The 136,658-nt window shown below is 47.1% G+C and overlaps 1 protein-coding gene across 4 annotated transcripts; it reads left to right on the forward strand.

Moving 5' to 3' along the window:
* Positions 1–14,132: 14,132 nt before the first annotated feature.
* tmem198ab (transmembrane protein 198ab) lies at positions 14,133–120,709 on the forward strand. Of its 4 annotated transcripts, none has more exons than XM_080199567.1 (8): positions 14,133–14,376; positions 42,676–42,853; positions 71,970–72,055; positions 103,257–103,499; positions 105,173–105,408; positions 108,246–108,821; positions 115,715–115,872; positions 119,350–120,709. In XM_080199567.1, the coding sequence occupies exons 5-8, from the start codon at positions 105,246–105,248 to the stop codon at positions 119,497–119,499; spliced, it is 1,047 nt and encodes a 348-aa protein (XP_080055693.1). In that variant the 5' UTR covers positions 14,133–14,376; positions 42,676–42,853; positions 71,970–72,055; positions 103,257–103,499; positions 105,173–105,245; the 3' UTR covers positions 119,500–120,709. The 4 variants fall into 4 exon arrangements, with proteins under 4 accessions (XP_080055693.1, XP_080055695.1, XP_080055696.1 ...); XM_080199569.1 differs by having other exon boundaries at positions 71,973–72,055; XM_080199568.1 differs by lacking the exon at positions 14,133–14,376 and adding an exon at positions 38,793–38,940.
* The last annotated feature ends 15,949 nt before the right edge of the window (positions 120,710–136,658 follow it).

Here is a 136,658-nt window from a genome sequence, read left to right on the forward strand (position 1 = left end):
GATTAGTTACTGGATAGGTTACTGGATAGGTTTATGGACGAAAAGGGATTGGTATAGGCTAGTGGGTCATTGTTTTTGTAACTGGTCGGCGCAACATCGTGGGCCGAAGGGCCTGTTCTGCGCTGTAATGTTCTATGTTCTATGTTCTAACATATCAAATTTCCTTTTTCTCCTGAGAAAGTGGAGGCGTTGGCAGGCTTTCTTAACTATAGTGTTGGCATGGGGGGTACCAGGACAGGTTGTTGGTGATCTGGATAACTGAAAAACTTGGAGCTCTCGACCATTTCTACTTCATTCTCATCAATGTAGACAGGGGCATGTTCTCCACTACGCTTCCTGAAGTTGCTTACTATCTCCTTCGTTTTGGTGCGTGCAAATTGGCTGTAAGTCATTATTTACTGGTGCCAATTTCCTTGTGCCATGTGCTACGTGGGTGTTTTTGTGGGAGTCAAGCTGACTCCTTCTGACTGGAGTCTTCAGAGAGACACAATGCCTTACATCAGCTGGGGCCTGGATCACGACCATTTCCTCGGCAGCTCAATAATTTAATAATTTCTGCTCACAAGAGATCAATATTTAGCTGCTGAGCTTTTAACAATTTATAACTCTCCTTCCCAGCTGCTGATTAGTCATTGCTGCTAAATACCTGGCAAATGTATACACAAGCCTCTGGCTAATGGAGGATATAAATAGAAGATGTGAAGGCGGTGTGAGCTTAATCTCACAGTTGAGTCACTTTCTCCCTTGTTCAAACCTAAAGTACACAGGCTGAAGAATAATTGGCAAAAGGACCAAAGAACAGGAGTTTTTTTTTCTTTTATTCAGTGAGTTGTGATCTGGAAGGTGCTGCCTGCAAGCAAATTCAATGGGAATTTTCAAAAGGGAATTGGGTCCCTGAAGGGAAAGTATTTGCAGAGCTCTGGAGAAAGAGCTGGACTAGTTAAATTGTCCTTTCAAAGTGTCGGCACAGGCCTGATTGGGTGCCATTGTGCTCCATCTTCCTCGGATTCCAACAGATACGTAATTCCCCATTGATTAGTGGAGCACAGTTGCTAGTTACATAGAGTATTTTCCTTTCGAAATAAGCTCCTGACCGTCACTAATATCACTTACTTCCCATCTCCACAACATCACACAATGCTGCCCCTGTCTCAGCTCATCGGCTGCTGGAACCCTCATCCATCCAGACTCAACTGTCCCAGCTCACTCCGGGCTGCTCACAGAATCCCAACAGTGCAGAAGGAGGCCATTCAGCCCGTTGAGTCTGTACTGACCACACCCCACTCCTGCCCTATTCCCGTAACCCCGCATACTTACACATGCAGTTTAGCATGGCCAATCAATCTAACCCACACATCTTTGGACTGTGAGTGGAAGCCGGAGCGCCCAGAGGAAACCCACGCAGACATGGGGAGAATGTGCAAACTCCCCACAGACAGTGACCCGAGGCCAGAATTGAACCCAGATCCTTGGCGCTGTGAGGCTTCAGAGCTAACCACTGTGCCACATTGCTCTTCCATGTTCCATTCTCTGTAAGCCTTAGTCTATCCAAAACCCATGTCTAACTGGTACCAATACCCATTCCCTCTGCTTGCTGACCTATAATTAGCTCCCAGTCTGATTTTTAGCTTCTCATACTTGTTTGCAAATCCCTCCATGGCCTCACCCCCTCCTTATTTCTGTAATCTCCCCACCCCACAGCTCTCCCCGGTCTCTGTACTCTAATTCTGGCCTCTTTTCTGATTTCAATCACTTCATCGTTGGTGACCATACCATTGGCTGCCTGGTCCCTGAGTGCTGGCATTCTCTCCCTAAACCTCTCCGCCTCACTAAGTCTCTGTCTTCTTTTAAGGCACTCTTAAAAACACAGCTCTTTGACCTGACTTCTGGCTATAGACCCTAATACCTCTGTCTGTGCCTGGGTGTCACAGTTGCCCCTGTGAGGCACCACAAAGCACTTATTGGGTGCCCCTCACTTTAGGAGGGATGTCATGGTCTTGGAGGGACTGTGGAGGAGATTTACAAGAATGGGGCCAGGAATGAGGGACTTCAGTTAATGCGGAGAGACTGTAGAAGCCAGGATTGCTAGAAACATACATATATGTATCATACATATATCAAAAATAGAGACAGAAGTAGGCCATTCGGCCCTTCCATAAGACCGTGAGACATAGGAGCAGAATTAGGCCACTTGGCCCATCGAGTCTGCTCCGCCATTCAATCATGGCTGATATTTTTCTCATCCTCATTCTCCCGCCTTTTCCCCATAATCCCTGTTCCCCTTATTAATCATGAACCTATCTATCTCTGTCTGTCCCTTCGAGCCTGCTCTGCCATTCATTATGATCATGGCTGATTATTCAACTCAACATCCTGATCCTGCCTTCCCCCCATATCCCTTGATCCATTTAGTCCCAAGAGCTATGCCCAATTTCACGGAATCATAGAATCCCTACAGTGCAGAAGAAGGCCATTCGGCCCATCAAGTCTGCACCGCTCACAATCCCAGTCAGGACCTATTCCCGTAACCCCACATATTTACCCTGCTAATCCTCCAGATACGACGGTCAATTTAGCATAGCCAATCCATCTAACCTGCACATCTTTGGACTGTGGGAGGAAACCGGAGCACCCGGAGGAAACCCATGCAGGCATGGAGAGAATGTGCAAACTCCACACAGACAGTGACCTGAGGCTGGAATTGAACTTGTGTCCCTGGCATTGTGAGGCATCGGTGTTAACCACTGTGCCACCATGCTGCCCATTTCTTCTTCAAATCGTATAACCTTTTGGCCTCAACTACGTTCTGTGGTGATGAATTCCACACATTCACCGCTCTCTGGGTGAAGAAATTTCTCCTCGCCTTAATTCTAAAAGTCTTACACCTTATCCTCAAACTATGATCCCTCGTTAAAACCAGCCTCCCATCCATTGACTCTGTCTACACATCCCGCTGCCTCGACAAAGCAGCCAGCATAATCAAGGACCCCACGCATCCCAGACATTCTCTCTTCCGCCTTCTTCCTTCGGGAAAAAGATATAAAAGTCTGGGGTCAGGTACCAACTGACTCAAGAACAGCTTCTTCCCTGCTGCTGTCGGATTTTAGAATGGATTTACCTCACATTAAGTTGATCTTTCTCTACACACTAGCTATGACTGTAACACTACATTCTGCACTCTCTCGTTTCATTCTCTATGAACGGTATGTTCTGCCTGTATAGCGCGCAAGAAACAATACTTTTCACCGTATGTTAATACATGTGACAATAATAAATCAAACCAAAAATGTTCTGGACTCCCCCACCATCAGGAACATTCTTTCTGAATCCACCCTGTCTAACTCTGTTCGAATTTTATTAGTCTCTCCTTAGAACAGAGAAGGTTAGGAAAGATTTAATAGAATTGTTCAAAATCCGGAAAAGATTTGATAGCGAAACTGTTTCCATTGAGATGGCCAGTCACAGGTAACCAAAGGATACAGGTTCATGATAATTAGCAAAAAGAATCAAAGGGAAATAGAGAGAAATATTTTTTATGCGGCAAATTATTGAGCTGAAAGGGCAGTGGAAGCAAATTCAATGCTGACTTTCAGATGAAAATTGCAAATATACTTGAAGTGGAAAATATTTGTATTGCTCTAAGGAAAGAGCGGGGGAGTGGATTAATTGGAAAGCTCTTTCAAAGAGTCTGCATGGGCACAATAGGCCGACCACCTTCTCTCTGTGTGATGAGATTCTCAAACCTTGAGCGAGGGAACACGGAGACATTTACAATTGTAAGGCATGGTGAGAAGGAGGATGTTTCCTCAGATAATCAAAATTAATACAATTCTGTTTGCAGGCTGGAATGTTCAAGAGGAGAGTGTAATGTGTATCAGCTGGGATGGCAGCGATGCAAGGACTATTAACCCTTCCCTTCCCTGGAGAAGGTGTTACATTTTCACAGGGTCATATTGAGAAGCTGCGTGTGTGTTAGTGTGTGTGTGTGTGTGTGTGTGTGTGTGTGCTTATGTGTGTGTGTGTGTGTGTGTGTGTGTGCTTATGTGTATGTGTGTGTGTGTGTGCGTCTGTGTGTGTGTGCGTCTGTGTATGTGTGAACACAATAAAAACAAGAACAAAGAACAGTACAGCACAGGAACAGGCCCTTCGGCCCTCCAAGCCTGCACCGATCATGTGTTCCTAACCAGACCATCCATTTGTATCCCTCTATTCCCAGTCTGTTCATGTGGCTATCTAGATAAGCCTTAAATGATCCTAGCGTGTCTGCCTCAACCACCTTGCTTGGTAGTGCATTCCAGGCCCCCACCAACGCTGCAATGAAGTTATTGTGAAAACCCCCCAGTCACCACACTTTAGGTGCACTGAGGGAGAATTTAGCATGGCCAATACACCTAACCAGTACATCATTCAGGCTGTGGGAGGAAACCAGGGCACCCGGAGGAAACCCATGCAGATTCAGCACAGACAGTGGCCCAAGTTGAGAATCGAACCCAGGATTCCTGGCGCTGTGAGGCAGCAGTGCGAACCATAATGCCACCATGCCACCCTTGTTCTTGTTTGTCTCTTGTTCTTGTTCTGGTCTCCTCCTTGAACACAGTAAGAAGTCTTACAACACCAGGTTAAAGTCCAACCAGTTTATTTGATAGTAAACCCACAAGCTTTCGGAAATGGTGTCCCTTCTTCAGGTGTGTGAGAACCTTCCACACACCTGACGAAGGAAAACCGCTTCCAAAAGCTTATGGGATTACAATCAAATAAACTGGTTGCACTTTAACCTGGTGTTGTGAGACTTCTTACTGTGTTTACCCCAGTCCAACGCCGGCATCTCCACATCAAGACTCCTTCTTGAAGCCAACTCCACAAAAATTCAGGCAAAACTCCTGAAAATGTAGCTAAGATGGACTGGAGACTGTGTCAATGGCCAAAATCCATCTCCCCCCAAAGACTTGCTGCCTTAACTCTCAAATGGTCAAAGTGCCAGGGGAGGAAAAAGAAAATATTTCAAAGATGCTCTGAAATTCTCCTTGAAATTCTCTACCGCAGCATTGACAGGAGAGACTGGGGAGAATTTGCAACCAACTGTTTAAAATGTCGACAACTCATCCATCAAGCTGCACCGTGCTTTGAGTCACAAAGCCTTCACGATGAGGCAGAGCAACAGCAGGGAAGGAATCAAATCCTGTAGCCCAGATCCCACTACCTGCTGGTATGCCCAGCTCCACGGATTCCGAGATCTGAGGGTCTAGAATTAGCCCAAGAGCTCATGTGAAGAAACAAGGCAGAAACTCGCGACCCTGAGTTGACACCGCCTTCGAATCGAGGGGTAGCTAACGGCAACAGAATTCCAAAGAATCACAACACTTTGGGTGAAAAAATATCACAGCTCAGTGACGAAGATTGATCCGTTGACTGAAAGTGTCCCCCCGACCCCTGTTCTCGATTCCCTTGGCAGGAAATCAACCTCTCAGTGTTCAGCCTGCCAACCCCCTTGTAACTTTCAATGTGATTGCCTCATTCTTCTTGACCCCAGAGAATAATAGCCCAATTTACGCAGCCTCTTATGGCAGGACAACCCACTCATCCCCCAGAAAAATTGAGTGAACCTTCACTGTAACCTCTCCAATACAAGTCTATCCCTCCTGAAGTGTGGAGACGGAAATCACGCACACTGTTTCCAATGTGGTCTCAGTAATAAGAACATAAGAACATCAGAAATAGGAGCAGGAGTAGGCCATCTAGCCCTTCGAGCCTGCCCCGCCATTCAATAAGATCATGGCTGATCTGTCGTGGCTCAGTTCCACTTTCCCGCCCTCTCCCCATAACCCTTAATCCCCTCGCTTATCAAAAACCCATCAACCCGCGTCTTAAAAATATTTAGCGAGGCAGCCTCCACCACTTCAACGGGCAGAGAATTCCAGAGATTCACCACCCTTTGAGTGAAGAAGTTCCTCCTCAACAACTGCAACTAGACTTGTTCAATCTGAAAAGGGGAAATAAGTGGAGAAGGCGATATTGGCCGAGGTTTTCCTGCCCTGCCTGCCAGTGGGACTTTCTGGTGACAGCTGCCCTCCCCCCACATCCCCGCCCCACTCCCCTACCCCCCAAACTCCCTGCCCTGCACTCCCTGTCCACTCCCTCACTGCCCACCCGCTCCCCTCTCCCTGCCCGTCCCTCTTTCCCACCCACCCCCACTCCCTGCCCGCCCCCCACTCTCCTTCCCATTCCCCGCCTGTCCCCCCAACCCCTGCCTGCCCCCCACTCCCTCTCCCATTCCCCGCCTGCCTGCCCAGTCCAATCCTCCTCTCCCCGCCCCCCACCCTCCTCACTTACCCCTATCCACACCCTTCCTGCCCCTTCCCTCCCCACTACCCCCCAACTCTCTTGTGCTCCCTCACTCTACTCCCCCATATCCCCACCCCACCCGAAAAGGCATATCCTCAGCAACAGAGAGTGCAAGGAAAACAAGACCCCGAGGACATCGGCGGGACTGGAAGATCCCACCACATTGCCAATGGCAGGAATCCTATGCCATCAGAAAGTAAGTCATGGTAGGTGGGGGGGGGGGTGGAGGGAGGAAATCTCGAACATTGAGAAGGCTGAAGGATATTGACTGGGGATATTGATTGGGGATATTGATTGGGAATATTGATTGGGGATATTGATTACAATGGGCTGTCTCTCAGTTTGAGGGACTCCTGAGATGCCAGGTTGGGAAATGAAGTGCCTCCATGTTGCTGTGACAGATTCCATGGTCACATTGTGGCTCATTCCCTCGTGTCCCATTTCCGGAGATTTATCCACGCTTTGTGTGGATTCAGATATCCAGGGTCTGCATGGTGCCATCATTCCATCCATCTGCATTGCTTCCTTTTGATTTGTTCAGGGGGTGTATGGATGTTGCTGGCTGAGCATTTATTACCCATCCCTAATCGCCTTTGAACTGAATGGCTCACTTGGCTATTTCAGACGGGGGTTAAGAGTCATTGCTATGGGTCTGGAGTTACATATAGGCTGGTATTTTACAACCTCGCCCACCCTGATTTTGGGGCAGGCAAGGTGGTAGAATTCCGACCGGAGGGTATATAGGTGGAGGAGAGGGGGCTATTGTGGTGGAGGGGGTAAATGGGTAGGAGGATTATTGAAGGGGAGGGGGTATATTGTGGGGAGGGGGCATATGAGTTGGGGGATTATTGTAGGGGGGGGGGATTGAGGTGGAGGGAGTATATGTGTAGGGGGGCTATTGTGGTAGAGGGGTTATATTGGTGGGGGAGAGGTATTGTGGGAGAGGGGATATATGGGTAGGGGAGGTGGTATTGTGGGGTAGGGATATTGTGGGAGAGGGGTTGTATGGGTGGGGGAGGGGGTATTGTGGGGAAGGGGGTGTATGTGTGGGGGAGGGGCATTGTGGGGAATGAGGTGTATGTGTGGGGGAGGGGGTATTGTGGGGGAGAGGTATTGTGGGAGAGGTGGGGTAAGTGTGGGAGAGGGGGTATTGTGGGGGAGGGGTATTATGGGGGAGGTGGTGTATGTGTGGGGGAGGGGTATTGTGGGGGAGGGGTATTGTCGGGGAGGGGTTATTGTGGGGGAGGGGGTATTGTGGGGGAGGGGTATTGTGGGAGAGGTGGTGTATGTGTGGGGGAGGGGTATTGTGGGGAAGGAGGTGTATGTGTGGGGGAGGGGGTATTGTGGGGGAGGGGTATTGTGGGAGAGGTGGTGTATGTGTGGGGGAGGGGTATTGTGGGAGAGGTGGTGTATGTGTGGGGGAGGGGTATTGTGGGGGAGGGGTATTGTCGGGGAGGGGTTATTGTGAGTGAGGGGATATAACTTTCAAAAGTTAATTGGGGGAGTCTGTGGGAAGGCAAAGGGACACCTGGTAAGTGGCAGCTTTCAAAGTGTGTTAACCAGGGTTCAGGGTAAACACATTCCCCTTAGAATGATGGGCAAGGCTGGCAGAAGTAGGGAACCCTGGATAACTCAGGATATTGAGACCCTGGTCAAGAAGAAGAAAAAGACACATGACATGCATAGGCGGTTAGAATCAAGTGAATCCCTTGAAGAGTATATCGGGTGTAGGCGTAGAGTTAACAGAGAAATCAGGAGGGCAAAAAGCAGACACGAGATTGTTTCGGCAGGCAAGGCAAAGGAAAATCCAAAGAGCTTCTACAAATACATAAAGGATGAAAGAGTAACAAGGGAGAGAGTAGGGCCTCTGAGGATCAACAAGGTTATCTATGTGCAGATCCACAAGGGATGAATAAGATCCTAAATGAATACTTTTCATCAGTATTTATTATTGCGAAAGGCATGGATGTTAGGGAACTTGGGGAAATAAATAGTGATATCTTGAGGAGTGTACATATTACAGAGAAAGACGTGTTAAGATTCTTAAAGCTCATCAAGGTAGATAAATCTCCGGGACCTGATGAATTGTATCCCAGGATGTTGTGGGAGGCTAGGGAGGAAAGTGCGGGTCCCCTAGCTGAGATATTTGAATCATTGATAGTCACAGGTGAGGTGCCTGAAGATTGGAGAGTGGCAAATGTTGTGCCTTTGTTTAAAAAGGGCTGCAGGGAAAAGCCTGAGAACGACAGGCCAGTGAGCGTCACGTCTGTGGTGGGTAAGTTGTTGGAAGGTATTTTGAGAGACAGGATCTACAGGCATTTAGAGACACAAGGACTGATTAGGGTCTGTAAGCATGGCTTGGTAAGTGGAAAATCATGTCTCGCAAATTTAATTGAGTTTTTTGAATGGGTAACCAAGAAGGTAGATGAGGGCAGTGGAGTAGATGTTGTTTACATGGACTTTAGCAAGGCCTTTGACAAGGTACCACATGGTAAGTTGTTGCATAAGGTTAAATCTCACAGGATCCAGGATGAGGTATCTAAATGGATACAAAATTTGCTCTTGACAGAGGGTGGTTGTAGAGAGTTATTTTTCAACTGGAGGCCTGTGACCAGCGGTGTGCCCCAGGGATCAGTGCTGGGTCGACTGTTATTTGTCATTTATATTAATGATTTGGATGAAAATATAGGAGACATTGTTAGTAATTTTGCAGGTGACACCAAGATGGGTGGCATAATGGATAATGAGGAAAGTTATCTCCAATTGCAACAGGATCTTAATCAATTGGGCCAGTGGGCTGACGAATGGCAGATGGAGTCTAATTTAGATAAATGCGAGGTGATGCATTTTGGTAGATTGAATCAGGGTAGGACTTACTCAGTTAATGGTAGGGCATTGGGGATACCCTATCATTTGTTACAGAACAAAGAGATCTAGGGGTACATGTCCATAACTCCTTGAAAGTGGAGTCACAGATGGACAGAGTGGTGAAGAAGGCATTCGGCATGCTTGGTTTCATTGGTCAGAACATTGAATACAGGAGTTGGGACGTCTTGTTGAAGTTGTACAAGACATTGGTAAGGCCACACTTGGAATACTGTGTACAGTTTTGGTCACCCTATTATAGAAAGGATATTATTAAACTAGGAAGAGTGCAGAAAAGATTTACTAGGATGCTACCTGGACTTGATGGTTTGAGTTATAAAGAGAGGTTGGATAGACTGGGACATTTTTCTCTGGAGCGTAGAAGGCTGAGGGGTGACCTTATAGAGATCTATAAAATAATGAGGGGCAGAGATCAGCTAGATAGTCAATATCTTTTCCTAAATGTGCCGGGGCATGGGGGGGTCTAAAACTAGAGGACATAGATTTAAGGTGAGAGGGGAGAGATACAAAAGTGTCCAGAGGGGCAAATTTTCACACAGAGGGTGGTGAGTGTCTGTAACAAGCTGCCAGAGGTAGTAGCAGAGACAGGTACAATTTTGTCTTTTAAAAAGTATGTAGATAGTTACATGGGTACGATGGGTATACAGGGATATGGGCCAAATACGGGCAATTGGGATTAGTTTAGGGATTTAAAGAAGAGGGCGGCATGGACAGGTTGGGCTGAAAGGCCTGTTTCCATGCTGTAAACCTCTATGATTCTATATGGGTGGGGGGGAGGGGGTAATGGTTAATACTGATGGGGGGGAAGTCGGCCAGAGCAGCAGACAGCACAGCCTGGGAGACACTGATTAAAAACACAAAGCGTTCTTTCTTCACAGAGTCAGCAAGGTTATTGAGGATAAGCGGACACTCCGCTAATGGCTGCTATTCACTGCTTTAATTACTGTGATCAGGAAACTGGGTCACAGAAGAAAACTACCTCAGATAGTCATTCCAGCACCATCTGTGACACAATTAGAAAGATTTGCGTTTATATAGCACCTTTACCTCCTCAGGGCTCTCCGAAACACTTTGCAGCCAATTAGGGGTAGTTTTGCTGCAGTGTAACCGAGCAGCCGTTGGGTGCACTGCAAACTCACACAAGAAAAAACGAGCAAAGAATTATTTCAGCAATTAAACTGTTGGGGTGGCACGGTGGCACGGTGGTTAGCACAGCTGCTTCACAGCTCCAGGGACCCGGGTTCAATTCCTGTTAGCAAGGTGGTTAGCACTGCTACTTCACAGCTCCAAGGACCCGGGTTCGATTCCCGTCTCAGGTCACTGTCTGTGTGGAGTTTGCACATTCTCCTCATGTCTGCGTGGGTTTCCTCCGGGTGCTCCGGTTTCCTCCCACAGTCCAAAGCTGTGTGGGTTAGGTTGATGCTAAAATTGCCTCTTAGTGTCATGGGATGCTTAGGTTAGAGGGATTAGCGGGTAAATGTTGGAGGGATATGGGGGCAGGGCCTGGGTGGGATTATGGTCGGTGCAGACTCGATGGGCCGAAGGGCCTCTTTCTCCACTGTAGGGTTCTATGATTCTATGAAAACAGCCCGATCCTTTACTCAGATAAATACATTAATAACAGCTGAAAACACAGAACTGGGATTGAGCCCAAGTAATCTTACCATTGGAGGAAATTATAGCATTAAGTCAATAGAGTGGTTAGCACTGCTGCCTCACAGTGCCAGGGACCTGAGCTTAATTCCGGTCTCAGGTCACCCTCTGTGCAGAGTCTGCGTGTTCTCCCCATGTCTGCATGGGTTTCCCCCCACAGTCCTGTACCGGTTAGGTTGATTGGCCATAGCAAATTAACCCTAGTGTCAGGCGGACTAGTTGGGGTAAATATATGGGGTTATGGGAATAGGATCTGGGTGGAATTGCGGTCGGTACAGACTCGATGGGTCGAATGGCTTCCTCCTACAGTACAGGGATTCTATGACTAGTAATCAGAGGTCCAGGCCACTTCTCTGGGGGCATGGGTTCAAATCCCAGCTGGTGGAATTTTAATTCGTTTAATAAATTCTGGAATATAAAGCTGGTTCCAGTGATGGTGACTATCGATTGTTGAGAAGTCCGATCTGGTTCACTAATGTCCTTTAGGGAAGGAAATCTGCCTACATGTGGTTCCAGATCCACAGTAATGTGGTTGGCTGTTAACTGCGGTCTGAAATGACCAAGTGAGACACTCAGTTCAAGGGTAGTTGGGGATGGACAATAAATACTGGCCCAGCCAGCGATGCCCACGTCCCGTGAATGAATAAATAGAATCTTTCCCAGTTCTTTGGCTTGACTCACTGAACTCTCTCACCTTCCTTTCTGTATCTTTTATCCTTTCGCAATCTTTTCTCCTCTTTCTCCGTCCCCAGCCACTACCACTCTCGCTCTAGCTCCCTCTCTCCAGACTAAAACTAACCTCGCAATAACAGGAACCCCCGCTCCCTCCCTCAAAAGCATACCGGGTGTAACAGCCAGACATCACAATCATACCCAACGCTGTTCCCCCCCCCGAAGTGGTTGGAGCAGTGACTGTAACCGAGTGTTCATATTTCTGTACTGAGCACTCTCACTGAATCCTGTTAATTATTCCAGAATATACACACACTGCTCAGACTCCAGTCCTGTGCTGTAAAACTAGCTTCTGTCTTCAGGCTCCATAAAGCAGAATTTAGATCCATTTGTCTTTAGGAGTTAAGGTTAAAACGGAATGTATTTTTAAGCCTTCACTGTGATGTGCCTGAGTGCATGGTGACTAATTGTTCACAGCTCAGGGAAGCAGCTGTCCCTGCCATCCCATCCCCCCACTCCCTGTGCCACCTCCCCCCCCCCACCAGCAGCCCCCTCCTGTCCCCACACCCCACCCCTCCCTGTTGCCCTGTCACCCCCATTTTCCCTGTCACCCCCATTTTCCCTCTCACCCCCATTTTCTCTGTCTTCCCCATTTCCCTCTTGCCCCATTCTGCCCATCTCCCTATTCCTCCTCGCCCTCACCTCCCCCCGTTGCCCCTGTTTCCTCCTTGTCCTGTTTTCCCATTCATATCACCTATTTCTCCCTCACCCCCATTTCCTTTTTGCCACGTGTCTCCCTGTCACCCCCATTTCCTTACTGCCCCATTTCCTTATTGCCCCACTTCCTTTATCCCCATTTCCTTATTGCCATGTCTCCCTGTCACCCCAATTCCCTATTACCCCATTTTCCCTGTTTCCCCATTGCCCCATTTCCTTATTGCTATGTCTTTCTGTCACCCTCATTTCTCCCTTGCCCTGTTTCTCCCTCACCCCCATTTCCCTGTCGCCCCAGTGTCCCACTGTACTGAGGGAGTGCTGCACTGTCAGAGGGTCAGTACCGAGGGAGTGCCGCACTGTCAAAGGGTCAGTACTGAGGGAGTGCCGCACTGTCAGAGGGTCAGTACTGTGGGAGTGCCACACTGTCAGAGGGTCAGTGCTGAGGGAGTGCTGCACTGTCAGAGGGTCAGTAGTGAGGGAGTGCCGCACTGTCAGAGGGTCAGTGCTGAGGGAGTGCTGCACTGTCAGAGGGTCAGTACTGAAGGAGTGCTGCACTGTCAGAAGGTCAGCACTGAGGGAGCGCTGCACTGTCAGAGGGTCAGTACTGAAGGAGTGCCACACTGTCAGAGGGTCAGTACTGAGGGAGCGCTGCACTGTCAGAGGGTCAGTACTGTGGGAGTGCCGCACTGTCAGAGGGTCAGTGCTGAGGGAGTGCCGCACTGTCAGAGGGTCAGTGCCGAGGGAGTGCTGCACTGTCAGAGGGTCAGTACTGAGGGAGTGCCGCACTGTCAGAGGGTCAGTGCTGAGGGAGTGCCGCACTATCAGAGGGTCAGTTCTGAGGGAGTGCTGTACTGTCAGAGGGTCAGTACTGAGTGGTTACATTACAGTGAGAAATCTCACAACACCAGGTTGAAATCCAACAAGTTTACTTGGTAGTATAGACCACTAGCGGCTAGTGGCTTGCGCTACCAAATAAATCTGTTGGACTTTAACCTGGTGTTGTGAGACTTCTTACTCCAGTCCAACGCCGGCATCTCCACATCAACGTTACATTACAACAGTAGTTGCTTTTCCGAAGTAAGTGCTTGGCTGTAAATACTTTGGCACATACAGGTGTTAGGAATCGTGCAATAGGAATGAAATGTCTTTGTTTAGCCGCCCACCCACCATTCCTTCGCTCTCTGTCCGACCAGATTGTGAGCCGGACTGACAGATAAAAAAGCTGGGAAATCACAGTGACATTGAAATGTGTGCACGTTGCCCCACCTGCCTTCATGGCCAGTGGGACAGAGATGTAAGTGTGATTGAAGTGCTGCCGGAGAGTGTTGATACTGTCAGCGCTGGAAGGGTTAACGCCTTGTCTCTGTGACAGCCTCGGCTGTGGAAGGGACCATTTAAACCATGGAAAGGGAGCTGAGTGAATTAGAAAAACAGAGCTGTGCTGCTGCTGGGGATAGGGTTTCCATGAAGCACATACACAGGGGCAGCTCTCCCCTCACCCTCTGACCTGGCTGCTGATAGCGGGGGTGGGAGATGTTACAGTGATGTGTGTGTGTGTGTGTGTGGAGGGGGGTTGGTGGTGTAGTATTTGCTAAGATTGTCAGACCTGGTGTGAAACTAGCTCAGGGGGAACTCCCCTCCCTCTCTCTCTGCTTCCCTCAGCTAGTTGGTAGGTTCTGAGAGAGTGAGGTAATGTTCCCAATATTTGGTCCAGTTGGGGTATTTTTTTGTGGTTGTGTTGTGGGCTGAGATTCTGGGCATAAAGAGGGAGGGGAGAGAGACAGAGAGGAGAAGCGGGGTGGGGGTGGGGCAGGAGGAGGGAGGGGGCACAGTGCCAAGTGAAGGTTGATGTTGCAGGAAGGGGGAGGGGATTAGGGTCTCCTGAGTATTTCTCTCTCTCTCTCTCTCTCTCACACACACACACACACACAGAGGCAAACAAAGCGCTTGGGCAGACGAGGAAGAATCGAGGGGAGAGGGCAAAAGCCCTCAAGCGGAGGGGCTGGAGAGAGGGGGAGCCTGGAGCGGAATGGACGCTTGACCAAGAGACACCACAGAGAGAGACACACATCTCCCATCCAGAAGGAGCCTGGAGTCTGAATGCTGGTGGGTATCTCTGTATAGCTCCTGTCTCAGTGTAATTGTGAGGGGGGTGGGGGTGGGGGGGATCTGTGAATGGCAAAGCCAGGGGAGTGTGAGGGGGAGGGGGATTTGTTGGGGGGGGGAAGTGGGAGGGGGATTTGTGGGGGGTGGGGGGACATGTGTAAATCTCTACTTTGTTTTAGCGCAGGAAAACACTGGGATGTCCCTGCTCCCCCGACAGAGAACCAGGGACATCCCAGTGTCCCGATGCTAAAACAAAGCTGATGTGAGAGATAGGGGGAGGGGGAGGGAGGGTGTCTGGGTGTGGGTGGGGGGTATGGGTTGTGGGGGGGGGGGTGGTGGTGTGGGGTTATCAGCCGCCGGGGATCCAGGCGGACAGTGAGGGTGGGTGACTTCTCCCTGCTGTCAATGTTATCCTCCCCACAGCTGCTCACAATGCTGCTGCCAGCTTTTGTTTCCAGCTGCTGGGAGGGTCACTGCCTGAAATGAGTGTGGGTGGGGAGGGAGGGGACACAGATAGAGAGATTGGGGGAGGGGGGGAAGGGGGCAGCAGCACGGGGGAGCGGGGGGGGAGCAGAGGCAGAGGCTCGGAGAGAGAATCCTCGCTCTCTGACAGCAGCAGCGGAAAAGGCAAAAACAAAGGGATGTTTGGTTCAAACAGCAGCGACACAAATAACCATCGAGGCTCCGTTACTGACTCTGTAATTCTGCCTCAAAAACGGCTCACACACACACACATACACACTGACACACACATACACACACATACTGACACACACATACTGACACACACATACACACTGACACACACACACACTGACACACACACACTGACACACACACACACTGACACACACAGACACACTGACACACACACACACTGACACACATACTGATACACTGACACACACACTGACACACACACACACACATTGACACACATACTGATACACTGACACACACACAGATACTGACACACACAGACACACTGACACACATACACACACACACCCTGACACACACACCCTGACACGCTGACACCCTGACACACATACACACCCTGACACACACACCCTGACATGCTGACACCCTGACACACACACACATACAGACACACACACTGACACACATACACACACACATTGACACACACATACACACACCCCGACACACACACCCCGACACACACACCCTGACACACACACCCTGACACGCTCACACACACACCCTGACACCCTGACACACATACACATACTGACACACACACATACACACACTGACACACATATACACACTGACACACACACACACTGACACACACACAGACACACACACACACATACACACTGACACACACAGACACACACACACTGATACACACACTGACATGCACATACACACTGACACACACACATACATACATACTGACACACATACACTGGCACACACTGACACACACACACATACACACTGACACACATACACTGGCACACACTGACACACACACACATACACACTGACACACATACACTGGCACACACTGACACACACACACACACTGACACACACACTGACATGCACATACACACTGACACAGACAGGCATACATACTGACACACACACAGACACACACACACACTGAAACACACACACAGACATACGCACACACTGACACACACACACGCACTGACACACACACTGACACACATACACACTGACACACACAACACTGAGACATACAGTCACACACTGACACACACACAGACACACATATACACATTGACACACACACATACTGATACACACATACACACACACTAACACATACAGTCACACACTGACACACAATCACACACTGACACACACACACTGACACACACACGGACATGCACCTTGACACACATACACTCACTGACACACATACTGATACACTCACTGACACACACACTGACACACTCTCTCTCTCACACACACACACACACTGACACACACACACGAAGCGGCAGTGCTCTCACTGCCAGTTCCTGGATTGTGGGAATCATCAATTTCTCACTCGGACAGCTTAAAGCAAGCTGAAAATGATGGAACCTCAGAGAGAGGGAGGGGGAGTGTGTACAGAGAGAAGGATGGAGAGATTCAAACAATGGCAATAATGGAGAAGGTTTTGTGTGTGAGGGTGTGTTGGCAGAGGTGTGTGTGGAGTTATGAATGTGTCAGTGTTTGGTGTTGTGTGTGTATGTGGGGGATTGTGTGTGTGTGTGTGTGTGTGTATGATGGGGGGTGGGAAACAGGAGGTTGCTGGAGATGTAAAGATGGGGGTTGTGTGGGGGCAGGGGAGTTTGAGAGGGTTTGGCAGTGTACGTGGATGTGTGGGCGGTGAGTGTGTGTGGGGGTGGTTTTGTGTGTGTGTGTGCATGTGTATGGGGGTGATGTTGTGTGTGTGTGTGTATGTGTGTGGGGGTGACGGTGTGTGTGTGTGCGTGTGTATGTGTGTGGGGGTGATGGTGTGTGTATGTGGGGGTGATGTGTCTGTGTGCGTGGGTAATGGTGTGTGTGTATGTGCGTGTGTGTGGGGGTGATGTTGTGTCTGTGTGTGTGTATGTGTGTGGGGGTAATGGTATGTGTGTGGGGGTGAGTGTGTGTGTGTGTGGGGGGGTGATATGGTGTGTGTGTGTGTGTGTGTGTGTGGGGGTGATGGTGTGTCTGTGTGTGTGTGTGTGTGTGTGGGGGGGTGATATGGTGTGTGTGTGTGTGTGTGTGTGGGGGTGATGGTGTGTCTGTGTGTGTGTGTGTGTGTGGGGGGGGTGATGGTGTGTCTGTGTGTGTGTGTGTGTGTGGGGGGGGGTGATGGTGTGTCTGTGTGTGTGTGTGTGTGTGTTGGGGGGGGTGAAAGAGAGAAAGGGAGGCTGAGGAGGATTCACACAGTGGATACACTTTGATTCCCTCATACCGGCCTCACCTGCTATTACTGGAGCTTTTGTGTCAAAAGCCATCCCTGTTCATATGTGTGCATTCAAAGCTCAGGAGCGAGACGGGAACCAAAAACACTGCCCTGTGAGAGAGAGAGGGCTGCCCTGTGAGAGAGAGAGCGCTGTCCTGTGAGAGAGAGAGTGCTGTCCTGTGAGTGAGAGAGGGCTGTCCTGTGAGAGAGAGAGGGCTGTCCTGTGAGGGAGAGAGGGCTGCCCTGTGAGTGAGAGAGCGCTGTCCTGTGAGAGAGAGAGCGCTGTCCTGTGAGAGAGAGAGCGCTGTCCTGTGAGAGAGAGAGCGCTGTCCTGTGAGAGAGAGAGCGCTGTCCTGTGAGAGAGAGAGCGCTGTCCTGTGAGAGAGAGAGCGCTGTCCTGTGAGAGAGAGAGCGCTGTCCTGTGAGAGAGAGAGCGCTGTCCTGTGAGAGAGAGAGCGCTGTCCTGTGAGAGAGAGAGCGCTGTCCTGTGAGAGAGAGAGGGCTGTCCTGTGAGGGAGAGAGGGCTGCCCTGTGAGTGAGAGAGCGCTGTCCTGTGAGAGAGAGAGCGCTGTCCTGTGAGAGAGAGAGCGCTGTCCTGTGAGAGAGAGAGGGCTGCCCTGTGAGTGAGAGAGCGCTGTCCTGTGAGAGAGAGAGCAATGTCCGGTGAGAGAGAGAGGGCTGCCCTGTGAGTGAGAGAGGGCTGCCCTGTGAGTGAGAGAGCGCTGCCCTGTGAGTGAGAGAGGGCTGTCCTGTGAGGGAGAGAGGGCTGCCCTGTGAGTGAGAGAGCGCTGTCCTGTGAGTGAGAGAGCGCTGTCCTGTGAGTGAGAGAGGGCTGCCCTGTGAGTGAGAGAGCGCTGTCCTGTGAGGGAGAGAGGACTGCCCTGTGAGTGAGAGAGTGCTGTCCTGTGAGGGAGAGAGGGCTGCCCTGTGAGAGAGAGAGGGCTGCCCTGTGAGAGAGAGAGGGCTGCCCTGTGAGAGAGAGAGGGCTGCCCTGTGAGAGAGAGAGGGCTGCCCTGTGAGTGAGAGAGGGCTGCCCTGTGAGTGAGAGAGGGCTGCCCTGTGAGAGAGAGGGCTGTCCTGTGAGTGAGGGAGGGCTGCCCTGTGAGGGAGAGAGCTGTCCTGTGAGTGAGGGAGGGCTGTCCTGTGAGGGAGAGAGCTGTCCTGTGAGTAAGAGGGCTGCCCTGTGAGTGAGAGAGGGCTGTCCTGTGAGGGAGAGAGGGCTGCCCTGTGAGTGAGAGAGGGCTGTCCTGTGAGAGAGAGAGGGCTGCCCTGTGAGTGAGAGAGGGCTGCCCTGTGAGAGAGAGAGAGCGCTGTCCTGTGAGAGAGAGAGCGCTGTCCTGTGAGAGAGAGAGCGCTGTCCTGTGAGAGAGAGAGCGCTGTCCTGTGAGAGAGAGAGGGCTGTCCTGTGAGAGAGAGAGGGCTGCCCTGTGAGTGAGAGAGCGCTGTCCTGTGAGGGAGAGAGCTGTCCTGTGAGTGAGAGGGCTGTCCTGTGAGAGAGAGGGCTGTCCTGTGAGTGAGAGAGGGCTGTCCTGTGAGTGAGAGAGGGCTGCCCTGTGAGTGAGAGAGCGCTGTCCTGTGAGTGAGAGAGGGCTGTCCTGTGAGGGAGAGAGGGCTGTCCTGTGAGGGAGAGAGGGCTGTCCTGTGAGGGAGAGAGGGCTGTCCTGTGAGGGAGAGAGGGCTGCCCTGTGAGTGAGAGAGGGCTGCCCTGTGAGTGAGAGAGGGCTGCCCTGTGAGTGAGAGAGGGCTGCCCTGTGAGTGAGAGAGGGCTGCCCTGTGAGTGAGAGAGGGCTGCCCTGTGAGTGAGAGAGGGCTGCCCTGTGAGTGAGAGAGGGCTGCCCTGTGAGTGAGAGAGGGCTGCCCTGTGAGTGAGAGAGGGCTGCCCTGTGAGGGAGAGAGCTGTCCTGTGAGTGAGGGAGGGCTGCCCTGTGAGGGAGAGAGCTGTCCTGTGAGTGAGGGAGGGCTGTCCTGTGAGGGAGAGAGCTGTCCTGTGAGGGAGAGAGCTGTCCTGTGAGAGAGAGGGCTGTCCTGTGAGAGAGAGAGTGCTGTCCTGTGAGAGAGAGAGGGCTGTCCTGTGAGTGAGAGAGCGCTGTCCTGTGAGTGAGAGAGGGCTGTCCTGTGAGAGAGAGGGCTGTCCTGTGAGAGACAGCACGCTGTCCTGTGAGAGAGAGAGGGCTGTCCTGTGAGGGAGCGAGCGCTGCCCTGTGAGGGAGAGCGCTGTCCTGTGAGAGAGAGAGAGGGCTGCCCTGTGAGAGAGAGAGGGCTGTCCTGTGAGTGAGGGGGCTGCCCTGTGAGTGAGGGGGCTGCCCTGTGAGTGAGAGAGGGCTGTTCTGTGAGTGAGGGGACTGTCCTGTGAGTGAGGGGGCTGCCCTGTGAGGGAGAGAGGGCTGTCCTGTGAGAGAGAGAGGGCTGTTCTGTGAGAGAGAGAGCGCTGTCCTGTGAGTGAGGGGGCTGCCCTGTGAGAGAGAGAGGGCTGCCCTGTGAGTGAGAGAGGGCTGTTCTGTGAGTGAGGGGACTGTCCTGTGAGTGAGGGGGCTGCCCTGTGAGAGAGAGAGGGCTGCCCTGTGAGAGAGAGAGGGCTGTCCTGTGAGTGAGGGGGCTGTCCTGTGAGTGAGGGGACTGTCCTGTGAGTGAGGGGGCTGTCCTGTGAGGGAGAGCGCTGTCCTGTGAGTGAGGGGGCAGACCGATGGCCCAGCCAGTGTGTACTGGTCATCCACGATCCAGTTGATCCTCCATATCAGCTCCTTGTTTTTTCTGTATAGCAGGAACCAGTACTTTTCACTTTGTTCTGATGGCTGTGACAATAATACGTCAAATCTTCTGGGTGATTTATTAAACTATAGCTCCATCTGCCTTTCGTTGGGGGTGGGGGGTGGTTGTGGGGGGAGAGACATAATCGATCCCATGGCCACTATATTGAAGAGGATCAGAGCAATTATTCCCAGTGTCCTGGGCAGTCCAGGAGAGATATCATATCCACATTCCCGTTCTTCTCCAATTTGATCCTACGATGCGTCTGAACCGCACTGGCTGAGTGAGGGGGCAGTTTGTCTGTGATGATTTTGAACCTCCATCTTTCTTTGTGTTCACACAATCCCGAATCAAAGCCGTGGGATCTTGCTCTCTCTTATTACGGTGCCCTTGCCCCGCTGACCTGCGAGTGAGAGAGCGCTCACTGCCTATGTATGTGGACATGACCAGCTGGTCCTTGAAGACAGAGATGAGGAGGGATTTCTTCTCTGAGACCATAAGACGCAGGAGTAGAATTAGGCCACTCGGCCCATCGAGTCTGCTCCACCATTCAATCATGACTAATATTTTTCTCATCCCCATTCTCCTGTCTTTTTCCCATAACCCCAATACCCTTATTAATCAAGAACCTATCTATCTCTGTCTTAAAGACACTCACTGACCCGGCCTCCACAGCCTTCTGCGCAAAGAGTTCCATAGATTCACCACTCTCTGTCTGAAGAAATTCTTCCTCATCTCTGTTTGAAAGGTTGTGCCCTCTAGTTCTCGTTTTTCCTACTCGTGGAAACATGTTCCCACGTCCACTCTATCCAGGCCTCATAGTATCCTGTAAGTTTCAATAAGATCCCCCCTCATCCTTCTAAACTCCAACGAGTACAGACCCAAAGTCCTCAACCGTTCCTTATATGACAAGCTCTTCCTTCCAAGAATCATCCTTGTGAACTTCCTCTGGACCCATTCCAAGGCCAGCACATCCTTCCTTGGATATGGGGCCCAAAACTCCTCAAAATATTCCAAATAGGGTCTGACCGCAACCTTACACAGCCTCAGAAGTCCATCCCTGCTCTTGTATTCCAGCCCCCTCAACATGAATGCTAACACTGCATTTGCCTTCCTAACTGCTGACCGAACCCGCACATTAACCTTAAGAGAATCTTGAACAATGATTCCCAAATCCTTTTGTGCTTCTGATTTCCTAAGCATTTTCCCATTTAGAAAATAGTCTGTGCCTCCATCTCTCCTTCCAAAGTGCAGAACCTCACACTTTTCCACATTGTATTCCATCTCCTTTGCCCACTCTCCTAACCTGTCCAAGTCCTTCTGCAGCCCCCCTGCTTCCTCAATACCACCTGTCCCTCTACATATCCTTGTATCATCTGCAAACTTAGCCTTCAGTTCCATCTTCCAAATCGTTAATGTATTTTGTGAAAAGTTGTGGTCCCAGTACTGACCCCTGAGGCACACCACTAGTCACCGGCTGCCATCCTGAGAAAGACCCCTTTATCCCTGCTCTCTGCCTTCTGCCAGTCAGCCAATCCATGCCAGGATCTTACCATTAACACCATGGACTCTTAACTTCTTTAACAGAGGCTGATTTGTGCTTCGAATTCTTTCCCTGAGGGAGCAGTTGGAGCTCTAGGTCAGTGAATTTATTCAAGACTGAGTTACACAGGCTTCTGATCGACAAAGGGAGTGAAGGATGATGGGGGACAGAGAAGAAAGTGGAGTTGGGGCCACAACCAGGCCTTGAATGACATTGACCACTTCCTACAGCTTGGCAGTCTACTGTCCACTAGTGCAGACACTGATAATGCAGTTCCACTATGCCTTCAGTGTGCCAGAGCAGCCTTCAGTCACCTGAGGAAGAAAGTGTTTGTCGACCGGCACTTCAGACCTGGTTGCACACTCGTGGTCCACAGAGCAGTGGTGATACTTGCCCTCTTCTATGGCTCAGGGGTGTGGACTGTGTATAGCAGACACCTCAAAACCTTGGGAAAGTACCATCAGCGCTCCCTCTGCAAGATCCCACAAATCCATTTTGATTTGATTTGATTTATTATTGTCACATGTATTAATATTCAGCGAAAAGTATTATTTCTTGCATACTGTACAGAAAGAAGCATACCATTCGTAGAGAAGGAAAGGAGAGAGTACAGAATGTAGTGTTACAGTCGTAGCTAGGGTGTAGAGAAAGATCAACCTAATGCAAGGTAAATCCATTCAAAAGTCTGACAGCAGCAGGGAAGAAGCTGATCTTGAGTCGGTTGGTACATGACCTCAGACTTTTATATCTTTTTCCTGACGGAAGAAGGTGGAAGAGAGAATGTCCAGGGTGTGTGGGGTCCTTAATTATGCTGGCTGCTTTGTCGATGCAACTGGAAGTGTAGACAGAGTCAATGGATGGGAGGCTGGATGGTGAATTGGGGTTTTGTAATTTCTTCGTCTTGAGTCAGAGCAGGAGCCATCCCCAAGCTGTGATACCAGCAGAAAGAATGCTTTCCATGGCAGGATGGGCATGCCAACGCCAGCCTTCCTGCTCAGGCTGACATTCCCAGCATCCAAACATTGACCACTCTCCATCAACTCCACTGAATGGGGCCACACGGTCCACATGCCTGACACAGGATTCCCCAAACACACACTCTCCTCAGAGCTCCGACAGAGCACTGAGTCTCAGGAGGGCAGAGGCTCATGGAAACCTTCCTGAAAACAATGCAACATTCCCACCAGCACCTGGGAATTCCTGGTCCAATCCGCCCAAAGTGAAGGAAGAGCGGATGGGAAGGAGTTGAGCAACACCAAGCGGGGCAGATAGAATGATACATCGCAGGAGAACATTCAACCTGGCCAGTAGAAGCCTTTCTCCTGATGTATAGATCGCCAGTAAGCAACTCCCCTCATACTCTGTGTGTGTTGAATTAATGTATTATTTATTATTGTCACAAGTCAGCTTACATTAACACTGCAATGAAGTTACTGTGAAAATCCCCTAGTCAACACCTGAGTAAAGTTGGGGGTAAGGCGATGGACATTGGAACTATTATGAAAGGCAAGTCTTGGCCTGATAATGTGGGAGCAGTCCCGTGTGGAATGGGCTCACTGATAAGATTATTACAGATGCAAATTACGAAATCATTTCAGGACCATTTGGATGTCGCAGTTCAGACACAATTACATTCATCACCAAGAGGACAGCTCAGTCAGGACACACGTATCAGCACAGCAGCTGTTCCAAACAGACGCCCAGTTTGGATTGGTTACAGGTGACTTTGGCAGCAAGAGCTGGGAGTTTGCCAGGTTTTAATGCCCCAAATCCCACCGCCTCCCCCCCACCCCCAGCTTCCCCCGCCCCCCCAGCTGCAGAGAGCCAGGGAACACCGCACGGACGGAGGAAATGGTGAACACGGCCCTGAGGACCTGCTCTGCCAGGCGGGCTGCATCCGATCCCAGTGTCAGTCAGGAGTTTCAGGTCAATTAGTTCATTGCTGCTGGTGGGATCTTGCTGTGTAACAAATGGCTGTCATTGTCCCTATATCACAGCTGTCAATGCACGGCAAGGAGTGCTTCTGTGGTGAGCTAGTGGCTGGGGATATGCTGATGTCATGAGAGGCGCTACATCAATGCAGCTGCTCTATCTGGAGGCTCCTGGGGAGTGGGGTGGTTTCCCTGACTCTGAGAGTGACAGAGGAGTGAATCCCTATTTTGAAATGCAGTGACAATGTGGTGGTGGAGGGGGGGGGGGGGAGGGGGTGAATTTTTGATTTGATTTGATTTATTATCGTCACACGTATTAACATACAGTGAAAAGTATTGTTTCTTGCGCGCTATACAGACAAAACATACCGTTCATAGAGAAGGAAAGGAGAGAGTGCAGAATGTAGTGTTGTTGGTGGGGTGTGAGGGGTGTTGTTTGTGGCCTGGCTGGGGGTGCAGAGGGTGTGATGTGTGGGGTGGGGTGTGGGGAAGGCTGTTGTTGAGGGGAGGGTGGGTGTTGGGGGGAGTAGGAAGGATGAGTGGGGGGGGGGGAGTCTCCTAACCCAGCGAGGGTGGTGAGAATTCCCCTGGAGACTTTCCCGTTTGAAAATCAGCTGCAAGGTTTATTGTCAATTGCCCCACCCACCAGAAACTGTCACCCACTGCTGGAATACATGGTGTGTTGGGCGGCGGGGGAGGTGGTTCTGGCTGGCCTGTGATGCTCACCATGAGTGAATAACCCAGTGTCAATTGCCGCTTCAGCCACTTAGAGAATAAGGGACTATCATTCATAGAATCCTGACAGGGCAGAAGAGGCCATTCAGCCCGTCGAGTCTGTACCAACTCTCTGATAGAGTATCTTACCCAAGCCCTCTCCCCCACCCAATCGCCGTAACGCCACACATTTACCACAGCTAATCCATCTTTGGAGCACTCGGAGGAAACCCACGCAGACACAGGGAGAATGTGCAAACTCCACACAGACAGTGACCCAAGGCCGGGATTGAACCCAGGTCCCTGGCGCTGTGAGGCAGCAGCGCTAACCACTGTGCCACCGTGCCGTCCATAATTAATAAGAATGGAATAAAAGCAATCAGTACTCAGAGGCTCTTGGTTATATTCCCAGCAAATTTCTGGAGCTAAAAAGCTTGCAAGACTGTGTCCTTCAGGCTAATTCACAAAACTCCCCAGGAGCCTCCGGATAGAGCAGGCTCCCATTGTGCTGTCTTCTGGCCTTGGCTGACAGTCTCAGAGACAGGATGCGTTGCTGCTGTTAGACCCAGCTTGGCTGTAAGGCTGAGGCAGTCAGTGCCATTCTGTGCCCTCTCTGACCCAGCCAGGAATGGGGCAGAGAGTCTGTTCTGGGAGGGGTGGGGGAAGGATGCGGAGCAGGGGGACAGATGAAGACTCTGCACTCGGACATCGCTGCCAACCTGATCCTCGCTGTTTTCCAGGCTGCCAGCAGCCAGCTCTCCTCCTTCCCCCATCATCACTCCTTCAGTGTATCTAATCACCCATTCATCCCTCCCTGCGGTGTTGGGGATGAGAACCAAGCCACCACCTTCCTTCCTTCACAACCCAACCAAACTCTCAAAGTCCTCGTGTGCCTGACAGACAGATGGACAAATTGCAATGGCCAAACAAGCCACACAGTTCAATGGGCAATGAGGAATGGGCAACAAATTCTGGCCCAGCCAACAATGCCCACCTCCCATATAAACATAACCAGATAGAGAGAGAGCTAGAGAGAGCCATAGAGAGAGAGAGAGCTAGATAGATAGATAGAGAGAGGGATAGACAGATAGAGAGAGATAAACAGATAGATAGATGGGTAGATAGATAACTGATCTGTTGAAGAATCATCATGTCAGCAAGTGCTGAACAATGATGATGGTAGAAATGAAACAAGTGATCAGAACACAGTTATAAACAATGATTAAGATTAAAACCTAATGTAAAATAATAAAAGGGTTCATTTCAATATACAAATAATTATCATATGTTGAAAAATGCAGACTGTAAGGTATATGCGTTTATATGTGCGCGTGGAGGGTGTGTGCACTGGGGTGTGAGTGAGGGTGTGTGCACAGGGGTGTGCGCGGGGGGTGGTGTGCACGGGGGGTGTGCGCGTTGGGGTGTGTGTGACAGTGTGCATAAGGGTGTGTGCGCAGGGGTGTGCATGCTGGGGTTTGTGTGATGGTGTGCGTAAGGGTGTGTGCGCAGGGGTGTGCATGCTGGGGTTTGTGTGATGGTGTGTGCACACAGGTGTGCACGCGGGGTGTGCGCACAGGGTGTGTGTGAAAGCGGGAAAGTGGAACTGATCCACTTCAGATCAGCCATGATCTTATTGAATGGCGGGGCAGGCTCGAAGGGCTAGATGGCCTACTCCTGCTCCTATTTCTTATGTTCTTATGTGTGCATTGTAAGGAATTACAGTGAATTACAACATTGCATTCACACACAATTTGGGCGGAATTTTACCGGCATGTCCACTCGAGGTGTGTACAATCCCAGCCGAGGCCAGCGGAGAATGCCGTTCTCTGAACGTCGCCCAATCCCCGGAATCAGGGCGGGGTGCCCATAAAATTCCGGCCTCTGTGACTAAGGGGAATCTTACGGAGTGCTGGGAGCTGGCAGTGCGACTGGGACAGCAGGGAGAGTTTTCCCTGTGTTTGAGGCTGGTGTTGTTTGAGGAATTCTCAAAGGGAAAGTAGTGTGAATGAGGAAGTGAAACGTTACCTTCAGTCAGAGGCCATTTCTCAGCCAGCCCAGTCACCCAGAGCGGTTGTGTTTTGACTGAGCTCCTTTTTAAAAAGTGGTGGAATGACAGCACAGAAACAGACCATTCGACCCAACCATTTGAGGCTGGTTCTAATACTCCAGAGCTGCCCCCTCCCATCCCGCTTCATCTTACCCTATCAGTATGTCCTTCTATCCCTTTCTCCCTCTGTGCTCCCCCTTGAGAAAGTTCATTAAAAAAATGGATAGTACAGTGGTTAGCACGGCGGCCTCACAGCGCCAGGGACCTGGGTTCGATTCCTGGCTTGGATCACTGTCTGTGTAAAGTTTGCACGTTCTCCCCGTGTCTACGTGGGTTTCCTCCAGGCGCTCCGGTTTCCTCCCGCAGTCCGAAAGACGTGCTGGTTAGGTGGATTGGCCATGTTTGTCCCTTAGTGTCAGGGGGACTAGCTAGGATAAATGCACGGGGGTTATGGGGATAGGGCATGGGTGGGTTTGAAGTCGGTGCAGATCTGATGAACCCAGTGGCCTCCTTCTGCTCTGGAGGATTCTACGATCTCCTTAAATAACCCTTTTCCTCAATCAATCCCTGTGGGAGAGAGCTCCACATTCTCATGACACGCAGTGTGACTGAGAGTAACCTCCAGTCCCTGAGGCCTTGGAGATGGGGAGTTGGTTGCGTAGCTTCCTTGCCCATCTCTCTGCTGGCCTCGAAAACCTATTGAATTCTGCGTTACCATTCACCACAACAAGGGTGGAACCCGTGACCTGAAGAAACGCCTTTTTAAAACGCTTCTTTTTAGTCTCTTGTCTCCAATGTGACGGTCTTCGCCAGACTGTTGGGAGGAATCGGCTCCCACTCTCTCTCTGGCTGCAAGAATCTGATGAGAAATGGCTTCGAGCAACCCACACACATCAGCTGTGCAAAATATCACAAAGTGCCTCGATGGGAGAATCAGTGTGACTGGAGCAGGATCGAGGGTAAAATGGGTTAACCCAGGATGACAGGTTCCATAGACTAGACTCACATTTCCCTCCAGTACAGAAGATTAAGAACTAACCTAATTGAGTGGTTTAAGATGATTAAAGGACTGAGAGGCGCAGTAGAGAGAAATTATTTCCTCTGGCTGCGGGAAGCCCAGAACAACCGAGAGGTGGGACGTTAAAATTCCAGCCATGATCTTCAGGGTGTCTCTGCCCGTTGAAGTGGTGGAGGCTACCTCGCTAAATATATTTAAGTCACGGGTAGATAGGTTTTTGACAGACAAGGGAATTAAGGGTTATGGGGAGAAAGCGGGAAAGTGGAACTGATCCACTTCAGATCAGCCATGATCTTATTGAATGGTGGGGCAGGCTCGAAGGGCTAGATGGCCCACTCCTGCTCCTATTTCTTATGTTCTTATGGGTGTTGTGTGGAAACATGTCTTTTCACTCAGGGGAGTGGGAATGTGGAACTCTCTCCCTTAAAGATCTGTAGAAGTTGGGCAAGAATTTGGAATCGTGGAATCCATACAGTGCAGAAGGAGGCCATTCGGCCCATCGGGCCTACACCAACGGCAAACCCACCCGGTTCCTATCCTCGTAATGTCACGTACTTTACCCTACTAATCCCCCTGACGCTAAGGAGCAATTTAGCACTGCCAATCCGCCTAACCTGTACGCCTTTGGACTCCGGGGTACCCGGAGGAAACCCACGCAGACATGGGGAGAATGTGCAGACTCTGTACAGACAGTCACCTGAGGCCAGAATTGAATCTGGGTCCCTGGCGCTGTGAGGCAGCAGTGCTAACCACTGTGCCGCCCCTAATACAATGTTAATTACAATTTAAAATGAGAAAAGCAAAATGCTGCGGATGCTGGAATCTGAAACAAAAACAGAAAATGCTACAAAATCTCAGCAGGTCTGACAGCCTCTGTGGAGAGAGAAATAGAGCCAGCATTTCGAATCTCCATCCTGAATTGAAACATTGGCTCTATTCTCTCTCCAAAGAATTTAAAATGCCTGTATTGAGATTGATAGCTCGTTATTGGGTAAGGGGGTGTTAAGGGGGTTATGGGATCAATGCAGGTTGAGGGCATTAGATGCAGGTCAGCCACAATCAAATTGAATGCAAAACAGGCTTGAGGGGCTGAATGGCCTCTTCCTGTTTGTATGTGCCTCTATAAGGCAAGGTTTGGTGAGGGAACTCCTCCAAGTTCATTCCCGTCCTGCCAGAGATGGTTAAAATGGAATTAGATAAAATGACAGAGATATGGACAAAGGGCAAAGAAGTAGGACTAACCCAAATACTGCTCAAAGAGCTAGCATAGCCTTGATGGACCGAATGGCCCCCTGTATTATTCACTGACTTAGGATTCCCTGGTCTGTAGTGGCCTTACTGTCTATGTCTGAAACTCTGATATTCTTTCCTCAAAGCCTCCTCTCTATGTTTTAAAACAATTAAAAATTATCTCCCCTTACCCCACCATCCAATTCCCTTTTCCCCTTTCCTCTCCCATTCCCCCATTCCTCCTCCCCTGTCCCTTCCCATCCCTTTCTTCCCCATTCCCATTCCTCGCTCCCCGATTCCACTCCCTCCTTCCCATTCCCACCCCCCTTTCCCCATTCCCACCTCTTCCCCTGCCCCTCCCCCATTCCCCTCCCACATTCCTCTCCTCTATCTATTCCCCTACCCACTCCCCCTTTGTCCAACTCCTACTCATCCCTTCCTCTCCCCATTTCTCCTCCCCACTTTCCCCATGCCCCTTCCCCATCCACATTCCCTTCCCATCTCCTAATCCCTTTCTCCTCCCCCTCCCCCACCCCCATTCTTCCTCCTCCATCCTCCCTCCCATTCCCCCTTCCCTCTCCTTCTCTCCTCCCCCATTCCCCATTCCCTCTCCCCATTCTGCCTCTCCCAATCCCTCCCTTCCATTCCACCTCCCCCAATTATCCCCTCCCCCTCCACCTCTCCCTCCTCCTCCCCTCACCCATTCCCCATTCCGTCCCCCTCTCCCCACTCTGCCTCTCCCCATTCCTCCCTCCCATTCCCCCCCTTCACCTCGGCCTCCCCTCCCCCATTCCTCCCTCCCATTCCCCCCCTTCACCTCGGCCTCCCCTCCCCCATTCCTCCCTCCCATTCCCCCCAGTTGAACTTTGCCCTGCTGAATCCACTGAAAGGTGCCAGTTGGAGGTTTGGTCACCTTGTCTATCGCTGTTGACACCGTTTTGTTATTTTGGGGGAATTGCTGCTGTTTTTCCCTCAGAATCCCAGGGGGCTGCTCCCTCGGGAATTCAACTTCCCTGTTTGTGATTGGTTGATGGTGTCAGTGCCTGTGACTGGCTGCCGCTCATCATTCTCATTAACCTGATGTTCTCCAGCTCCTGGAATAGAAACAAGCGGATTACCAAGCCGCCCTCATTCCAACCCAATCAGAATAATTACATTAGTACAGCATTAATAAACCTGCCACTTCATACGTGAGTCAATGTTAATTCGTACAGTTAATCCTCTCAAAACACACTCCTATTCTGTTATTCCTCATTTCTGCCCCTATGTCATAGAACAATAGAATCCCTACAGTGCAGATGGAGGCCATTCAGCCCATTGAGTCTGCACCAAATCTCTTACCCAGCCCTATCCCCATAACCCCACACATTTACCCTGCCAGTCCACCTGATACTATGGGGAAATATAGCATGACCAATCCACCTAACCCACACATCTTTGGACTGTGGGAGGAAACCGGAGCACCCGGAGGAAACCCATGCAGACACAGGGAGAACGTGCAGACTCTGCACAGACAGTGACCCGAGGCCGGAATTGAACCCAGGTCCCTGGTGCTGTGAGGCAGCAGCGCTAACCACTGTGCTGTTGTTTTTTAAATAGATATTTGAACTTTAAACAGTGGCAATAAAATGTGTTATCAGCTTCCAACCCTTAGTATTGAATCACAGCAACACGTTACAAATTACAGTCACCCAAGGCGGACTCTGGATCTGGATCCCTGGCGCCGTGAGGCAGCAGTGCTAACCACTGTGTCACTGTGCGGCCATTTCCACTTTGGCCCCGATGGTGTAGACCGAGGCTTGTCCTCCATTACGCTTCCTTAAGTCGATGACAATCTCTTTCGTTTTGTTGATGAGGAGATGCTGGTGTTTGACTGAGGTAAGCACGGTAAGACACCAGGTTAAAGTCCAACAGGTTTATTTGGGATCTTCTCCTTCCTCGGGTGAGGTGATTTTGTTGACGTTGTGGCCGAGATTATTGTTGCTGCACCAGTTCACCAGATTCTCTATCTCATTCCTATACACTGTCTCGTCATTGTTTGAGATCCGATCCGCTACGATGGTGTCATCAGCAACCTTGAAAGTCGAGTTGGAGGGGAATTTGGCCACACAGTCATAGGCGTGTAAGGACTATAGTAAGAGATTGAGGACACAGCTTTGTGGGGCAGCGATGTTGAGGCTGATTGTGGAGGAGGTGTTGTTGCCTATCCTTACTGATTGTGATCTATGGGTTAGGAAGTTCAGGATCCAGTCACAGAGGGAGGAGCCGAGACCCAGGCCATGGAGTTTGGTGATGAGTTTCGTGGGAATAATGGTGCTGAAGGCTGAGCTGTAGTCAATAAGTAGGAGTTTGACATAGATGTCCTTGTTATCTAGGTGTTCCAGGGTTGAGTGTAGGGCCAGGGAGATGGCGTCTGCTGTGGACCTGTTGCGGCGGGAGGCAAACTGTAGTGGATCCAGGTAGTCTGGGAGGCTGGAATTGACTCGTGCCATGAGTAACCTTTCGAAGCACTTCATAATGATGGATGTCAGAGCCACTGGACGATAGTCATTAAGGCACACTGCCTGGCTGTTCTTTGTAAGAAGTCTCACAACACCAGGTTAAAGTCCAACCAGTTTATTTGATAGTAAACCCACAAGCTTTCGGGGTTTGCCCCTTCGTCAGGTGAGTGGAGCCTGACGAAGGAACAGCGTTTCCAAAAGCTTGTGGGTTTACTATCAAATAAACCTGTTGGACTTTAACCTGGTGTTGTGAGACTTCTTACTGTGTTTACCCCAGTCCAACGCCGACATCTCCACATCATGGCTTTTCTTTGGTACAGGGATGATGATTGACTTCTTGAATCAGATAGGGACCTCAGTTTGGTGTAAAGAGAGGTTGAAGGTGTCTGTGAATACCCCCGCCAGCTGGTCCACGCAGGATCTGAGTGCCGAGTGTCTTGCTCAGTCATTTCTGTTAAGGATCAACCACATTGTTGTCGGTCTAGACTCACATGTAGGCCAGACCAGGTAAGAACGGCAGATTTCCTTCCCTAAAGGACAGTAGTGAACCACATGGGTTTTTGCGACAATCGATGATAATTTCAGGGTCGTCATTAGACTTTCAAATCTCAGCATCTGCCGTAGTGGGATTTGAACCCGGGTCCCCAGAGCATTATCCTGGGTTTTTGAATGACTAGCCCAGTAACAATGCCACTATTTCTGGGTAAGAATGGCAGATTTCCTTCCCTAAAGGATAGTCGTGAGCCAGTTGGGTGTTTCACAACCCGCTGGTCCCTTTTATCAATGATTTTCGCTCCAGATTGTTGAATTAACGGAACTCCAATTCACAAGCTGCCCCGAACCAGATTTGAATTTATAATTTGAGACATTTAGTCCCGAATTACTAACGTAGCGACATGGCCGTTACTCCGCTGTGCGTGTTGGCGGATATGCCATTGAAATGCCGTGGACAACGAAGGAGGTGAAGGAAAGTGTTAAATTAAAAGCAGAGGAATTTAGAGTAGCTAAGAGTAGTGGGCGAGAAGAGGATTGGGAGAGGTTTAAATGTCAACAAAGATTGACAAAGAAGTTGATAAAGAAGGGTAGGAGAAACTATGAAGCTGGGCTAGCGCTTAATATAAAAAAGGATAGCAAGAGTTTTTATAAATATATAAAAAGGAAGAGGCTGGCTAGGGTGAACGTTGGTCCTTTAGAGGATGAGAAAGGGGACCTAGTGGTAGGGGATGGGGATATGGCTAAGGTATTGAATAACTTTTTTGTTTCTGTCTTCACGGAGGAGGACGTGAATAATTTGCCGGGTGTTAGCGATGGAAAGGTGGTAGGACTGGGGGGTCTTAATGACATTACTGTTACTAGAGAGGCGGTGCTCGACAGACTGGAGGGGCTGATTGTGGACAAGTCCCCAAGACCGGATGGAATGCATCCGAGGGTTCTGAAAGAAATGGCGGAGGTGATAGTGGATGCCTTGGTGGTTATTTTCCAGACGTCGCTGGATTCCGGGGAGGTGCCAGAAGATTGGAAAACGGCTAATGTTACGCCGTTGTTTAAGAAGGGTGCCAGGCAAAAGGCGGGGAATTATAGGCCGGTTAGTTTAACGTCTGTGGTAGGTAAAATGTTAGAATCCGTCATTAAGGAGGAAATTGCGAGGCATCTTGAGGGGAATTGCTTGATAGAGCAGACGCAGCACCGTTTCATTAAAGGGAAGTCGTGTCTGACAAATTTACTGGAGTTCTATGAGGATGTGTCTAGGGCGGTGGATAGAGGAGAGCCGGTGGATGTGGTCTTTCTGGATTTTCAGAAGGCGTTGACAAAGTACCTCACAAGAGGTTATTGCAGAAGGTCGGGGGACATGGAGTTGGGGGTAGGGTGTTAGCGTGGATAGAGGATTGGTTGTCAAATAGGAGGCAGAGAGTGGGGGTCAACGGGTGCTATTCGGATTGGCGGATGGTGACTAGTGGAGTGCCCCAGGGGTCGGTGCTGGGGCCTCAGCTTTTTACCATTTATATAGATGATCTGGAGGAGGGAACTGAGTGTAGGGTGTCGAAATTTGCTGATGACACCAAGATTGGGGGAACGGCAAATTGTGCGGAGGGTGTGGAGAGTCTGCAGAAGGATCTAGATAGGCTGGGCAAATGGGCCGGGAAATGGCAAATGGAATTTAATGTTGGCAAGTGTGAGGTGGTCCACTTTGGTAGGAAGGACTATTACTTACGTGGCGAAAAACTGCAGCAGGCGACGGTGCAGAGGGACCTCGGGGTCCTTGTGCATGAGTCGCAAAAACCCAGCTTGCAGGTGCAGCAGGTGGCCAGGAAGGCGAATGGGATGCTGGCCTTCATAGCGAGGGGGATTGAATATAAAAGTAGGGAGGTCTTGCTGCAGCTGTATAGGGCATTGGTGAGGCCGCAGCTGGAGTACTGTGTGCAGTTTTGGGCACCGCACCTGCGCAAAGATATTTTGGCCTTGGAGGGAGTGCAGAGGAGGTTTACTAGGCTGATACCGGAGTTGAGGGGGTTGAGCTTTGAGGAGAGGCTGAATAAACTAGGCTTGTACTCGTTAGAGTTTAGAAGAATGAGGGGAGATCTCATTGAGACATATAAGATGATGAATGGGATGGATAGGATAGAGGTGGAGAGACTCTTCCTGCTCAAAAAAGACAGTAGGACTAGGGGGCACAGCCTCAAGATAAAGGGGGGGCGGTTTAGAACGGAGTTGAGGAGGAACTTCTTCACTCAAAGGGTGGTGAATCTCTGGAATTCTCTGCCCGTTGAAGTGGTGGAGGCTGCCTCGCTAAATATTTTTAAGACGCGGGTTGATGGGTTTTTGATAAGAGAGGGGATTAAGGGTTATGGGGAGAGGGCGGGAAAGTGGAACTGAGCCACGACAGATCAGCCATGATCTTATTGAATGGCGGGGCAGGCTTGAAGGGCTAGATGGCCTACTCCTGCTCCTATTTCTTATGTTCTTATGTTCTTATGCCTACCAGCAACATCGATAAATCCTGCTCCGAGCTGCTCAGAGTGCTGGTTCAGAGCACTCAGCGATAAGAGGTGTCAGAGAGAGTTGGTGCGTGGGAACAGGGTGGCTGGAGGAGGAGGGGTGGTTTGGAGGAGGAGTTGTACACACCTCATTAAGTTCAATGCCAGAAGATTTAAAGGAATGGCTAATGTTATTCCAATCTTTCAAAGAGAGATAACACTGAGAATTCCAGGGTTATGAATGTAATGTCCGCAGAGGGAGATTTATTGGAGGCTGTTCTTTACGGACTAACTGAAGCAAAGCTAACAGGAGCAGAAAGGCAATAACTCCAAGTGAGTGTGGACAAGGGACAAATTTATGAGTCTTCCTTGGAGGAATGTAATTCAGCTCTCTGAGAACTACTGAGCAGTTCTTGCTGAATTCCAGCAGACACCGGGTGAGGTGTGTGTATCAACGCCTCGATTTCCTGAATGAAGGTTCTTGGGTTTTAGGATGTGAATTAGCAGGCAGGTGAGGGGGTGTGGGTTGAGGATGGTGAGGCTGGTGGGGGTGGGTGGGGGCAGAGGGAGGGTGCGGGGGGATGGCAGAGACAGTTTGACCAGTTGTCATCCACACAGCCCCGATCGCAGGATCAGACCCTCTGGCCGTGATGGTTCCTCACCTCCGTCAAAGACCCGGAGGAAGAGGATGCAAGCAGAATCTTTCAGATTACGGGCGATAGCAGATGGCGCAGTGGCACGGTGCGTTAGCACCTCACAACGCCAGGGGCCCAGGTTCGATTCCCGGCCTCGGGTCACTGTCTGTGCAGAGTCTGTATGTTCTCCCCGTGTCTGCATGTGTTTCCTCCGGTTGCTCCGGTTTCCTGCCACAGTCTGAAAGACTTGCTGGTTAGGGTGCATTGGCTGTGCTAAAATGCCTCTTAGTGTCAGGGGGATTATAGGGTAAATACATAGGGTTATGGGACAGGGCCTGGGTGGGATCATTGTTGATGCAGGCTGGATGGACCAAATGGCCTCCTCCTGCACGGTAAAGATGCTATAGATTCTTGATGGGCCAAATAGCCTCCCTCTACACTGTAACGATTCTATAGATTGTACGAACTGTGTGGACAAGCAAAGAGAAGGGACAACATTTACAGAGATCAACAAAAACAAAGCTACATTTATACAGCATGTTGTACAAATACACCAAGGAGCTTGACAGGTGCGATTCTCAAACACAGTTTGACACTGAACCACAGAAGGAGATGTTCAGTCAAGTGACTAAAATCTTGGTTAAAGTGGGTAGGTTCAAATGAACGTCTTAAAGGAGGAGAGAGAGCTGGAGAGGCTTAAGACCAACGGCAGCTGCTGGTATGGTCACCGATGATGGGGTGATTAAAATTGAGGATAAGTGAGAATGAGAGGTGGTGGCATGCTGGTCTAATGATGACCATGAAACCATCGTCGATTGTGGTGGAAATGAAATCTGCCGTCTTTACCAGGTTGGCCCAAGAACAGCTTCTTCCCCGTTGCCATCAGACTTTTGAATGGACCTACCTTGCATCAAGTTGATCTTTCTGTACACCCTAGCTATGAGTGTAACCCTACATTCTGTACTCTCTCCTTTCCTTCTCTATGAATGGTATGCTTTGTCTGTATAGTGCGGAAAAAAAAGATACTTTCCACTGTATGTTAATACATGTGACAATAATAAATCAAATCAGAAGGCCCATGTGTAATCTGGTGTTTTAGACCATAAGACATAGGAGCAGAATTAGGCCATTCGGCCCATTGAGTCTGGTCTGCCATTCAATCATGGCTGATATGACTCTCATCCCCATTTTCCTGCCTTCCCCCCATTGTCTGGCCTACATGTGACTCCAGACCCACGGCAATGTGGTGACTCTTAATTGCCCCTCTGGGATGCTGACAAATGCTGGCCCAGCCAGCGACGCCCATGTCCTGTGAACAAGTGAAAATAATAATAAAAAAAGAATAAGGAAAGGTATGAGAGGAGGGTAGAGATATTGGAGATATTGGAAAGGTGGAGATTATAGAAATAGGTCAGGCCATTTGAACACCAGGGTCAGAATTTTGAAATCAAAGTGTTGCTTGAAGGTCAACAACTACAGGGGTTGAGGGTGGGGGCTGTAGAGGGTGGGGGGGTGGCTGCGGTTTGGGGGGGAGGCCAAACAAACTCGCTGCGAGTTTGGATAACTCATTTACTCACATTTGGGAAGTGCTGAGAGGGTGTTGGAAGCTACGTGGAAACTTCCCTCAGGAATGGGTGGATTGGTTACTGCCTGTGAAAGCAGGCGGTTTAATGGGCTGAATGGCCTTCCCTCGCCAGAAGCTATTTTGCTGATTACACCCAGAGACAGTGTGTTTGACAATGGGTGGACCGTGAAAGGTCAGTGTGTCCTCTCAATGTGACCCCAGTAATTGTTTTCATTTCATTCAGGATGAGCTGACTGGGCTATGATTCTTTTCATCAGCCTATTGATCGCAAACCTTTCGACATTGAATCTGTTGAGTGCGCTCTTTTTATTCCTGTTGTTGTAATTGCCGTCCTGGCCAATATTTATTCCACAAGCAATGCCGCGAAAGCACATTAATGGGTATTTGTCTCATTGCTGCTTGTGGAATCTTGCTGTGCACAAATTGGCACCTGCCTGTCTGACATTGCAATGATGAATACACCATCATTGACTGCAAAGTCTGCTTGGGATGTCCAGGAACTGTGAAAGATGCTATAGAAATGCAAGCTTTTCTTCTGGCAGCACAATATTGATTAACACCGCTGCCTCACAGCACCAGGGACCCGGGTTCGATTCCCGGCTTGGGTCAATGACTGTGTGGAGACCGCACATTCTCCCCATCTCTGCGTGAGTTTCCTCCGGGTGCTCCGGTTTCCTCCCACACTCCAAAGATGTGCAGGTTAGGTGGATTGGCCGTGCTAAATTGCCTCTTAGCGTCAGAGGGACTAGCTAGGGTAAATGCATGGCCTTATGGGGATAGGGCCTGGGTGGGATTGTGGTGGGTGTAAACTTGATGGGCTGAATGGCCTCCTCCTGACCTGTAGGGGCACAATTCTCTGGCCGTGCTTGTCTAAAATCCGGGAATTCCCACCCGACTGTCAATGGGATTTCACATTGTCCGCAACCCGGCTGCTAAAATTCCATTGGCGGGAGGGATGGGAGAATTCCAGTCGAGGATTGTATTCTATGATCTATAACCCATACTCCAGTTGCCTCCAAAATTACTTCACGCCAGGCCAAAGCAATTATCGAAGACAGTTTGACTCTGACCCAAATAAAGAGGACAGTGAGACAGTAACCTAATGCTTGGACAATGAGGAGTGAGTTAACGGAGCGGAGGGAGAGAGGTTAGGGAAAGAATTCCAGAGCTCGGGCCCAGGCAGCCAGGGCAAGGCCCAGGGCATAGCCAACAATAGTTCAGCCAAAGCCTAGAAATGGAAGAATGCAGAAACACAAAGGGCGAGAGGAGACGGGGGGGGTTGGGGGGTTGGGATGAGATCATGGAGGATCTTGAAGCAAGGATGCAGACTCAATGGGCTGAATGGCCTCCTTCTGCACTGTAGGGATTCTAGATTCCATCAGTCCTGCCATCTCTGGAATCAGCCTGGTAAACCTTTGATTTATTATTGTCAAATAAGAACATAAGAAATAGGAGCAGGAGTAGGCCATCCAGCCCTTCGAGCCTGCCCCGCCATTCAATAAGATCATGGCTGATCTGTCGCTGCTCAGTTCCACTTTCCCGCCCTCTCCCCATAACCCTTAATCCCCTCTCCTATCAAAAACCCATCAACCCACGTCTTAAAAATATTTAGCGAGGCAGCCTCCACCACTTCAACGGGCAGAGAATTCCAGAGATTCACCACCCTTTGAGTGAAGAAGTTCCTCCTCAACTCCGTTCTAAACCGCCCCCCTTTTATCTTGAGGCTGTGCCCCCTAGTCCTATTGTCTTTTTTGAGCGGGAAGAGTCTTTCCACCTCTATCCTATCCATCCCATTCATCATCTTATATGTCTCAATGAGATCTCCTCTCATTCTTCTAAACTCTAACGAGTACAAGCCCAGTTTATTCAGCCTCTCCTCATAGCTCAACCCCCTCAAATGTATTAACATACAGTGAAAAGTATTATTTCTTGTGTGCTACACAGACAAAGCATACTGTTCATAGAGAAGGAAAGGAGAGGGTACAGAATGTAGCGTTACAGTCATAGCGAGGGTGTAGAGAAAGATCAACTTAATGTGAGGTAGGTCCATTCAAAAGTCTGACAGCAGCAGGGAAGAAGCTGTTCTTGAGTTGGTCGGTACGGGACCTCAGACTTATGTATCTTTTTCATGAAGGAAGAGAGAATGTCCGGGGTGCGCGGGGCCCTTGATTACGCTGGCTGCTTTGCTGAGGCAGCGGGAAATGTAGAGAGAGTCGATCGATGGGAGGTTGCACTCCCTCGAGTGTAAGAACATCCTTCCTCAGAAAAGGAGGCCAAAGTTGTGCACAGTACTCGAGGTGTGGCCTCACCAAGGCCCTGTAGAATTGCAACAACACATCCCTGCTCCTGAATACGGAACCAGTTTGATGCAGAGTGGAGTTATTTGGGTTACATTGTTTATGGAGGATTGCTGGCTGGAGCCCGTTAGTTAAATCTTGCTGCTGCGCACTCAGGCGGATTAGTCTGCCCACGCTGTGATGAGATTAGCATCTGTGCTAATGTCACTTAAGCCTGTGGAGCTTTCAGCGGGAGCTGGTGATGGAGGGGCCAGCGTGTGGGGACAGCGATGTTAGTGCTCGAGGAACAAAATACAACATGTGTTGGTTATATTTTTGGCAAGTTCAAAAGTGGCAGAAGGTTAACTTAGCGTCGATACCTCCTTTGCACAGGGAATGACCAACGCATGTCAGGGGCGTGAGGTGAGGAGGCAGGAGAGGTTACTTGGTTTCGTTCAGACAGATATTCTGATGTGGTGGAGAGTGATTGGAGTTTGGAGTCTGGGTTGATGAGTTTACATGTGAATGGGCTCCCTCACCTCGACAATGCTTGTCCTGTCCAGGTTTTTTCTGTTAGGTATATTAGCTGTTAAAAGAAGATTGGACTGAGGTGTTGGAAAGAAGGAAGGATTTAGGAAAAGGAACTATTTCCAAAGGCTGAGGTGTTGATTATCAAAGGACACAGATTTAAACTGATTAACAGGAAAAGGAAAGGTGGAATGAGGATTTAATTTCTTACACAAGTGGTTAGAGGCTTTGTGGTGTTGTCCCTGTAAGGGAAACACAGCAGAGTAAGGATGCATTGTTTTTAATAAATAACTCTTGCGTCCATGAATGTAATCTGCCAAACTGCATCTTGACAGATTTGGAAAGCACTGCCTGATAAATTGGTGCCATTTTTTTCTGCTTCCATGAAATGTAGCCATCACTGGGAAGGCAGTGCAGCACTCCCTCAGTACTGACCCTCTGACAGTGCGGCACTTCTTCAGTACTGACCAACTGACCGTACGGCACTCCCTCAGTGCTGACCCTCTGACAGTGCGGCACTCCCTCAGTACTGACCCTCTGACAGTGCGGCACTCCCTCAGTACTGACCCTCTGACAGTGCGGCACTCCTTCAGTACTGACCCTCTGACAGTGCGGCACTCCCTCAGCACTGACTCTCTTACAGTGTGGCACTCCCTCAGCACTGACCCTCTGACAGTGTGGCACTCCCTCAGCACTGACTCTCTTACAGTGTGGCACTCCTTCAGTACTGACCCTCTGACAGTGCGGCACTCCCTCAGTACTGACCCTCTGACAGTGCGGCACTCCCTCAGTACTGACCCTCTGACAGTGCGGCACTCCCTCAGCACTGACCCTCTGACAGTGCGGCACTCCCTCAGTACTGACCCTCTGACAGTGCGGCACTCCCTCAGTACTGACCCTCTGACAGTGCGGCACTCCCTCAGTACTGCACTTATACTATTCTAGTTTCCGCCCACAGTCCAAAGGTGTGTAGATTAGGTGGATTAGCTTGGTAGGACGCTGGTACAGGGATAGGGCAGAGTGGAGTGTATGTTGTGGGTTGCTCCCCCAGAGAGTTGGTGCCGACCCGATGGGCCGAATTGCCTCTTTATACACTGTCGAGATTCTAGGAGAAGGTGTCTTGACCCCTCAAGCCTGCTCCACCATTCTGTGAGATCATGACTGATCTGATTGTGGCTTTAACTTCATTTTCCTCCTCCCCTCAATAGCCTTTGACCAACACCGCCCCCCCCCGCCTTGTTAATCAACCATCTACCTACCTCAACCTTACGTATGGGAACTCTGCCTCCACTGCTGTCTGAGGAAGAGAGGTCCAAAGATTCACGACCCTCTCATCTCTGTCTAAAAGGGGTGGGGGTGGCCTTGTTTTTAAACTCTATCCGTGCGTTCTAGTCTCTCCCACAAGGAAGAATATCCTCTCAGCATCCAATAAAACCGATAAAATTTACAACGTGGCTAATTCATCCTATCTTGTCAGTTCAGGCAATGGACCAAAACAATCTCAAACTAATCCCTCTTCCCAGCTCTCTCTCTCTCATTCGCTCCACATTCCTCTATCTTGCCCAATTTCAATTATTTACCTGCTTTTCCCTTCAAAGGCTTAATATCCTCTGAGTTAGCCACTCCCTGTGATTATGCATTCTGTCCTCCAACAATACACGGCATAAAGAAATATCCCTTAACCCATCCCTCACTCTATTAGTCATCATTTTAGACTGACTATTCCTCTGTGACCAAACCAAAGGAAACAGTTCCCTCTTTACGCTGTCAAAACACTTCAGGTTATTTTTCAAAGAATTATTGAATTTCCTCTTAGCCCCTCTCTCTCTGCTCCTGTGAAAACAGTTTCAAATCTCTCCTCGTTATTATCGCTTCCCAAACTTGGCAAAGTCCCGGTGAAGCTGCACTCAGCGTTCCCGGAAGATTTAATGTTCTTCCTATTATGTGGCACTCAAAACTGAAATCGAAAGAGATGGAAAAATGAAGTCAGAGGATTCATTTCAGTTTCATAGAACCGGGGAGAGAGAGAGATAGTGAGGGGAGGAGAGAGACAGAGAGAGAGAGTAAGGCGGGGAGAGAGAGAGAGAGTGAGGGGGGGAGAGAGAGAGAGAGTGACGGGGGAAGAGAGAGGGAGAGGGAGAGAGAAAGGAACGGAAGGAGGGAGGGAGAGAGAGAGGGAGAAAGAGAGAAAGAGAGAGAGAGAGGGAGGGAGAGAGAAAGGCACAGAGGGAGGTTGAGAGAGAGGGAGGGAGAAAGAGGGAGAGGGGGAGAGAGAGAAGAGGGAGAGAGAGAGGGAGGAGACAAAGAGGGGGGAGAAAGGGAGGTGGGAAGACAGGGTGGGAGAGAAAAAGGGAGGGAGAAGGGGGGGAGAGAGAGGGAGGGGAAGAGAGAAAGGGAGGGAGAGAGGTGGGGAGAGAGGGAGAGAGAGGGAGGGAGAGAGAGAAGGAGAAGGAGGGAGAGTCGAGAGGTTTGGGAAATTATGCTACTTGGATGAAAGGGGCAATGAGATTTGGAAGGGCAGATATAAATCCATAAGATATAGGAGCAAAATTAGGCCATTCGGTCCATCGAGCCTGATCCACTCAATCATGGCTGATATCTTTTTCAATTTCATTCTCCCACCTTATCCCTGTAACCTTTGATCTCTTTACCAATCAAGAACCTGTCTATCTCAGACTTAGATACACTCAATGACCTGACCTCCACAGCCTTCTGGGGCAATGAATTCCACAGATTCACCACCTTCTGGCTGAAGAAATTCCTCCTCATCTCGGTTCTAAAGGGTCATCTCTTTACTCTGAGGCTGTGCCCTCGGATCTGAGTCTGTCCTACAGAAGGGAACATCTTCTCTACGTCCAAACCATAAAATGGCAACGCCAATTCAAATCGGTTGAAGTGGAAACATAAAAGGGTTATGGCACAGAAGGAGGACATTCAATGGTCCTTGTCCATGCTAGCTCTCTACAGGAGCAGATTACCTCGTGCCACACCTTTATCTTTTCCTCATTGCCCTGCACACTTTTTCCTTTTCAAATAATGATTGAATAATGATCCAGCGGGGTTCCCTGCACAGGTTCGAGCCTTGCTCGCGATGAGTTTGTTTATTCTCTTGAGGTGGCACAGTAGTTAGCACTGCTGCCTCATAGCTCCAGGGACGCAGGTTCGATTCCTGTCTTGGGTCATTGTTTGTGTGGAGTTTGCACATTCTCCCTATGTCTGCATGGGTTTCTTCTGGGTGTTACAGTTTCCTCTCACAGTCCAAAGAATTGTGGGTTAGGTGAATTGGCCATGCTAAATTGCCCCTTAGTTTCAGGGGGACTAGATAGAGTAAATGTATGGTGATAGGGCCTGGGTGGGATTGTGGTCGGTGCAGATTTGATGGGCTGAATGGCCTCCTTCTGCTCTATAGGGAATCTATGATATTTCCCACCATTTGTGTTATGCTTGCGGTCAATTTGTTTTTTCATATTCATGTAGAGCTCAGGCCATTGCTGGTAGATGATCACCTGTTAATACTGATCAATATTGGCACTGGCCATTGACCGTCATCTGAAATGAACAATGGTCTGAGGACAAAACTGCAAGTCATGAGAAAGAAAGATATCCATTTATTACATTTTGTTTTCACAGAGCTTAAACACTTCAAAGAAGAATTAAAGGTGTCAGTAACCAGCATGCATTGCTCTGAAGACCTGTACAGATTTGCCATGGGCCCAATCCAGGCATAAACCTTGTAACGTCAGTGCCCATCTCTCCCCCGAGTGAGACAAGTGACCAGATTTCAAACATTGGCCAATGGCTGCTCTCAGTAAGTTCAAAACCCTTTGAATCTTCTAACAAAGAATGTCAAGGACTTGGAGAGAGCGCAGCGGGAGATTTGCTGGAATGTTCCCAGGGATGAGGGACTTCAGTTAATGTGGAGAGACTGGAGAAGCTGGGATTGTTCTCCTTGGAGCAGAGGAGATGAAGGGGAGATCTAACAGAGGTTTTGAAAATCACAGAGAGTTTTGATCGAGCAAATAGGTTTGGCAGCAGAATCAGTGATCAATGAACAAAGATTTAAGGTGTTGGCAAAATGTCTCAGTATAAAGGTTATTTATTAGTGTCACAAGTAAGCTTACATTAACACTGCAATGAACTTACTGTGTAAATCTCCCAGTCACCACACTCCAGCGCCTGTTTGGGTACACTGAGTGAGAATTTAGCATGGCCAAGGCACCCTAACCAGCACGTCTTTCAGATTGTGGGAAGAAACCGGAGCATCCGAAGGAAACCCACACAGACATGGGGAGAATGTGCAGTCTCCACAGACAGTGACCCAAGCCGGGAATCGAACATGAGTCCTTGGCGCTGTGAGGCAGCAGTGCTAACCACTGTGCCACTGTGAAATGTAGAGAATTTCATTTTTATTCAGTGAGAATAGGACTTTAATTAGGCCACATCTGGAATACTGCATACAGTTCTGGTCACCACACTACCAGAAGGATGTGGAGCAAGTACCGAAAAGGTCTACCAGGATGTTGCCTGGTTTGGAGGATATTAGCAATGAGGAGAGATTGAACAAATTTGGTTTATTTTCACTTGAATATCGGAGGCTGAGGGGCGACCTGACAGAAGTTTACAAAATTATGAGAGAAATGGATAGTCGGAATCATTTTTCCCACGGTAGAAATGTCAATTACTTGGGGACATTTGTTTGAGATAAAAGGGGGAAAGTTTAAAGGAGATGTGAGAGCAAAGTTTTGTTTTACACATAGAGCAGTATGCGCCTGGAATGCACTGCAGGGGAAGTGGTAGAAGCAGATACAATAGCAGCATTTAAGAGGCATCTTGACAGATACATGAATTGAGAGGGAATAGAGGAATTTAATATGATTTATTATTGTCACATGTATTAGTATACCATGAAAAGTATTGTTTTTTGCGCGCTATAAAGACAAAACATGCCGTTCACAGAGAAGGAAACGGGGGAGTGAAGCATGTAGTGTTACAGTCATAGCTAGAGAAAGATCAACTTAATGTAAGGTAAATCCATTCAAAAGCCTGTTGGCAGCAGGGAAGAAGTTGGCTTGAGTCAGTTGGTATGCGATCTCCGACTTTTATACCTTTTTCTTGACAAAAGAAGGTGGAAGAGAGAATGTCTGGGGTGTATGGAGTCCTTAATTATGCTGGCTGCTTTGCTGAGGCAGCGGGAAGTGTCGACAGAGTCAATGGATGGGAGGCTGGTTTGCGTGATGGATTGGGCTATGTTCATGACCTTTTGTAGTTTCTTGCAGTCTTGATGAGACCAGAAGCCATTCTAAGATGTGATACAACCAGAAAGAATGCTTTCCATGGTGCGTCTGTAAAAGTTGGTGAAAGTTGTAGCTGACATGCCAAATTTCCTTAGTCCTCTGAGAAAGTAGAGGCGTTGGTGGACTTTCTTAACTATAGTGTCGGCACGGGAGACGAGGCCAGGTTGTTGGTGATCTGGATGCCTAAAAACTTGAAACTTTCGACCATTTCTACTTCTATACAGACCACGTAGAGGCAAAAGGTCTTTAGTTAAGCAGGCTTGGTGGGCCGAAGGGCCTGATACTGTGTTGTATTGTTCTTTGTTCTTTGCATTGTTGTTATCTGAAAGTGATTGCCTGAAAGGGCATTGGAAGCGGATTGGATAGAAAATCTCAAAAATGCAATTGGAAAAATAGTTGCGAAGGAACATCTTGCAAGTTGGATAGCGCCTTCAATGATTCAGAACAGGTACGATGGGCTGGCCAGCCTCCTTTCGTTCAGTAAGATTCTGTGATTAACAGCTCACAGTTACCGTTTCTGAGCTGTAGTGATGGGTGATTGGCGATTTAACACAGAAATGATAGATAATGCAAATTACCCATCCACATTTTCAAATTTTACTCCAAGATGTTCCTGGAATCCAGCAGGTTTCCACGACTTTACCCATCAGTATAATGACTCTTCAACAATGCTGTGTTTCCTTCTGCTTACGAGTGCTTTCGACAACCTGACTGAAGACTGGTCACTGCTCATTGCATTAACTTTCCTGCCTCTAACTTGCGCTAACAGTGCGAGGTGATTTATCCTATAATTCCCACCACCAGTTGCTTATTTCCTCACCCATTTTCTAGAACGACAAGGGCTGCAGGGGATCAGGGAATCACCCCCAGGTTCTCCTTCCCAAACTGGAAATATATCACCTGTTTACTTCATTGTTGCCGGGTGGAATCCTGGAACTCCCTATTGTGGATGTACCTATGCCTCAGGGACTGCAGCGGTTCAAGAAGGTGACTCACCCACCACCTTCTTGACGGGCAGCTGAGGATGGGCAAGAAATGGTCCCTTTGCCAGTGCTGCCCAGCTATTGTTCAGCCTACCTTTGTACACTGCAGCTTTTTTTCAAAGTGGAGCTGGCTTGTGTTAAATGCAAATTCAAAATGATCTACCAAAGTCTTGAAAAGATATTCAGTTTTGTAATCACTGACAGATCCTTGGCACATCTGCTGTTCAGGTTCAGTATCCGGTGAACCAGATTAGCATGGCCAATCCACCTAACCTAAACATCTTGGAACACTAAGGGACAATTTAGCATGGCCAATCCACCTAACTTAAACATCTTGCGACACTAAGGGACAATTTAGCATGGTCAATCCACCTAACCTAAACATCTTTGGACACTACAGAGCAATTTAGCATGGCCAATCTACCTAAGCTAAACATCTTGCGACGCTAAGGGATAATTTAGTATGGTCATTTCACCTAACCTAAACATCTTTGGACACTACAGAGCAATTTAGCATGGCCAATTTACCTAACCTGCACATCTTTGGACACTAAGCGGCAATTTAACACGGTTAATCCATCTCACCAACACATCTTTGGACACTAAGGGACAATTTAGCATGGCCAATCCACCTAACCTGCACATCTTTGGACACTGGGGATAATTTAGCATGGTCAATCCACCTAACCTACACATCTTTGGACATGAAGGGGCAATTTAGCATGGCCAATCCACCTCACCTGCACATTTTTAGACACTACAGGGCAATTTAGCATGGCCAATCCACCTCACCTGCACATTTTGGATGCAAAGGGGCAATTTAATATGGCCAATCCACCTAACCTACATATCTTGGGACACTAAGAGGCAATTTAGCATGGCCAATCCATCTAACTTGCACATCTTTGGATGCAAAAGGGCAATTTAGCATGATCAATCCATCTTAGCACTGACGCCTCACAGCGTCAGTGACCTGGGTTTGATTCCCGGCTTGGGTCACTGTCTGTGCAGAGTCCGTACATTCTCCCTGTATCTGTGTTGATTTCCTTGGGTGCTCCAATTTCCTCCCACAGTCCAAAAGGTGTGCTGGTTAGGTACATAGGTCATGCTAAATTCACCCTCAGTGTACCCAAACGGGTGCTGGAGTGTGGCAATTAGGGATTTTCACAATAATTACACTGCAATGTTAATATAAGTCTACTTGTGATACTAATAAATAAACTTTAACTTTAAACTAACCTGCACGTCTTTGTTCATTAAGAGGACATTTAGCCTGGCCAATCCACCTGACCTCCAAAACCTCAATTTTAAACCCTTCTAGTTTCTGAATTTCCTCTTCTTCCATCATGACCTGGGGGGCATCTTCATCCATGGTAAAGATAATATTGATGTAGCACCTCAGCCATGCTCTCTATCCCCATGTGTAAATTCCCTTGTTGGTCCCTCGTTGGCCTTACATCTCCTCTTCCCAGCCTTTATTCTTTATCTACCTATTCCCTTTTAGCGGTCAGTCTTTCTTCATGCTCACTCTTTGCTGCTCTTATTTGCTTTTGCAAATCCCCTCTTGGTTTAGTTTGGATCTCCAGTGTATTATTTGATTTGATTTGATTTATTATTGTCACAAGTATTTGTATACAGTGGAAAATATTGTTTCTTGCGCGGTACAGATACAGCATACCGTACATAGAGAAGAAAGGTGAGGGTGCAGACTGTAGTGTTACAGTCATAACTAGGGTGTAGACAAAGATCAACTTAATGCAGGGTAAGTCCATTTGAAAGTTTGATAGCAGCAGGGAAGAAGCTGTTCTTGAGGGTTGGTACATGAAGTCTGACTTTTGTATCTTTTTCCCGACGGAAGAAGGTGGAAGAGAGAATGTTCACCTGTCACAAGCATATTTTTCTCTTGTTCATCTTAATTTCTGTCTCTTTTCTGACCCAGATTTATTTACCTTACCCTTTATGGGAATATACCTTCACCCTGAACTAGCTCCTCATCAAAAGAAGCCCATTCTTCAGTTCCAGTTTTGCCCGATAATCTTTGATTGAAATTTATTTAGGTCGGATCTATCCTCAACATCCCCCCCACTCCACCTTGCAGTTGGCTTTCCACAGGTTAATTATTCTCATTTTGGATTACTCCCGATCATTCTCCAGTCTACGCCTTGCGATACAATGATCACTGTATCCCCAATGACACCTGAACCATTGGCCCAGCTTATTTGCAAGAACCAGATGGTGTAGTTTCCCTTTTTGCGTTGGATTGGAAACATTCTGCTGTGGACCATTCTCCTGAACACATCCCAGACGTCGATAGCCAGAATACTAACAACAAGCCCTGTCACTCCAAGGATTTGAGCAAATGTTGAAGGCATGAGGAAGCCATCCCAGACCGCTCCCTGTTTGATAGGATCTTTTTGTTCGCAGACAAAGCCCTCCTCACAAGCCAAGTCCCATCGCACAATTCTCATCAATGGGCTCTTTATGAGATCATTAGCGGCTGCTTTCGCCAGAGAGGTTTCAGGCCAATTGAACACATTTGGAGTAAGAGTGAATATATATCACTCTGGTCCATCATAAATGTGAGGCTTGAGCCCTGCAGCGAATAGAGTGGTTGTTTAACAGTTACCATAGCAAGGCAGCATGATGATTGTGTCAAGGCTGAGGGTTTGGTACAGAAATGAGGGGAGAATGAGGTTGACTGCTGTACCACGGTACAACTCTGCTGTGCCAAGACTTGGCAAACAATTGGGTTCAGTGCATTTTTTCCTCAATGGGCCACCACCCCATTGTAATACGAGGTTAAATGATTTGGTTCCTTCCCGGCCAAGGGTCATGGGAATTTCTAAGGGGGTTTGTCATCGTTAACCCTTTGAGGAGAGTTCCTGGATAATAAACAACCCAATGCAGAAACCTTCTGGACCTATTTATTGCCTTACACTCGTCTTTTTTGTCCCTCCTGATAGAAATTTTAAAGTAAAGTTTAAAGTTTATTTGTTAGTCACAAGTAAGGCTTACATTAACACTGCAATGAAGTTACTGTGAAATTCCCCTAGTTGCCACAATCTGGTGCCTGTTCAGGTCAACGCACCTAACCAGCACGTCTTTCAGACTGTGGGAGGAAACCAGAGCACCCAGAGGAAACCCACGCAGATATGGGGAGAATGTGCAAACTCCACACAGACAGTGACCCCAGTCAGGAATCGAACCCAGGTCTGTGGCGCTGTGAAACGGCAATGCTAACCACTGTGCCACCGTGCCGGTAATTTAACCATAGTTTATAAAATTACGACGGGTATAAATAGAGTGAAAAGTTGGAATCTTTTTCCCAGGGCGGAAATGACAATTACAAGAGGGCACAAGTTCAAGGTAAGGCGGGGAAAGGTTCAGTGGAGATGTGTGGGGGGAAGTTTTGAACACCGAGGGTGGTGGGAGCTTGGAATCTCATTTTGATACAAAAAGGCAGGCTTCTTCCCTGCTGCTGTCAAACTTTTGAATGGACTTACCCTGCATTAAGTTGATCTTTCTCTATACCCTAGCTATTCTGCACTCTCTTGTTTCTTTTCTATGTACAGTATGCTGTATCTGTACCGCACAAGAAACAGAGGAATGGAGGGATATAAGCAGTTGGTCTAGGTAGGACCACGTGATCGTTGCAGGCTAGGAGGGCCGAAGGGCCTGTAGTGTACTGTTCTTTGTTCTTTGTCCTGGTCTCGAGCTTGTTCTCTCAGTTTTTGCACGGGGAAATGAGCCGTGTTGGAATGCTTCCTTATTTCCCTCCGTTTTATTTTCCCAGCATATTAGCTGTGGCTCAGCGGTGGCACTCACACCTCTGAGTCAGGAGGTCACGGCTTTGAAGTTCCACTTGAGTTGAGTGCGCACTCTAAGCTAACACTCTGTGTGCGATACAATGCTGCCTTTCAGATGAAGGAAAGTACTTGCACCTTTTACCCTCAGTGCCTTCCAGCCAAAGGAGGGGGTTGCACTGTGGGAAACACAAATTGGCAAAAGAATAAATAGCAAAGTGAGGAAAATCTTTTTCACGCAGCGAGCGGTTAAGGTCTGGAACACACTGCCTGAGATTAATGACAGAACCCTTAGGAGTATTGACAGGCAAAGGGAACTGGGTGTGCAAGTACACAGGTCACTGAAAGTGGCAATGCAGGTAGAGAAGGTAGTCAAGAAGGCATAACGGCAGGCTTGCCTTCATTGGCTGGGGTATTGAGTTTAAAAATTGGCAAGTCATGTCGCAGCTTTATAGAACCTTCGTTAGGCCACACTTGGAATATAGTGTTCAATTCTGTTCGCCACACTACCAGAAGGACGTGGAGGCTTTGGAGAGGGTACAGAAAAGATTTACCAGGATGTTGCCTGGTATGGAGGGCATTAGCTGTGAGGAGAGGTTGGAGAAATTTGGTTTGTTCTCACTGGAATGACGGAGGTTCAGGGGAGACCTGATAGAAGTCTACAAGATTATGAGAGGCATGGACGGAGTGGATAGTCACAAGCTTTTTCCCAGGGTGGAAGAGTTAATTATGAGGGGGCATTGGTTTAAGGTGCGAGGGGCAAGATTTAAAGGAGATGTACGAGGCAGATTGTTTACACAGAGAGTGATGGGTGCCTGGAACTCGTAGCCGGGGAGGTAGTTGAAGTGGGTACGGTAGTGACTTCTAAGAGGCGTCTTGACAAGTACATGAATAGGATGGGAATAGAGGGATACGGTCCCCGGAAAGTTAGGGGGTTTTAGTTAAGTCGGGCAGTATGGTCAGTGCAGGCTTGGAGGGCCGAAGGGCCTGTTCCTGTGCTGTAATTTTCTTTGTTCTTTGAGAGTACAGTACAGTCAAAGAGAATTAGATTGTAATCTGTGAAGGAAGAATGTTCAGGGTTACGGAGAAAAGGGAGGTGAATTGCTGATTGGGAGAGCCGGTACAGACACAAAGGGCAGAATGGTCTCTTTCAGTGATTCGGTACTCCACAGCCGATTTGCTGAAGGGACTTTGCACTGAGGGTCCATCTTGGGCTGTAGATTTGAATGTGTCATTTTGGAGAAGAGGAGGAGAGTTGTCCCAGGGTCATGTTCGGTTTTTATCCTTCGACCACCTTAAACAGAATCTGGTCATTATCTCAATACTGCTTGTGGAGTCTTGCTGTGTGCATATTGGCTGCTGTGTGTTTCCTCCATTCCAACGGAGACCATACTTCAAAATTTCCTGTGTCTGTGAAATGTTTGGGATGTCCTGAGATCATGGTAGGCACCATGGAAACGCAACTCTTTCTTTTCAATATGATTTTTATTCTGCTTACCAAAATAAAATTCCAGTTTGAAGGGTCTTCTTTTCTGGCCATCCCACTCAGAGACACGGGTTGGATCCTGGTGGGGAGTGATGGTAATTTCTTTAACCGTTGGAGCCAGTAGAACCCCAGAATTCAAGCCCATCACACAAACCAGCCTCCCGTCCAATAATTCTGTCTACACTTCCCCCTGTCTCAGCAAAGCAGCCAGCATAATTACAGACCCCATGCACCCCGGACATTCTCTCTTCCACCTTCTTCCGTAGGGGAAAAGATACAAAAGTCTGAGATCACGTACCAACCGACTCAAGAACAGCTTCCTCCCTGCTGCTGTCAGACTTTTGAATGGACCTACCTCACACTTAATTAATCTTTTTCTACACGCTCGCAATGAGTATAACACTACATTCTGCACTCTCTCCTTTCCTTCTCTATGAACAGTATGTTTTGTCTGTATAGCACACAAGAAACAATACTTTTCACTGTACGTTAATACATGTGACAATAATAAATCAAATCTCTTGTACGTGAGCAGCATGGTGGCACTGTGATTAGCACTGCTGCCTCACAGTGCCAGGGACCCGGCTGGGTTCACTGTTTGCACGTTCTCCCCGTGTCTGCGTGGGGTTTCCTCTGGGTGCTCCGGTTTCCTCCCACAGTCTGAAAGATGTGCTGGTTAGGTGCATTGGCCGTGCTAAATTCTCCCTCAGTGTATCCGAATAGATGCCAGAGTGTGGCAACTAGGGCATTTTCACAGTAACTTCATTGCAGTGTTAATGTAAGCCTACTTGTGATAAATAAATAAACTTAAGATTTAAGCAGAGATCTCCGCATAGTTAATTGAAGCACAGTTCTTGGCATTCAGGTCTGGGCGTTCTCACAGTCAGAAAGACCTTTAAAAGTTATTTTAAAATTGCCGGCAGGGTCCGTTTCTGGGATTCCTGCCCCCTAATCCCAGCGGACCTCAATTTTCACCTGTGCAGTATGAAGATGCAGGTAGAGACCCCCCTCACCCTGCACTACTGATCTGGCCATCTCCATTGCACCCCCTAGTACCCAGCCCCCAGCAATTTCCCATGCGGTCGGGCCTGCTTCTCCTGGTCCGCGGCCCCCTCAGGAGAACCATAGCCTGGATTCGGGAACTCATTGTGAAATAAGTTCGAGAAGTCTTTACTCAGTTGTGAATGGGTCTTACCCATTGCCTCTTCCATGGCTGCCAGCTGTACCCCGTGAGTCCAACTTCATCCCACACCTATGCACCCACCTGAGCAAAGATGGCAACATTGGGGGCCATTGTATCAGGAACTGGCTGGTAGGCCTGGAACTTTCCCATCTGGAGCTAGCTGCTTTCACAGAAAAGATCCAGCCCTCAATATACTGCTGAGGGAGTGTTGTCTTTGGAACGACAATCACGTCTTAATATAGGATCTGCAGGAAGCAATTACACGCAGCAATCTCCCACACACAGCAATGGGGATTACTTTTATTCATTCACGGGATGTGGGTGTCGCTGGCTGGCCAGCATTTATTGCCCATCCCTAACTGCCCCTTGAAAAGGTGGTGGTGAGCTGGTTTCTTGAATTGCTGCAATCCCAGAGGTGGTGGTACACTCACAGTGCTTTAGGGAGGGAGTTCCAGGATTTTGGCCCAGTGACAGTGAAGGAACGGCCTAGTTGGAATGGTGAGTGCTCTTAGGGGAACCTCCAGGTGGTGGTGTTCCCATGTATCCCATGATAAATGATGTTGTTTTAATGATGTTGATTGAGAGATGAATATTGGCATATGGTATGGGGAGATCTTGGGGTGGCACAGTCGATAGCACTGCTGCCTCACAGTGTCAGGGACCTGGGTTCAAGTCCACTTTTGGGTCACTGTCTGTGTGGAGTTTACATGATGGATGGGCCTGGGTGAGGTCCTCTTTTGGAGATTTGGTGCAGACTCGATGGGCCGAATGGTTGTTTTCAGCACTGTATTGATTCTATGCTTCTAATTTCCCTCATGATCCAGTCATTTATCATGGAATATCTGGGAACATCACCACGTCCGAGTCACTCACCATCCAGACTTGAAAAAGTAATGCCCTTTCCTCAGTACTCTCCTTTGAAATTGAGGCAGTGTAATTAGTCACCAGCCACCTCAGAGAGGCCTCATTTTAACATCTCACATCATAGAATCCCTACAGTACAGGAGATGGCCATTCGGCCCATCGAGTCTGTACCGACCGCAATCCCACCCAGGCCCTGTTCCCATAAACCCATACATTTACCCTAGCTAGTCCCCCTGAAACTAAGGCACAATTTAGCACGGCCAATCCACCTAACCTGAGCATCTTTGGAGTGTGGGAGGAAACCTACGCAGACATGGTGAGAACGCGCAGACTCTGCACAGACCAAGCCAGGAATCGAACCTGTGTCCCTGGTGCTGTGAGGCAGCAGTGCTAACCACAGACAGATTGCACAGTGCAGCACCCCTGCGTCCCAGCTCCCGTGACTATTCCACTGGAAATGTTGGCCGGGGTTATTTCTGAGGTGTCTGGACAGAGAGAGAGAGACTTTGTGGACAAGTCTGCCAGCCAGCAGTCTCGAAGGATTGGAACCCAGGGGGTAGAAAGTAACACTGGCCTCAGCTGTACTGAGGAGCCCTATCTCCGCCAATGGATCTATTCTAGCTCCAGAATACTTGGCAGCAGCAAGCTGTTGCAAATCTAAGCATCAGCGCTTTCACACTGGAGATGATGCTTTCAAATATAGCCCTTCACAAGAACACATGTGAGGGAGGTGAGTACATCAATTAGAACATGAATGATCTTGTAATTATTACTAATCTTGTTTGTGGGTGTTCCCCCTTTTGTACAGCAGCAAGCAAAGAAAATATTCCTCAATGAATATAATTGTCTCTGATTATTTCCCTCTCCCTCCCTGTGGTGATTATCTGATCACTGACTCTCCGACTGCAACGCATACTAGCTTCTCCAACCAATCACACACTGATACACTACAGCAGAGGCCATTCAGCCCATCGTGCTTGTGTCTTGCTGTTTGAAAAAGCTAACAAAGTAGTCCCCCAGTGTCCCAGCCTTCTCCCCTCCTTCGCCCCTGCCCCACTCTCCCCCATTCTCCCCCTCCTGAGTATTTAACCAGCTCTCTGTGGAAAGTCCATCTTGAATTCGCTTCCACTGCCTCATTCTGGGCAGTGAGTTCCAGGTCGTGAGTGGGCATTGCGATGAGATTTGGATGAGCAGTCAGCACCGTGATGGCCACAGAATCGCAGGGTTGTGGCAGTGCAGACGGAGGCCATTCGATCCATCGCCTCAAAGCTAAAAGCTGCAGTCGGAGGACAGGATTGGCAAGATCCCCCCCCCCCCGCCCCCCCCCGGTGTCTGCAGAGATATAGCAGGGCTTGCCTGTCCTGCTACCGGGGAACCCCTTGCTCGGGGGATGGGGAGGAAGCGGGGTGGGGGGGGGTTTGCTTTCTGCAGGACCTGAAGATCCCGCCCTCAGAATAGAGTGCGGCGTGATGATGCAGCATAATGGTGCAGGGATTGTGCGTGTGGAGTGTTACCCACGTTACAACATTAACTAGTGGAGATCCATCAGCTGTAAAGAGCCCTGTCATGTCCTGAGGCAGTGATAGGCACTATATAAATGCAGTCTTTTTTTTTCTCAATTGATGTGAAACAAATATTACAGGACATCTCTGACTCAGTGAGACATGAATATTAATAAATTATGCTAACATTCCCCCCCTTCCCACCCCCTTCCATTGCAGTACTAAGGGAGTGCCACACTGCCAGAGGTACTGTCTTTCAAATGAGGCAGTACAGATGCTGGGAAGAGCAATTCCAGGTTCTTCCTGGCGTTGTGGCCAATATTTATTCCTCAACTAGCCTCACAGAGAGAAAGATTATCATTACCATTGCCATATTTCTGTATGTGGGAGCTTGCAGTGTAAGGATTGGTTGCTGCATAACAATATTGACTGCACTTCAACGTTTCATTGGCTGTAAAGTGTTTTGGGATGCTTGGAGGATGTGAAAGGTGTGATACACAACCCTGTGAATTCAACAGCAGGATAGATGCTCCAATATAGGTGTCCTCTCTCAGGCCAAGAACCCCAAGGGATCAAGGCACTGGTTGTGGTTAATCAGAAACATTGGGCGAACTGCATCATCCACAAGCCTGACACAAGAATCCCAAAGCAAGTTTCCTGCTCCAAGTTTCATCACCGCAAGCGGTTACCAGGACGACAGAAGAAGCCTTTAAAGGACATTTGATTTGATTTGATTTATTATTGTCACATGTATTAATATACAGTGAAAAGCATTGTTTCTTGTGCGCTATACAGGCAAAGCAAACCGTTCATAGAGAAGGAAAGGAATGAGTGCAGAATGTAGCCTGACAGTCATAGTTAAGGTGTAGAGAAAGATCAACTTAATGCGAGGTAGGTCCATTCAAAAGTCTGACAGCAGCAGGGAAGAAGCTGTTCTTGAGTCAATCGGTACGTGACCTCAGACTTTTGTATCTTTTTCCTGGTGGAAGAAGGTGGAAGAGAGAATGTCCAGGGTGCGTGGGGTCCTTAATTATGCTGGCTGCTTTTCCGAGGCAGTGCAAAATGTAGACAGAATGGATGGAAGGCTGGTTTGCGTGATGGGTTGGGCTACATTCCTGACATTTGTAGTTTATTGTGGACTTAGGCAGAGCAGGAACCCATACCAAGCTGTGATACAACTGGAAAGAATACTTTCTATGGTGCATCTGTAAAAGTTGATGAGAGTCGTAGCGGACATACCAAATTTCCTTAGTCTTCTGAGAAGGTAGATAGCGTTGGCGGGCTTTCTTAACTATAGTGTCGGTATGGGGGGACCAGGACAGGTTGTTGGTGATCTGGACTTGAAGCTCTCGACCATTTCTACTTCATCCCAATTAATGTAGACAGGGCATGTCCTTCATTATGCTTTCTGAAGTCGATGACTATCTCCTTTGTTTTGTTCATATTGAGGGAGAGATTATTATTGCTGCATTAGTTCACCAGATTCTCTATCTCTTTCCTGTACTCTGTCTCATCATTGTTTGAGATCCGACCCACTATGGTGGTGTCGTCAGCAAACTTGAAAATTGAATTGGAGGGGAAAATATGTGACATCCCCATCAATTTGTGGGAATCCCTTGCCAGATAGCATCCAAACTGGAGAAGAAGCGTCTGTGAAGATACCAACAATTTCATGCACCTCTAACCTGCCCAGGTAGAGACCAAGCAAAAGAACAGCAGAAGGAGAAAGTCACCTACCTTGTGTTACACAGAGACGAGCGAAATCCAGCACTGGACTGTTTAGTCACCTGAGGACCGCTGTGGAAGAAAGTCAGCCTCGCTCCTGTGGGACTGCCTAAGAAGAAGATGATACAAATGAAGATCTTTCATTCTACCTTGGAAGTTTTATCATATGTCTTTAACTTCTTGAATTCTAGGAGATATCAGGACAATCCTGGAAGGTTGGCAACTGAAGTACGGTGTTGAGATAATGGATAAACCATATTGAATGGCAGACCAGGATCAAAAGATTTACTCCTGCTCCTATTTTCTATGTTTCTAACTCCAATACCAATTGGTTAGCACTGTTGCCTCACAGTGCAGGGATCCGACTTTGATTCCCAGCTTGGGTCACTGTCTGTGCAAAGTCTGCACTTTCTCCCCACGTTTCCCCTGGATGCTCCAGTTTCCTCCCACAGTCCAAAGATGTGCAGGTTAGGTGGATTGACCATGTTAAATTGATCCTAGTTTCTGGCAGATTAGCAGGGTAAATATGTGGGATTACGGGCATAGGGTGGGATTGTGGTCGGTACAGACTCAATGGGCCAAATGGCCTCCTTCTGCACTGTAGGGATTCAATGATTCTATGAAGTCTGTATATCCCCACATTGCTGCCAAGTAAACCTGTTGGACTTTAACCTGTGAGACTTCTTACTGTGCTATCCCCACAAGGACCAGCGATCCACTGATTTCCTACCAGTATTTGTTCTTCAATAGGGATTATCCACAAATCCAGTTGCTGCTAAGTGTTGTTTGTTTTGAGCATTAGGGTTGGTTACAGCTGGGTTTGATATCCCTCTCTCCAGCACTTTCTGATTTGTCTCAATGGAATCTTTGATCAGGTATTTAGTGTTCTTATGTTCTTATATATGTGAGTGCTCCTTTTGGCTCTGGGTGATGCCACAAAATCTCAGATCCCCCAGACATTTGTTGTATAAATGACAGGAGAGGTTCAAATGAAAAAAGTTAGTCTTTCAGAGCAGAAGCAGACCATTCAGCCCATTGTGCCTGTGCTAGCTCCTTGAAAGAGCCATCCAGTTAGTCCCACTCCCTCTGCTCTTTCCCCATAGCCTTTTAAACTTCTCCATTTCAATTATTCATCAAATTTCCACTTCAAAATTTGTTTCAATTCAATTCGCTTCTGCCACTTTTCAGATTGTAATAAATTACTGCATCAATTATTTCCCATTGTCCACCCCCCTCTGCTTCTTTTGTCAATCATCTTAAATCTGAGTCACTGATGAGGGTGACCAACTTCTGGTGGAAAGGATAAGTAACATTTCACCAGGGTGGGGGGGTTGGAGAGACATTTGGAAGGGGAGGAGGCTTTACTCTGTTTCTAACCCCGTGCTGTACCTGTCCTGGGAGTGTTTGATGGGAACAGTGTAGAGGGAGCTTTACTCTGTATCTAAACCCGTGCTGTACCTGTCCTGGGAGTGTTTGATGGGGGAACAGTGTAGAGAGAGCTTTACTCTGTATCTAACCCCGTGCTGTACCTGTCCTGGGAGTGTTTGATGGGGGAACAGTGTAGAGAGAGCTTTACTCTGTATCTAACCCCGTGCTGTACCTGTCTTGGGAGTGTTTGATGGGGGGACAGTGTAGAGGGAGCTTTACTCTGTATCTAACCCTGTGCTGTACCTGTATTGGGAGCGTTTGATGGGGACAGTGTAGAGGGAGCTTTACTCTGTGTCTAACCCCGTGCTGTACCTGTCCTGGGAGTGTTTGATGGGGACAGTGTACAGGGGGAGCTTTACTCTGTATCTAACCCCACGCTGCACCTGTCCTAGGAGTGTTTGATGGGGGTAGTGTAGAGGGAGCTTTACTCTGTATCTAACCCCGTGCTGTACCTGTCCTGGGAGTGTTTGATGGGGACAGTGTAGAGGGAGCTTTACTCTGTATACCCCATGGTACACCTGCGTTGGTAGTGTAATGATTATAGAATCCCTACAGTGCAGAATGAGGCCATTTGGCCCATCAAACTTGCACCAACAACAATTCCACCCAGGCCCTATGCCTGTAATCGCATGTATTTACCCTTTTAGTCCCACTGACACTAACGGACAATTTACCATGGATAATCAACCTAACCTACACAAAAAGGGAGCATTACTGTCTATCTAACGCTGCTGTACCTGCATGTGGTTTTGAATTGATTTTTCAGTGTGGTACCGAGGAAGTGCTGCTCTGTCAGAGGCACTGTTTTGTGGATGACATTTGAAGCTAATTCATTTGGACGTAAAACATCCCTGACACTGCCTGGGAAAGAATTAGCTTGGCGTTAATCGGTCTTGGGTTGTGTTAAGGATGGGGGCGGCACAATGGCACCCAGACAACACAGTGGCATGGTGGTTAGCATTGCTGCCTCACAGTGCCAGAGTCCTGGGTTCGATTCCCAGCTTGGATCACTGTCTGTGTTGAGTTTGCATATTCTCCCCGAGTCTGTGTGGGTTTCCTCTGAGTGCTCTGATTTCCTCCCACAGTCTGAAAGATGTGCTGATGAGGTGCATTGACCCGAACAAGCACTGGAGTGTGGCGACTAGGGGAATTTCACAGCAACTTCATTGCAGTGTTAATGTAAGCCTACTTGTGACTAATAAATAAACTTAACTTACATACAGTCTGTCGTGCTAATTCAAGCACTCTTGAGAGGTGACTGCAGCAGTAGAACATGGAGTAGGGGTGTCAGAGTGTAAAGTTTTTTTTGAAGTTTAAAGTTTATTTTTTAGTGTCACAACTTGACTTACATTAACACTGCAATGAAGTTACTGTGAAAATCCCTTAGTCGCCACACTCTGCGCCTGTTCTGGTACACCGAGGGAGAATTTAGCCCGGCCAATGCACCCTAACCAGCACGTCGTTTGGGCTGTGGGACAAAACCGGAGCACCCAGAGGGAACCCATGCAGGCACGGGGAGAATGTGCAGACCTGAAACAGATAGTGAACTGAGCTGGGAACTGAACCTGTGAGGCAGCAGTGCTAACCACTGTGCTACTGCGTAAGGATCAAGGGCACAGTTTCTTGGCGTTGACTCTATCCTCTCATTAGTGTCATTGAGTTCCTGGCAGCATGTGTTTTCTGCATTTCACTGCAGTGATACCAGGAACTTGCTCAATCCACATGAGATCTATTCAGAGTGCTGGATTGAAATGTGTCAGGGCAGCTTATCAATTTCCAGTGGGAATTGGGTGACTCTATGTCCTTGTATCAGAATCGATAAGTTTCATATCAATGTCGCACAATAAGATAAAGAGGCAATGGTTTTACTGGACAAGCGTGAGACCAACCATCCACAAGGTTGGATATTTAAATATTGATTCTGCTTTTACTAAAATGCTGTTTTTCACAGGATGTGAGCATCGCCGGCTGGGCCAGAATTTGTTGCCCATTGAACTAAGTATCTCACTTGGCCATTTCAGAGGGGCAGTTAAGAGTCAACCTCATTACTGTGGGTCTGGAGTCTCATGTAGGCCAGACTGGATGAGGAGGGTAAATTTCCTTCCGTAAGATGCATTAGTGAATTAGATGGGTTGTTACAACAATCAATGATAGTTTCACGGTCACTGTTACTGAGACTTGGCTTTTAATTCCAGATTTATTGATTGAATTTAAATTCAACCAGCTGCCGTGGTGGGATTTGAACCTATATCTTCAGGTAATTTGCCTGGGCCTCTGGATTACTAGCCCAGTGATGTTACCACTACACCACCATCTCCCCTCAAATACATGCTTTTAAGCTGAGAAATCAGGTTGATGAAGTATGAAGCTAACCTTTATTCAGTCTAACATTTATTTACAGAATGAAACATTACAAGCATGTACTTCCAAACTCAGCTACAGCCCAATTTTAGTAAATCTCTCATTATATCTGCTCAAGTGAAATCCCAATCAATGCCCTCATTCTGCATATAATTAAACATAATTACAATTCCAACTCAGATTAAACCTGTCCATCCATCACTCCCTGTTTTCCAATCCAGTAAATAATTTACAGGGAGGCAGTGGCACAGTGGTACTGTCACTCGGCTAGTCGTCCAAAGAATCAGGGTGATGTTCTGGGGACTGGGTTCGAATCCCACCACAGCAGGTGGTGGAATTTGAATTCGATTAAAAAATATCTGGAATTAAGAATCTACTGATGACCATGAAACCATTGTTGATTGTCAGGAAAAACCCATCTGGCTCACCAATGTCCTTTGGGGAAGGACATCTGATATCCTTACCTGATCTGACCTATATGTGACTCCAGAACCCCAGCAATGTGTTTGACTCTCAAATGCCCCCTGAAATGGAGGGCACTTAGGAATGGGCAATAAATGCTGGCTCAGCCCAGCAATGCCCACATCCCATGAAAGAACAATTAAAAAAATCAGAGAGGTGGTCCCGACATGGTGACCTCCTACTGTTCTGCATCACGTTCTGGTTTTATCGTGAGTTTTGTCTCCTGCATCTCCACTGCCGACTGGATTTTGTACCAGAAAGTTAGCAAATTCCCTCTTCTGTTGTATCTCTGTTCCTCTCCCCACTCCCATTTTGGCTGTGGTGCAAAGGTTTGGATCCCAGTCCTTCTCTGCTGAAGAATTCATGCCACGCTTTCCAGGAGAGATCTGCTCACACTGGGTGGCATGTGGGCTCAGTTGGGTGATCGACACGGGGAGAGGATGTGAGTGAAGAGCAGACGGCTGGGCGAGGCAGTGGTGAAATTCTGTACAACTTGGAGATGGACATTCAACTCCTGTTCCAAACCAATTACGTCACTGTTAACCATAATTGTTTGCAAGAGTGGGCACATTCTTAGCTGAACTGTGGTTAGCTGCAGTGGTTAGCGCTGCTGCCTCACAGCTCCAGGGATCCGCGTTCGATTCCCAGCTTGGCTCACTGTGTGGAATTTGCATGTTGATTAATTGATTTGATTTATTATTGTCACACGTATTAGAATACGGTATTGTTTCTTGCACACTTTACAGACAAAGCATTCCGTTCATAGAGAAGGAAAGGAGAGAGTGCAGAATGTGGTATTAGAGTTCTAGTGAGGGTGCAGAGAAAGGTCAACTTAATGCAAGGTAGGTCTATTCAAAAGTCTGACAGCAGCAGGGAAGAAGCTGTTCTTGAGTCGGTTGGTACCTGTCCTCAGCACTTTTGTATTATTTTCTTGATGAAAGAAGTTGGAAGAGAGAATTTCCGGTGTGCGTGGTGTCCTTAATTATGCTGACTGCTTTTCTGAGGCAGCAGGAAGTGCAGACAGAGTCAATGGATGAGAGGCTGGTTTGCGTGATGGATTGGGCTTCATTCACGGCCCTTTGTGAATAATTGAGGTCTTGGACAGAGCAGGAGCCATACCAAGTGTGATACAACCAGAAGGAATGCTTTCTATGGTGCATCTGTGAGAGTCACAGCTGACATGCCAAATTTCCTTAGTCTTCTGAAAACGTAGAAGCATTGGTGGGCTTTCTTAACAATAGTGTCAGCATGGGGGGATCAGGACAGGTTGTTGGTGATCTGGACATCTAAAAACTTGAAGCTCTCGACCATTTCCACTTCATCCCCATTGATGTAGACAGGGGCATGTTCTCCTTTATGCTTCCTGAAGTCGATGACAATCTCCTTCATTCTGTTGACATTGAGGGAGAGATTATTGTCATCGCACCAGTTCACCAGATTCTCTATCTCATCCCCCTGTCTCATCACACAAAGAACAAAGAACAAAGAATAACCCAGCACGGGAAACAGGCCCTTCGGCCCAACGAGCCCGCGCCGCCGCATCACCCTACACCTATTCTACCCTGCGTGTCTACAAATGGAACCCCTAACTTAGCCAGATTCAGGGGAGAATAGTGTCAATTTGGTAAAAACCAATCAGCCTAAGAGCACATCTTTGGGGTGTGGGAGGAAACCGGAGCGCCCGGAGGAAACCCACGCAACCACAGGGAGAATGCACAAACTCCCACAGACACAGGCCCAAATCCATGTATCTGCACAGCTAGCAGTGCTAGTCACTGAGCTGTTGCGGCGCCCGTCTACCGGTCCAGGATCAAGCACACACACCGACACGAAGTACTAGGCCACTCCCGGAACCTCCAAGAGCAGCCCACGCACGACCCACCGTGTGCATGCCCCTCGTTTGACAATGAGGTGGACCTCCACCTGCGGAATAAAAAGACAAAAACGTTAATTTACAGGTCTGCATTTCTGGTGTCTCCCGAGGTTCTGACCTTATCTAATAGCCCCTACCATAACCCTCCATCCTCGTTTCACTCATGTGTCTATCTAACTGAACCTTAAACGAGTCCAACGTTCCTGCCTCCACCACCCTACTCGGTAGCGCGTTCCATACCCCCACAACTCTCTGCGTAAAGAACCTTCCTCTCACATCCAATTTATACCTCTCCCCCCTCACCCTTAAATCATGACCTCTCGTATTTGTACCCAGTCTAGGGAGCAGTCTCTCACTATTGACTCTATCTATTCCCTTCAGTATCTTATATACCTCTATCATGTCCCCCCTCAATCTCCGTCTTTCCAAGGAGAAAAGTCCCAGTTTCTCCAACCTTTCCTCGTAACCCAGCCCCTCCATGCCAGGCAACATCCTGGTAAACCTCCTCTGAACCCTTTCCAGAGACTCCACGTCCTTCCGGTAGTAAGGTGACCAGAACTGGACGCAGTACTGCAAATGCGGTCTAACCAACGTTCTATACAACTGAAGCATTAGACGGCAGCTTTTATACTCTATACCCCTTCCTATAAAGGCTAGCATTCCATAAGCCTTCCTAACAACCTTCTCCACTTGTGTCGCAACCTTCATGGATTTGTGAACCTGCACTCCCAGGTCCCTCTGTATTTCTATACTCCTAATCTGTCTACCTTTTATCTCATAGCTCCTCTCTGCATTATTCCTTCCAAAATGCATCACCTCACATTTGTCAGGATTAAATTCCATCTGCCACCTATCTGCCCAATGCACCAACCTATCTATATCCTGTTGTATCACCTGACATTCCAATTCAGTACCCACCAACCCTGCCATCTTGGTGTCATCCGCAAACTTGCTGATCACACCACCTACGCTCTCTTCCAAGTCATTTATGTATACTACAAAGAGGAGAGGTCCCAGTACTGAGCCCTGCGGCACACCACTGGTCACTGGCCTCCAGCCCGAAAAGGTCCCCTCCACAACTACCCTCTGTCTCCTATTACCCAGCCAGTTCTCAATCCACCTAGCTACCTGACCTCGTATCCCATGCGCCTTAACCTTTTCTACCAGCCTACCATGAGGGACTCTGTCAAACGCCTTACTGAAATCCATATAGATGACATCAACGGCTCTTCCATCATCAACCGTTTTTGTCACCTCCTCAAAGAATTCCACAAGCTTCGTAAGGCAAGACCTCCCTCTAACAAAGCCATGTTGCGTATCCCTAATCAGATCGCAACGCTCCAAATGCTCATACATCCTACCCCTAAGTACTTTTTCCATTAATTTCCCTACCACCGATGTCAAACTCACCGGTCTATAATTCCCAGGGTTATCCCTACTACCTTTTTTGAACAGCGGCACCACATTTGCTACCCTCCAGTCTTCTGGGACCTCACCTGTGTCCAAAGAAGAGACAAAGATTTGCGCCAGAAGCCCAGCAATTTCATCTTTCACCTCCCTAAGCAGCCTGGGATAAATACCATCAGGCCCCGGAGCTTTATCCGTCCTTACGCTACCTAAAAGCCCTAGCACTTCCTCCCTCGTAATAGATATTTCCTGCAACTGATCCTCAGCTCCCTCCAAGAGACCGCACGATTCCGAACCCCTCTCCTTCGTGAATACTGACACAAAGTATTCATTCAGGAGCTCCCCCATTCCCTCCGACTCAATACATAACTCCCCTCTTTTGTCCCTAAGAGGACCAATTTTCCCTCTAACTACTCTCTTGCTCCTAATATAGGAATAAAATGCCTTTGGATTTTCCTTAATCCTACCAGCCAAAGCCATTTCATGCCCTCTCTTCGCCTTTCTAATTCCCCTTTTTAGCTCCCTCTTACTCTCTCTATATTCCTCCAGCGCGCTCTCTGTACCCAGTTGTTTCGACCTAACATACGCCTCCCTCTTCTTTCTGACCAAGTCTTCAATACCCCCTGTAATCCACGGCTCTCTAATCCTACCTTTCCCATCCTTCCGCTTAACCGGAACATACCTCCCCTGCAACCATTTCATTTTGCCCTTAAAAGCCTCCCACTCATTGTTTGAGATGCAACCCAGTATGGTGGTGTCGTCAGCAAACTTGACAATCGAATTGGAGGAGAACTTGACCGCACAGTCAGAGGTGTATAAGGAGGTGTGTAAGGGACTGCTGAGTGTTTGAGGTTAAGGGTTGGCCACAGTGTCTCTCTGATGGTGTCACTGTGCAGTGTGAGGTTGGCAGGACTGGCTCATTGCCAATATGATTCAGTGGGTGGAGGCCAGAAGCAATGATTTGGGCTCCAGCTGCCACTTGCCCCACCCTTTTCTTCCTTGATTTGTGAATACTGCCGAGAAGAGACACACTCGGGGAGATACCCTGCCAAATCTGATTGGACATATTCCCAGAGGCTTCAACAGGTCAGAACCAGCCTTCAAGCGCCCCACCCACTGGAACAGCCTATCCTTCCTTTACCTGAATAGAGAATAATTACTTCAGAGAAAATGTAATTTTTGTCAAGCCTGCACCCTAGGGGGCAGTTGAGAGGCAATGACATTGCTGTGGCTCTGGAGTCATATGTAGGCCAGACCGGGTAAGGATGGCAGATTTCCTTCCCTAAACGACATGAGTGACCCAGATGGGTTTTTCCAATAATCCACAATGGTTTCATAGTCATCAGTAGATTCTTAATTCCAGATTTTGTTTTATTGAATACAAATTCCACCATCTGCCGTGGCGGGATTCGAACCCTGGTCCCTAGAACATTAACTGAGTTTCAGGATTAATAATCTAGCAATAATGCCACCAGGCCATCAGCTCCCCTATTTTCTCCATCAATATGGTTTCATTATTTTGATGACCATCTCAGATTTATTACGCTGCCCGTTTAATATTCCTGGATTACGGACATTGCTTTGTGATGTCGACACGACTAAAGGAGAAGTTTAATTTCTCATCTAAATGGCGGCAACTTTAAAAAGGTGTCCCTGTTATTTTCCTTCCTCTGGTGTTTGTTTCTTTGTCTGGCCGTTGTGGTTCCGGGTGATGTGTCACATGACTTCCCGCAGAGTCTGGGTCAATCCCGATGCGGACGGGCATTCCCGTCACTCGCCCAGTTTCCGGCAGGTGGTCAGGGCTAAAATCGGGTGAAAATTGGACCACGACATACAAGGAATGGGCTCGATAAATGGCTGGCTTGGAAGAGGATTGAGGGATGAGAGGGATAATGCTGGACATAATGAGATTGATGGTTTCTTAGCTGCTGGAGCCTGACAGTATCAGGTCAAGTTAGACAGCTGGCTGGGGGATGAATAATGTAAAACGCAAGGTTCCATAAACAGGATACCGTTCTCCTCGAATCATCCTCAGGGGATTAATTTAGTTGGGTAGAATCCATGATGGAACAGATTGCACAGACGTAGCGAGCTGAATGTTGACTTTATGATTGACGTCTCTTTATTAATCATCAGGCTTTAGCACCAAGCCCAGCCGTGGCTCAGTGTCCAGCATTCTCCACTTGGAGAGTTGGCTTTCGGTGATCTTCCTGTTTGTTTCACTGGTCCCACTGCACTGGTACCGCCCCCTGCCCTCCACCCAGGCAGTCCTTGCAAAGCACAGGCGTCACGCCATCACCCCAACTCCATTCTCCCACCTCTCCACCCCACAGCCCTGGTACCCCCCCTGCTGTCAAAATCCTCACCCTCTCACAGCATAGGTATCACCCCACTCTTACCCCTCACCAGGTCTCACAGCCCTGGCAACACCCAAACCTCATCCCCTATCTCCCAACCTCATAGTCCTGGCTGCACTCCCCTATCCCACTCTGATAGACTCCCAAGCCGGAGTGACCTTTGATCTTCTCTGCTAGAGTTGTCCAGTCTGGCTTGAGCGGGAAATCTGGGCTGTTTGCCCACAGCACAGCACTGTGGGAGTGCTGCACTGTCAGAGGTACTGTCTTTCAGATGAGACCTTATGACCTTAAGCCATGACCCTGCTTGCCCAGTTGGGTTCGTATGACAGTCCCCGCAGCGACTATTCTGTAGGGGAGCTGGAGAATTCTCCTGGGTGCTGCAGACAATAATTGTCCCTCAGTCCGCTCACCGTTATGATGCTGTTGGTGGGAGCAGCAGTGATTGGTTATTGTGTTCCCCACATTGCAACACTTCAGAAAGACATCATTGGCTGTAAAAGCACTTTGGGACATAACGAGGTTGTGAAAAGTCCCAGATAAATTTTGGGGAGATGGTGGTTATTATTAATCCAGAAACACAGCTAATGTTCTGAAGACCTGGGTTCGAATCCTGCCATGGTAGATGGTGGAATTTGAATTCAGTAAAAAAATGTCTGGAATTAAGAATCTACTGATGACCATGAAAGCATTGTCGATTGTCAGAAAAAACCCATCTGGTTCATTAATGTCCTTTGGGAAGGAAATCTGCCGTCCTTACCCGATCTGGCCTAGAGGTGATTCCAGACCCACAGCAATGTGGTTGACTCTTAAATGCCCTCAGGCAACTTGGGCAATAAATACTGGCCAGCCAGCGACACCCATGTCCCACGAATGAATAAAAAATGAATAAAGGCCTAAATGTTCTTCCTTTTGTTAAATGGGAGAGGGGGTGAGTGCAGCAGATGGGAGTCAGTTCCTGGCATTTACTTTCATATGGTTCATGTTGTGTGTTACACAAGAACACCAGCATTTACTGTGTTCACACGACGTTATACTCTGCACACCAGTTTGAAAGATTATTCCATTTATTCAAGGGTCTGCATGTCGATATCACAGTGTCACTGCTGAGATACGAATAGATTTACATCTGCAATGGCTGTGGGTGCTTTAAGGTCTCTCAGTTATGTTAATGTGGAACTGGTGTCTGGTTAAATAGAGCCATTGCTGCAGTCATTGAAACCTCGAGTATCATTTACAGAAGCTGTGATAATGGAACTCTCTCCGGGTGTTTGAGGAAGCTCTGTCTGCTTTCATTTATTCTGCTGTTTAACAGTTGGTAGCAGCTCCTTTGTGACTCGGGATCAGAAAATCTTCCATCTGTGACATTTTAACCAGTGGAATTAATTCACATTTATATATGTACGTGTTTTCATTTAATGGATGTGGGTGTCGCCGCCAGCATTCATTGCCCATTTCTAATTGCCCCTTCAGGAGGTGTTGGTGAGCTGCCTTCTTGAACCACTGCAGTCCATGTGGTGTAGGTACACCCACAGTGCTGTTAGGTAGGGATTTTCAGGATTTTGATCCAGCAACAGTGAAGGAACGGCCGACATACTTCCAAGTCAAGGTGGTGAGTAACTTGGAGCGGATCTTCCAGGTGGTGGTATTCCCAGGTATCTGCTGCTCTTCTCCTTCTTGTAGGTAGCGGTTGTGGTTTGGAAGGTGCTGTTGAAGGTGAGTTTCTGAAGTGCATCTTGTAGATGGTGCACACGACTCTCACTGGTGGCGGAGGAAATCAATGTTTGTGGAAGGGATAACAATCAAGCGGGCTGCTTTGCACTGGATGTTCATCGAATCATAGGAACCCTACAGTTCAGAAGGAGCCATTCAGCCCATCGAGTCTGCACTGACAACAGTCCCACCACAGGCCCTATCCCCACAACCGCAGACATTTACCCCCACTGATCCCTCTAGCCCGGGATACTAAGGGGCAATTTAGCAATTTAGCCAATCAACCTGACCCACACATCATGTTGTTAAGCTCCTTGAGTATTGTTGGAGCTGTGCTCATCCAGGCAAATGGGGAGTATTCCATCACACTCCTGACTTGGGCCTTGTAGATGGTGGACAGGCTTTGGAGAGTCAGGAGGTGAGTTACTCACTGCAGGATTCCCAGCCTCTGATGTGCTCTGGTAGCCACAGTATTTATATGGCTAGTCTAGTTCAGTTTCTGGTCAATGATAACCCCTAAGATGTTGATAGCAAGGGATTCAGTGATCATAATGCCATCGAATGTCATGGGGAGATGGTTAAATTCTTTCTTGTTGGAGATGGTAATTGCCTGGCACTTATGTGGCACCAATGTTACTTGTCACTTGTTATCCAAGTCTGAATGTTGTCCAGGTCTTGCTGCATTTGAACATAAGAACATAAGAAATAGGAGCAGGAGTAGGCCATCTAGCCCTTCGAGCCTGCCCCGCCATTCAATAAGATCATGGCTGATCTGTTGTGGCTCAGTTCCACTTTCCCGCCCTCTCCCCATAACCCTTAATCCCCTCTCTTATCAAGAACCCATCAACCCGCTTCTTAAAAATATTTAGCGAGGCAGCCTCCACCACTTCAACGGGCAGAGAATTCCAGAGATTCACCACCCTTTGAGTGAAGAAGTTCCTCCTCAACTCTGTTCTAAACCGCCTCCCCTTTATCTTGAGGCTGTGCCCCCTAGTCCTACTGTCTTTTTTGAGCAGGAAGAGTCTCTCCACCTCTATCCTATCCATCCCATTCATCATCTTATACGTCTCAATGAGATCTCCCCTCATTCTTCTAAACTCTAACGAGTACAAGCCTAGTTTATTCAGCCTCTCCTCATAGCTCAAACACGGACTGCTTCAGCATCTGAGGAGCTGCAAATGTTGCTGAACATTGTGCAATCCCATGGCATCACTGACATATCTAAGTTGTAAAAGAGTGAACAGGAAGGTCCCTTGTGAGGGGTTGTGGGTTTTAAACAGACAGAAAAGACTTGATTTGCACATGTAGATTCAAAGTAACATTCAACAGGTTTTATTGAAGAGCTGCTCTCTGAACTGCACCCAAATACAAAACCGAAAGTAAAACAGCAACCTCTGCAAACATCCTAAATCAAATCATGTAATTAGCTCTTAAAACAACCTGCAACCCTTTTAAATATATAACACAAGTTATTTTTAAAGTCTCTATAGCCTTTTCAGGCAGTGAGTTCCTGATATCCATTTCCCTCAGGAAAGATTTCCCCTTGAACTTCCTCTATACCTCCTCCCTTTCACAATAAACCTATGCCCTCTGGTTAACGACCCCTCAACCAAGGGAAAAAGGATCTTCCTATCTAGATAATTTTATCCACTTCAATTAAATTTCCTCTCAGCCTCCTCTGTTACAAAGAAAACAATCCCATTTTATCCTATCTTCCCTTGGGACTAAAATTTTCCAATCCAGGTAATTCTCCTCTGTATCGAAGTGGTGGAGGCTGCCTCGCTAAATATTTTTAAGACGCGGGTTGATGGGTTTTTGATAAGAGAGGGGATTAAGGGTTATGGGGAGAAAGCGGGAAAGTGGAACTGAGCAGCGACAGATCAGCCATGATCTTATTGAATGGCGGGGCAGGCTCGAAGGGCTAGATGGCCTACTCCTGCTCCTATTTCTTATGTTCTTATGTATTCTCTATGGGATTATCCCTTTGGTATAGTAACCAAAACTGCCCACAGTACTCCAGCATGGCGGCACAGTGGTTAGCACTGCCGCCTCACAACACTAGGGGCCCAGGTTTGATTTCTAGCTTGGGTCACTGTCTGTGCTGAGTCTGCACGTTCTCTGTGACCCCGGCTGTGACTGGAACACTACATTCTGTACTCTCTCCTTTCCTTCTCTATGAACAGTATGCTTTGTCTATGTAATGCACAAGAAACAATACATTTCGCTGTATCCCAATATATGTGACAATAATGAATCAAATAGAATCAGTAACATTCCTGCTAGGCTACCATTATCCCCCCCACCATTTAATGAGATGGGCGGCACGGCGTCAGGACGCGGGTTCGATTCCCGGCTTGGGTCACTTTCTATGTGGAGTTTGCACACGCTCCCAGTGTCTCCCCGTGCATTTCCTCTGGGCGCTCCAGTTTCCTCCCACAGTCCAAAGATGTGCAGGAAAGGTGGATTGACCATGTTAAATTGCCCCTATTGCCCCTTAGTGTCAGGGGGACTAGCTGGGGTTATGGGGAAAGGGCCTGAATGGGATTGTGGTTGGTGCAAACATGATGGGCTGAATGGCCTCTTTCTGCACTGTAGGATTCTCTGATTTTGTGAGATCATGGCTGATCTATCACCTCAACTTCAACTTTGCGCCCTTATCCCTTGTTTCAGATTTAAGCCATTAACCTTTCACAATGACTGGCAAAGGTTGGAGATGTTTGAAGATTGGAGATTTTAAACAGGGACCCTGGGCAGGGCAGGCAAGATAAAAGGAATTCCATTTCTATCGTGCCTTTGACAACCTCAGGAAGGCTCAAAGGACCTTACATCCAATGAAGTACTTTCTTTAATCAAATGTATTCATTGTCGTAATGCAGAAAACACGGCAGACAATTTGTGCACAGCAAGATTCCACAAAGAGCCATGAACTTGTAGGGGCCCTGGCAGACATATTTAAAATGTCAGTATGCACGGGAGAGGTGCCAGATGACTGGGGGGTGGGTCATGTTGTTCCGTTGTTTAAAAAAGGTTCCAAAAGAAATCCGGGAAATTACAGGCCAGTAAGTTTGACGTCGGTGGTTGGCAAGTTATTGGAAGATAGAGTGAATGCAAGCAGGCTTTTTCCACTGAGGCTAGGGGAGAAAAAAACCAGAGGGCATGGGTTAAGAGTGACAGGAGAAAAGTTTAAAGGGAATATTAGGGGGGGCTTCTTCACGCAGAGAGTGGTGGGAGTGTGGAATGAGCTGCCGGATAAAGTGGTAAATGCGAGGTCACTTTTAACATTTAAGAAAAGCTTGGACAAGTACATGGATGAGAGGGGGTGTGGAGGGATATGGTTCAAGTGCAGGTCAGTGGGACTAGGCAAAATATGGTTCAGCACAGACAAGAAGGGCCAAAAGGCCTGTTTCTGAGCTGTAATTTTCTATAGTTTCTATGGTTTAATAATGAGCAGATATTTGGACTTTTAGTGCTGTCAATTGAGGGATAAATATAGGCCCAGGACACCAGGAAGATTCACCCTGGTCTTCTAGCTGTAAGATCTTGTATATCTATCCAAGAAGGCAGGCAGAGCCACGATTTAATATTTTTCACCAAGAGACAGCACCAAGGCAATGCAGCACTCCCTCAGTACCGGGAGCTGAGGGTGTCAGCACAGGGGCCGGATTCTCTGATCTCGTCCATGCCCCTTCCATTGCCAGTGAGAGTGGAGAATTTGGCTCTCCGGATAAAATCCCATTTACCACAGCAGCACTGGAGAATCCCAGCCATGAACGAGAACGGAGAGTTTCAGCACAAATTTCTGGGCTTGTGTCTCTGGAGCATCGCTTGACCCCAAGACCTCAGCCTCCTTACTGGCGGTGGAGGGGCGACAGAGGAGATTCACTAGATTGTTCCAGAGCTGAGAGGGTTGGCTTATGAGGAGAGACTGAGTAGACTGGGGCTATACTCACTGGAACTCAGAAGAATGAGGGGAGATCTTATAGAAACATACAAGACTGTGAAGAGAATAGATAAGATTGGGAGTTTGTTTCCACTGGCGGGTGAATCTAGAACTAGGGGGCATGGTCTCAAAATAAGGGAGAGCAGATTTAGGACTGAGTTGAGGAGGAACTTCTTCACCCAAAGGGTTGTGAATCTGTGGAATTCTCTGCCCAGTGAAGGACTTGAGGCTACCTCATTGAATGTTTTTAAGGCAAAGATAGATCGATTTTTGAACAGTAAAGAAATTAAGGGTTCTGGTGAGCGGGCGGGTAAGTGAAACTCAGTCCATGAAAAGATCAGCCATGATCTTATTGAATGGCGGTGCAGGCTCGAGGGGCCAGATGGTCTACTCCCCTCCTAGTTCTTACGACCTTCCACCTCAAGGGGTGAAGTGTTACCCGCTGACTCAAGGCTGACCCAACAGAGATGGTGACAAGTTTACGACTCGGCAACGTGGTGTACAGGGTGGCACAGTGTTTTTATTGTTCAAATCTCTTCTCTTCAGCAGGAACCGGTTCCCACGCCAGGTGCCGATGGGACGTGGGACGTTGAAGGTTGATGATCTAATTCGAGGCAAAAGGCAAATTTTTGGTGAGTTCTTTTTGTTTTAATCATTTGTGGGACATGGGCATCACTGGCTGGCCAGCATTTATTGCACATCCCTAGTTGCAATTGTTCAGAGGGCAGCTGAGAGTCAACCACATTGCTGTGGTTCTGGAGTCACATGTAGGCCAGACCGGGTAAGGATGGCAGATTTGCTTCCCTAAAGGACATTCGTAAACTAGTTGGGTTTATTTTTTGACAATGGCTTCACAGTCACGAGTAGATTCTTAATTCCAGATATTTTGTATTGAATTCAACTTCCACCATCTGCCATGATGGATTCGAACCCAGATCCCTAGAGCATTAGCTGACATTCTAGATTCATAATCTAGCAATAAAACCACTGGGCCATCGCTTCCCTTTACTTTCTGCCGGAGTCTCAGAGCTGGGGTTTTACAACAGGATTGGGTGTATTTGAATCACATCAGTGACTGGAGTGTCTGCTGGAAGTATAAAGGACAGGAAGGAAAGAGTGAGCTTAGCCCTGGCTCATGCCCAGGCCTGGGAAATGGTTCAGAGCTGGCCTGCTTTGCTGTCATTTCTTTCTTGGCTACAGCTTTAGATAGTCACTGGGCCTTCTAAATAGAGCGTGTGCCAAAATCCCAGGCGATAAGCTGCCAGGTGAATAATATTCAATCTGCTTCTCATTTGCCAAACAGCCTGGCAGAACCTGATCAAATCGCTCAGCAAAAAGGAACTGGGTTTTGGTGCAAAATGTGACAAAGAATCGTAGAATCTTTACAGAAAAAGGCCATTCGATCCTTTGTGCCTCTGCCAGCCCTCTGAAAAAGTCCCAGTCTCTTCCCTTTGATTTGATTTGTTATTGTCACATGTACTGGGACACAGTGAACAATATTGTTTCTTGCTGCTGAACAGATAAAGCATACCATTCATAGCGAAGGAAAGTAGAGAGTGCAGAAATTTTATTTATTTATTAGTAATAAGTAAGGCTTACATTAACACTGCAACGAAGTTACTGTGAAATTCCCCCAGTCGCCACACTCCGGTGCCTGTTCAGGTGAATGCACCCTAACCAGCACGTCCTTCAGAATGTAGAAGGAAACTGGAGCACCCGGAGGAAACCCACACAGACATAGGGAGAACATGCAAACACCACACAGACAGTGACCCAAGCCGGGTCCCTGGTGCTGTGAAGCAGCATGCTAACCATTGTGCTACCGTGCCACCCGAATGGTAGTATGTGATATTACAGTTATAGCGAGGGTGTAGAGAAAGATCAACTTGGTGCGAGGTAGGTCAATGACAGCAGGGAAGAAGCTGTTCTTGAGTCGGTTGGTACATGACCTCAGACTTTGTGTCTTTGTCCTGAAGGAAGAAGGTGGAAGAGAGAATGTCCGGGGTGCGTGGGGTCCTAAATTATGCTGGCTGCTTTTTCGAGGCAGCGGGAAATGTAGACAGAATCAATGGGTGCGAGAGCCCAGAGCTTCCTCACTTCCCCAAAGCCCTGCAAATATTTATCCTTCAAGTATTCATCCAATTCCCATCTGGAAATTACTAATGAACTAATTACATTGTCTTTTCAGGCAGCATATTCCAGATCATTCTAACTGACTTCCAACAGTGAATTATGTCTTGCCAATAAAGCTTGAAGGATTTTTTCAGGGTAGTGTTTTACTAATCATTTTTTAAAATTTATTTGCCATGGGGGTTGTGTAGCGTAGGTACACCCACAGTGCTATTAGGGAGGGAGTTCCAGAGTTTTGATCCAGTGGCACTGAAGGAACTGTGATATATTTCCAAGTCAGGGTGGTATGTGGGCTTGGGAAGGTATTTGCAGGTGGTGGAGTTCCCATGCATCTACTGCCCTTGTGCTTTTAGGTGGTAAAAGACACAGGTTTGGAAAATGCTGTCGAAGGAGCCTTGATGAGTTACTTCAGTGCATCTTACAGATGGTCCGCATTGCTGCCACTGTGTGCCAGTGGTGGAGGGAGTGAGTGTTTAAGGTGGTGAAGGGTAATCAAGCAGGGTTGCTTTCTCCTGGATGATGTCAAACTTCATAGAGTCATTGAGGTTTACACTATGGAAACAGGTTCTTCGGCCCAACTTATCCATGCCGCCCTTTTTTAATCGTTAAGTTAGTACCAATTGCCCATGTTTGGCCCATATCCCTCTAAACTTATCTTACCCCTGTAACTGTCTAAATGTTTTTTAAAAGACAAAATTGTACATGCCTTTACTACTACCTCTGGCAGCTTGTTCCAGACACTCACCACCCTCTGTGTGAAAGAATTGCCCCTCTGGACACTTTTGTATCTCTTCCCTCTCACCTTAAACCTATGCCTTCTAGTTTTAGACTCCCCTACCTTTGGGAAAAGATATTGACTATCTAGCTGATCTATGCCCCTCATCATTTTATAAGTCTCTGTAAGATCTATAAAATAATAAGAAAAAGGTGCCAGTCTATCCTGCCTCTCCTTATAACTCAAACCATCAAGTCCTGGTAGCATCCTAGTAAATGTTTTCTGCACTCTTCCTCGTTTAATAATCTCCTTTCTATAATAAGGCGACCAGAACTGCACACAGTATTCCAAGTGTGGCCTTACTAATGTCTTGTACAATTTCAACTAGATGTCCCAACTCCTGTATTCAATATTCTGACCAATGCAACCAAGCATGCTGATTGCCTGCTTCACCACTCTGTCCACCTGCGACTCCACTTTTAAGGAGCTATGAGCCCGTATCCCTAGATCTCTTTGTTCTATAACTCTCCCCAGTGCCCTACCATTAACTGAGTAAGTCCTGCCCTGGTTCAATCTACGAACATGCATCACCTCGCATTTATCAAAGTTAAACTCCATCTGCCATTCATCAGTCCACTGGCCCAATTGATCCAGATCCCATTGCAATCCTTTTTCACTGTCCACATGCCACTAATTTTGGTGTCATCTGCAAACTTACTAATCATGCTTATTAAATTCTCATCCAAATCATTAATATAAATGACAAATAACAGTGGACCCAGCACTGATCCCTGGGGCCCACTGCTGGGCACAGGCCTCCAGTTTGAAAAACAACCCTCTACAACCACCCTGTCTTCTATCATCAAGCCAATGTTGTATCCATTTGGCTACCTCACCCTGGATCCCGTGAGATTTAATCTCATGCAACAGCCTACCATGTGGTACCTTGTCAAAGGCCTTGCTAAAGTCCATGTAGACATCATCAACTACACTGCCCTCATCTACCGTCTTGTTTACCCCTTCAAAAAACTCCGTTAGATTTGTGACACATGATTTTCCACTCACAAAACCATGCTGACTGTCTATAATCAGTCCTTGCATCTCTAAATGCCTGTAGATCCTGTCTCTCAAAATACCTTCCAACAGCTTACCCACCGTAGAGGTGAGGCTCACTGACCTGTAGTTCCCAGGATTTTCCTTTCAGCCCTTTTTAAACAAAGGCACAACATTCAACATTCAAGACACAACAAAGGCCACCCTCCAATCTTCAGGCACTTACCTGTGACTATCGATGATTCAAATATCTCTGCCAGGGGACCTGCAATTTCCTCCCTAGCCTTCCACAATGTCCTGGGATACACTTCATCAGTCCCAGGGATTTATCTACCTTGATCTACCTTTAAGACTTCCAGCACCTCCTTCTCTGATATATGTACACTCCTCAAGACATCACTATTTATTTCCCCAAGTTCCCTAACATCCATGCTTTTCTCAACAGTGAATACTGATGAGAAATATTCATTTAGGATCTCACCCATCTCTTGTGGATCTGCACAACGCATCTTGAGTGTTGTTGTAGCTGCACCCATCCAGACAGGTCGACAGTATTTATTGCCCTCCTGACTTGTGTCTTGTAGATGGTGGGCAGGTCATGTGTCACAGTATAGACACACTCCTAACTCCACTGAGGACTGTGTGAACTCCTGACAAAGCTGAAAAACCAGATTAAAAACTCTGGTCAATTGTGAGGAACAGAGAGATGGGAAGCTCCTCTCGGATCACCCCCTCCCACAACCCTCCCCCCCACTCCCTCAGGCGATCACAGCTACTCTGGGGCTACTCCTCTGCTCAGTATCTGCCTCATTACCAGACCACAACTCTCTAATGAATTCATTTTCCCGATTTGCTATGAACTAACTCCTTCCCGGTTATGGATCTTACACCATAACCGCTAGATTGCCATATCCAAGTTCAGACGAGAGGGGAGGATGAGGTATAGGTACGCGATCCCTGAGCTCTGGAATTCCCTCCCTAAATGTCTTCACTTTTCTTGACTCCTAAAATGTCCCTTAAGACCTCCCACTTTGACCATCTGTCTTCCATCAGCACTACACTGGAGTCAACCCTGACTTTATGCTCAGGTCTCTGGAGTGGGGACTTGAACCCACGACTGTCTGCCTTTAGGCCAGAGAATTACAGAGTGAGTTTGTTCTTTCAATCAGTTTGTCTTATTTTACTTCTGTCTTTCTTTCAAACGCAATTATGTAGAATGAGAGTAAATGGGGATGCAGCGATTGGGGGATTTGCAGCGATTTAGGGGATACGCAGTAAAACTGGGGGATATGCAGGGATGTGGGGGGATATGCAGCAATATGGGAATATGCAATGGTCTGGGCAATGCAGCAATCTGGGGGAATATGAAGCGATCTGGGGGATATGCAAGGATGTGGGGGATATGCAAGGGTCTGTGGAGACAGCAACATTGCAGTGATGTGACTGGGGTAGAGGCCAAGGTTGATGCTTTGGGTACAAATCCAGCCACAACAGCTGGTGGAATTTAAATCCAATTAACAAATTTAGAATTGTAAAAACTCATCTGGTCCGTTAATGTCCTTTTGGGAAAAACATCTACCATCCTTACATGATCTGGTTTACAGGTAATTTCAGAGGAGAAACGTGTGTCAATGGTCCAGCAAGCCACCCAGTTCAGAGGGGAATCAGGGACGAACAACAAATGCCGGCCTTGCCAGCGATGCCCACATTCCATGGAAGAATAAAATAACAAGGGTTCTACACAGTGGAAATATAACTAAGGGAATTTGACCTATTATGATTCAACACAATTAGGAACTAGTTTTCAATCCACAGTCGTTCTATTACAGTCATGAGGAGGAGATGGCCTAGTGGTATTATCGCTAGAATATTAATCCAGAAACTCAGGTAATGTTCTGGGGAACAGGGCTCAAATCCCATCACAGGAGATGGTGGAATTTGAATTCGATAAAAAATATCTGGAATTAAGAATCGACCAGGTTTCTGCATGTCCTCCAGATCACTGCATATCCCCCAGATCGCTGCATCCCCACTTACTCTCATTCTACAGAATTATGATTGAAAGAAAGACAGAAACAAAGTAAGACAAACTGACTGAAAGAACAATCTCACTCTGTGACTCTCTGGCCTGAAGGCAGACGATGGTATATTCATGTCCCCACTCCAGGGACCTGAGCATAAAGTCAAGATCGATTGTTGGAAAAACTCACCAAGTTCACTAATGTCCTTTAGGGAAGGAGATCTTACCTGGTCTGGCCTACATGTGACTCCAGAGCCACAGCAATGCGGTTCACTCTCAACTGCCCTCCAGGGACAAGTAGGGATGGGCAGCCAGCGACATGCCACGAATGAATAAAAAGCCTACATGAATGTCTGTTGGCTTATCTGCAATTATTTTAATACTTTAATACCTGCCCATATAAGTAACAGAGTCAAGGTAGTGTTGCTTTGACTCCAAGGCTGTTTAAAAATTAATTAGCACATGATTTCAGGGAAAGTATTTAAGAGTTGCAGAGCCTTTAGAAACACCACATCCACAAGAAAAGCCATTAATTACACAGAAACTGTCAAAGTGCTAATTGTAAGCTGCTGCCTCCTGAGCTTGGAAGAGGAAAGACATTCTGACAGTGGTGTGGGAGGTGTGGAGAGAGAATCTGTGCCATCAGAGACTGTGCTTTGCTGTGTGTTCCCCGATCTGTGTGAAACCAGCTCCGGAATTGCAGACTAATTTGCGAGTCTTCTATCTGTTAGGGTAACAGGTTTCTCAAGGAAGAGCAGACAGTGGCTGCCCAATGACCCACAATGGCTCCCGGTCCCTGAATATTTCTATTTTAAAATTTTCAAAATCTCTGCGCTTCCCAAATTCCGGCCTCTCCCATTTTCCTTGCACTGTCATTGGTGGCCATACCCTTCAGCTGCTTGGACCCTAAGCTCTGGAACTCCCTCCATAAACCTCTCCCACCTCTATCTCTCCTTTTAAGATGCTCCTTAAAACCTCCCTACCTGGTCCCAATACCTTCCTCTTGGGAAAGCCCTTTTGCAAATCTCTGAGGCATCCTCCAATTCAAGGCCAAGGGAGGTCCACTCTGAAACCATTAAAAATCCTTAGCCTTTCTTTCCCCACACAAGGAGTTTTTGTAACACCAGGAAGCATAACTCCTCATTGCATGCTGACTGGTGCATTTCAAGGGGAAAGTATTTTTTCAAGGCAAGGAAGTGCAAGGAAGGCAGCCTTGCTGGGACAGCCCACATCCCAAACAGAAAGATGTGCAAAAAAATCCTTAAAGAGTCATTAGACAATTTCAAAACTAACTTCAATATGAAACATAGGGACTTAGTACAGAGAGATTTAAATTTCTACAGTGCTTTTCACACTCTGAGGACATCCCCAAGTGCTTTATAGCCAATTAAGTGCTTTTTAAGATGAAAGGCAGGAACCTTGGACGATGCAGAACTCCCTCAGTAATGCATTGACAGGCAGGATCAGTCTAGTGGGGTGGCACGGTGGCACAGTGGTTAGCACTGCTGCCTCACAGCACCAGGGACTGGGTTCGATTCCTGACTTGGGTCACTGTTTGTTGGACTCTGCACATTCTCCCCGTGTCTGTGTAGGTCTCCTCTGGGAGCTTTGGTTCCCTCCCACAATCCAAAGATATGCAGGTTGGGTGGATTGACCATGCCAAATTTCCCCCCTGTGTCAGGGGGACTAGCTAGGATAAATACATGGGGTTATGAGTTGTGGGGATAGGGCCTGGGTGGGATTGTGGTCAGTGCAGACTTAAAGGACCGAATGGCCTCTTTCTGCACAGTAGGACTCGATGATTCTAGTGCTGAACTATCTGGAGTGAGACTTGAAAGACTAAGCAGTGAGACAGATTTCTTTTACACGGCAAGTTGTTCTGATCTGGAAGAATGGCGGAAGCAGGTTCAATCGGAACTTTAACAGGGAATCAGCCATGATACCATTGAATGATAGAGCAGGCTGAAGGAGCCGAATAGCCTATTCCTGGGTCACAGTTTGAGGTTAAGGAGCAAACCTTTTAGGACTGAGATGAGGAGAAATTTCTTCACCCAGAGGGTGGTGAATGTGTGGAATTCACTCCCACAGAAAGTAGTTGAGGCCAAAACATTGTGTAATTCCAAAAAGAAATGAGATACTGCTCTTGGGGCTGAAGGAATCGAGGGATATGGGAGGAAGGGGGGATCAGATGTTGAATTCGATGATCAGCCATGATAATAATGAATGGTAGAACAGGCTTGAGGGACCGAATGGCCTCCTCCTGCTTCTAGTTTCTATAATTCTGTGTTCTCATTTCTTATGGTGTTTTATCTGTAAAAAGAATTATTTGCAGGGATTATGAGGGAAGTGTGGGGGTGGGAGGCAGACTGATTGGAAAGATCTTTCGGAGATCTGAATAATCTCCCTCTGTTCACAAGTTTCTGTGCGGTAGGACGGCAGATAAAAGCTCGCCCTGGCTGAGAATCAGGTGGCAAACAGGAACGTGTGGGGGCTGCAGAGAGACGCTGCACTTCTCAGTTCTGGGCACTTGTGAGGGAGGATGATGGGAGATGCACAGTGTAATGTGATTAATTACATAAGCTTAACTGCGCTTCTAATGCAAAAAATGTCTCAAGCTGTTATTATTCCCTTCATACCTAATGATAGTTGTCACCGTTCAGGCAGATGCAGTATGTCATCCCTATGAGCTAAAGCAACAGCAATGTTGTCGCTCTCCATCTATCGAGACTGTCTCATTCGCTGAATGCAATGACTCTTCATTCACAGGCTGCCTCCGGGCGACAGGGCATCAACACACAGCTGCTCGAGTGGGTTACAGCACAGAACCATAGAATCTTTACAGTGCAGAGGGAGGCTGTTCAGCCCATCAAGTCTGTATCGATTCTCTGACAGAGTATCTTAGCTAGGCTAGCTCCTCGTAACCCCACACACTTACCATGGATAATCCGGGACACTAAGGGGCAATTTAAGCATGGCCGATCCACCGAACCTTTGGGGTGTGGGAGGAAACTGGAGGAAACCCATGTAGACACGGGAAGAATGTGCAAACTCCACACAATGACCCAAGCTGGGAATTGAACCCTGGTCCCTGGCGTTGTGAGACATTAGTGCTAACCATTGTACCACTGTACCATCCCAAACAGGCCATTCAGTCCTGCACACTGACATTAATGTTCTGTATGAGCCTCCTCCCGCTTCCTCTTCATCTCCTATCAGCCAATCCTTCCAATCCTTACTCTCTCATGGATATATCCAGCTTCCCCTTAAAAGTTGCTCATCCCAACCACTACCTGTGGGAGCAGGTTCCACACTGTCACTGCTCTCTGAGTTCCCTGAATAGCTTTATTTGTTTTCATCACTTTTGGTTTCAGCCTCCCACAGAAATGAAGACTATCTGACTACAACTGTCCTGTCCAACCATCAGAGCATTTTCTCCAGGGTCCAGACAAGGTACACTAGGTAGATCCCAGGTATGGAGGGAATTTCCTTTAAGAAGTTGAGTAGATTGGGTCTCTACTCATTGGAGTTTAGAAGAATGAGAGGAGACTTCATTGAGACATGTTGGATTCCCAGGGAGCTTGACAGGGTAGACGCTGAGAGATTGTTTTCCACTGTGGGAGATACTAGGACCAGAGGGCAGAATCTCAGAGTAAGGGGGACAGAGATGAGGAGGAATTTCTTCTCTCAGAGAGCAGTGAATCTGTGGAACTTTTTTCCCGTAGACAGCTGTAGAGGTTGTTACGAATGTTCAAGGTTGAGATAAACAGGTTTTTACCAGTAAGGTAATCCAGGATTATGGGGATAAGGCGAGAAAGTGGAGTTGAGGATTGTATTGGATCAGTCATAATCTCATTGAATGGTGGAGCAGACTCGATGGGCCAAATGGCCTAATTCTGCTCCTATACGTTATGATCTTAATATTGAGACAAGCTTTATATTCCAGATTTATGAACTTAAATTCCACCAGTTGCTAGGGTTGCCATGCCCCTAGCATCTCAATCTGGGTCTTACTGAGTCCAGTGACATTTTAGTTAGAAACAATATGCAGGGTATGACAGAAAAGGCAAGGGAATGGCACTAAGTCGAGATGCTCATTTGGAGAGCCAGTACAGACAAGATGGGCCAAATGGCTTCAGTTTGCACCGTAACAGTTTAGTAATTCTCTCCATCAGGTCCTCTAATTCCCTGCTTGCAAATATGCTGCTGTGTTCTGTAACTCAATAGTAACTACCTTTCAAAAGTCTTTCAGTGACCGTGACAACGACAGCAAAACCCTGAAGATGCTGCGTAATTAGAAATCAGCCCTTAACAGCTGCTAGATGAGAAACAGAAGAGTTTCAAATTCTGAGCCAGCTGAACTTTGTCTCTTCATTTGCGCGGACAGGCTGGGTGCATTGTTCAAATACATTCAGCTTTTTAATGAGCACAGCCATTCAGACCAAGGGTTTGAAAGTGGGAATTTTATAAGTTTAATTTAGAATTTTATAAGTTTCTGTGAGATCCCCTCTCACTTTTCTAAACTCCAGTGAATATAATCCTAACCGACTTAGTCTCTCCTCATTTGACAGACCTGTCATCCCAGGAATCAGCCTGGTAAACCTTCACTGCACTCCCTCGATAACAAGTACAACCTTCCTCAGGCAAGGACAACAAAACTGCTTCTTCACACAACGGGGAGTGGAAATTTCCAACTCCCTCCCCCAAAAAAGCAGTTGAGGCTGAGAATTTCAAACTGAAGTTGGTGGATTTTTGTTGGGTCAAGGTTATTAAGGGTTATGGAACCCAGTCGGGTAGGCACAGTTAAAATTGACTGGCAGAGCAGACTCGAAAGGCTAAATGGTCTCTTCCAGTTCCTCTGTTCTCTTTCTAGTTTCCGTGTTGTAAGAACAGGCTGCATGCAACATCCAGATATATTCACCTTCCTCATAAACACTGGCCATTCAGGTGAAGGGTTAGAAGGTGTGAGATCCATCATTCCCAGACAAGGTCAGTCAAAAGCAGTCTTGAGAAGTCACAAACTGGAAAGAATCTTGCTACCTTCATCCCCATCCAGTACATGAGAGCTGGCATATTATTTTAACAGCATAATATGTTGGGCTTATTGAATGTACAAGACATAAGGCACCAGTCACTCATAAGGAATCTGTAAATACTTTGTGGTTTCACTTATTAAGACTAAGCACAGGAGAACAGATATAATTAAATATAAAGTTTGAAGGCATCAGAGCTGAGTGTGTGCTCTGCTCAAAGCAAAAATGACAGTAATATCAGATCACATGAAGTTTAACAACTTCAGATGATTTGTTCTGCCCCACTTCGACCCCCTTTTTCATTCAGCTTTATTTAATTTTTTTACTGTTCTCTACCTTTTATTTCTTTATGGTCTTCCTTCATTTTTCTTCCCCTCACTCTTTCCTTCTCCCTATTTCATCCACCTTCCCTTACCTTTTCTTCCCCCCGCTTACCCTTTTCTACATTCTACCTCTGTTCTATTTCCACCCCCCACCTCCGATCCCCCCAACATCTCGTCACAGCTTCTCTGCTGTTTGGCCGTTCACACCCTTTATTCACTCTGTGGACAGCTATTAGCAGCTATTTTCCCCTGGTTTCTGTGGCTCTGACTCATCTTTCATTCCCTCTCCCTGCAATGTAAATATCTCCCACTTTCTACGCTTTCTAACTTTGACAAAAGGTCATCTGGATTCGAAACATCAGCTCTTTTCTCTCCTTAGAGATACTGCCAGACTTGCTGAGATTTTCCAGCGTTTTCTCTTTTGGTTTCAGATTCCAGCATCTGCAGTAATTTGCTTTTATCACATGATACATTTTCCTCTGACTGATGTCAGGGTGATATCCCTTAAGGACGTATTACAACGTCTGTCAAAATTTATCCGTTGCCTTAATTGTAGAATTACAATTACATAGCACAGAATGTGACCATTTGGCCCACTTTGTCCATGTTGGTTTTCTCCATAGTAACTCAGCTAGTGCCACTCCCCCGTTTCTTCTGTAGCCCTGCAAATTTAATTTTTTGATAATTATCCAATTCCCCTTTGAAAGTCGCAATTGCTTCTGTGTCCACCACACTCTCAGGGAGTGCAGGATTCTCCCAAAAAAATTCTAACTGTAAAATTCACGTGAAAACTGGAGTAAATTACACTGGTTTTTTCAGTGGGAGTTCAGAGAAGAATCTCCCACATCCTGTACACTGCAGAGGCCACCAGTGTGAATTGGGTAAAAATCAGTGGTATTCCTGCTGGAAAGGCTGGCAGCATCGTGCTGAGTGCGCCACTCCACATGCGCCGAGCTGTCAGCGCCGGGATTGGCGCATATAGAGTAGACCCGCACTGCCGGCCTCCCAATCGCTGGCCAGCCCCGCAACCCCCAGCCCTCTGCTCCCCCACGGCATGATCACTGGCCTCCCCCAAACATGCCCAGGCTCAATGCCAACATGCTCCCACCTTACCCCGGCACGCCCCAATCTCCAGTAGCCCCCCCCCCACCCCCGCAAATCCCTCCACCAGTTGTCCTTCTTCCCCTCCTTCCCCTGCAGTGCCAAACTCTCCCCACCCCCAGTAGCCCTGACCACCCCCTCGCAGCCCCATTGCCCCCCCCACCTCCCATCCCGATGGCCAGCCCCAATCGCTAGCCTTCCTTCCTCTCTCACCGATCCTGACTGCAGTGGCAGTAGGACCCCCCCCAACCCATGCCAATCGGTCCCCATGAGGCCCAAGGCAGTGCCGTGGGCCCAGGCAGGCAATGCCAAGATGCCAATGCTCCCCCCGCCCAACCCTCCAGAGAGCCTCGACTGCCCCTCAATTCACTCCAATGGGGTCAGCTCGCCAGCTCCCCGCAAGTGGGGACCTCCTTTAATCCCCGCTGGAGTGAAACACTCCTGGTGGGGCTGGGGGTGGGAGGAAGGGAAGAGGATAGCGGGCTTGGAGGCTTCAGTCCCAGGCCCGCTAATCGCGTTCAAAATTGATTAAAATGATGTCCTGCGTATGTAATGCAGTTCCACAACTTTTTCCGGCATGGAGCTGATGACGGTGGAAATCCGCCGCTGGGAGATGCGTTCAGGACTGGATGCTCACCCAGCCCTACTTAAATCTTCAGGAGGAATAGCCCCCCCAGATCCTGAGCCATCGCTGCGTGAAAGTGATTTTTTCCTTATGTTGCCATTGCTTCTTTTGCCAATCACCTGAATCACGATCTGCATCGAGACGGCAATGTGCTGTGGGCAAACGCCAATGGGACTTTTCAACTTGTGCTCTTGGGCAGAGCAACAAAGGTGGCCAATTAGCAACAATACAGACTCCAGAAGTTCCCACCACCTTCTTTCAGGATGAGGTGCTCCCCACACTCAGTGGCAGGGCCAACATTTGCTGTTCAGCTCTGATCACTCTGGAGAAGGTGGATATGGAAGATTCCACAGCAGAGTCTGAAAGCACAACGGAGCTCTCGTCTGTGTCCGGAGCCAAGATTGAGTTCTCAACCAATGTCAACAGAATGTCATCGAGTCATTATGGCACAGAAGGTGGCTGTTCGGCCCATCAGGTTAATGCTGGCACTCTGTACGGGCAATCCAGTCATTCTCATTGGCCCACCCTATATCTGTAGCCTTGAAGTTGATCCCAGCTCAGTGAGGTCCCAGCTCATCCTGGATTTTCTTCGCTCCCTCACCCGGTTTCAGCTGCCTGGGCCGTTAAATCCTGGCCAAACTCCGCCTGACACTGGCATTGCCTGATCGCACTTCTGATTGTGGGATCTTGCTGTACACAGACTGACTGCGACAGAAGCTTACACTTTCCAGGGACGGCGCAGTAAATACCGACAGACTTCCAGAGAGACCCTGGAAGTACAGAAACACCCTCCAGGAATTGTCCAGAATTCTGACAGGATTTCAAGGGGAAATGTTGCAAACATCACTGAGTGTTTGTTAGGCTGAAATACGGACCTGTTATTGTCAGGACATTTGTTCAGATGGAGTCTCATTATTAATTAATGGCTTCATTATTCCACCCGCATAAATTTGGTTGTAAGATGCTTAATTAAACATGAATCAGATATGGAGCAGTAACAGTTTAAGCAGCTGTCAGAATTTCAGTTTTGCCATAAAATCCGTTATTGCCAGTGTTTTTATCACAGAATCAATACCCCACTGTGACTGCGTACTAGGGAGCGTCTCCTAATCAATACCCCACTGTGACTGTGTACTAGGGAGCATCTCCTAATCAATACCCCACTGTGACTGTGTACTAGGGAGCGTCTCCTAATCAATACCCCACTGTGACTGTGTACTAGGGAACGTCTCCTAATCAATATCCCACTGTGACTGTGTACTAGGGAGCATCTCCTAATTAATACTCCACTGTGACTGTGTACTAGGGAGCATCTCCTAATCAATACCCCACTGTGACTGTGTACTAGGGAGCATCTCCTAATCAATACCCCACTGTGACTGTGTACTAGGGAACGTCTCCTAATCAATATCCCACTGTGACTGCGTACTAGGGAATGTCTCCTAATCAAATATCCCACTCTGACTGTGTACTGGGGACCTTCTCCAAATCAATACCCCACTGTGACTGTGTACTGGGGAACGTCTCCAAATCAATACCCCACTGCGACTGTGTACTAGGGAACGTCTCCTAATCAACACCCCACTGTGACTGTGCATCAGGGAACATCTCCAAATCAATACCCCACTGTGACTGTGCAGTAGGGAATGCCAAATCAGTACCCCACTGTGTCTGAGCATCAGGGAATGTCTCCAAAGCAATACCCCACTGTGACTGCATACTGGGGACCTTCTCCAAATCAATATCCCACTGTGACTGTGTACTAGGGAACATCTCCAAATCAATACCCCACTGTGACTGTGTATTAGGGAACATCTCCAAATCAACACCCCACTGTGACTGTGCATTAGGGAATGTCTCCAAATCAACACTGCACTGTGAATGTGCATCAGGGAACGTCTCTAAATCAATACCCCACTGTGACTGAGCATCAGGGAATGTGTCCAAATCAATACCCCACTGTGACTGTGTATTAGGGAACATCTCCAAATCAATACCCCACTATGACTGTGCAACAGCGAATGCCTCTAAATCAATACCCCACTGTGACTAACATCAAGTAACGTCCGTAAATCAATCATCCACTGTCCACAATCAATACCCCACTCTGACTGTGCATCAGGGAATGTCTCTAAATCAATCATCACTGTGATTGTGCATCAGGGAACGTCTTTAAATCAATACCCCACTGTGACATGAGCATCAGGGAATGTCTCTAAATCAAGATTCCAGTATGACCAAGTATCAGAGAGTGTCTCAAAATCAATATTCCACTGTGACTGAGCCTCAGGGAACATCTCCAAATCAATATTGCACTTTCAAATCCAATTTCTCTGGCTTCCTGTCTCTTCCAATTCCCTCTTCCTGGCTCCCTCCATACTTTAATTCACCTAAAAGAAAACTCTGAAAATAAATCTTAAAATGTTGTTGCTAAAAGTGACTATGAAGCTGCCAAACTTCTCACAAACCCAACGAGTTCACCAATGTCTGTCAGGGCGGGGAGATATAACCTTTATTGATCATTCTAATTGCCCTTGAGAAGGTAGTGGTGAGACATTCTTTAATAGAGTTGGCTGACTTGTTGGATCTTTTTAGTGCGCAGCTAAACAGTCAACCTCTGGGTCTGGAGTCACATGTAGGCCAGGCCTTCCCGAAAGGACATTAGTGAACCAGATGGGTGGTTGGGGGGTTTCATGCTCAACATAGTAATTGGAATTTTTTACTTCTAGGTTTATTTAATTAATGGAATTTAAATTCTCCAGTGGCCATGATGGGGTTTTGAACTCTTGTCTCTGAATCATTAGTCCAAACTTCTGGTTTAACTAGTCCAATAATGAGCGGATATTGTGAAGTTATCCAGTTTGGATAGTGAAAGACGATGACAGAATATTATTCAAGTGGTGATAGGTTGTGAAATGTTGATGTTCAGAGAAACCTGTGTGTCTTTGTACACCAGTCACTGGAAGCAAGCATGCAGCTTTAGCAAACAGTTAGGAAGACAAAAAGTATGTCAACCTTCACTGCAAGAAGACTTGAGTACAAGCACAAGGATGTCTTTCTGCAGCAGTCATGATGTGGAGATGCTGGTGTTGGACTGGGGTAAACACAGTAAGAAGTCTGACAACACCAGGTTTAAGTCCAACCGATTTATTTGATAGTAAACTCACAAGCTTTTGAGGTTAAACTCTTCGTCAGGCGAATGGAGAGTTTTGGCCTCAGGCAGAGCATATAAAGCACAGACAGTTTACAGATCACTGATTAGAATGCGAATCTTTACACCTAACCTGCTATTCAGGTTAGCAGGCAAACCTGTGGAATTTTCTACTACAGTAGGCTGTGGAGGCAAGTCACTGAATATATTTAAGAAAAAATAGATTTCTGAACTTGAAAGGTATCAAGGAGCATGGGGAGTATATGAGAGTATGACATTGAGATGGAGGGTCAGCCATGACCATGTTGAATAGGAGGGCAGGCTTGAAGGGCCGAATGGCCTTCTCCTCCTAATTTCTGTAACTATTAAAGGCAGCTCAATGACAATGCTCATCCTTCACTGTCCTCTGCATGAACCTATCAAGCCTCTCGGTCAGAGGAAGAGGCATTAGCTTCTCAGTGATATTCATATCCTGGGAATAAGTGAAACAAGAAATAGGAAACATGGGGCAAATGTCAGAGGTTTAGGCACAAAGTACCTGAATTTCTACAGCACCTTTCACAATCTCAATGTCCTAAAGCTGTTTTAAATTGCTGCCTCAGCTCCAACTCTTCCACACGCAGAAGCCAATTTACACCCAGCAAGATCCCACAAATGGCAATGTAATAATGACTTGGATCCTCTGATTTTAGTGATTTAGATTGAGGGGTAAAAATTGGTCCATCACACCAGGGAGAACGCCCCCTGCTCTTCCTTGAAATAGCATCATGGGATCTTTTACATCCTCTAGGGAGGGTGAAAGGAGACATCTCCAACAAATAGCACTCCTTCAGTACTGCACGGGTAGCATCAGCATAGGCAGTGTGCATTGATATAAAGGTCTGAGGTCATCTATCAACCGACTCAAGAACAGCTTCTTCCCTGCAGCTGTCAGACTTTTGAACGGACCTACTTCACACTAAATTGATCTTTCTCTACACACTAGCTATGACTGTAACACTACATTCTGCACTCTCTCATTTCCTTCTCTACGAACGGTATGTTTTGTCTGTATAGCGCGCAAGAAACAATACTTTTCACAGTATGCTAATACATGTGACAATAATAAATCAAATCAAATCAAATCAGCCTTCTGAGTTAGGAGTGAGGGTGCGTCCCATTGACACTGGAGGATCAGCCTAGCTCGACTTAAACTGCGGTTCCTACACTTCCCAGACCCCTCTGAGCACAAACACGGCTGCAGAAAGTTGGATGTTCAGTGCTCAGACAGTTAAAAAAAATGAAAATAATCCACCTGGCTCGACAACTCAAACCCGATCCCTGAAATCTGACAGCTGGTTAGAGGCTCCCATTTGGATTGGTTGTAAAGCTGTTGCTGGGGTGATTATCTCAGCTTGCTGATTGGTGAAGTGAGCTTCCCAGAAAACACAGTTGTCTCCATATTAGGTTCAACAACGTTCCCAGGGTGAGGTTTAAGCAGTGATCCCAGACTCCAGCAGCAGTCTCAGACTGAGACAGCATTCCCAGACTGAGACAGCATTCCCAGACTGAAACAGCATTCTCAGACTGAGACAGCATTCCCAGACTGAGACAGCATTCTCAGACGAGACAGCATTCCCAGACTGAGACAGCATTCCCAGACTGAGACAGCATTCTCAGACTGGACAGCATTCTCAGACTGAGACAGCATTCCCAGACTGAGACAGCATTCCCAGACTGAGATTGGATTCTGAGAGCAAGGTAGCATTCTCAGGATTAACCAGAATAAACCTGTGTTCCCAGGCTGAGACAAGTTCCCAGGGCAGACAGACCTTTTCTATGCCACACAGATCAGATCCACGGTGGGAGTGGGGAGTGGGGGTGGGAGGGGGGGTGGTCTCTAGAACACAGACTGGACAGGCCGAGTGGTTTCACCTTGCTTTTGTATGTGTTTATGGCTGGAATTTTCCAAAGTCACCCTGCGGCTGCTGACGGTGAGAATGGAGAATTTGGCGCTCAGCGAAATCTCCATCTGCAGCAGCGGGACTGGGGGAATGCCAGCCTAGGTGAGGTTGGAGGTTGGTGAATGTGGGGACATATAAATCTTTAATATCATCTGCAGCCTATGTGACAGGTGTTTCTTATCATTCTTCACCATGTTTACACAATGCTGAAGGGAAAAGGGCCTCTAACTGAATGAGGATTTGCTCTGTGTTTGGAATATAAACAAGCTGTAGAGAGGGATAACTCGTCTGAAATTGTCTCTCAAATAGCCTGATTGCCTTGAATTTTGCCAAGATTCCTGTCATAACAATGGCTTTTAACAATGGCTTCTAACATTTTGCCTAGCATAGTTGTTAGGCTAACTGGCCTGTACTTTCCTGCTTTCTGTCTCTCTCTTATAATAAGTCTTCAGAGGCAGACATCCTTTCATCAAAATCCCTTTATTTACAACTCCAACAGCAGTGCACGGAGTGTTATCAGTCAGCAGTCTACCTACAGGAGTGCCAGAGGAACTGACGCTCCTGGTTAGGTACAAGGAAATGACTCCCTGATTGGCGCATTATTTGACTCTTTAATCAGGGAGTTCAAACTCCAAAGGCCAAACTCAATGGCCTGATTGAAATAATTACGCCTTCCTTTTTGAATAAAGGAGTTACATTTGCAGTTTTCCTTTCTATTGGGACCTGCAGAATTTTGGAAAATTAAAACCAATGCATCCACCATCACATTAGCCACTTTTTTTAAGACCCAAGAATGAAGCCCAATCAGATCTGGGCAGCTCCAACAATTTGCTCAGTCCAATTTCACTGGTGATTGTAACTTTCCTGAGCTCATAGAATCCCTCCGGTGCAGAAGGAGGCCATTTGGCCCATCAAGCCTGCACTGACTTTCTGACAGAGCATTTTGTCTATCCCCTAACCCCACCCATTTATCATGGCTAATCCCCCTAACCTATGTACTTTGGGACACTAAGGCGCAATTTAGCTGGCCAATCCTGCATATCTTTAGACGGTGAGAGGAAACTGCAGCACCCAGAAGAAACTCGCGCAGACATGGGAATAACGTGCAAACTCCACACTGTCACCCAAGGCCAGAATTGAACCTAGGTCCCTGTGAGGCAGCGGTGTTAACCACTGTGCCACTGTGCTTACTGTTTCTGCCGAGCTTCCTTTTCCTGATTTAAAGCAATTTCTGGGATTTTACTACAGTTAAGATCGATGCAAAATATCTGTTTGAATCCATCAGCTGAGTGCAGGTGGATGAATCAGCTGCCTGTCCACCACACAAGTCAGAGGGGAACTCACTTGTGCATAGTTAATGAGCTTCCAAGCACCAAAATTGGCATGAGATCCTGCTAATCTATCGATGGGACAGGCACTGCCAGTACCATCCTCCCACTGCACTTGGTCTCAAAATGGGAGAATTCCACCTCAGATTAAGAGTTGTTTTTCTCTTGTACTCTATTTTTCCCTCTTTATTAATCTCTTAATCTTTCTTTGCTTTTCTTTATAATCTGTCCAGTCTTGTGACCTGTTATCCATCCATGTGCAATTATATGTGGTGGGATTCTAGGTGCCGATTTCGAGCAAAATCTGGAGTACATCCCATTGGTTTTTTTCAGCAGAATTTTCAAAATGAATCTCCCAGACTCTGCATCACAGAATGCCCTAGCCTGAGTCACATTAAAATTCAGTGGACGGGGCCTATTCCCATTGGAGAATTGCCCCCATGGTTTTTCTTTAAGTTTGACAAGATCTTCAACATTCGTCATTAATCAGAGTGGTAGGTCCCCCCCTCGAAATTTTTCTTTCTTATTGGAGTGCATCTATTCTCAATATTCTGAAATATCCATTCAAATGTTTACCATTCCATTTCTATTGACCTATCTCTTTACCTCATTTGCCAGGTCACTTTAGCTAGTTCTGCTTACATGCCCTTATGTAAGTTTAAAATACTAGTCTTAGACCCCGTCTTCTCTCCCTCATACTGAAAATTCAATCATATTATGATTACGTAGAGGTGCCTTCACTATGAGGTCATTAATTAATCCTGTCTCATTGCACACTACCAGGTTTAGTGTAATCTGCTCTCAAATTGGCTCCAGAATGTGCCATTCTAGGAAACTATCCGTAAAACACTATGAATTCCTCATCTAGGTATTTTCCCATCTAATTTTTCTGGTCTATACATCGATCAAAATCCTCCATGATTATTGCCATACCTTTCTGGCAAGCTCCCATTATTGAATAAAAGCAAAATATTGCAGATGTTAGATATTTGGAATAAAAATATCCAGGAAATTGCTGGATACACCCATCAGTTCTGGCAGCATCTGTGGATAGAGAAATGGAGTTAAAGGCTGGAATTTTCACTCTTTTCATACCAGCGGGGTTTTCCCATCCTGCTGCAGTGAGTGGAGATTTAGCTTGTCGCAAAATTCTCCATCTGTGCTGCAGCAGAAGTGGGCATAAACGGGTGGTGAGATTGCGTCCAAAGCTTCAAGTCCAATATGAAGAGTCATATAGACTCAAAACATTATCAAGCATTTTCTTTATCCTTTGTCCTATCATGAGGTTATTGTTAGGGTATTGTACACCACTCCCACAAATAACTTATTGCCTTTATTATTTCTCATCTCTATCCAAACTTCTTCAACATCCTAGTTTACTGAACTTAGATCTTCCCTCTCTATTGTGTTCATACCACCATTAATTAAGAGCCACCCCTCCACCTTTTCCTATCTTCCTGTCCTTCCTAAATGTCATTTACCCTTTAATAATATCCCAATCTATGGCATTCAGAAACCATGTCTTCTGTAATGGCATTTGTGATGATAGTGTGCTGTCACCACAGATATATATTTATATTTAAGGGGAATGTTTACTTGTAGTGTTTACTTAGGATAGAGCTAATGGACTTTTGTTTATGGATGGAGATTTCCCCTGGGATTTTGATTAAAGGAATGGGAGATGTGTTCAGGTGTGCAGTTATCATGTGATGTGATTAATGGGAGGGGCTAGAACTGTAGCAGAGAAACAGCTTTTATGATCTGGCTGAACACCAGTTTAAGCACAGAGCTAAGCTGCTCTCTCCATAAATTCTCTTTCACAGCTTCAAGACAGAGTGGAAATCATGCTTGATGAATCTAGTGGAACTCTTTGAGGATGTAACTAGTAAAGTTGACTGAGGGAAACAAGTGGATGTGGTTTATTTAGGCTTCCAGAAGGCTTTCGTCAAGGTCTCACATAACAGACTACTATATAAAGTCGAAGCTCATGGGATTGCGGGCAATGTCTTGAGATGGATAGAAAGCTGGATAGCAGATAGGAAGCAAAGAGTTGACATAAATGGGTATTTTTCTGATTGGCAGGCAGTGACTAGCTGGGCACCATAGGGATCTGTGCTAGGATCTCAACTGTTCACATTACACATTATTGATTTGGAAGAGGGAACCAAATGTATTACCTCCAAATTTGCAGATGATACAAAGTTGGGTGGGAGGGTGAGCTGTGAGGAGGATGCAAAGGTGTTTCAGTGTGATTTGGACAGGCTGAGTGTGTGGGCATCTGCATGGTAGATGAGTGTGTGGGCATCGGTGCGACGGTGCAGAGGGACCTCGGGGTCCTTGTGCATGAGTCGCAAAAACCCAGCCTGCAGGTGCAGCAGGTGGTCAGGAAGGCGAATGGGATGCTGGCCTTCATAGCGAGGGGGATTGAATATAAAAGTAGGGAGGTCTTGCTGCAGCTGTATAGGGCATTGGTGAGGCCGCAGCTGGAGTACTGTGTGCAGTTTTTGGCGCCGCACCTGCGCAAGGATATTTTGGCCTTGGAGGGAGTGCAGAGGAGGTTTACTAGGCTGATACCGGAGTTGAGGGGGTTGAGCTATGAGGAGAGGCTGAATAAACTAGGCTTGTACTCGTTAGAGTTTAGAAGAATGAGGGGAGATCTCATTGAGACGTATAAGATGATGAATGGGATGGATAGGATAGAGGTGGAAAGACTCTTCCCGCTCAAAAAAGACAGTAGGACTAGGGGGCACAGCCTCAAGATAAAGGGGGGGCGGTTCAGAACGGAGTTGAGGAGGAACTTCTTCACTCAAAGGGTGGTGAATCTCTGGAATTCTCTGCCCGTTGAAGTGGTGGAGGCTGCCTCGCTAAATATTTTTAAGAAGCGGGTTGATGGGTTTTTGATAAGAGAGGGGATTAAGGGTTATGGGGAGAGGGCGGGAAAGTGGAACTGAGCCACGACAGATCAGCCATGATCTTATTGAATGGCGGGGCAGGCTCGAAGGGCCAGATGGCCTACTCCTGCTCCTATTTCTTAATCTCTTAATCTTAATCTTAATCTTAATCTTAATCTTAATCTCATCTGCATGCTAGACGCAGCATAATGTGGATAAATGTGAGGTTATCCACTTTGGTAATAATAATTTGAAGACAGATTATTACTTGAATGGGCGTAAATTGGAAGACCTTAGAGTCCTTGTGCATCAGTTGCTGAAAATTAGCACGCAGGTACAGCAGGCAGTAAAGAAGGCAAATGGTATGTTGGCCTTCATAGCAAGAGGATTTGAATGTAGTGATAAGGATGGTTTACTGCAATTGTACAGGGTGTTGTGAGGCCCACACTTGGAGGATTCTGTGCAGTTTTGGTGTCCTTGTCTGAGGAAGGTTGTCCTTGCTGTAGAGGGAGAGGATGCAGAGGAGATTCACCAGGATGTTTTCTTTAGAGCAGAGAAGGCTGAGGGGGAACATGATTGAGGTGTATAAGAATGGACACGGTGAGCAGGGACCAGCTGTTCCCCTTAGTTGAAGGGTTGGTAATGAGGGTGCATAATTTTAAGGTGAGGGGCAGGGGGTGTAGTGGGGACTTGAGAAAAGAACTTTTCACCTGGAGGGTAGCGGGAGTCTTGAACGTGCTGGCTGAGAGAGTAGTCAAGGCAGGAAACCTCACAATCTTTAAAAAGTACATGGATGAGAACTTGAAATACCATAACATTCAAGCTTATGGACCAAGTGTTGACAGTGAAATTATTGTAAATTTAGTGTAATTTTAAAGATACAGACTCAATGGGCTGAAGGGACTCTTTTGTACTGTATGGCTCTATTTAACAAACACTGTTCCCTTACATTTGTAAATCCTCAGCTGGGGAACAAAGTAAACGAGGATGTTATTTATTATTTTAGTACCTCTCCTTTCCTTTGGACCTGCAGGGAGGAGTGAAATTAATTAGTTAGAGTTAGCACAGACATGATGGACCAAATGGTCACCTTCTGTCGGGGTCTTTCACAACCTCGGGTGTTTCCAGAACGATTTCCTGCCAGTTAAGTAGTTTTTGAAGTATCGTGACTGTTGTAATGTTGGATAGGTATGTCAATAATGATGAGATCACAGCGCACATTCGAGTGTGACATTTCAGGGGGGTGACATTTTGAGCGGTGTTGACATTTCTATTTAGAATAACTGTAATTGTTGCTGAAACACCCTTAAATTGAACAGAAGTATTTACTCTTGTGGCTTCCGTACAACTGTGACCGGCATGGGGGAGGGGAGACACTCACGCCTTGGGCACTCATGGGACACCTAAGCAAATGGTGCATCAGCTATAAATGTCAGCTTCCTTTCAAAGTGCTTTATCGCTTCAGAGAGAACGCCTGTCTCCTCATGCGGAGAGTCAGAGGGAAACTGGATGTGTTTTGACTGGTGTAAAAATCAATGGCAAACACATAAAAAATACAATCCGTCTCCACGGCCTGCTGACCTCCCAGTAAAATATTTAGCCGTGAGAAGGAGATCGTGCCCCTGTCCACATCAATAGGGATGAAGTAGAAGTTTTTAGGTGTCCAGATCACCAACAACCTGGCCTGGTCCCCCCCATGCTGACACTACAGTTAAGAAAGCCCACCAATGCCTCTACTTTCTCAGAAATCTAAGGAAATTTGGCATGTCAGCTATGACTCACCAACTTTTACAGATGCACATAGGAAGCATTCTTTTTGGTTGTATCACAGCTTGGTGTGGCTCCTGCTCTGCCCAAGACTGCAAGAAACTACAAAATTCGTGAATGTAGCCCAATCCATCATGCAAACCAGCCTCCCATCCACTGACTCTGTCTACACTTCCCGCTGCCTTGGAAAAGCAGCCAGCATAATCAAGGACCCCACACACGCGGGACATTCTCTCTTCTACCATCTTCCGTCGGTCACGTACCAAGCAACTCAAAAACAGCTCTTCCTTGCTGCTATCAGATTTTTGAATGGACTTACTTTGCATTAAGTTGATCTTTCTCTACACCCTAGCTATGACTGTAACACGACATTCTGCACTCTCTCTTTCCTTCTCTATGAACGGTATGCTTTGCCTATCTAGCCCACAAGAAACAATACTTTTCACGGTAGGTTAATACATGTGACAACAATAAATCAAGTCAAAGGTACCAATGACTAACAGTGGATCCATCACAGAGTAGGAGGGTGAGAACCAGACATTCGGCATGGTTACTTCATTCATTACAGTTCACCTTAAATCCCACTGCTGAGTTAGACCAGGACCCTTAGACTCCAAATTATCATTAGTAATAATTAATTGCATTCAATAGCAGCAGGCTCCAAGTGTATTTTAAGCTCTTAAAATCCAGTAATTTCCATAACCTGATTACAATCCATTCTCAGAATCAATACTCTGGCATGTAAGTCACAGGGTACTATGCGGATTTGGGTGAGGGAGGCATTTTGGTTCAGCACAGACTAGGTATCCATTGAGGAACAGTAATTCTTCTAGTCCTAGAACCACACAACACATGAGGCCATTTGGTCTATTGTGCCTGTGCTAGCTCTTTGAGCTTCTCAATTTGCCCAATTCTATTACTGCAATTCAGTAACTGTGAAACAAAATATATTTTGATTTGATTTGATTTATTATTGTCAGATGTATTAACATCCAGTGTAAAGTATTGTTTCTTGCACACTAAACAGAAAAAGCATGCTGTTCATAGAGAAGGAAAGGAGAGAGTGCAGAATGTAGTTTTACAGTCACAGCCAGGGTGTAGCGAAAGATCAACTTAATATGAGGTAGGTTCAATCACATGTCTGATGTTAGCAGGGAAGAAGCTGTTCTTGAGTCTCAGACTTTTATAACTTTTTCCTGAAGGAAGATGGTGGAAGAGAGATTGTCCAGGGTGCATGGGGTCCTTAATTATGCTGGTTGTTGGCAAGTGTGAAGTTGTCCACTTTGGTAGGAATAATGGTAGGAAGGACTATTACTTACATGGCGAAAAACTGCAGCATGCGACGGTGCAGAGGGACCTCGGGGTCCTTGTGCATGACTCGCAAAAACCCAGCCTGCAGGTGCAGCACGTGGTCAGGAAGGCGAATGGGATGCTGGCCTTCATTGAATTGAATATAAAAGTAGGGAGGTCTTGCTGCAACTGTACAGGGCACTGGTGAGGCTGCAGCTGGAGTACTGTGTGCAGTTTTGGTCGCCGCACTTACGCAAGGATATTTTGGTCTTGGAGGGAGTGCAGAGGAGGTTTACTAGGCTGATACCGGAGTTGAGGGGGTTGAACTATGAGGAGAGGCTGAATAAACTAGGCTTGTACTCGTTAAAGTTTAGAAGAATGAAGGGAGATCTCATTGAGACGTACAAGATGATGAATGGGATGGATAGGATAGAGGTGGAGAGGCGCTTCCCGCTCAGAAAGGACAGTAGGACTAGAGGGCACAGCCTCAAGATAAAGGGGGGGCGGTTTAGAACGGAGTTGAGGAGGAACTTCTTCACTCAAAGGGTGGTGAATCTCTGGAATTCTCTGCCCATTGAAGTGGTGGAGGCTGCCTCACTAAATATATTTAAGACGCGGGTTGATAGGTTTTTGATAGGCGAGGGGATTAACGGTTATGGGGAGAGGGCGGGAAGGTGGAACTGAGACACGGCAGATCAGTCATGATCTTATTGAATGGCGGGGCAGGCTCGAAGGGCTAGATGGCCTACTCCTGCTCCTATTTCTTATGTTCTTATTATGTTCTTAAGTGGAGATAGAGTCAGTGGATGGGAGACTGGTTTGTGTGATGGACTGGGCTTTGTTTATGACCTTTTGTACTCTTTTTTATATTTCCAAATTTTACGTATTTATATATGTGACCTTTCATATTTCCAACCATTCCCATTGGTGGGATCTTCCAGTCTCATCAAATTCGACCCCTACCTGAAGTTTCTAGCAGCGGGATGGGCAAGCCATGCAAATTGCTATAGACTTGGACGGGACTGGAAGATCCCACTGACAGCCAATGGTGAGCCGCCTCCGCTGCTGGAAGATCCGTCATGGGGTTGGGGGAGGGGCTGGAAAACTCCAGCCAGTGTTAACATTCCATCTCAATGATCCTTCATCAAAAGTCAAAATGAAAGGTCATCAATCTGAAAGATTGTTACATCAGATGCTGCCTGACCTGCTGAACGTTTCCCTGTCTTTATTTCAAGTTTCCAGTATCTGCAGTATTTTGACTTTTAGTTTAGCGCTCAGCTCTCCAGGGTGAGAATTGAACCTTTTGACCCAAAGCTGGGAATGCTATCCACCACACTACAGCTGACAGCTAAATGTTCACCTACTTAAAAAAGAGAGATAATTTGGATTTGCAGGGGACTTTCATGATGCCTTGCTCATTTAATAAACTATTACTAACCCCCACACTACAGGAAACAGCTACACACTCCTATTTATTTCTAATTAAAGCTGCAATATAAATGGTATTAATCCTGCACTAATTACAGGAATGTCAACGTGAAAAGACATAATTTAGTTTGAAAGCACATTCTATATCTGGGCAGCCCTTTTCATTCAGAACACGGAATCCTAACCAAGCAGGAAGTGGCCATTCGGTCCATCAAGTCTGCACCGACTGTCCGGCAAGAGCATTGTGGCTTCTTTGTTGAGTCTAGTTGCTCCTTGATTGAGAGACCTTCAGTCTCTCTGTTTGTTGGCAGGACCAGAGAGAAAGAGCAAGAAGGGAGGGAATAGGAGTCATTGGCTAGCACATTCAAAGTGCTGGCAGGATGGCCTGAATGGCCTAATTCTGTGCCTTTTCATATTGTGATTCTATTTTTAGGAATCTCCCTTTAACTCAAAGATTCTTCTTGTCTTCTATTCTCTTCTGCGATGTGGATTTGGATATTTTTCTGCTTGTTCTCCCAAATGCATTGTTTCTCCTGGAGTTACGCTGTTGGTTATTTCTGATGTACAAAGTATATGTTTAGGTATATGCTTCCTGATTACATGTGGATAGTACGCTGCTTGAGATTAAGATTGGTGTACTCGACGTGTTGGCAAAATTATGGGGAAATGATGGCGTAGTGGTGACGTCGCTTGACTATTAATCCAAAGTCTAATGCTCTGGAGGACATGGGTTGAAATTGGTGGAATTTAAATTCAATTAATAAAATCTGGAATATAAAGCTAGTCTCAGCAATAGTGACCATGAAACTGTCATTTGTTGGCATAAAAAAGCTCTCTGGTTTACTAGCGCCCTTCAGGGAAGGAAATCTGCTGTCCTTATCTGGTCTGGCCTACATGTGACTCCAGATCCACAGTAAGATGGTTGAATCTTAACTGCTCTCTGAAATGGCCAAGCGAAACACTCAGCTTAAGGGGAAATTAGGGATGGGCAACAAATGCTGGCCCAGCCAGCGACACCCACGTCCTGTGAAAGAACTAAGAAGAAAAATCTTTGCACTATTGCGAAGTAACTAAGTTAACATCAATGTTTAAAGACCTTAGAATTATGATAATGAGTTAGCTATTAGGAGGTTTTAAATCTGGATCAGTCAATTAAGATCATTAAACTGCTACTTATTTTGTAGATTCTATAGACCCATTTTCTCCCCATTCTTAAAATTAATTTCTGGGAGTCACAGACAAGGCCACACGTGTATTACCCGTCTCTCATTGCCCTTGGGAGGGTGATAGTTATCCTGTAAATAGTGGAAAGAAGGAAGATTTATGAATGAAGAAGCAATTAGCCAATGGAATTAAACTCAACACAGAAACCACAAGGTTCTGAATTAAAAGGGTCATCCAGATATAGAACAAAGTTTCAGACTAAATGGCGCTTTTTGAACTGACATTCCTGTAATTAGTGCGTGTCCCGTACCATTAATTGCCTCTTGAGAAGGTAGTGATGAGCTGCCTACTTGAACGGCTGCAGACCCTGTGGGGTAGGCACTTTCAGAGAGCAAGTTCTAGGATTTTGACCCAGCGACAGTAAAGAAACGACGATATATTTCCAAGTCAGGATGGTGAGTGGCTCGCAGAAGAACTTGCAGGTGATGGTGCTGCCCTTGTCCTTCTGGATGGTAATGGTCATGGGTTTGGAAGTTGCTGTGGAAGGAGACTTGGTGAGTTCCTGCAGTGCATCTTGTATACAGTACACACTGTTGCTATTGTGCATTGGTGGTAGAAAATTTAATCTTTCAGGATGAGCCAATATCCTTCAATCCTGCCCATATCTTCTAACCCCACATGTCAGTCTTCACCCTCTAATACTAAATTCCATTTGCCCACCATTTCCCCATATTCTTCAATCCCACCTATCCACACCTTCTTCCCCATATCCTTCAATGCCAACTATGTATCCTTTCCCCATATCCTTCAATCCCACCTACCTCATACGTTCTTCACATATTCTTAAATCCCACTTAGCCACCTTCTCCCATATCCCCCAATCCCAGCTTATCTTCTTCCCATATCCCTCAATCCCACCTACCCATACCTTCTTCCCATATTCCTAAATCCCACCTACCCACCTTCTCCCCATATCCCCCAATCCCAGCTTCTCATTTTCTTCCCATATCCCTCAATCCCATCCACCCACCTTTTCCCCATATCCCTCAATCCCAACTGTATATCCTCTCTCCATATCCCTTAATCCCCACCACCCACCTTCTCATCATATCTCTCAACCTTCGCCTATCCACCTTCTTCCCGTAGCCCTCAATCTGCTCCTACCTACCTTCTCCCCATATGCATCAATTCCAACTATATATCCTCTTCCCATTTCCTTCAACTCAATCTATCCATCTTCTCTTCCTATCCCTCAATCCCAGTTTCTCATCTCTCCCCATATCCCTCAATCCAATTTATGTGCCATTTCCCCAACCCCCATGCTGTTAAAGGAGCCTTGGTGGGTTGCTATAGTGCGTATTGTAGATGGTACACACTGCTGTCACTCTGTGTCAGTGGTGGAGGGATTGGATGTTTGTGAATGGGGTAACCATAAGGCAGGACTGCTTTGTTCTGGATGGTGTTGAGTTTCTTGCTGGAGCTGCACTCATTCAGGCAAGCGAAGAGTATTCCATCACACTCCTGACTTGTGTCTTGTGGACAGGCTTTGGGGAGTTGGGAGGTGGGTATCTAAGGGCAACTAATTTCATAGAAAACAACCTTCTACAAAGACCCAGAGCCTATCAGTTTCCATGGCAACTTCCAGACATTAACATTTCCCCAAGTCAGTGTCTTACAAGTCAACTGCTTATTTAAGAATTAGAAAAAAAATTCGATGGGTCTGCATTTGTGTAGCGCCTTTCACAGCCAGTGCATGTCTCAAAGTACTTCACAGCTAACAAAGAAGGTCTGAGCTGTTACCATAAATGACAGAGTGGTGATTTAAAATGGGCTCAGGTAAGTCACATCGATAGACTGGAGACGCTGGGATTGTCCTCCTTACAGCAGTGAAGGTTAAGGGGACATTACATCATGACATTCAAAAGCAGGAAGGGTTGTGATTGAATAGTTAGTGAGTGTCTGGTGTACTGCTGTAGGAACAGGTGGGGACATCCCCAATTACCCTTGAACTCAGTGTCTCACTCAGCCATTTAAGAGGGCAGTTAAGAGTCACCCACATTGCTGTGGGTCTGGAGTCACATGTAGGCCAGACTGGGTAAAGATGGCAAATTTCCTTCCCTAAAGGATATTAGAGAATGATGGATAGACAGAGGATACAACTGACAGTGATTAGTACCTCAACCAAAGATAGCATTAAAAATAAAAACAGAAAACGCTGGAAATACTCAGCGGGTCAGACAACACCCATGGACAGAATATCATGACAATCCTTGATCAAACTGAAACTCATCATTTATTTTTATTTATTAGTGTTACATTAACACTCCAATGAAGTTACTGTGAAAATCCCCTAGTTGCCACACTCCGGCACCTGTTTGGGTACACTGAGGGAGAATTTAGTGTGGCCAATGCACCTAACCAGTGCATCTTTCAGACTGTGGGAGGAAACCGGAGCAAACACATGCAGACATGGGGAGAACATGCAAACTCTACCAAGCCGGGGATCAAACCCAGGTCCCTGGCGCTGTGAGGCAGCAGTGCTAATGCACTGCGCCACCGTGTTGCCCATCATGAAGGTTTCACTAATTGTCCTTTAGGGAAGGAAATCTGCTGTCCTTAACCGGTCTGGCCAACGCGTGACTCCAGACCACCAACACGTGGTTGACTTCAACTACCCTCTGAAATGCCGCACGAGACACTCAGGTCAAGGGCAATTAGGGATGTCCTCATCTGTTCCTTCAGCAGTGTCAAAGGTGATGGGTCAGCATTCGTCGAAGGTCAGGAAATCTTCCCAACATTAGACTGACAGCCAGAAAATGATTCTTCAGCCCCATCTTGTGGGGACAAAATGGCTGCCTCGTTCACTGGTTCAATACCAATGATTGCAAGGAACTTTGAGAGGATGTGCAATGGAACTGCAAGTCTGTTCTTCTTCAAAGATTGGAGGCATTAAATCGTTACGTTTTTAACGAAGCAATTCCGAGAGATTATCCTGAGGGAAGCACGGCAGCTCGAACGGAAAGGAACAAATCTCTGATCTCATTTCACCATTATGCCCTCATTTGATAAATATCATACCTAATTAACCTGTGCAAATATATGCAAATTTCTACAAATTAATGATTTCCCAAGTGTTGGCTTTTACACATTGCAAGCTGAATTAATTACAGAGTGGGAGCAGATCTAATCAGTCAGAGGCTGCGATCTCACACAATTTACCACAAAATAGGCAATGTTGGCTTTTTGTGGAAAAGCAGTAGAACTGGGAATTGGTAATTTAAACTTAGAGGTGTTAATGGGAGAAGGGGGTGAATTTCCCAGACTACACTGGACAACCGAGGCTCACATTGAGATGGAGCTCTGCTCATTGGGAGATGGGAATGAGGCAACAACACATTCTGGACACCGACATTTATCATCCAGATTGAGTGACTTCTCCATCGTCCCATCAAACATTCCCACGACAGGCACAGCACGACGTTAGATACAGAGTAAACATCCCTCTACACCGTCCCCATCAAACACTCCCAGGACAGGTACAGCACGGGGTTAGATACAGAGTAAAGCTCCCTCTACACTGTCCCCATCAAATACTCCCAGGACAGGTACAGCACGTGGTTAGATACAGAGTAAAACAACCAGCAAGGTGCCAGTTTCAGAAGCATGAGTGGAGTAATGTAAGAATCCTGCTAGCTGGTGATGGGAATCAGAAACTCTGATAGGGCGTGTGGCACAGTCTGGTAAAAGTATTACCTGATCCGTCAACCACTATCTCCCCCAAACCCATCTCACCCCCATCACCACCTTCAACACAGTGGAGAAATCACCTGTACAGTTTTCTGGAGTTTTCTGAAGATGTGATTTTGTTTCCTAGGGGACATTGTTTGTGAACCGTCTCAGGCAAATCAACGGGCTTTGATCTTCTCTCATACAAGTCACCGAAGTAGTGTGTGGAGCGTCCCTGCCACTGGCTTTCAAATGAAGCAACTGAGAGTGCAGAGGGTAGGGCTTCTCTCACACACCCCTCAGTGCACACCCGGCCAGTAAGATGCCCAGTGGCAGCATCGCGCACAGTGGAAGATGGGAAAGGCTGCGGAGTAACTTAAGCATTGAGCAGGTGAGTGCTCGCTGTTGCTCACTACCCCTGGGCCTACCCTGGCTCCTCAATTCAAACCAAATCCCAGTGAGGAAATGCCAATATAGAATCTGACAGCACAGCAGGAGGCCATTCTGCCCACGGTGCTTGTGCTGGCTCTTTGTAACAGTTTTCCAATTAGTCCTGCTCTCCCGCTCTTTTCTCCATTCCCCAGCAGATTTTCCCTCTCAAGTATTTATCAAATTTTCATTGGAGATTGGCTCTTGAATCTGCTTCCACCGCCCTTTCATGCAGCACCTTCCCAATCACAACAACTCAATGTGTTCAAAAGTAACTTGTCCTCACGTGACCTCTGATTCTTATCATAAATCCGTGTCACTCTGTTTACCGACCCTCTTGTCATTGGAAACATTGGGCAGGATTTTCCAGCTGTGTGCACCCCAGGACTGGAAACTCCCTCCTGAGCAAAATGGTTCTTTAAATGATCCGCTGAATGTTCTGCCTTGCCCACTCTGATTCCCGTGACGGGCGGGATGGGAAATTTTCAGACAGTTTCATCTACTTTAGCAAAACCCGTCACCATTTCGTATGTGAGTTTCTAAAACAGCTTTCATGTAAAAACAATATCTGTCAGTGAGCCTAAGGAGATATTAGGGCAGGGTCAGTCAAACAGGTCTTATGGATGTTTTAAGGAGCGTCGTAAAGAATGAGAAAAAGAGAGAGAGGGAAGCAGAGAAGTTCAGGGAGGAATTCCAGAGCTTTGGACCCCAGGCTGGCAAAGGCATGGCCACTAAAGGCAGAACGAAGGAAATCAGGGGTCCGTGAGACTCAGTATCACCCCCTTGTGTGGGATGTCATCCATCCGATTCTGTCTCGTCCACCAGGTGAAAACATAACCACAGCAAACTGTATTTATACAGCATCGTTAACAAACCAAATCGCCTCAAGATGTTTCGTAGGAACGTTGTCAAACGAAGTTTGAGATCAAACCACATTAGGAGATGTTAGACGTGTGACCAAGCGCTCAGTTAAAGAGGAAGATTTTAAGGAGCATCATAAAGGAGGAGCCAGTTGGAAAGGTTTAGGGAGGGAATTCCTGAGCTTGGAGCGTAGGCAGCTGAAGGCACGGCCGCTAGTGTTGGAATGATTAAAATTGGGTGCAGTCAAGAGGCCAGAAGTGAAGGAGTGCCAAGATGCCAAAGGGTTGTAGCATTCAAAGAGATTATAAAGAAGCTTCTCCAAATCCCTGTGTTTTTTCTTTCGTGGGGCATGGGTGGGCCAGCACATGTTGCCCATCTCTAATTTTCTTTGCACTGAGTGTCTTGCTCAGTCATTTCAGAGGGGCAGCTAAGAGTCAACCACATTTCTGTGACTCTGGAGTCACATGTGGGCCAGACCAGGTAAGGACAGCAGATTTCCTTCCCCAAAGTACATTACTGAACCAGATGGGTTTTTACAACAATGAGTGTTAATTGCTGTGTATTACCAATTTTATTAATTTTGTTTTAATTATTTTTATAAATTGAATTTAAATTCCACCAGTTGCAGTGGTGGGATTTGAACCCGTGTCCCCAGGGCTTTAGCCTGGACCTCTAAATTACTAGTCCAGTGACATTACCATGGCACCACCATCTCCTCCAATGACCCATTTAAAAATATCTTCCCTTCTGTGACATCTTCTATTTATTTCGCAGCTCCTCTGACGTTGAATGGAAACCACCCTTTGACCTCTGCTCTGACTGGCTGCTGCTATAGACTCACAAAGCCATGACCTCCACACTTCGAACTTTGCACTTTAAACTCTTGACTCACGGCACGGGTCAGGATGCAATCCACACCTGTGATCAGGAGATTGATCGGAAGTATGACATTGTACCATCCGTGGTCTGTGCCATGTGTTGCCTCTTTGGGATCATCTATTGCTTCTTTGGTAAGTGAATAGTGTGGGCTCGGGAAGAGGCAGAGGGGAGGGGGCAATGATTTGAGTATTACTAAAGGTATTTTTCTCATTGGTCATCCCTGGAATGAACAAAATGACCACTGGAATGTTGGGAGGTTATTTATTTAGTTAGTCATGGGAAGTGAGCCAGTATTTGTTGCCCATCCCTAGTTGTGTTTGAGAAGGTAGTGATGAGCCACCTTCTTGAACGGATGTTGCCATCCCCTGCGTCCTGATCACCAGGTTGGTGCAGAGGGTTGGCTGCTTCATGCCTCGGCCACCCTGGAGGACCCAAAGCTGTTCTACTACCTTTTGGAAATCATGATCCCACTGCTCAGACTATCCACCAAGACCCTCATCAAGAACAGAGAGACAGTTCATGACATGAAACCCTCTCAGACAGAAAGACTCACATTTCATGACCGCAGGATGTTCTGAAGTTCTTCACATCCTCCGGGATATTTTTTTGAGGTGTAGTCACTATTGTAATGAACAAAAGAACAAAGAAAGAACAGTACAGCACAGGAATAGGCCCTTTGGCCCACCACGCCTGTGCCGGTTACGTTGTACATCTAGACCAGCCGCCTGTATTCCTCAATACCCCACCTGTTCATGTGCCTATCCAGATAAGTCTTAAATGTGGCTAACATATCTGCCTCAACCACCTTACTTGGCAGTGCATTCCAGGCCCCCACCGCCTTCTGTGTAAACAACTTCCCTCGCACATCTCCACTGAACCTTTCCCTCCTTATCTTGAACTTGTGCTCCCTTGTAATTGTCATTTCTACTCTGGGAAAAGGCTTCCAACTGTTCACCTTATCTGTGCCCCTCGTAATTTTATTAACTTCTATCAGGTCGCCCCCTTGGCCTCCGTCTTTCCAGGGAGAACAATCCCAGTTTATTCAATCTCTCCTCATACTAACATCCTCCATACCAGGCAATATTCTTTTCTGTACTTCCTCCAAAGCCTACACGTTCTTCTGGACCAGTTTGACCAGAATTGGACACAGTATTCCAAATGTGGCCTAACCAACATTTTTTTTATACTCGATGCTCTGGCTGATGAAAAAAACATGCCATATTCTTTCTTCACCAGCTTTTCCAGCTGTGCTGCTACTTTTAAGGATGTGTGGATCTACACTCCCAGCTCTCTAATGGAAGCAATGCAGCAACCATTTTGTGCACAGCAAGCTCACACCATTAGCAAAGTGATTCTGACCAAACCGTCTGTATTTTCAGTGACGTTGACTGAGGGATAAATATTAATTATGACACCATGGAGACCTCCCCTGACCTTCCTCAGTTAGTGGCCATGGAATCTTTTACATCCACCTCAGGTCAGGTGGGATCTCAGTTTAACTTCTCACCTGAACAATGGCGCCTCCGACAGTGCAGCACTCGCTCAGCGCCACACAGACAGTCTGAACCTCGATTTTGTGCTCAAGTCTCTAGAACCCCACTCAGGTGGGGCAAGAGTGCTACCTCCATAAACACTGTCAGAGAGGAAGTGGTTAAAACAGAGGGGGAGGGTTTTGCTGCTATTTTCGGGCAGTTGGATTAACAGCAGGATCAGGAAATCCAACGGGATTCCCAAAATGCGGTTAACGTTAACGGGATTCCCTGGTTTGATTGTCTCACGATGATGTCACAGGAATCCCAAAGTTGACCCTTTTGAATACGTTTATATATAATTATCCGATTGTTCCCTCCGAACACCGCCCTATTGACCAATCACATCGGCGTGAGAGCATGCCAACATGAATTACGACACGTTGCTCACAATATGCACCTGGCAAACATAATCCGCCATAGGCACGCAGATGGGTACATCCCCCAGGGGGTAGAGGGTCTACCTGGGCAGTGCCCCCATGGCATTGCCCCCTGCCACTGCTCTGTTCCCTGGCACTGCCGAGCCACTGCCCCAACACACTGACATGTCGGGGGTGGGGGAAGTGTTCCTGTGGGGTGGGGGGGATGTTGTGTGGGCGGGTGTTCTGCGCAGGAGTGGGGGGTGATTCTGTTTTAAATTCTCTTGTTTTAGGGAGCCCTTAAGGCTAAGTTGTTGGGTTGAGCCTGCCCTGTCACTGTGACATTGTGAGATCTGCCTCTCCACTATATTTTCTATTGAGTCCCTAAATACCCATAGAACCGTAGAAAATTACAGCTCAGAAACAGGCCTTTTGGCCCTTCTTGTCTGTGCTGAACCATTTTTTGCCTAGTCCCACTGACCTGCACTTGAACCATATCCCTCCACACCCCCTCTCATCCATGAACCCGTCCAAGCTTTTCTTAAACGTTAAAAGTGACCCCGCACTTACCACTTTATCTGGCAGCTCATTCCACACTCCCACAACTCTCTGTGTGAAGAAGCCCCCCCTAATATTCTCTTTAAACTTTTCTCCTTTCACCCTTAACCCGTGCCCTCTGTTTTTTTTTCTCCTCTAGCCTCAGTGGAAAAAGCCTGCTTGCATTCACTCTATCTATACCCATTAAAATCTTATGTACCTCTATCAAATCTCCCCTCATTCTTCTATGCTGAAGGGAATAAAGTCCTAACCTATTCAATCTCTCTCTGTAACTCAGCTTCTCAAGTCCCGGCAACATCCTTGTGAACCTTCTCTGCACTCTTTCAACCTTATTTACATCCTTCCTGTAACTAGGTGACCAAAATTGTACCCCACGGAGAAAGTCGCTCTGGGGTGCCAGTGGTTTCCACACCGTCTTTCTGGCCCACTGTCCCACTCTGTGAGAAAGTGAAGAAGTTCTGCCCGCTGTTTTTTTTATGACAGGAGTTTGGCTGATTGTTGTTGTGTCTTCTGATGTTCTAGGCTACCGTTGCTTCAAAGCCATCATGTTCCTGACAGGCCTGATGTTTGGTTCCATCGTCATCTTCATGTTGTGCTACAAGGAGCGGGTCCTGGACACGCAGCTCAGCATGGAGGCCAGTGTGGGAATCGGACTGGGTATTGGTATCCTCTGTGGCCTGGTCACCATGTTGGTGCGGAGTGTTGGCCTCTTCATGGTGGGCCTGCTGCTCGGCCTGCTGGTTGCCGTAGCGACCCTGGTGGTGCTGGAGCAGTTCTACCACCCCCGCACCGTCTGGGTCCCCATCGGGTTGCTGCTGGGCGCCGGGATGTTCTTCGCGGTGCTGACCCTCCAGTGGCAGCGCTTCTTCACCGTCCTCTCCACTGCTGTCTTTGGGAGCGCCGTCATCACCGTGACAGTGGATTACTTCATCGAGCTCTTCCTGCTGGTGCAGTACGTCTACGAGAGGATCAAGGTGTCTCCCGTACAGCCTGTGTGCTGGTACAGCTGGGTCATCCTGGGTGTCTGGCCCGTGTTAACTGCCCTTGGTGTCCTGGTGCAGTTCAAAGTCACAGCAGAAGGGTACTCACACACAGAAGGTAGGCCCCATCGCCAGGGGGTAACTGGCCTATACAACTGACTGAGGTAAACCTCTCAGAAATGATGATGGCGGTGTGGGGTGGGGAAGTTTTTAAGAAGAATTCTTTGACAGATTGAGACACAGTAACCTTATTAACACAATGGTAAAAGGGTTTAATCAGCAAAATAATCATGGTTTTGGGTCTGCCAGTGACTTGGTTTAAAAATCATTGGAAATGACCAAGAAACTAGATTGAACAGCGTGATAAAAACCTAAAATATCAGAACAGGAATCCTTTCCAAAGAGCCTAGGTGAGTTGCTGTAGATAGTCCACACGCCTGCCACTGTGCAATATATCCTTTTGCAAATAAGGGGACCAAAACTGCACAGAGTACTCCAGTTGTGGCCTCACCAGTGCCTTGTACAGTTCAATAGGCCACGTGGTCTACTCCTGCTCTTCTTTCTTGTATTCTTAATTTTCCAAGTACCTTAACACCTAGATGGTGTTAAGGGACCATACTTAAACATGACAAGATACAATTCCTAACTGCTAACCTATCACGGTGAGGTCCAATCAAGCAATATTTATCTTATTGACTTAAAGTTTTCTTTATAATTAGTTAGCAAAACACAGGTATACTTACCTTGTCTTAGATTATCAGTCCTGGAGCTTTCAGAAAGCTTTTGGAGAGACAGAGAGAGACACTGCTTTGTTCTGGCAGCCCAGGCAGCAACTGCCATTATTTAAAAATGAAACTGAAACTTTCTTTCCTGCAATCTTAGCTTATCCCATTAATCGTGTGACTCCATCTCTGTCAAACAAACTAGTCAAAACTCTACTCTGAAACTGCAGAAGAACTGAAATAAACACAAATGCATTAACCCTGCTTAAACAGACAATCCATGTCTAAAATTAATACTTGTCTTGTTCTCCCAGCTACTAATGTAAAGGTTTTCCTAGACAAATTAGCACCCTGCAAAACAGCTGAATTTTAAACATACCGCTTATAAGAAACATGATATAAATATATTTCTTAAAGGCACAATCAAATGGACTGCTTTGTCCTAGTTGATGTTAAGGTACTTGGAAAATTAAGAACATAAGAAAGAAGAGCAGAAGTAGACCACATGGCCTATTGAATCTGCTCTGCTGTTCATGGCTGATCTTTGGCTTCAACTCAATTTTCCTACTCGCTCCCCATACCCCTTAATTCCCTGAGAGACCAAAAATCTGTCACAACTTTAAACTGCCCTTGGTGTCCTGGTGCAGTTCAAAGTTGCAGCGGACGGCTTCTCACACACAGAAGGTAGGCCCCATCACTGGGGTTAACCGGCCTATACAAACCGACTGAGGTAGGCCTCAATCTTCAGCGATGGAGTATCCACAATCTTCTGGGAGAGAATTCCAAAAATTCACAACCCTTTGAGTGAAGAGATTTCTTCTCATCTCAGTTCTAAATGATCAGCCCCTTATCCTAAGACTAGCCCCAGGCATTTTAGATTCACCAACCATTGGAAATCTCTCATTGCCCACCCTGTCAAACCCACTCAGAATTTTGTGTACTTCAATGAGATCACCTCTTAATTCTTCTAAACTGCAAATAACTTTGACCCAATTCACTCCAGCCTCTTATTGTAGGACACTTGGTCAACTCAGAGTCCAATCGAGCGAACCTTCATCCTATTGCTCCAGTCCAAGGATGCCTTTCCTTAAACATGGGGACAAAGATTGCAGTACCCTATATGCTAACTCTCTGCATTCCTGGGTGGCACGGTGGCACAGTGGTTAGCACTGCTGTCTCACAGCACCAGGAACCTGGGTTTGATTCCCAGCTTGGGTCACTGTCTGTGTGGAGTCTGCACATTCTCCCCGTGTCCTCCAGTGCTCTGGTTTCCTCCCACAGTCTGACAGATGTGCTGCTTAGATGCATTGACCCAAACAGGTGCCTGAGTGCGGGTGACTAGGGGAATTTCACAGTAACTTCATTGCACTGTTAATGTAAGCCTTACATGTGACTAATAAATAAACAATTTTGTGTGACCCAAGTCCCTCATAGAACATAGAATATTACAGCGCAGAACAGGCCCTTCGGCCCACAATGTTGCGCCGACCAGTTAAAAAACAATGACCCTCTAGCCTAAACCAATCCCTTTTCATCCATAAACCTATCCATGGATCTCTTAAACGCCCCCAAACTAGGCACATTTACAACTGCAGCAGGCAGGGCATTCAAATCCCTCACCACCCTCTGGGTAAAGAACCTACCCCTGACATCCGTCCTATAACTACCTCCCCTTAATTTAAAGCCATGCCCCCTCGTGCTAGCTTTCTCCATCCGAGGAAAAAGGCTATCACTATCCACCCTATCTAAACCTCTAATCATCTTATATGTTTCAATAAGATCCCCTCTTAGCCGCCTTCTTTCTAGCGAAAACAACCCCAAATCCCTCAGTCTCTCCTCATAGGACCTCCCCTCCATACCAGGCAACATCCTGGTAAACCTCCTCTGCACCCTCTCCAAAGCCTCCACATCCTTCCTATAATGTGGGGACCAGAACTGCACACAATACTCCAAGTGCGGCCGCACCAGAGTTGTGTACAGTTGCAACATGACGCTGCGACTCCTAAATTCAATCCCCCTACCAATAAACGCCAAGACACCGTATGCCTTCTTAACAACTTTATCTACTTGATTCCCTACTTTCAGGGATCTATGTACACATACACCTAGATCCCTCTGTTCATCCACACTATTCAGAGTCCTCCCGTTAGCCCTATACTCGACACATCTGTTATTCCTACCAAAGTGAATTACCTCACACTTCTCCGCATTAAACTCCATCTGCCACCTCTCGGCCCAGCTCTGCAACCTGTCTAAGTCTCCCTGCAAACTATGACACCCTTCCTCACAATCTACCACACCTCCGACTTTGGTGTCGTCAGCAAATTTACTAATCCACCCAACTATACCCTCATCCAGATCATTAATAAAAATTACAAACAGCAGTGGCCCCAAAACAGATCCCTGAGGCACACCACTCGTAACTGAACTCCATGACGAATATTTACCATCAACCACCACCCTCTGTCTCCTATCTGCTAGCCAATTCCTGATCCAATTTCCTAGACTACCCTCAATCCCATACATCTGCATTTTCTGCAGAAGCCTACCATGGTGAACCTTATCAAACGCCTTACTAAAATCCATATATACCACATCAACTGCCTTTCCCCCATCCATCTCTTTGGCCACTTTCTCAAAAAACTCAATAAGGTTAGCAAGGCACGACCTACCCGCTACAAAACCATGCTGACTATCTCCAATCAATTCACTACTCTCCAAATAACTATAAATCCTATCCCTAATAATTTTTTCTAAAACCTTGCCCACAACAGAAGTAAGACTCACCGGTCTATAATTCCCAGGGAAGTTTCTGTTCCCCTTCTTAAACAATGGGACAACATTCGCTATCCTCCAATCTTCCGGTACTATACCTGAGACCAACGACGACCTGAAGATCAGAGCCAGAGGCTCTGCAATCACCTCTCTTGCCTCCCAGAGAATCCTAGGGTAAATCCCGTCCAGACCAGGGGACTTATCTATTTTCAAACCCTCAAGAATATCCAGCACATCCCCCTCAACATTTACAATTTTCACACCTTAAAAAAATTATTCTGTTTTTGTGCTCTAATGAGCCAAGTGTTGTTGGAATTGCACGCATCCAGGCAACAGCAGAGATTCCATCACACTCCTGACTTTACAGCCAATGCAATAGCTGTCAAAATGTCATTAATGTTCTAATGTAGGAAACTCACACAGCAAGATCCCACAAACAACAATAAGATAATGGCCAGATAATCTGCCTTCTTAGTGTCATTTGTTAACAGATTAATAATGACCTGGATACCAGGAAGAACTCCCCAAACCTTGGGCGGCACAGTGGCACAATGGTTAGCACTGCGGCCTCACAACGCCAGGGACCTGGGTTTGATTCCCAGCTTGGGTCACTGTCTGTGTAGAGTTTGTACATTCTCCCCATGTCTGCATGGGTTTTCTCCAGGTGCTCTGGTTTCCTCCCACAGTCCAAAGATATGCAGATTACGTGGATTGGTCATGCTAAATTACCCCTCTGTGTCAGGGAGACCAGCAGGGTAAATATATGGGGTTACGGGGATAGGGCCTGGGTGGGATTATTGTCGGTAGAGGCTCAGTGAGCCGAATGGCCTCCTTCTGCACTGTAGAGATTCTATGATAACTATCTTAGAAATTGTGCCACAGGTTGCTTTATGTCCATCTGACTTCTTATTTGAGAAGTGGCATCCCTAACAGTGCAGCACTCCCTCAGCACAGTGTCTGAATGGGTCTCAGGTAGCTTGTGGTAATGCCATTGGAAGAGTAATTCAGAGTCTCTGTTGAATACTCTGGGGCAGTGGGTCACATGTGGGTCCTTCGCTAGTTTGGTTTGGCTCAAACAACATCTGATTGTCATCAGATTGGGGAGATAGTGGCATAATGGCAATATCTAAAGACCTTAGGTTAATACCCTGGGGACATGGGTTCAAATCCCACCATGGCAATTGGTGGAATTTAAAGTTAGTCTCTGTAATGGTCACCATGACAACTCTCATTGATTCCTTAAAGCCAGCTGTTTCACTAATGTCACTGGTGTAGTGGTATTGTTGTTGGATTGCCAATGTAGTGAGTGAGGGTAATACTCATGTGACCAGGCTTGAAATCCCACCATGGCAGATGGTGAAATTTGAATTCATTTTCTTTTAAATTAGGAATTAAAAGTCCAAAGAAGACCATAAAAATCCATCTGGTTCACTAATGTCCTTTAGGGAAGGAAATCTGCCATCCTTACCCAGTCTGACCTACATGTGACTCCAGAGCCACAGACTCCTAACTGCACTCTGAAATGGCCAAGTGAGACACCAAGTTCAAGGGCAAATAGGGATGGGTAACAAATGGCCTTGTCAGCAACATCCACATCCTATAAGAACATAAGAAATAGGAGCAGGAGTAGGCCATCTAGCCCTTTGAGCCTGCCCCGCCATTCAATAAGATCATGGCTGATCTGAAGTGGATCAGTTCCACTTTCCTGCTTTCTCCCCATAACCCTTAATTCCCTTGTCTATCAGAAACTTATCTACCCGTGACTTAAATATATTTAGTGAGGTAGCCTCCACCACTTCAACGGGCAGAGAATTCCAGAGATTTACCACCCTTTGAGTGAAGAAGCTCCTTCCCAACTCCAATCTAAACTGCCCCCCCCACCTTATCTTGAGGCTGTGCCCTCTAGTCCTGCTGTCCTTTCTAAGCGGGAAGAATCTCTCTACCTCTACCCTATGTAGAAGGATCTGGATAGGCTGGGCGAATGGGCCAGGAAATGGCAAATGGAATTTAATGTTGGCAAGTGCGAGGTGGTCCACTTTGGTAGGAATAATGGTAGGAAGGACTATTTCTTACGTGGCGAAAAACTGCAGCAGGCGACGGTGCAGAGGGACCTTGGGGTCCTTGTGCAAGAGTCGCAAAAACCCAGCCTGCAGGTGCAGCAGGTGGTCAGGAAGGCGAATGGGATGCTGGCCTTCATAGCGAGGGGGATTGGATATAAAAGTAGGGAGGTCTTGCTGCAGCTGTATAGGGCATTGGTGAGGCCGCAGCTGGAGTACTGTGTGCAGTTTTGGTCGCCGCACTTATGCAAGGATATTTTGGCCTTGGAGGGAGTGCAGAGGAGGTTTACTAGGCTGATACCGGAGTTGAGGGGGTTGAGCTATGAGGAGAGGCTGAATAAACTAGGCTTGTACTCGTTAGAGTTTAGAAGAATGAGGGGAGATCTCATTAAGACATATAAGATGATGAATGGGATGGATAGGATAGAGGTGGAGAGACTCTTCCTGCTCAGAAAGGACAGTAGGACTAGGGGGCACAGCCTCAAGATAAAGGGGGGGCAGTTTAGAACGGAGTTGAGGAGGAACTTCTTCACTCAAAGGGTGGTGAATCTCTGGAATTCTCTGCCCGTTGAGGTGGTGGAGGCTGCCTCGCTAAATATTTTTAAGACGCGGGTTGATGGGTTTTTGATAAGAGAGGGGATTAAGGGTTATGGGGAGAGGGCGGGAATGTGGAACTGAGCCACGACAGATCAGCCATGATCTTATTGAATGGCAGGGCAGGCTCGAAGGGCTAGATGGCCTACTCCTGCTCCTATTTATTATGTTCTTATGTTCTATCTATCCCCTTCATTATCTTATATGTCTCTATAAGATCCCCCCTCATCCTTCTAAACTCCAACGAGTACAGACCCAGTCTATTCAATCTCTCTTCACAGGCTAACCCCCTCATCTCCGGTATCAGCCTAGTGAACCTTCTCTGCAGTCCCTCCAAGGCCAATATATCCTTCCGCAAGTGCGGTGACCAAAACTGCACACAGTACTCCAGCTGCAGCCTCACCAGTATCCTGTACAGTTGCAGCAAGACCTCCCTGCTTTTATGTGCTATCCCCCTCGCGATAAAGGCCAACATTCCATTCGCCTTCTTGATCACCTGCTGCACCTGCAGACTGGGTTTTTGTGACTCGTGCACAAGGACCCCCAGGTCCCTCTGCACTGTAGCATGCTTTCATCCTGGGATTTTTTTTTACACATTGCACATGCTGCCAATCAAGACATTGATTTCCATAAACTCAATGAGCCAATGTCATCCCTCCTTCATCCTCATTGAGACAGGGAAATAAATCCTCATGCGAAATATTGACTCTTCTTGGTCACATTGTGTCGGTTTGAATGAAACGGTGACCTCAACAAATGTCTCAGTGTTGTCACCAAGAAAACTAGTCTGATTGATCCCCGCATTTGTGTCTCACCTCACCCCTCCCCTCTACCTCCCAATCCCACCCCGATGCCTCCCCCAGTAATCATCAGCAGGAGACAGAGGCGGGTTCAGCTGATGCGAATACGACAGAAGGAGACCAAGAAGAAAAAGAGGAAGCATCACAAGAAACACCAGGAGCCTGCGTACCGGAGAAAGCCCAACCCAGTCCGGCGTTACGACGGAGATGTGCTCTCTCCGGTGAGTCACCGTTCCTGACCTTGGTAACATTTCGCAGCAATTCCTCTTCGCCTAGCTCCCATCGTGTTTGCTGACCCGCATTGGCTCCCAGTCAGGACAACATCCTCATTTTATAATTCTCATCCTTGTTTTCAAATTCCTCCATGGTCTTTCCCCCATCCTGATCTCAGTGATCTCCTCCAGCAACACAATCCTCTTCAATCTCTACACTTCTCTAATCCTGTCCTCTTCCGCATCCCCATTTTCGTCACTCCATCACTGGGGGCCGTGCCTTCAGCTGCCTGGATCCAAAGCTCTGTACCTCTGTCCCTAAATCTCTTTGTCTTTTGCTTATTGGAAGAAATCCCTTAAGTCAACCTCTTTAGAACATATGACGGTGCAGCACAGGAACAGGCTCTTCAGCCCATGATGTTGTGCTGAACATGTTACCAAATTAATCATTCCTGCCTGCCCTTGGTCCCTACCCCTCTACTCCTTGCATATTCATGTGTGTATCTAAAAGCCCCTTAAACACCCCTATTGCATCTGCTCCACCACAACCCCTTGCAGTGCATTCCAGATATCTACCACTCTTGTGTATAAAACTTGCCCCTCTCATCTCCTTTGAACTTTCTCCCTTTTACCTTAAATGCATGCCTCCTAGTATTAGACATTTCAGCTCTGGGAAAAAGATTCTGACTGTCAACCCTATTTCTGCCTCTCATCATTTTATAGACTTCCATCTTTGATCAAGCTTTTGATCACTTGAGCTAAGATATCACTTTACATGGATCTTGTTTTATAACTCAGGGTATTTCGGGCTGTATAAATATAAATTCTTGTTTAAACTTAAAGATTACTAATGTTCACAGTAAATTCTTCCCCTCTGGCTGTCGTTAACATTCACTCCAGGGCTCCGATTCTCACCCCCTAGGCGGGTAGTGATTATTGGGAAGTTTCCCAGATCACAGCGCACCCTACAAGAGAAACTCCCACACATGGCAGATTCTCCATTCCATGGGGCAGTTCCCAGATTTCCAATTCTTTAAACTTCAAAGTTAAAGTTTTAAATTTATTTCTTAGTGTCACAAGTAGGCTTACATTAACACTGCAATGAAATTAGTGTGAAAATCCCCTATTTGCCACACTCCGGCACCTGTCCAGGTATATTGAGGGAGAATCCACTTAACCAGCATGACTTTCGGAAGGAAACCGGAGCAAATAAACCTGTTGGATTTTAACCTGTTGCTATGAGACTTCCTACCGTGTTTACCCCAGTCCAACGCCCGCATCTCCACACCATCAAACACTCCCAGGACAGGTACAGCACGGGGTTAGATACAGAGTAAAGCTCCCTCTACACTGTCCCCATCAAACACTCCCAGGACAGGTACAGCACGGGGTTAGATACAGATTAAAGCTCCCTCTATACTCTCCCCATCAAACACTCCCAGGACAGGTACAGCACGGGGTTAGATACAGATTAAAGCTCCCTCTATACTGTCCCCGTGAAACACTCCCAGCACAGGTAAATATGTTTAAGTAAAGAGAAAGCAGTGGTTTTTAAGTTTATTTAAAGTTTTTTTTCAGTATATTTATTGGTCACAAGTAGGCTTATGTTAACAGTGCAATGAAGTTACTGTGAAAATCCCCTCATCGCCACACTTTGGCACCTGTTCGGGTACACTGAGGGAGAATTTAGCACGGTCAATGCACCTAACCAGCACGTCCTTCGGACTGTGGGAGGAAACTGGAGCACCTGGAGGAAATCCACGCAGAGGTGGGGAGAATGTGCAGACTCTGCACAGACAGTGACCTAAGCCACAAATCAAACCCGGGTCCCTGATACTGTGAGGCAACAGTGTTAACCACTTGCCACCCGTTTAGTGGTAATACCACTGACTTGCTAGTCTGAAGGCCCCAGTTACTGCTCTGGGGACCAGTGTTTCAAAGCCTATCCATAGCAGCTGGTGGAATTTAAATTCAATTCATAAAATTTGTAAAAGAAAACTAATGTCATTAATGGTGACCATTAAAAATCCATCTGGGTCACTAGTGTCTTTTAGGGAAGGAAATCTGCCGTCTTTCCCGATCCGGCCTATGTGTGACTCCAGAGCCACAGCAATGTGGTTGACTCTTAACTGCCCTCTGAAAGAGGCTAGGAAGGCAGTTAGAAATGGGCAATAATGCTCCCTTCACACTGCCCCATCAAAAACTTTCAGAGCAGCTCCGTGATGTGCACTTTGGCAGTATTCAGGGAGCTGAATGGAAGGATATTTGAACCAACAATGAGGAATTGAATCTCTTTTAAAAATTTAAATATTTCTTTACCACCCAGTGAGTTGATGCGAGTTGCACGTTCAGTAGTAACTTTCAAAAGTGAATCAGGTAAATACTTGTAAAGGAAAGATTTGTAATTCTCTGGGGAAAGAACATCTAAGTCAGATCCATTGACTCACTCTTTCAAAGAGCCAGAACAGACATGATGGGCCGAGTGGTCCTCTTCTATGCTGTAAGATTCTCAAGCTTCCTGAGTTCAACAGTGAAATGTCCTCTGTTGATTTATTCATATCTAAGCCCTAATTGTGCCTCATCTTTAATGTTTAACATACTCCCTCAGGGATACAATTTCATTATTGCAAATGAGGTTAGTCTTCTCCAAGAAAGAAGCCACAGACTTTCTCTCAAGCTAGGAGTTCCCAACCCTGATTGGGATCGATTCCTGGAGGTTGCATCACATGACCCCCAAATCACCATCCCCACATTGGGGGAGTTTACGGTTACAGATTGTCTGTTACATTTCCGATTTCCCAATGATTACCCTTCAGAACACAAGTACTTCAATGGTTGTCAGGTGCTTTGTGACATTCTGCGGTCGCGAAAGATGCCATAAAAATGCAAGATCCTCCGCTTGATAATGCTGAGGGATTGTTTCCTCTGTTCTGAAAGGGGAATGACATTTAACAAGTACGCAGCAAGAGAGGAGGGTGTGACCGCTCCCAACAGCAGTGGATGCTTGATTCAACCCTTGAACCACCTCTGAATCTAAAACATGGAGGCCACAGTCTCAGGATAAGGGGCCCATCATTTAGGACTGAGATGAGGAGAAGTCTCTTCACTCTAAGATTGTGTCTGGAATGTTACGGCTGTTCATGCCAGCGGGATTATCCCATCTTGCTGCAGTGAACGGAGTTTTGGCAGGGCGCCAAATTCTCTGACTTTGCTGCAGCAGGAGAGGGAACGGACAGTAAGATAGCGCCTCACAAATCTTTGGAATTCTCTGTCCCAGAGAGGCGTTGTTGCTTCATCATTGAAAACAAATTTTTAATCTTTCAGGGAGTCAAGGGATATGGGAAGGGCAGGAGAGTGGAGCTGAAACCTAAGATCAGCCGAGATGGTACTGAATGGTAGAAGCCGGCTCGGTGGGCTGAGTGGTCTACTTTCTCTTGTGTTTTTGTGGAGGTTTTTTTTGTCACTTCTCTGTTTATTCTCCCTCAGAGCTACATTCAGAATTTCCGAGAGCGTCAGACAGTGGGGGGATCTTCCTCTGGGGGATTCAGCACGAGTGGGCACACCATGATCGACGTAGACTACGACTGTGGTTCCACTGTGCCCCTCACGGCCTCTGCTCCTGCCGTCCGCGTGTGAGGCAACCGGGAAGAGAAGGAGGGAAAAACTAAGGAGGATTCTCGCTTTTGGCGCTGGATGAAGAGTGCAGCAGGAGGGGAAAAAGAAACATCACTCGTGCCGTGAAAACACAATTGATGTGGACCATTTATTAACAAAGAATAATATATATTATATATATACATCTCTGACATGACTTAAAGGCAACTGAGATTTTGTTTCTTCCCCTGTTGACACTCTCTCTGGACTTGCCTGGAAAAGAGATACAGATTTATGAAGGCTTTTCAAGGCCAATCCCTCCATCCTGAGCTGGGAATAATGCTGATGGGTCTCATAGATGGATTTTTCCTTCTTGTTTTGGACAGAGTTATAATCCAGTGTAAGATTTTGCAGAGCAAAGCAAGGAATGCAACAACATTGAGCGTAAAACACTGGCAGGGAGAGCAAGCGCGAGAGAGATTGTGGGGACACAGGTGCTACAACCTTCCTTTTTCCTCCATACAATGTGGTAACCCTGGCCCTCGCTCCGTATCCCTGAAAGGGGAATGACATTTAACAAGTACGCAGCGAGAGAGGAGGGTGGGACGGCTCCCAACAGCAGTGGACGCTTGATTCAACCTGTGAACCACTTCTGATACTAAAACACACTTCTCCGCCTAACCCAAAGGGAGTGATGGACTTCACACGGACATTCCCAACAACTGTCAGCTGGCAGATGCCATTTCTTTTTGCATGTTACCAGGCTGTGTGTGTGTGTGTGTGTGCGCATGCATGTGTGTGCGCACGTGTGTGTGTGTGTGCGTGCGTGTGGGAGAAATGTACCTGTACATAGAAGCTATTGTACATGGGACTTTTATCTTTTGTGTAAACCTTTAAAGAAAAACGGTACTGATCTGACATTGGGGGAAAAGGTGCTTCTTTCGCTGTAGTGTTCAACCTCTCTGTAGAAATACTGATTTTGTGTTCCTGTAGCCACCTAAAGGGCAGCATGTGCATCCCTCCTGTTACTGCATCCAGCCAGGATCAAAGGTTTTGTCCAGAGTCACAAATAATCCAGGATTACCCTGGAGTCTCCAGGAATTAATTTCCAGGGCAGCTGTTTTACAAAACAAAACCCACGAGAGAGACAAAAATCATTAGGGAGATTTTTAAAAAAAAATTATTGGGTGCTTTTTTTCTTCTTATTTTGATTTTGCATATTAGTTCTGAAACAAATTGGACATTGGCGTTGGGAGGGGGCGGCAGTGGCAGGGGGTCCGGCAGTGGGGGGACGGGGCACGGCAGGGCGGAGGGGGTGAAGAGAGGACGGGTTTGAAGATGTTTGAAGGACAGTCCAAAATTGAAAAAAATCTACTTGGTCCCCAGTTGGTTGTGGGGGTTGCCCAATAACAGTGGGTATGTGGGAAGGAGGGTGATCAGACTTGATGGCTCCACCTCCAAAACACCCATCATGGGTTGGTTACCCCTATCACCCACTCCCACAGGTCATCTGATTTTAGTCCAGTCACTCAGCAATTCCTCAATGATAAGGTCACTGCTTAAACCAGGGAGGGTCCCGGTGCTCATTTATTGAAAAAAATTTTGCACAAGCTTTACGCAAAGGTATCTTACAAAAATAAAGAAATGTCAGACCCAATATCTACTCAAGACCAGCAATGGGCTGAAGCACGTAACCTTCAGACCCAGGACGTGTGGCCGCGATCATTCAGCTAAACTGACACACTGACAAATATAGGGGTCATAAAGAAGGAATTGGCATTAGTGTCATCATTGTTGTGACTTCTTTAATTCTGAAGCCTAACTGGCCTTCTTTCCCTCCCAATGTGCGAATGTTCGCTGATGACTACACAATGTTCAACAACATTCACCACTCCTCAGACGTTGAAGCAGTCCATGTCCAAATGCAGCAAGACCTGGACAGTATCCAGGCTTGGGCTGACAAGTGGCAAACTGATACTGGGGAGGCAGTGGCATAGTGGTATTGTCGCTGGACCAGGAATCCAGAGATCCAGAGTATTGCGGTCCTGGGTTTGAATCCCACATGATGTGATTCCAACACACACACACACACACAATGGTTGTTTCCAACATGAGAAAATCCAGCTACCTTCCCTTGACATTCAATGGCATTACCATCGCTAAATCCCTCACTACCAGTATCTTGAGATTACCATTGAACAGAAATTGAATGGAACAGCCATATAAGTACTGTGGCTACCAGAGCAGGTCAGAGACTGGGAATCCTGCAGAGAGTAACTCACCTCCTGAATCCCCAAAGTCTGTCCACCATCTACATGGCACAAGTGTGATGAAACACTCTTCACTTGCCTGGATGGATGCAGCTCCAACAACACTCTCAAGAAGCTCAACACCATTCAGACAAAGCAGCCCACTTGAATGGCAGTCCATTACCTACATTCATCACTCACTCTCTCCACCATCAATGCTCAGTAACAGCAGTGTGTACCATCTACAAGATGCACTGCAGCAACTCACCACAGCTCCTTCACAGTACCTTCCAAACCCGCGACCTCTACCATTGAGAAGGACAAGAGCAGAATTTTCATGAGAACACCACCACCTGCAATTTCCTTTTCATGTCACTCACTATCCTGACTTGGAAATATATTGGTCATTCCTTCACAGTCACTGGGTCAAAATCCTGGAACTCTCTCCCTAACAGCACTGTGGATTTACCTACACCACATGAACAGCAGCATTTCAAGAAGGCAGCTCACTACCACCTTCTCAAGGGCAATTAGCGATGGGCAATAAATGATGGCAATGTGTACATCTGGCAAATTAATAAAAAACCTTCTTAAAAGAAATGTTTAAAAGAACTGGGTGGCACGGTGGCACAGTGGTTAGTGCTGCTGCCTCAAAGCGCCAGAGACGCATGTTCAATTTCGGTCTTGGGGTCACTGTCTGTATAAAGTCTGCACATTCTCCCCGTGTCTGTGTGGGTTTCTTCTGGATGCTCCAGTTTCCTCCCACAGTCCAAAGATGTGCGGATAGGTTGATTGGCCATGTTAAAACGCCCCTTAGTGTCAGGGGGATTAGCAGTGTAAATGTTTGGGGTTATGGGAATAGGGCCTGGGTGGGATTGTGGTCGACACAGACTCAATGAGCCAAATGGCCTCCTTTCTGTACCATAGGGATTCTATGATTAACAATCCCCAGCTTGGGAAATGTTTGGAGTAAATGCATAGGTTGGTTCGTTCTAAAGTGACAGGCAAGATGAGAATATATTCAGATAATCCCTTAAAGGTGTAGGGACACAATCAGCAAATTAAATACACCAGAATTTACAAATTTACAAAGATGATCCAAGGCCAGGGAGGTTATTACGATCAGGAAAGCTTGAACAAACTGGGGCCCTTTTCTCTGGGAAAGGGATGGCTAAGAGACAACTTATGGAGATCTTTAATATTCTGAAGGCATTGATAGGATGGATAGTGAGAAAATGTTTCCACTTGTGAATAAGACCATTTGGGGTCCAGTATTTTAAGATGGTCACTAATAAATCCAGTCAGGAAAGCAGGAGAAACTTCTTTATCCAGAGAGTGGTGGAACTGGTTTCCACAGGGAGTGGATGAGGTAATTAGCATCAACGCATTTGAGGGAAGTTCACACAGACATCAGGGAGTAAAGAACGGGGAATGTTGATGGGGGTGAGATGAGGAGGGGGTAGGAGGAGGCTTGTGTGGAGCATAAATACCAGCATGGACCAACTGGGCTGAATGGCCTGATTCTGTGTTGTAACTCCTCTGTAATAATTCTCTACACAGGCCCTGGACCTGGTAACCATGGCACTAGCATCACCTGCCATCCACATTCCCTCCCCACGTACAGCAGCCTCTGAGTCAGATGGTCGCAAGTTCAGATCTCCCCCACAGCAAGCTGAGTGCTTTTCTCAGGCTGACACCAGTGTTGTGTTGAGGCAATGCTGCACTGTCAAGAGGGTCAGTACTGAGGGAGTGCTGCACTGCGAGAGGGTCAGTACTGAGGGAGTGCTGCACTGCGAGAGGGTCAGTACTGAGGGAGTGCTGCACTGCGAGAGGGTCAGTACTGAGGGAGTGCTGCACTGCGAGAGGGTCAGTACTGAGGGAGTGCCGCACTGTCAGAGGGTCAGTACTGAGGGAATGCTGCACTGCCAGAGGGTCATTGCTGAGGGAGTGCCGCACTGCCAGAGGGTCAGTGCTGAGGGAGTGCTGCACTGCCAGAGGGTCAGTATGAGGGAGTGCTGCACTGCCAGAGGGTCAGTACTGAGCGAGTGCCGCACTGTCAGAGGGTCAGTGCTGAGGGAGTGCTGCACTGTCAGATGGTCAGTACTGAGGGAATGCCGCACTGTCAGAGGGTCAGTACTGAGGGAATGCCGCACTGTCAGAGGGTCAGTACTGAGGGAGTGCTGCACTGTCAGTGGTCATCTTTTGGGTGAGACATTCAGCTGCCCTCTCAGGGCTGGGGTGAAACATTCCATCGCACTATCCTGAAGGAGAACACAGAGTTCTCTCCGAGTGTCCTGCCCACTCCACATCAACGTTGCCTGGGCATTATCACATTGCTGTTCGTGGGATCCTCTTGTGCTCAACTTGGCTGCCTACATTGCAAAAGTGACTACACTTTTAGAAAGCACTTCATTGGCTTTGGGGCATGCTGAGAAGTGCTATATAAATGCAAGGGTGGCACGTTGGCACAGTGGTTAGCACTGCTGCCTCACAGTGCCAGGGACCTGGGTTCGATTCCCGGCTTGGGTGACTGTCTGTGTGGAGTTTGCACATTCTCCCCATATCTGTGTGTGTTTCCTCCAGGTGCTCCAGTTTCCTCTCACACTCCAAGGATGAACGGGTTAGATGGATTCGGCCACGATAAATTGCCCCTTAGTTTCAGGGGGACTATCAGGGTAAATGCATGGGGTTATGGAGATGGGGCCTGGGTGGGATTGTGGTCAGTGGGCCAAATGGCCTCCTTCTACACTGTAGATTCTATGAAGACCCTTTCTTTCTCTGGTGACCCTGGCTGTAGTTGGAGAATTGTGAGCAGGCAAAAGAGGTCAGATGGCCAGCTTCAGATTAAAAGGGGTGAGGTGCCTCACTGGGGTGGGTGGGGGAGGGGAGGAGGGTGGGGGAGGGGAGGTAGCGCCGCTCCAGTGTCCCAAGTTTGAGGGAAAGATGTCATGGTGCACGTCATCGTGGCATTGTACAAAGATTTGTGAGGATTCTCTCACAGCCCCTGACTCAAGGGTCTTTTTACCCAAACGCTTTACCTTGAAGAGCATGGTATGTTCAGGGTTGGGAGTGAGGTGAATACACTGAAGAAGGAACTGAAATTTGGGGAGTTGGCAGCAGGAACTTTCTGGGAAGCAGTCTATAAACTGAATGGTGTACTATGCATGCGTGTGTGTGCACACATTATGTGCATAACGTACACACACATGTGAGGGTAGAGTGCTCATGTGTTGATGTGCAGCACTCAGGTTTGTTCTCTCAGGTTGAGGGTGTGGGCCAATGTTCCTGGGATCTCCGCCCCCATCCTGCTCCAGTTTTCCCGAAGAGCTTGGCTGCTGTCACCACCTCTCCGTGACTTTGATTGTACAAGCAGCATGTTCCGTGTTAGAGGCGTGTTGTTCTGGGGTTTTTTTTTTACACACATTGACCTACCCTCCTGTCAAAACGTGTTTGCGAGTTTTGTTTTCTTTCAGATGTGCCAAATTATTGGAATTAGTGAGAAAATGTCAGCTAAATGTTCATTAAAGTAATATTTATTTGAACTCCGCTGTGCTTCTTGTGGTGTGTGCCGAACAATTCCTTCCAGTTGTCTCCATTGGTAGGGGTTGTGGGGAGGGGGTGGGTGTTACTGAGGGGGGGGGGGGGGGTCGGTGTTGGGGGAGGGGTTGGGCATTGGGGGAGTGGAGTGAGTGTTGGGGTCAAAGGGTGAAGGGGATGAGGGTGGTGATGGGAGGGGCTAGAGGGGGTGGCTGTTGGAGATGGGTGTTGGGATGGGGGGGTGGTCAAGGGAGGAGTTGGGTGAGTAGTTGGGAGTCTGGGTGGTGAAATGTTGGGTAGTTGAGTGTGGGGAGGTGGGGGTTGGGGGGGGGTGGATGGAGAGGCGGCAGGATATGTGTGGGATGCAGGGGGTCTGATGTGTTGGCCTCCATTGTTAATCACTGAACTCCACCAGAAATAAAAAGTGGGACAATATCAGGGTTAGTATCAGGGTAAGTGTCAGGGTTAGTATCAGGGTAAGTATCAGGGTTAGTAATAGGATTAGCATCAGGGGAAGTATCAGAGTAAGTATCAAAATAAGTATCAAGTTTAGTATCAGGGTAAGTATCAGGGTTAGCTTCAGGGTTAGCATAAAGGTAAATATCAGGGTTAGTTTCAGGGTAAGTATCAGGGATGAGGATTAGCATCAGGGCAAGTATCAGAGTAAGTCTCAGGGTTAGCATCAGGGTAAGTATCAGGGTTAGCATCAGGGTAAGTATCACGGTTAGTACCAGGGTAAGTATCAGGGTAAGTATCAGGGTTAATATCAGAGTTAATATCGGAGTAAGTATCAGGGTTAATATCAGAGTAGTTATCGGGATTATATTCAAGGTAAATATCAGAGTAAGTTTTAGTCTAAGCATTGTGCAATGGGCCTAAGTGTGCTGGAGATGTTTCCAGCGTATGGGCAATGTACTGCTGCTTACTGGAAGTTTGAACTTCCTGGGCAATGTCCACATGTGTACGCAGGACAGGATTTCTAAAGGGTCCTGATGCACCACAGCAGCAGACACCTTAACATTCACCTCACTGGGCATTAGGAGGACTGATCAGGTGTATACGAAGAACATTTTAGTGTTTGCGGACACGAGAACAGATACTGTGTATCTTGTGCATGAGTCGCAAAAACCCAGCTTGCAGGTGCAGCAGGTGGTCAGGAAGGCGAATGGGATGCTGGCCTTCATAGCGAGGGGGATTGAATATAAAGGTAGGGAGGTCTTGCTGCAGCTGTATAGGGCATTGGTGAGGCCGCAGCTGGAGTACTGCGTGCAGTTTTGGGCGCCGTACTTACGCAAGGATATTTTGGCCTTGGAGGGAGTGCAGAGGAGGTTTACTAGGCTGATACCGGAGTTGAGGGGGTTGAACTATGAGGAGAGGCTGAATAAACTAGGCTTGTACTCGTTAGAGTTTAGAAGAATGAGGGGAGATCTCATTGAGACATATAAGATGATGAATGGGATGGATAGGATAGAGGTGGAGAGACTCTTCCTGCTCAGAAAGGACAGTAGGACTAGGGGGCACAGCCTCAAGATAAAGGGGGGGGCAGTTTAGAACAGAGTTGAGGAGGAACTTCTTCACTCAAAGGGTGGTGAATCTCTGGAATTCTCTGCCCGTTGAAGTGGTGGAGGCTGCCTCGCTAAATATATTTAAGACGCGGGTTGATAGGTTTTTGATAGGCAAGGGGATTAAGGGTTATGGGGAGAGGGCGGGAAAGTGGAACTGAGCCACGACAGATCAGCCATGATCTTATTGAATGGCGGGGCAGGTTCGAAGGGCTAGATGGCCTACTCCTGCTCCTATTTCCTATGTTCTTATGTTCTTATATTGAAATCACTACTAAAATATAAATTCCCAACCATGTAAACTCCCCAACTCATAGCCACTCTCTGTTTTACTCATCTCATATGGTCCCAGTCAAGGGTAAGGTCAACTTGGATCATATCTTCCCCCACACAACCTCCTAACCCCATTTCCTTCTCTATCCTCTCTCTCTCTCTCCATGTAACATCCTCATTGTCCACAGATAGGGGGGTTCATAATGTTTACCATCAGGCAGGGTGAGGAGGCAGGCTGTGTGGAGGATTGAACCTACGCTATTGCGGTAATTCTCCCTGGAACCAGTCCTCTCCCTGGATCATCTTCAACTGCACTTTCAAAGTCCCAATATCTCATCTCTGCCCTCCGGCTCGCTATGGGATTTCTGATTTAGTAAACCCTGACCTTTAACCATTGCCCTCTCTCAACCTGGCTGTTCCCCAGTTAGAATCGAGATGAGGAGGAATTTCAGAGGGTGGTGTATCTGTGGGATTCATTGCCACAGAAGGCTGTGGAGGCCAGGCCATTGACTGCATTGAAGACAGAGGTAGATCGGTTCTTGATTGGTAAGGGGATCAAAGGTTATGGAGAAAAGGTGGGGAGAATGGGGTTGAGAAACGTATCAGCCATGACTGAGTGGCAGAGTAGACTCGATGGGCTGAATGGCCTAATTCTGCTCCTGTATCTTATGCTGCAGTCTTCATCTTAAGTCTAAGGGGTCCAGATATGAAAAATATAGCAGACAACTGGTCACTCACTGCCACTTGAAACATGACTGGGTCCTTGTCTGTAAAAACTGCTCACTATTTCAGGAACACTCTGGAAAGACAAGATAGCTTCTGGTTTCTTGTCTCCAGAGCAAATCATCTTCTGAAACCCCTCTCTCTGCCACCCTCACCTCGAACAAGAAGTTCAAGAAATTTGGCATTAAGTTTGTTTATTAATATCACAAGTAGGCTTACATTAACACAGCAATGAAGTTACCATGAAAATCTCCTAGCTGCCACACTCTGGCACCTATTTGGGTACACTGAGGGGAATTTAGTATGGTCAATGCACCTAACCAGCACGTCTTTTGACTGTGGGAGGAAACCAGAACACCCCCAGGGAGAGTGTGCAGACTCTGCACAGACAGTGACCTGAGCCGGGAATGGAACCCGGGTCCCTTGTGCTGTGAGGCAGCAGTGCTAACCACTGTGCCACTGTGCTATCCTGACCAGAGGGGTCAACTCAGTAGCCAGAATGTCCCCCTAAACTGTCCCCATCAAACACTCCCAGGACAGATACTGCACAGGGTTAGATACAGACTAAAGGTCCGTCTACACTGTCCCCATCAAACACTGTAAAAAGTCTGACAACACCAGGTTTAAGTCCAACCGATTTATTTGATAGTAAACTCACAAGCTTTCGGGGTTTGTCCCTTCGTCAGGTGAATGGAGAGAGTCAGGTGTCTGAGGCCAGAACTCTCCATTCACCTGACGAAGGGACAAACCCCGAAAGCTTGTGAGTTTACTATCAAATAAATTGGTTGGACTTAAACCTGGTGTTGTCAGACTTTTTATTGTGTTTACCCCAGTCCAACGCCAGCATATCCACCCATCAAACACTCCCAGGACAGGTACAGCATGGTGTTAGATACAGAGTAAAGTTCCCTCTACACTGTCCCCCATCAAACACTCCCAGGACAGGTACAGCATGGTGTTAGATACAGAGTAAAGTTCCCTCTACACTGTCCCCCATCAAACACTCCCAGGACAGGTACAGCATGGGGTTAGATACAGAGTAAAGCTCCCTTTACACTGTCCCCCATCAAACACTCCCAGGACAGGTACAGCACGGGGTTAGATACAGAGTAAAGCTTCCTTTACACTGTCCCCCATCAAACACTCTCAGGACAGGTACAGCACGGGGTTAGATACAGAGTAAAGCTCCCTCTACACTGTCCCCATCAAACACTCCCAGGACAGGTACAGCACTGGATTAGATACAGAGTAAAGCTCCCGCTAATGTTTTACTTCATGTTGTTGCTTCAATCACGGCTTTAATTTCACAATAATTTTCATAGTAATGACAAATCCAAGAGGCCATGCTCTGTAGATACACAAAGCGTGAGAGGGGAAGAAATTATTTTTCTTGATCAAGGCTGCAGTGCTGGTAATATTGATTTCCAGGGTAGCACTGCCATCGTGTGGAGGGACCAGGATTGGCAGGCATCACTGACACCAGCACCAATTCCCCAAATTTCAAGGGAGGTGCATTTAGATTCTGAAGAGGGGGTGGGCAAGTCAGTCCTACCTGACAGGACAGAATGCAACTGCCTCCCACTGACTGGATGTCTGATAGCTTTACCAGGTAGATTGCTGCCCCTCAATTAGATTGTAAGTGAGTTTGCATCTGAACTCCATCGAACCATTTTGTTTCCTTAACGTTTGCCTGGGGTTAATTTATCAATGTCAGCTTCAACATTTTCCCCTTGTCCTTTGACTGGAACACAGAGTTAACGAGACACAAGCAAAATCCTGCAGGTGCTGGAATCTCCAAAATGTTGGCAATACTCAGCAGACTCAGCCAGCATCTGATCTAATTTATTATTGTCATGTGTATTAATGTACAGTGAAAAATACTGTTTCTTGCGTGCTATACAGACAAAGCATACTGCTCATAGAGAAGGAAAGGAGAGAGTGCAGAATGTAGTCATTGCTAGGGTGTAGAGAAAGATCAACTTAATGCGAGGTAGGTCCATTCAAAAGTCTGACAGCAGCAGGGAAGAAGCTGTTCTTTACTCAGTTGGTACGTGACCTCAGACTTATGTATCTTTTTCCCAATGGGAAAAGGTGGAAGAGAGAATGTCTGGGGCGCGTGGGATCCTTAATTATGCTGGCTGCTTTGCTGAGGCAGCAGGAAGTGCGGATAGAGTCAATGGATGAGGGGCTGGTTTGCGTGACGGATTGGGCTACATTTATGACCTTTTGTGCTCCTTGTGGTCTTGGGCAGAGCAGGAGCCATACCAAGCTATGATACAACCAGAAAGAATGCTGTCTGTGGTGCATCTGTAAAAATTGGTAAGAGTTGTAGCTGACATGCCAAATTTCCTTCGTCTTCTGACAAAGCAGAGGTGTTGGTGGGCTTTCTTAACTATAGCGTCAGCATAAGAACATAAGAACATAAGAAATAGGAGCAGGAGTAGGCCAACTAGCCCTTCGAGCCTGCCCCGCCATTCAATAAGATCATGGTTGATCTGTCGTGGCTCAGTTCCACATTCCCGCCCTCTCCCCATAACCCTTAATCCCCTCTCTTATCAAAAACCCATCAACCCGCGTCTTAAAAATATTTAGCGAGGTAGCCTCCACCACTTCAACGGGCAGAGAATTCCAGAGATTCACCACCCTTTGAGTGAAGAAGTTCCTCCTCAACTCCGTTCTAAACCGCCCCCCCTTTATCTTGAGGCTGTGCCCCCTAGTCCTACTGTTCTTTCTGAGCGGGAAGAGTCTCTCCACCTCTATCCTATCCATTCCATTCATCATCTTATACGTCTCAATGAGATCTCCCCTCATTCTTCTAAACTCTAACGAGTACAAGCCTAGTTTATTCAGTCTCTCCTCATAGCTCAACCCCCTCAACTCCGGTATCAGCCTAGTAAACCTCCTCTGCACTCCCTCCAAGGCCAAAATATCCTTGCGTAAGTACGGCGCCCAAAACTGCACACAGTACTCCAGCTGCGGCCTCACCAATGCCCTATACAGCCGCAGCAAGACCTCCCTACTTTTATATTCAATCCCCCTCGCTATGAAGGCCAGCATCCCATTCGCCTTCCTGACCACCTGCTGCACCTGCAAGCTGGGTTTTTGCGACTCATGCACAAGGACCCCGAGGTCCCTCTGCACCGTCGCCTGCTGCAGTTTTTCGCCACGTAAGTAATAATCCTTCCTACCATTATTCCTACCAAAGTGGACCACCTTGCACTTGCCAACATTAAATTCCATTTGCCATTTCCTGGCCCATTTGCCCAGCCTATCTAGATCCTTCTGTAGACTCTCCACACCCTCCGCACAATTTGCCGTTCCACCAATCTTGGTGTCATCAGCAAATTTCGACACCCTACACTCGGTTCCCTCCTCCAGATCATCTGTATAAATGGTAAATAGCTGAGGCCCCAGCACCGACCCCTGGGGCACTCCACTAGTCACCATCCGCCAATCCGAATAGCACCCATTGACCCCCACTCTCTGCCTCCTATTTGACAACAATCCTTTATCCACGCTAACACCCTACCCCCAACTCCATGTCCCCTGACCTTCTGCAATAACCTCTTGTGAGGTACCTTGTCAAACGCCTTCTGAATGGGGGGGCATAGTTCCCTGTTTTCTCTCTACCTCCCTTTTTGAACAGCGGGCTTACATTAGTTAACTATATTTCCAGGTTGATCTTTCTCTAGCTATGACTTAACCCTACATTCTGCACTCTAGCTATGACTTAACACTACATTCTGCACTCTCTCCTTTCCTTCTCTATGAACAGTATGCTTTTTCTGTATAGCATGCAAGAGGCAACATTTTTCACTGTCTGTTAATACATGTGACAATAATAAATCAAATCAAATCAATTCAAATATAGACCAGTGAACCTAACGTCGATATTGGGGAAGATGCTACAGTCCATTATCAAGGGTTTCATAACTCGGCATGTGGAAGGCAGTGGGATAATCAGACAAAGTCAGCATGGATTTACAAAAGGGAAATCATACTTGATGAATCTATTGGAATTCTTTGAGGAAGTAACAAGTAGAGTTGGCCAACTCTAGTACTAGTAGAACTAGTAGATGTGGTTTATTTAGACTTTCAGAAAGCTTTGACAAAGTCCCACGTAACAGATTAAAGCACATGGGATTGCAGGTAATGTCTTGAGATGGATAGAAAGTTGGTGAGGAGCTAGGAAGAAAGAGTTGGCATAAATGGGTCTTTTTCTGATTGGCAGTCAATGGGCAATGAAGTTCTGCAGGGATCTGTGCTAGGACCTACACTGTTTGCATTATTTATTAATGATTTGGACAAGGGAACTGAACGCATTATCTCTAAATTTGCAGATGATACAAAGTTGAGTGGGAGGGTGAGCTGTGAGGAGGACGCAGAGATGCTTTCGCGTGATTTCAACAGGGTGAGTGTGTGGGCATCTGCATGGCAGATACCGTATAATGTGGATAAATGTGAGGTTATCCACGTTGGTAGCAATAATAGGAAGACAGATTATTACCTGAATGGGTGTAAATTGAGAGAGGTAGATACTCAACGAGACATTGGCGTCCGCGTGCATCAGTCGCTGAAAGTAAGAGTAAGGAAGGCATATGGTATGTTGGCCTTCATACTGAGAGGATTTGAAACCAGGGATGTTTTGCTGCAATTGTGTAGGGCATTGGTGAGGCCATATCTAGAGTACTCTGTGCAGTTTTTGGTGTGCTTATCTGAGGAAGGTTTCCTACAGAGGAAGTACAGCGAAGGTTTACCAGGCTGATTCCTGGAAAGGCACATGGTGAGTAATGATTAGCACTGCTGCCTCACAGCACCAAGGACCCTGGTTCGATTCCTGCCTTGGGTCACTGTCTGTGTGGAGTTTGCACGTTCTCCCTGTGACTGCGTGGGTTTCCTCCAACTGCTCCGGTTTCCCCCCACAGTCCAAAAATGTGCAGGTTAGGTTGCTTGGCAAAGCTAAATTGTGAAGTGAACTGTAAGTGTGAAGGAATTAGTAGGGTAAATACGCGGGGCTACAGGATAGGGTCTCGGTGAAGGTATAGCAGGTTTGATGGGCCGAATGGCCTCCTTCTGCACTGTAGGTATTCTATGATTCTATGGCAGGTCTGTCATATAAGGAGAGACTAATTCATTGGAGTTTAGAAGAGTGAGAGGGGATCGCATAGAAACTTATAAAATTCTAACAGGATTAGACAGGGTAGATTCAAAAAGAATGTTCCTAATGGTGGGAGAGCTCAGAACTAGGGGTCATAGTTTGAGGATAAGGGGTAAACCTTTTAGAATTGAGGTCAGGAGAAATTTCTTCACCCACACAATGTAGTTGAGGCCAAAATGTTGTCTGATTTCAAGAAGAAATTAAATGTACCTTTTGGGGCTAAAGGGATCAAGGGATATGGGGGGAAAAGGGATCAGGATATTGAATTCAATGATCAGCCGTGATCAAAATGAATATGGAGCAGACTCAAAGGGCAGAATGGCCTACTCTTGTTTCTAGTTTTTACTGGAGAACAGCTAATGTGGTTCTGTTATTTAAGAAGGGTTGTAGAGATAAGCCAGGGAACTACACACTAGTGAATCTCATGTCAGTGGTTGGGAAACTATTGGAGAAACTTCTGAAGGAGAGAATCTACATCCACTTGGCGAGGTAAGGGTTGATCAGAGATGGTCAGCATGGCTTTGTCAGGGGGGTGGTTCCTGCCAAATAAATTTTTGAGGAGGTGACCAGTTTTGTAAACGGGAGTAGTGCAGTTGTTGTAGTCAATATGGATTTCAGCAAAAACTTTGACGAGGTCCCACATGGCAGACATTTAAAGAAAGGAAATGCACATGGGATACAGGGTGATCTGATAAGGTGGATTCAAATGGGCTGTACGAGACAGAGGGTGATGAAGGAAGGCTGCTTTTAGTGACTGGATTAGTAAATTTGCAGATGACACAAAGATTGGCCAGGTGGTTAACAGTGAGGTTGAATGTCTTGGTTACAGGAAGATATAGATAGAATGGTCAAATAGGCAGATAAGTGGCAGATGGAATTTAACCCTGATAAGTATGAGGTGTCTGATACACTTTGGAAGGAGTAATTTGACAAGGAAATATTCAATGAGTGGCATAACACTGAATGCTGCCAGGGATGGAACATTTAAATTATGAAGGAAGATGTTGGATTGAGTTGGGATGTGAGATGATCAAAACTTAACGAGGTGGCCAAAAGACAACCGGCCAATCACTGAGCCACGAGAAGGCAAGTTCAGCTTATCAGGGGTCAATCACAAGGGCAGCCAGTCCTGAGTGAGGTGTAAAAAGCCATACCCCAAGATAATAAACAGTTAGCTCAGGATCAACTACTTGGAGATCAGAAGGAAATAACTGGTCACTCACTCTGTTCCGGATCTCAAACAAGACCATGTGTCCTCATACACGATTATAAGTCTTATTGAGTGTTAGATTTTAGAGTACCGAATATAAGAACATAAGAAATAGGAGCAGGAGTAGGCCAACTAGCCCTTCGAGCCTGCCCCGCCATTGAATAAGATCATGGCTGATCTGAAGTGGATCAGTTCCACTTACCCGCCTGCTCCCCATAACCCTTAATTCCCTTGTCTATCAGAAATCTATTTACCCGTGATTTAAACATATTCAATGAGGTAGCCTCCACCACTTCAATGGGCAGAGAATTCCAGAGATTATGCGTGTTACGTGCAAACAATAATTTGGTGGTCTGAGTTACTGACACCCAGAGTAAACCTCTGAAACCAGATGTGGGCATATTAACTTGCAAAGTGTGTTATTTTATTGTTTGAGTGTACAGGAATCAGAAGGTTATGGTGGATATTTCTAAACCACTGGTTTGATCTTCAAGTGGAGTATTGTATCCAGTTCTTGACACTACACATCAGGAAGGGTGCCTTGGAGAAAATGCAGATTAGATTCATAAGAACGGTTTTAGGGATGAGGAACTTAGGTTAGGTTAGGTGAATTGGCCGTGCTAAATTATCCCTCAGAGTACCCGAACAGGGGCCGGAGTGTGGCTACTAGGGGATTCTCACAGTAACTCCAATGCAGTGTTAATGTAAGCCCACTTGTGACTACTAAATTACTTCAGTTACATAGATTGGAGAAATTGGGACTGTTTGCCTGAGAGAAGATAAGCTGAGAGGAAATTTGAGAGAGGTGTTCAAAAGCATGAGCGATCTGAACAGAGAGAAACCATTCCCATTGGTGGAAGGCTCAAGAACCAGAGTTACACAGATTCAAGGTAATTGGCAAAATAGGGAATGGAACATGAGGAAAATCCTTTCCACACAGTAGTTAGGATCTGGAATGTACTGTCTGAGAGTGTGGTGGAGACAGATATACACAGCGAGTGGTTAGGATCTGGAATGCACTGTCTGAGAGTGTGGTGGAGACAGATTCACACAGCGAGTGGTTAGGGTCTGAAATATACTGTCTCAGAGTGCAGTGGAAACAGATTCACACAGTGAGAGGTTAGGATCTGGAATGCACTGTCTGAGAGTGTGGTGGAGACAGATTCACACAGCGAGTGGTTAGGATCTGGAATGTACTGTCTGAGAATGTGGTGGAGACATGTTCACACAGTGCGTGGTTAGGATCTGGAATATACTGTAAGCAAATGTGGTGGAGATTCACACAATGAGTGGTTAGGATCTGGAATGTACTGTAAGCGAATGCACTTGTCTGAGAGTGTGGTGGAGATAGATTCAATTGAGGCTTTCAAAAGGGAATTGAATTATTATGTAAAGAGAAAAAAAATTGACAAATTTTAGGGAAAGGATAGGAGCTTGTAAAGAGCTGGCACAAACATGTTTCATTTGTTTATTTTATTAATATCACAAGTAGGCATACATTAACACTGCAATGAAGTTACTGTGAAAATCCCCCAGTTGTCACACTCCAGCGCACTCTGGATACCCTGAGAGAGAATTTAGCATGGCCAATTGCACCTAACCAGCACGTCTTTTGGACTGTGGGAGGAAACCAGAACACCCAGAGGAAACGCACGCAGCCAAAGGGTGAATATGAACACTCCACGTGGACAATGACCCAAGCCGGGAATCGAATCCGAGTCCCTGGCTCTGTAAGGCAGCAGTGCTAACCACTGTGCCAATGTGCCACCCATGATGGTGAAATGCCCTCCTTCTATGCTGTAACATAACATAAGAACATAAGAAATAGGAGCAGGAGTAGGCCAACTAGCCCTTCGAGCCTGCCCCTCCATTCAATAAGATCATGGCTGATCTGTCGTGGCTCAGTTCCACATTCCCGTCCTCTCCCCATAACCCTTAATCCCCTCTCTCATCAAAAACCCATCAACCCGCGTCTTAAAAATATTGAGCGAGGCAGCCTCCACCACTTCAACGGGCAGAGAATTCCAGAGATTCACCACCCTTTGAGTGAAGAAGTTCCTCCTCAACTCTGTTCTAAACTGCCCCCCCTTTATCTTGAGGCTATGCCCCCTAGTCCTACTATCCTTTCTGAGCGGGAAGAGTCTCTCCACCTCTATCCTATCCATCCCATTCATCATCTTATACGTCTCAATGAGATCTCCCCTCATTCTTCTAAACTCTAATGAGTACAAGCCTAATCTATTCAGCCTCTCCTCATAGCTCAACCCCCTCAACTCCGGCAACAGCCTAGTAAACCTCCTCTGCACTCCCTCCAAGGCCAAAATATCCTTGCGTAAGTACGGCGCCCAAAACTGCACACGGTAACAATTCCTTGATTCTATGGAAACGCAGGTAGGGTATCAGTGTAAACATCTCATCATCTCATCACCACTGGAAATCACCTGGCGCCATATTCCTCACCAGCATTTTCACATTTCACCCTTTTTCCT

This window comes from Carcharhinus amblyrhynchos, chromosome 11 (assembly GCF_965287045.1).
Source record: "Carcharhinus amblyrhynchos chromosome 11, sCarAmb.v2.hapA, whole genome shotgun sequence".
Taxonomy (NCBI): domain Eukaryota; kingdom Metazoa; phylum Chordata; class Chondrichthyes; order Carcharhiniformes; family Carcharhinidae; genus Carcharhinus; species Carcharhinus amblyrhynchos.

What these genes read in the sequence shown, in the direction of transcription:
- tmem198ab (XM_080199567.1), top strand. Translation starts at nt 105,246, where the DNA reads ATGACCTCCACACTTCGAACTTTGCACTTTAAACTCTTGACTCACGGC. An exon ending in AGGGTACTCACACACAGAAG is followed by an intron (nt 108,822 to 115,714) that starts GTAGGCCCCATC and finishes TGCCTCCCCCAG; the next exon opens with TAATCATCAGCAGGAGACAG. An exon ending in ACGGAGATGTGCTCTCTCCG is followed by an intron (nt 115,873 to 119,349) that starts GTGAGTCACCGT and finishes ATTCTCCCTCAG; the next exon opens with AGCTACATTCAGAATTTCCG.